The 142,656-nt window shown below is 41.7% G+C and overlaps 6 protein-coding genes across 17 annotated transcripts; 3 read left to right on the top strand and 3 right to left on the bottom strand.

Annotated features, from left to right (window-relative positions):
• The first annotated feature begins 36,042 nt into the window (after positions 1 to 36,042).
• CIMIP1 (ciliary microtubule inner protein 1) lies at positions 36,043 to 39,993 on the top strand. Its single transcript, XM_032448593.2, has 4 exons — positions 36,043 to 36,180; positions 36,536 to 36,617; positions 37,173 to 37,283; positions 39,227 to 39,993. Exons 1-4 carry the CDS (start codon positions 36,134 to 36,136, stop codon positions 39,377 to 39,379), a joined length of 393 nt encoding a protein of 130 aa, XP_032304484.1. The 5' UTR covers positions 36,043 to 36,133; the 3' UTR covers positions 39,380 to 39,993.
• Positions 39,994 to 41,198: 1,205 nt separating this feature from the next.
• Positions 41,199 to 55,301, bottom strand: ANKRD60 (ankyrin repeat domain 60). 5 transcript variants are annotated; one of them, XM_015881717.3, is made up of 5 exons: positions 54,067 to 55,301; positions 53,788 to 53,918; positions 53,134 to 53,299; positions 52,252 to 52,391; positions 41,199 to 46,919 (listed from the first exon to the last, which is right to left on the bottom strand). In XM_015881717.3, exons 1-5 carry the CDS (start codon positions 54,245 to 54,247, stop codon positions 46,683 to 46,685), a joined length of 855 nt encoding a protein of 284 aa, XP_015737203.1. In that variant the 5' UTR covers positions 54,248 to 55,301; the 3' UTR covers positions 41,199 to 46,682. The 5 variants fall into 5 exon arrangements, 3 of the variants coding, with proteins under 3 accessions (XP_015737203.1, XP_015737206.1, XP_015737204.1); XM_015881720.3 differs by having other exon boundaries at positions 52,303 to 52,391; XM_015881718.3 differs by having other exon boundaries at positions 53,788 to 53,915.
• A 125-nt stretch (positions 55,302 to 55,426) lies between these two features.
• LOC107323058 (serine/threonine-protein phosphatase 4 regulatory subunit 1-like) lies at positions 55,427 to 72,665 on the bottom strand. Of its 2 annotated transcripts, XM_015881754.2 has the most exons (20): positions 72,523 to 72,662; positions 72,368 to 72,412; positions 69,480 to 69,612; positions 69,022 to 69,128; positions 68,654 to 68,796; positions 67,972 to 68,118; positions 67,674 to 67,781; positions 66,530 to 66,595; positions 65,900 to 66,058; positions 65,242 to 65,435; positions 64,434 to 64,870; positions 63,335 to 63,567; positions 62,892 to 62,981; positions 62,189 to 62,374; positions 61,711 to 61,872; positions 61,118 to 61,218; positions 60,295 to 60,415; positions 59,929 to 60,063; positions 59,387 to 59,528; positions 55,427 to 58,400 (listed from the first exon to the last, which is right to left on the bottom strand). In XM_015881754.2, exons 1-20 carry the CDS (start codon positions 72,527 to 72,529, stop codon positions 58,246 to 58,248), a joined length of 2,871 nt encoding a protein of 956 aa, XP_015737240.1. In that variant the 5' UTR covers positions 72,530 to 72,662; the 3' UTR covers positions 55,427 to 58,245. The 2 variants fall into 2 exon arrangements, with proteins under 2 accessions (XP_015737240.1, XP_015737241.1); XM_015881755.2 differs by lacking the exon at positions 72,368 to 72,412 and having other exon boundaries at positions 72,523 to 72,665.
• Positions 72,666 to 72,738: 73 nt separating this feature from the next.
• On the top strand, positions 72,739 to 93,300 carry RAB22A (RAB22A, member RAS oncogene family). 5 transcript variants are annotated; one of them, XR_014936032.1, is made up of 10 exons: positions 72,739 to 72,985; positions 74,261 to 74,340; positions 77,474 to 77,555; positions 79,655 to 79,726; positions 79,854 to 79,960; positions 81,765 to 81,874; positions 83,083 to 83,213; positions 92,001 to 92,038; positions 92,344 to 92,447; positions 93,105 to 93,300. XR_014936032.1 is itself a non-coding variant. In XM_015881759.3 (8 exons), exons 1-7 carry the CDS (start codon positions 72,950 to 72,952, stop codon positions 83,178 to 83,180), a joined length of 585 nt encoding a protein of 194 aa, XP_015737245.1. In that variant the 5' UTR covers positions 72,739 to 72,949; the 3' UTR covers positions 83,181 to 83,213; positions 92,001 to 93,300. The 5 variants fall into 5 exon arrangements, 2 of the variants coding, with proteins under 2 accessions (XP_015737245.1, XP_085376687.1); XR_014936030.1 differs by having other exon boundaries at positions 92,344 to 93,300; XR_014936031.1 differs by having other exon boundaries at positions 92,001 to 92,447.
• An 805-nt stretch (positions 93,301 to 94,105) lies between these two features.
• Positions 94,106 to 119,820, top strand: VAPB (VAMP associated protein B and C). Its single transcript, XM_015881758.3, has 6 exons — positions 94,106 to 94,191; positions 108,725 to 108,877; positions 114,147 to 114,250; positions 115,851 to 115,931; positions 117,023 to 117,199; positions 118,544 to 119,820. Exons 1-6 carry the CDS (start codon positions 94,134 to 94,136, stop codon positions 118,700 to 118,702), a joined length of 732 nt encoding a protein of 243 aa, XP_015737244.1. The 5' UTR covers positions 94,106 to 94,133; the 3' UTR covers positions 118,703 to 119,820.
• Positions 119,821 to 124,666: 4,846 nt separating this feature from the next.
• On the bottom strand, positions 124,667 to 139,565 carry APCDD1L (APC down-regulated 1 like). Of its 3 annotated transcripts, XM_085520559.1 has the most exons (5): positions 138,927 to 139,132; positions 138,666 to 138,840; positions 129,404 to 129,533; positions 128,513 to 129,071; positions 124,667 to 126,701 (listed from the first exon to the last, which is right to left on the bottom strand). In XM_085520559.1, the coding sequence occupies exons 2-5, from the start codon at positions 138,700 to 138,702 to the stop codon at positions 125,937 to 125,939; spliced, it is 1,491 nt and encodes a 496-aa protein (XP_085376685.1). In that variant the 5' UTR covers positions 138,703 to 138,840; positions 138,927 to 139,132; the 3' UTR covers positions 124,667 to 125,936. The 3 variants fall into 3 exon arrangements, with proteins under 3 accessions (XP_085376685.1, XP_015737242.1, XP_015737243.1); XM_015881756.3 differs by having other exon boundaries at positions 138,666 to 139,565; XM_015881757.3 differs by lacking the exons at positions 138,666 to 138,840; positions 138,927 to 139,132 and adding an exon at positions 129,648 to 129,784.
• Between the last annotated feature and the right edge of the window lie 3,091 nt (positions 139,566 to 142,656).

The raw sequence follows: 142,656 nt of genomic DNA, 5'->3' as shown, positions 1-142,656 counted from the left end.
AATGCAGACATGATAGCCGAGCAGCCAGGAAAACAAATGAAAAGCAAACCAAAAAAAAAATAAAAGAGAGGGGGAGGAGAGAGAAAAAAATTCATTACAACAGATGGATGAAATGTTCTGTAATAAAACATGACGTTGTTTTTGAGGTTGTAAGTGTTGTGAGACAGAATTGCTTTCTTCATTGTACCTACAACTGAGCATCCTGGCAATTTGTGCTGCCTGTGGCTGTCTTTAGATGAGTGGATGTGATGTGCAAACTAAACTGAATTGTTCCGAGGAACAAAATGCAATTCCATATACTTCAAGGAGTTCCTCAGCAAAGTGTTTTTCCCAAAAGGTATCATTTTGATAAGGGGATAGTTTTTACTCCTGTCATGTGACACTGATTTGTTGCAATTTTTTAATCAGAGATTAACAATTATTCTTCTTGACACTACATTCTAGTTTTTTAAGTTTTCAATGAGATTTAATAATAGAGGAGAAAAGAGAAAAGAAAGATTTTTGGCACTCTTTCATCTCTCACACAAAACAATGATTGTTTTGGCATCCAGAGATGTCAGCTCCATGCTCAAAGAAGATTCCACTTGTATTTGCATAAAGGTAACAGAACTACCATTATCTCCAGCAGGGCTTTGTCTTTTTTTTTTTCCCCCTTTAAGAAAAAAAAGTACCAACACAAGGCCTTCCACTAAAGAGCTACTAAGTATATTGTTAATATTAAATAATTACATACACATCAATCAAAATGTTTGTTCAGGACTACCTCACATGAGAGCAATCAAGTACGGAGAACCAGAATGTGGCATGGCTGAAACGAAGTCTTATGATCTTGTATGTTCTGGTTCTTAAGCCCTTCTTGCTATCTTTCTCTTCATATACCTTTGTCATGAACAGAGCTCATTTTGTAAGCAGACCAATAATCTCATCATGTTCTTAGCTGAAGGCTGAAATATTTTGGCTACCACTCATCCATCTCAGTACGTAAAACAGTCATGCCATACAGGATCAGAGCAAGCTTTCTACCAGTGAGTACTGGAAACTAGCTTTAGAGGTGATTTTTTTCCCTATCACTCTATAAGAAATCTTCAGTATTTATACAATGAGGTTAAGAGTAGACATCTCTAATTTTATAGTGACAACTACTCAGCTCAGCACAAATACTACTGTGATGAATACAGAAAGGGCTATAAAAAGTACAGCATTCTGTCTGTATGTTATAAGGACATGGGAAACCATCACATCTACCACAGCACGCAGCCAGCAAAGAGAACACCTCTAGTTAAGAAGTTTCTGCCCACTGGAGACACATAACTCTGGGGCCGTGCATTCTGAGTCATTCCCTGGCATAAACTCTCATCTCATGGCTGGGTGGAACATTCCTGTCTAACAACTGCATATCAACATATGAAGAACAGCTGTGTTTCAGCTTTGTGAAGACTTTGCACTGCTTGAGTACTCTTGGGCACTGACAGGCTGCTAAAGGAGATGGGGCATAAAACACATTGGCTCTTCAGAACAAAGAAGCCGCAGCACCGATGAAGACCAAAGTCCTGTAGAAAAGCAGTGTGGCTAGAACTCTAGTCAACACAGTTATATTCCAATCCTCCACCTGCCATCAGTCCTCTGCAAAATTCCTGGATCATTCTTCACCCTCATGTGCTACTTAGAATGCAAATTCTTTACTCTTTAGGACCTACTTCCACTGTACGTTTCACAATTCCTGATGGCAGAAGCCATTTAGGGTCTTCAGGCCTTATAAAATAGAAACAGTAATGGCAAAGCTCCTATGCAAAGCTTCAAAGCTATATGCCAGAAGAGTTAGGAGTGTCTCATTTTATATCTACATGTTGATCACACAATACAGATCTTGCTATTCACAGAAAGATCTATTTCTCATTTTACCATAACTTGTAAGAGAATCAATTCACACACAATCCTCCTATATGCAATTTACAAATGCAGCTTTAACCTTAAGTACAGATACTTAGAATCAAAACACAGTGTTTTAGCAGAGCATTTCTCCTTGCTCCCCATGCAATCTGAAGACTATGTGAGCTGTGCTTTGCAGTGAGCTGCGTTGGAGCTCATGGCCACATGCTGCTTGCCTTCATTAATCATTATCATCCTGCTGCTTCAGGCCCTAGGAAGCCTTGTGGATTTCATAAATAAATTACTTAATGAAACCATACCACTTTAAAACATACCACACAAGTAATTAAAATGTATAACTACTACCTTGTGTTACAGGACATAGTGTAAAAACTATACCTTATAAAACCTGCTGCATGTACTTGGCTCAGCCTGGTCAGGGAAAGAAACCAAGAGATTCTGCAAGTGAACAAGCCCAGATTTAGATTTACTTCTGCCTATAGAAGGTTTGCTTCTACGTTGCAAATATCCATTAGACTTAACAAAATAAAATGTGACCTTTAAATTGTAGTTCTGAATGTGCTCACAGAGGATATAAGAAGCAACCACATTATCTATCTTAGAGATGTGTGACAGCCTTCCTATTTGCGTACATATGACCTTCTGGTATTGATGGACTTATTTTCTACTGTAACAAGGAAATAAAAGATGAGCATGGATCACTCTCCTAGCAGAGCACGAGCACTGAATTCACACATTAGCAGGGAAGCCACCTTAGGCAGATTGCAGTGAACTACAAGACCCACAAAAAGAGATCATTGATCCTTATTTTGCATGATGATAAATTGAACTTCAGGGTCCAAATGCAGTCAGGCTTCCCATACTCAGAGAAAGTGTGAATAGGTGGTCTGATTTTTAGGAAGAACTGGACATGCTGTCCATACTTTTTGCTGTGTTTATACATATCTGCTTACGTTGCAATAAGTCACTGTGCACTTGATAAAGTGAGGACACATGCTTTAATTCATAACAAAGCAAAGGAGAAAATGGAGGAATTCAGAGAACAGAAGAGGAAGATCACCTGTTAGAGGTTTGGAAAGCAAGGAGTGAAATTCCAAGTTTAATCAAGATATTTTAAGGTAGGCAGAGGAAGAGAGGTCCACTGTAACTGAGTTCTCTGAAGTGAGAAAGTATGCTGCCAACCACATTTGGGGCAGATGATGCTAAGAATGTAGAAGGAACACTGCTGATTGAATTGCAGTATATTCAAATGAAGAGGCCAAGCTATATTTGAATCACCACATGTTACATAGACTGTAACAGACAAACTTATGTGCAGGAAGGAGCTTTGAGGAAAATTTATTTCTGCATGCTGACTTAATACACCATCCTCAGGAGGTAAGGTCTGATAGGAGGTCACAAGTAAGGTTTATAGTTTAAATGCTGAAATCCATATGGGATATGGGAAAAGGAGATGTACTACTCACAGATCGGAAGCAATACCCTCTTAAACCTGGGAACTTTCCAGGCTTGATCTTGGCCTCATTTACATCTCTCAATACTGCATGTGCAAGTATAGTTTTAAGAACACGCGAACAAGAGGAAACTGACTTATTTCCATTATTTTAAAAGTGTAGATTCTTTTGTATTCCATTTTCCTGACCCATCAGATTGCATGAATGGCACATGGAATAAAGCTAGCTCCACTACATCTTGAATGCTTACTCTACTCTGGGAACAATTTCCTTTCTTTTACAACATGCAGCGTTGATCGGGCAATAATTACAGATGCACATAAATTTATTGATGTGAATTAAAGTCAGTGTAGTTATTCATGTGTGTAAATTGAAGCATCTGCAATGCCAAGAGTAGATTTTGTGTTGCAAGCAAAGAAAACTGATCATAACTATGTGAAAAATAGATTTCTGATTAGTGTTTTAATACAATGACATGTTTCCAGGATGTGAATACAGAGATTTGTACCTGATACTGAAATAATATTAATTAGTGCTACAATATGAAAAAGAAAGTTGACCAAACAGTGATTTTTACAGTCTGATATATCTCTAATCCAGCATCTTGCCACTCCGAAAATAACTTTAGGACCTCAGTGAGTTCTTAAGTAGAAATACCAGGCACACAAACAGTGTTCCCTACTGATGCATATGCCTACTTATTTAAAACAAATTTTGAAAACTGAACAATTTCTTCTTTGATATTTCTTTTGTCCAGATGAACACAGAATTAGACAGTACAAATCATTCAGAGTCTGTCATTCTCTCAGCATTCTAATTTTCAAGGACATCACAACAAAGAAGTACTCAGTCTTCTGGTTAGTAAACCACCCAGAACCCAGTTTGATGGACACATTATTTTATCCTTGAATCATATAATTTTTACCACCATCATTTCCATACCAGCACAAAACATAAGATATCAGCAAAGAAACAGAAAGAACACTTTCATCAAGAGAATAAATTATGATTCAGAGTCAAGGAGTGCAAGGGCTGTTATACTGGGCCTATTCAGAGCCTGGAGAGCAATCATTTTAGTTACATGAAAAACTGTTAAAGGTCAGGTTGATCATCAAATGTCAGTCACACTAATTCCACTGGGCCAACTCCTGAGGTTCCTGACTCATTTTTTATTCTGGAAAAAACAGAGTCCCACAAAGAAGGAAAAATTTTCAGCAGTAATCTGTCTTTTTCTATCTGAGTTCACGTTAACTACCCATGCAGCTGAAGCACAGTCAGGCCTGGCCATCAATGGAGGGTATCAATGGAAAGTAATGTAGCAAAACCTAGTATTCATAGTGAAATTATCCAGACAGAAGGCATACTAACAAAGTACCACTGCCATGGCATCCATTACTGCCATTGGCAGGCAGTGGTCCTGGGACTGATGGACACGTAAGCTGACACAGTACAGCTGTTTCCACATTTGTGTTCTTAAAAGGTCATGAAAAAGTTTTATTTTTGGTTTCAAATTCTCATCTTTGACCTGACAATCCACTCAACTACTTCAACAAATACTTGAGCTTACCTGCCAGCAAACTGTTACCAAATTAATCACTTAATAACAATTGCAGTGAAAAAGCAGAAATCAGTTCTGCAAAAGGTGATGGAGACTTAAAAGAAATGCCAAAGCCCACTTTCTATCAGGTAAGCATGTGAATATCTTCAGGTCTTAAAGATAAAACCAGAATTGAGTCCTAATTGCTAATGGAAAACCATCCAATGTATGCCTTTAATAACTGAGGCCCATCAGTGTCCTAACTGAAGATTATAACGAACTCATTGTATTTTCAGTTTCATGGCTGAATTCTCCATTTACGTTCTTTTGTACAGTGATCCTGGATAGGATGAGAAATGTACACAGAAGTCTGAGATGCCACAACCTGAAGTATAAGAAAACTACTCTACAGTTACAGAATCAAATATAATCATATCACTGCTACTAGATTGTCTTCCTTAGTGAAATTACTGCTATTGTGTTTGCCATGGAAAAAAAATCAAGTAAGAACCAGATGTCTCTTTCTTTTCTGTAAATTCAAACCCCACTGATGTGACAGCTGAATGGCAGTAAAGGAGGTATTCTGAGAACTGCCACGTGCAACGTACAAAGAGCATTTCCTTCATTTCCAGGTGTTTGGATGGCTTTCTCACATGGACAATGACTCGCAATTTCAGCACCAGAGTTAAAAAACAACAACACAGAAGCACACAACTCTCAGCCATCTCAAAATAAAACTTTAAAGTGAAGAAAACCTTTTATTACTGATGTCCGCAATAAAATCATTGGAATTTTCTCACTGTTACACCAATAAAGTTTGGACCAATCACCCTGGAAAAAAAAGACTTTAGCAGAAGCCAACTGCAAGAAGATAAACATGACAACGGTATCTTCAGTACTGCATCTCCAAACTTCAGTCACTAGTGCCTCCTATTTGCATTTTCTCTTACTTGAGCTGTAACACTAAGATGCAAATCCTTTACATGGCCATCACTATGGCACTGCTGTGCCAGGGACTAGATTTTATTTTTAGAATGTAAAGCAACCTCAAATTTATGGGTGCTATGTAAATAAATAATCCAGTATTATTTTTGTAACTCTAAGGCACGTGGGCTTTTTCAAGTCTGCATGATGAAGCTGGACTTGGGCCCAAGATTTTTGTAACAACTATCATTGTTGTTGCATTAATACAATATAATTCTATGGGTACAAATACTTTTTTTATCCTTCCTTCCCTTGATTTCCATGCAGTTGTCACAGAGTCACATCAGACACAATCAGGAGCAATACAAAAAGCTTTCAGAACAAAGTATACTCATCCAAAGCTAAGAAGTGCTATTATTGCAGAAAAAAGAACAAACACTAATGGGGAAGCAAAACAGGATTTCATGGCAAATTTAACTCTCTCCAGAATTCCAAAGCATGTTATAAGAATCTGAAGTCAGGAAGGGTAAACAAGAGATTAGGATTCCAGAAGCCTCAGTCCTTGCAAAACCAGCTGCAATGCATGCATCTCCATTGGTCATCTCAATTAATTACTTTAACTTCACCACACCAAAGCCGCTACTTATCCCTTTCTTCTTCTGTGATCTTTGGGATTTCCCCAGGAACCATTTAAAAACAATTTAATCTTTAAAGAACTATTCTGCTGGAGTGATCCATATCAGTACCGATGGATTTGAGTAGTAGTAAGAATCGAGGTTTTTCCTTCATTAATTTCACTAATGAAATGGAAAACCCAACTTCACAGAGCTACTCGGAGGATAAAGGAATTGGCACTGATGAAACTTTTGCCTAGCAAATGCTGAGAATCTGATTCTTTCACGTGATTTACAACTGTATAAAGCAGAGCTAAATACAATAAAGCTTCACTGATATTAAATTATTCCTGGTATTTTTTACAAAAACTGTTACCTAAAAAATTACATGTGAAAAAATGAATGAGACAATTACCAGCACTACAAGAGACCTTCTGAGCCTTCTTCTTTACTGGAAATACAAGATGTTGAGTTTATTTTACTTATTTGACTGTTTGCCTTCCAGAGTACACAGCTGGAGGGCCAAGATTGCTTTCTGCTGAGTTATCAATTTCTCACAAATTAACTTCCTCCTTATCAATGTTCTCTGGCCAAATTAGAAAACTTGTCAAGTCTTCACTGGCAGGTAGTGATTTTAAGCACTGGAATTCAGTATTCTTGTGCAAGGTTACTACCATAACATAGTTATCTAAAATGTCTGCCAGATTCTTGCTGCAACTCTACCCAGCTTTTCTAAGGAAAAACACCTATCAGCAGTTTTGTAACAGTAAGAATCCAGACTCAACAGAAATTCAGGACTTAATCCTCCAAATTTTACTCACATTAATAATCATATTGGCTTCAAAGAGAGTGCTAAGAAGGGTAAGTCCCAATAAGCTGTGAATTACAGTGCTTCACACTTTGTCATTTTGAGTGTTTAAAAGACCTAAGACCCAAATCCCCATTTTACCATCGACTGCCTCTGGGACTGAAACACATCTGATGGCCAGCTAGACTAAATACTGTGGTATTTAAACAGAGACTAAGGGATGAAGTTTTCCTCTTAACTAGTTCCACCTAAAAGCCAGTGCCTGCTGAGCAGAGTCCTTCTGCAGTCAAAGAACAGAAATCCCTGGTTTTTGTGTAGTTAGCATTACTTCTGGCTCAATGTCATACTGTCTTACTCAAAAGTAGAGTTGGATGGGAAAAACAACTCAGTAATTAACACGCAATTTGTAGAAGAGGTAAAATATCTTCACAGTAGGGGTATAATGGAGTCATTATTGAAAGCTGCCTAAAAGCACTACATGAAAATAGAGAGAAAGATGTTTGACCTCAACCACACCAATTGCACAAATAAACCCTTAATAATAGCTTGCAATCACACTTGGCTGGGCATTATTTCCCAGACACGCAAGGTCTGCATTACAGGGCCAGAAGCAATGACTCACTCTGCCAGCTGCTGTGAAGGCACAGGGCAGCTTGTTATTCTGTCATAAGTTGTTTTGTGAATGCTGTAAAAGCTTCTGTACATCTGATCTCTCTCAAAAAAACCCAAAAAAACCCATTCACTGTCTGTAAGCAAGAAGGTAGGTAGCTTGCCCTGAAATGTCATTTGAAGTTAATTGTTGAAGGTGAAAAAAAAAAATAAATTGTTGTTCAAGGAAAAGGAAGACTCAAAGCATATTATTAAAAATACATTAAAAAAGAGCTGAACACTTTACACCTAAAGGCAACATAAATGCGTGCATAAATTGGTATTATAAGTGCATCTACGCCCATTCGCACTGCAGGCTGTGTATCACTAAGCAGCTCCAAACTTTAAAAGCAGACAACACTAAAAGCCTGTAGGTATTTTCTGTACCAGTTCTTGCCTACAACATCAGCTGTTCAAATTTTCACAAGCTGAAAGCAGAAACCAAAAAGCCAGCCTTCCATTTCTATAATCAAAGACTGCTCTAAGACAGCCTGTTATTTCTGCTATTTGTGTCACTAAAAGATTTAAGGTAGAGATGACTGTTCCAAGCCTTTGTTAGTCCAACCGTATGATCATTTCATGTTTTAGAGCTTGGTTTTTCTTATGCCTCTTTGCCTTTATGTAATATCTGTTATTTTCTCTTATCTGTCTGAGAGGTATGATACTGATCAAAATTTTAGCACAAGGCACTGCTTTATCAGCAGCGGGTCTCCAAAGGCCTGAAAATGAACAATCAACATTTAGCAACTGTCTAAAACTTTATTCAACATCTCTGAACATCTTAATTTTCAACAGTTGGTCTGAGTTTCTCCAAGGTTGGCTGAGTGAAATTTTGAGCAATCAGACATTTAAGAGGAGCAGTCCATGCTAGAAATAAGTTGCAACCACTTCTTAAGCATTCAGAGGGAAATCAGCAATATATCATGTTGCAAAGTACAAGATAAAAGTCTTTGCTTTTTTATCACATATCAACTGACCCTTCAGCCTGCTCCCTTCATTGAGAATGGCAGCACTCAAAGTCACAACATTTCTCATTTTCCAGACATTCTCTTCAGATCACAGACTGTGTTCACACCTCTTCAGTACCTTAAACAAAACACCTAAGTGAGACCTAGTGGAGTTCAAAAGCTTACATGTTAGTCTTTCAAAAGAGAGAAAATCACAGACAAAGTTTCTTGCTTGAGGGTATAAACCAGCTACTACATGAATGAAATTAGGAAATATGGTCACTTTTGAGCACATAATTCCAATATTATATTCTTGCAATGTTGTAACATAGGTCTGACCACTGTCAGAAGAATGTTTTGGACTAGATGGTCCATAATCACCCCAATGTAACAGCACACTTCTAGCCTTACCATCCCAATTGGTTTATTTGTAGCATCATCAGATGTGCTGTCCTGTCATGTTGTAATGAACATTAAAGCTCCAACAGGAAAAGCAAGTTTACTCCCTAGAGTTACCAGCTGAGGACAAAGCATCATTGAACACCAGTTATGCTAAAATTCAAGCCTGAAGTGAAGATAATTCTGTAACGCCTTAGGTCAGCAGTGCAAGAAAATGGCAGTTCTGTGCTAACAAAACCACAATAGATATTCCAGATCATTTTGCAGGAACTTGGATTATTTAGAAATAGTCATCTCCTATATATATTTTGATTTCAATTATAGATAACAGTTACTACTTCATGTACTGTGGTGTTTGCTCTGAGACCCTCAGACCAGAAACACAGTAAACTGTTAGTCAATGAGAAAGGGAACGTACAGAAATGCAAGTGTAGGAATGTATGCTATTCAGTCTGTCAGTTCTCCACGTGACCTCTATCTTCTCTACACTAGAACTACAAAGCTCAGAATAGCTGCAGGTAGACCAGAAAGTCTCCTGAATATATCCTGTAGGTTTAGAAGTGCTTGCTTCCCTTTTTTTCAGTTTCAGCTGAAATTGCTAGGCGTTTCTTCCTCATCTCATCACTAATGTAACAATCCTGTGGCTGCCTTGCTGCTTCCAGCAGTGTTGGCTTTTTTCTTCCTTTGTTTTGTCTCCTTCTCAAATGTGCTGTCCTTTGCCACGTTGTTTGTTGTTTCATAACTTTCAGATGAACTCATGGAACTGAAAACAAAGTGATTCATAAGATCTTCCCAAGGTCAAAGCTAAAACCATCTATAAACTCAGAGTGTGATTCTTCAGGACCCACACGCAGCTAACTGTATCCCAGCCATCAGAAGCAGAGAGCAAAGCAACTTTTTCTCCTTCACAACAGATGAAGGTAACTTCAAAGTTTTCTCATTCTAATTCTCCAACAAAGGTGGCCAAACCTAAGTATAGCACTTCTGTTTAGAACCAGTTTCTGGCGTGCCAGCTCAAGCTGAACGGCATATTAATGCCCAAATCCCAGTGGATCTTGGTTGAATAAATCACAAAGGCAGCACACAGCACAACTAACCATGTCTATCTGTGCTGCATGAGGAGTAGAGGTTAAGAATGGGAGCTGTATGTCCCAAGCCCTGACATTTCTGTGTATAAGAATTATCTCAGGCAACCTGTTGCTGTTCCACCAACAGAAGCATCTCAGTTCCCACTTCTCTGCAAAAACGCTATATCAGTGATGGCAGTGACCTGACTGGATCTCTCACATCTCCATATGAGCACATAACATTGGCACAGTTTCTCCTATGAGGAAAGCAGAGTCTGAATTACCTAGTGCATGCTTATTGAAACAGAATAAAGAAGAAAAATAAATACAAATAAAGCAAAGGCTACCATGGATCCATTTTCTACATCACTTTCAACTGCTTTGAGGAGAATATCGAGGAAGAAGTGGGGGAGGAATCTAAAACTCCAAAATAGAAATGAGCTCCAATCCAGTGCACACTACAGCTAACACTCATCAGCTGTTGCAAATTTCTATGAAACAGAAAATTATCTTTATTTCAAACCTTATCTTGTTCTTTCCTGAAGACAGACCTCTTCATGGCATTTTATTCTCACAAAAAGTGCCTTGCAATGACAATGAAATTCAGTGTCAAACCTGTGGGTTCTCTAAAGACAGACTGCACCTTCCATTGAATTATCACATCTCCTAAGTGGGAACAGAGTCCATTTTGCTCAACATTTCAAACAGATGTCAAGAACATGGTAAGTTTATGCAAACTATACTTTTTTTGCTTAACACAGACTTCAGTAACATGCAGAAGTACATGTCTTACTAGCAAAAAAAAAATAAAAAAAAATAAAAAAATAATTGTAGAACTTTCTCAACACCATAATTCAAATACTATAAAAGATACAAAGCTCTGAAATTGCACAAAACTCCAATAACCTGCTATTATGCCTCAAAATTTATGAGATTCTTATACTACTCTTTGCATTATGGAAACAATTTTACCAAGATTGCATACAAAGTCTGCTATTTAAGTCTAACCATGTTCTATTATTCTCTGTTGGAACACAGTATTTGGACATTTTTCTTCAGCATTAAAATAAATTTGACAGAATTCAGTGATGCACAGAGTCAAACAATCATCCTTTTTCCTTCAAAGAGTCTTCAATCTGACCCCTAAGTCTACATTTCTGACAGGGGAAGTGAAAGGGTAGAACATATCCCAGTGGTGACAATGGAAGGAAATTGATTGTTAATATGAAATAGGTCACCTTTATGACTATACGTCAACAGCAAGTGAGTGATAAATGCCTAGAAGCAACATTTCGCCCTACAGATGTATGAGTGATACGTGAAAAATCTCAAGCAGAAGCTGCTTGCATGAAAGCCAACGAACATAATGAAAAGGAAGTGGTACCTGACACTTAGAGGGCAAAAAAACAGACAGGGATTGTGTAGCTGACTGATACTTTTGTAAAAACAAACATTAAAAGTTTCAAGCTGTACTAGACACACATTGGGGCATGTTCTTTTTCTTACACTAATCACTATTTACCCATCACTTCCATAAAAACGTTAGTCAATGTGCTGGGTACAGAAAGGGTGTAGGAAGCTGTATCATCACCCACCCAGTAAGTACAAACATTCCTTTATCCTTCCACTTTTTTTTTATTCATGACAGTGTATGCATCATACACTGTCTGTATAAACAATCGACAAAGGTAAGTCTATTCCCCTCCTCTCCCACACTGCCCATCTCACCTAATTGCATCCTAGTGTGCATGGCTCCCACAGTCTACATACAGTGCATACACAATAATTCCTCCCTATAGGCTACTGAAAGAGAGGCAGAATGCATCTCTGAAGTTGGCAGATGCCTGATACAGGAAAGGAAGGGACCACGGTAAAGTGCGTTTCTACTCTACTAGATTTTCTACTGGTGTCAAATTTAAGGATGCCTCCTTCTTCTACAGAACTTAATTAGTACCAGATTTTGAGAACAAAATCTACAGATTAGACTTCGTAGCTCAGAAATAATAGACTGCAGTTGGACTCCCACAATACCAAAAGGCCTTTCAAAGAATCAGCGCCTTGGAGTTCTGAATAATTATCATTTAATACCCAAAATCACCATTCACTAGAGAGCTATCTGTCAACACAACAATTTATGTACAAATTAAATAATTCTTCTATTGTACCTGAACTTAAGAATCTCAGGGCACTTCAGAAGCCATAAGCCTTTGGATTCTCATGGGATTCTTGTGACTTCTAATGAGAGCATTGATGTAGGGCCCTCAGTTTTTGCCTGCTTTCCGGAAATCAGTTTTGACCAGTGAAAATTGAATCTCTTTAAGAGCTTATTCAGTTTAATGCTTAAAACTTGAAATATCAAAAGCAGTCATTCAAATTTCAACCATGATCTGCCAGTAGTTACTAATGCTGTCTACTGGATCATCTGTTAGAAACAGAGCTTTCATGGAACAGAAATTACATCGAATGCAAACAGATTTATAAGATGTTTTATGGTGCTTCATCATAACATCAAAAAAAGTATTGATTCAATTTAAAATATAAAGAAAAAAATGTTAGTGACATAGCAGGGCTGCTGAGACATCAACGTTTGAGAGCACTTTGCTGAGTTGAATACTTATTTTTATCTGTTCAGAATGGCTTTTGAATATTTTTTGTATTCTAAATACAGGATTAACTGCATCTGTTGGATCAATACCATAAAGTAGCAGTACTATCTTCCATAAACACCCCATCAGTTTTATGAACCAGATTATTAGTAGTTAAATATTTAAAGATGCTTGCCCTTTGGATCTTATTTTGATGCTCACAGCCAGAAAATACTGTCTTCCAACCCCACTTCCAAGCTCCTCAGCGTGGGAGGAAAATTTTGAACCAGTTTGAGAGCAAAAGTAGTTTTCCATCTTTCTAGACACAACAAGAGAAACAAGAATGTATTCAAAAACAATACGACACACTTAGGCTCGTTAGAGCTTGTTTTCAAGGAATGATGCAGAACAAACCATAGGAGAATAAGCACAACAACGTAAGGAGGACAGAGAGTTAGACATAAGGATTTGGTTATTGCCTATGAGAGTCATAAAGCACACAAAGTAACAGCACAGTGCAAGAGTGAATCAACCAGTCGTATTTCTTTTCCTAGGGTCATTTTTTTGTCTCATGACTTTCTCTTCCCTCCACACTGCTTGGCATCCTCAATCTCTCTCTGTTTTAAATGCACTATGTTTCCATCTTCCCAATGTTCCCCGTTACTTCTCCCCCACCCCCCTCCTCCTCTCTCCAGTTTTGGAAATTTGAAAATAAATGTGAATTAGGAAAGATAGTTTTCCCTGTCAGAGACCATCTGCTGCAAGGAACGCTTCAAAATAAATATTCCAATGAAATTACAGTCACTAGATGTCCACAAAAAGGGACAGCTTGGGCAGCAGCAAGAACAGAGGAGTTTATCGAGAGGGTTCCAGAAGCTGATCCCCAAATCCCAGGTCTGCCTATGGGACAGAAGCAGTGAAGGGTAATGCCAAAATAATGCTTTTGTTTCCCTGAGAATTCTCCATCAAATTATTTCAATTCAAACGTAGTATATTAGCTTTCCCTCAAAAAATAAAAAATAATAATAAAGAAAGAAAAAGAATTGGCCCTTTTGTCACTCAGAATCACATTATCTCATAAGTACAATTCACATAAAACAAATAAAGAAGCTGATCAAACGCTCTGTTAATGTAATTCTTTAATAATAATATCACTTAGATCTTAAACTGTTTAATTAGATTTTAGTCATTGCAATCAACAGCCTCATTGAAACTGTTCATTTATAATTTATACTCTGCATTTTATTGTTCATTCTAAAAAACATCAGAAACAGAAGACAGCAGTAAGTAGAAAAAAACAACAAATAATAGCAATAATAAAACCCAAGGTGGTTTATAGAGATGTTGCACCATTTGGGCTTGGGGATGAAATGATTTCCTTGATCACTGAACGTCAATGGAAATATTTCAATTGGCTTGAATGGGGCCGTGATTTTCCCTCAGGAAAAATACATTTGGACTTTGAACAGAATTCTAGATCCAGCATTTTGCATTTGACCACAAATCTGAATTGAATTACATAAAATAAGTTACATTTTTATTGAGAAAGTTGGAAAATGAAATAGATCCTTCAGACATTTAGTGCTTATGTTAACGCTTTACATTTAATTCACCTCAACTTCCATTGATCAATTAGATTTTTTTATAGATAATGCAGTTGCAAAGAGTAGGCCTTGCCAGTGTAACATTTGCTGTTATGAAGTAGACATCCAAAGAAAAAGGCATTTGCTTAAAACAATTATAACTGCCTTATATAAGGAAGGTACTTGTGCATTTATGCAAATCTGAGAACAACCATATTCACAGGCAACACTTATTTTCTAACTGCAGATAGGAACAGGCCATCCAGGGTCAGCAGATGTCCTTTCTTTGCATAAATTGTAAGTCTGTCTACATGGGAATAGTGCAAGTTTTGGGGCTGGCCTGCAGGAAACAGAGCCCTGTATTTGATACTACACACATCAGAGTGAGTAGAGCATTACAGCTCCAGGGCTTTAGATAAGCTTTATGATGATTGCAATTCCTTTTTGAACATTAAGATGTTAGCTGCTCAATGAGACAAACATTTTGCTTTTATTTGTATTATTTTAATAGCCAAATCTTTATTTTCCTGTTATTGCAAGGCTATGTCTCTATAATTACGTTCCATTTAAAGAAGCTCTGATTAACATGTTGGTGACCCTCCAACAACTAGTTCAACTGTGGAAGATGAACACTTCTCACAAGCTTCTCCCTAATACTGTCCAAAACAGACCCCAGCAGAATTTAACACCCATCCCTCTAGAGCAGTCTGCTGATCTGCTCAAAATATATGTGTAAACTAGCAGGCATCTGCTAAGCTACCAGTGAAGTATCCAGTAAATAAATAAATGCATCTGGGTGCAGCCACTAAGATTTATAGCACCACTTCTTGATTTCCTTTTTCACACTACAGTAAATACTGTAATGGTGCTGGCTAATAAAGAGCCATAAATCTGCCTTCCTGTTTTTATGATGTTTGCTGATTGAAAAGTAATGCTGTGAAACTGATGAAGTCAGTGACTACGAATGCAGGAAGGTTTTGTGGGATTTCAGGGGTATGTTTTTAGTATATTTGAAACAGTTCATTTTGCAGGACTTTTCCACACCCACATCAGTAGTTGGGTTTTTCTCATAACCTTCACCCTCTCTATTTTCCATATGCTGTAAACTAGACTTTTACTCCTAATAAATTCAGCAGATCCACTACAGATGTGGAATACAACATGAGGCCTAGAGATTTTTTTTAACACAGCCTCTCACCAACAACTTAATTCAGTTCCCATTAAGTCAATGGAAAAAGTTCCTATAGACTTTCACGAGTTCGGTTGGACTTCCGTTGCTTCTTTCCTTCCACACCATTTCTATCATACCCTCATTTTCATCCCTGAATAACCAGGACAGTTTAGGAACAGTAATACACCACACATCTGTTCGTACAACTCAGTTAACAGACCAGTGCAGGAAACTCCTAAAAACACAGGAAAATTTGAACCAGTAATCTCTGCCTGCAGGTAAAGAATGGCAGAAGCATCCAAGAGACCCTCCTTACAGGCAAATTCATTCTGCTCCTGTCAACATCTCAACTTCTGCCGAGCCTGATGGGACTGTCCATAAGAGTCAGATTTCTTTTCAAGTGATTTCACTTTTGAGAAAGATGTAGAAGTTCCATGGTCCACAGGAACCTTGATACAAAGGCAGAGATGAGACCTCATGGCTGACTAAACAATAAATCCTATTGTTTTAGTTTCTAAGAGCTCACACTAAATATAGCCTTACTCACATCCTCAAAATAAAACAGCTACTAATGACAAAGGAGAAAAACTTCCAGTCAAACATAGTGATAGTGTCCATGGGGATTGCAAAGGGCTCTTTTCCAGCTGACATTAACCTCCTCAGAGATGTACAAGCTCAGTGGCTTCTACATCTACAAGACAGGTGAGCTGGCATGGATCCATTTGAGTTCACAGAAGAGAAAACATTCATTTCTGTGGGGTTTTTGTTTTGGTTTGGGTTTTCTTGATGTTTGAGAAAAGAAAACCACACAAAACAGGCAGCTGTAAGAATGATTCAGGTGAGAAAAGTCTTTTGAACATGGGAACTTTTCCATCTTCAGTAACCAAATTGTATTTTGCTCAATATTGTTTAAGACGAAATTTAAACTCTGTATCAGTACCATCATTGGCTTTATTTCAAGTGCAAAATAAAAACCATCAGTGCATAGCTGTGTAACTCTGAAAGGTCAGTGCTTGTCTCGCTTCTTCCCCAGCTCTCCAAGTTCCTAATTTCTCTGCCGTACGTGGATCTCAAGTCTCATTTTTATTAGTGCTAAAATAGACTGTTCTCCCACTGTCACACCATCTGTCTCTTTTTCCTCCTGCATGCCAGTATACAGAACATCTAGGAGTTGTTCTGAAAGGAGAAATAAAAGGAAAAAAGAGAACGATATCGTTTTGGTCACACCCTCTGTTGGCAGCAGGATGCTTCCAGCAGCGACTGCCTTCACTGTTCAGCCCTCGCCAGCCCACGATACACGTTTAGTTAAAAAACAAAACCAAATCCTTGCTGGTTTGGAATAAGGAGGAATGTGATTTCCTTTCCGTACTCCCACTGGGTGATGTCAGAGAAGGGCAGCTCCTCCCACCATCACTGCTGCCTTGCTGACATTTTGGGTTCTGTATCAGAAATCTTTCCTGAAAAAAATTCTGATTCAGCCTGAGCCTGAATCAGCAGCAACAAGGCCTGTTCACAGCACACACCAAGAAGGGGCTTCTCAGAAAGTGACAGAAAACACAATATGGGCTGTTGCTGCCTTTTTACAATGTACTTTGACTTTAAATCTACAAGCACTTTGTTTGGCTTTTTTAATAGAGACATCAAATTCCCTTTTCTCCCACATTATAATGATGCTCTGTATCAGAAGCACTCAGAGACTGAAAATTCCGCCATACAGTCAAGAGAAGACAGAGGTTTAAAAGTACCATAAATAGTCCAGAAGTCTGTTATTACAAGGAACATCCTTGTGTATAACTTCATACCTGCCGAACATAGAAATAGCATTAGATATCTATTTTAAAAGGGAATATACTGAAAAGGATCAGTCAGCAGAAAAAGTAATAAAGCAAGAATGCATTGCTGAGAAAATTTCCAGTATCAACCAAGACCTGGAATGTAGGACTAGAAGAGTGAAAAGCAACGAGCACCCACAAAACTCCTGCAGCTGTCAGTATACAAGCTTTGTCCACTATATTTAATGTATAAAGCACTTCCCTGCTTTGCCTATAAGATGTTCAAATGCAATTAAAAAATGAGAGACGGAGGGAGAAGGAATGGATAAAATACATCTCCATGTATGTTCTTGGATAGAAGATCTGGAAGATATTCTTTCATTTGTTCACACGTGTGTGCCCTTCCCAGTACTCACAGGAGTACTTGAATAGACTGCTGCAATTTACATGACAACTTGCCATAGCTCAGATTGAGCAAAATGAAGAGGAACAGTTCTGAGGGGTTTACTGGGAAGTGTCTATTGATTTTCAACCACTTCTACGGCAGCACTGATTCATATTTTGTTTAATAGGCCTTGCAACTCCCTGTTGTTTTTCTTTCCTGTGGGCTGAAAATGAATTTGCACTGAAGTTATTTGACATTTAAACTTTTAAGACTTTTTTTCTGTGAAAATAGCACCATCTGTAGGAGAAAACAGACCCAATTTCATTGAAACACGCTTCTATTTTCAAGCCATTAAGCAGATATCCATAATTCCCAAGAGAATAAATGCACTAATTTTCAAAGTAGGCTCAAGTTCACTACTCCATCTTGGTACTCAGCTGCTTCTGGAACAGCCCATTGGAGCAGTAACAAACCCCAGGCTCTCTCTGCAGTGCAGCTGAGCATTTACACAATTCAGAATGGGTCCTGACAGCACTCCACTAATGACAACTGCCTGCTATGATTAAGCCCAGAGACAGAGTTCCGCAGACTCACTGCCCTCCAAAAATAAACAAACAAAAAACCCCCTTCATTTTCCCAAGGACTGTGGATGATATTATGTGACACACTGCTGTGCCAAGTCCTCCACCCGGCAAACACTCTTGTTCCCAAGGAACTATACTGACTAGCATCAGCCAAGATCGTGACTTAGTATTTATCAAAATAAGCAGTTTCCAAATACTGGAAATGTCCTAGATTTAATAGTTACGCACACAAATTTCCCTAGCCTTTTAAAAACGAGAATATGGGCAGTATCTCAATTTACCATGCATTAAGTTCTGCTTGCTGACTTGCTTGAGTCTAGAAGATAAAAATGTTTTGTACTAGTTGTGAAAGTTAAAAAAAGGGAAAGAATAGGAATGAAATACTGTTCCCAACGTGGTTGGAGCCAGCCTCATCTATCATGCCGCACAGTGTCCTCAGCTGCTATCACTTACAAATCCATTTACATTTGCTGAAAGCCTGATAGTACCTCACAGAACTGACTTGGAACATGCTCAGAATACTTGGGAACTACCTGTTTTACCATAACTATAGTTTTTAATGTGTGAAAGTAATTTCCAAATGACCACAACATTTTACTGTGGCGTATCAGAATATACAAGCAATTTTAAATAGTAAATCAAGCATATTTTTGAAATCTAGTCCTTGTGGACATAATTTAAGAACTGGTTTCTTATATTTGAAAAGTCATCTTGCCTTTGCCAGAAATACCGTGCATGAATTCAAGTCAGCCATTTTGTTTTATCTGAATTTCCAAAAGTAAAAAATAATTCCATACTTTCCTTTAATCTTTTCCAGGCCCTGGCCTGATGACTTGAGCATCTTGTGTCATTAGCAGGATAGATAATAGAGGCAAGGCAAGCTATTGCTCAATCACTAATAGAGATAGGAACAGAGGGACAATAACACAGGTTGGGCTAGCTAAGCCTCCATGTCTCCCTCTAACTGCTAGATATGCTCACAAACCCAAACTCCAGTGAGAAAGATGCCATGAGGTGTAAGTGGCAGCCAACACACTTCTCCCTGAGGACTCAGACTTCAAAGCAGTTGACACACATCTACACAAAGCCACTCTTTTCCACTTCCCGAGGTTACTCAACTCTTCTTCCAATAAAATACAGGTGCCCATGAAGAAAAGTTAAAAATTCTGCTATTTTTAATGTTTTTCCATGGTTAAAAAGCCAAACTTCATAACTATTTGACCATGCAGATTCAACACCAATTCACAATCTGCAGCTGAAACTATAATCTAGTTACTGTAAAGAAAGTGACAGCATTACATGCCTGACAGACTTGCACTGCATCACATTTTTGATACTTCCAAACCTCCCATGCAGTGCAAGCAGTGGAGGTTCAGAAAACAATTCTTTTCAAACATGCCCTAGCAGCTTTGTGTGCTGGATTTGTTTCTGTGCCACAGAAGAAACTTGCCAGAATTATCTGTGTAAAAATGAACTGTTTTCCACATAAAAGTCAAGTATCTCCCAGACAGCCAAAGTTTCATGGCTATTCAGCAATAGCACTAGAGAATATTTTGCAAGGACATTTCAGCAAGCTCTATGCAGATTACGAGCTTACTAGCACTTTATGAGCACGGCTGGAGTTCAGAAGCACTGGTGAGACATGTATCTGTTACTTCACATGTTCATATAGCTTCTGACTCTCTCACACAGCAGAGCAAGAACCTTACTCTAACAACACAAAAAACCCATCAGTTCTTTGGGGTATTGTAATGCAGTGGAAAGTGCAGCAGCAATAGCAGAGTAGCAAGGTCCCATGCTGCAGCTAGTGAGGATTTGCTCAAATACAACAAACACAGCCAAAAAAAATAAAGAAAAAAATCCCCACAGATAAACAGGGACCTCCAGTATCCCCTCACCTGCACTGCCAACCCTTAAACGAGGGCTGGAAGGGATAGATCCTGGCTGCAGCCCTTTCATCACTCAGATGCAGTGCTTACATCTGAGCTGTCCTGGTCCCTGCCTTCCCACCAGGTGCTCCATCACTGCTTCAGGCTGTGACTCAGCACAGAGACATTCATACGGATGTCTGTAAAACCAAGTCAACAGACTAGACTAGGCCTTCCCATAGTAAAAGTGTGACACACAAAGGAAATGTACGGGAACAGAAAAGGAATGTTTTTAATTTTCAATGTGTCACAGCGATTGCAGCTTGTAGGGGCAGCAATTATCTGTACAACTGCTTGAAATGTTGTATTATTCTTTTAAAGAGTTACAGATGAGAAATTACAATTTGGAGTGGGATAGAGTAAGAACAGAAACTAATTCACGATTGTTGTAAAAGAATTATTGGTTATCTGAAGTAACTGACAAAAATAATAATAATAAGGGACGGTACAAAAAGCATACGGAGACAAAGAAACCAATTCAAGCTCAATCCGGTGTTCACTGAAGTCAATGAGAGGCTCTGCACTTAACACACAGAGCTGAGCCTTTAAGATCCTACACAACAACAAGGACAAGTTTATATCAGGCATTGTTAGCAATAGTTTTCAATTACTGCTTAGTAGAATCAGCCCCTTCAGTCAAGTTTCTTGACTGTGGGCCAAATTTAGTTCCAACATATGCATCCATTATCTTTCAATACAGCATACACATGCACTAGAGAATTTGGCAATTTGGCTGCTTGGTGTGAATGATTAAAACATCCAACAAGAGAGGGAGCTGCACAGAGATTTAATAGATTATTAGTTCTATGTTCTCATTCAAAGGGAAGACAAAACAGTATCTCAATTGACTAGAACATACTAACGTAGCAGTGAAAGCAACTATTCTGTGAGCCATTTGCTTTCTAAAAAGGAGAATAGAACTCCCATTGCTAAAATCTTCCTACAAAAATGTCACCACTCTGGGACCAAGTCCCACTTATACTCTCATCTTGCCAGGCAACGTCATAAAACCATTAAATATTCTGTTTAAAACACAAAGAAAGTCTGTTGGATGTGGAAATATCTACAGTTTAAATCACGCACTGGTGGAAGTGTTAATATACATATGGTGCCTAATTTCCCACTAAGAATTTCATATAATTTTTGGAAAGGTTTTAAGCATGTACCATAGCATTTTACTGCTCTTAAACACACAAGCAGCATTTCAATTAGCCTAATAATGGCTTCCTAGGAGAACTGAAGATTCACTCAGAAACATCACACAGATCAAAAGAGCAAATCTTCAAGCTGCTGTGTGCATGTAGGAACACTTCTGTCTTCCCTCATCAGGTAGTCAGAACAGTATTGTTATTTGTCCACAGACCTCCCTGTTCTCAATGTAGCTTTGCCATTTGTCTCATTTCTCTTTTATTCTTTAATGGCTGCTGGGCTGTGACTGAAGGTAGAATTTAAGACCCGCCATTGTTCACATGGTGGCTTGGAAAACAGCTGCAGCACAGCAGCAGAAACTGATAATGCAGCAGACAATCCGCCTGGTGTTGAACTGTTACGTTGGATCAGATAAAACTGCTAACGTCATTTATTTGTTCAGCCTTCAGGTGAGATCTGAAAGGGCATATATGTTATCAAAACACCATCAGTTTACTCCAGTGACACAGCTGTTGCATACGATAACAGAAGATGACACCCAGCTGAACACATTCTTTTGGCCATGGAGATTAGGAAGCAATCATATGGTAAAAGGGCTCTTGGAAAAAAATCATCTAACAAGCCAAAAAAGCAAAATAGCTCAATTAGAAGAAGCACATGATGTGTTTACCCCCCAGTCCCAGCTGCTACCTCAGGAAAAGATCATTTTTGTAGATGAAGCCAAGCCTGTAAAGCAAAGCCAACCACAACTGTTTTCAGAACAACACCAACTCCACCCCGGAGACTCAGAAGGGTATGTAAAATCATTCTCTCCCAAATGCTGTTTTCAAGGCTACAGAACAAGAAGGAAATGGGCGGGAGGAAAAAAACAAAAAAGACACCTCTAGTTCTGCTTCTTCCAAGGTCCCACGGAGGTCCAGACTCAGTCATTCTGCTACTTTTGAAAGCACCACTTTCTGCAGTTCACAATAAGACTTGATAGAATCAGTCTGCAGACAGAGAACCCTGAGAAAGGGCCACTGCAGTAGCAGCTGCAAAATCAAGCCTTGAATGAATTGAACAAGAAAAGCTTCAGGACAGCATCTATGCCAGGTGGTGCAGACTTTCAGTGAGATCTGGGCATAAAAATAAAATACATGCTGTTCCCATCGATGAAGCACTGGGAGTCTGCATTTAGTAAAAATCGTATCATTATTTAAGCAGCTGAGGAGACGTTAATCATAGGCTGTGATTTGTAGCTATCTGCCAATCCTTCATCTCTCCTTTTCTATTTAGAAGATGGAGAGTGTCTGAGTCTCTGAAGTTACTTTCCATCTTATGGTCTAACAGCAGCAGCTGTTTCTACCTTCCGGGATAACAACCAGACGAGGTAAAATTCACTGCTGAGCAGACAGCCAGGTCAAGGCCCCCACTCCATTTACATGTCTGTTGGAGCACTCGTGATGATGTACTGATACAGAAACATTCTGCACAACGTCCGCAAACTCTTTCTGAATCTGAAGAACTTCAGAAACAAAACAGTGAGCTTTTAGAAAATGAGATGTTTAGGATGAGCAACAACTTTTTGCTGTTGCTGTTTCCTTTAAAATCAAAGGAATGCTCCTGTGTTTACTTGGAATGTCAAGCTTTACTTAGTAGCCATAATGACTAGAAATTTAGCTTAGAAGGGAAGCTGGAACTACTGTATGGTCACATACAACAAGTTGAAATTTGAGAAAAATCTCAAGTATACAGAAAAGTCCCAAAGTCTTCGCAGTATGTTGATTCTGGCTTGATACTACATAGGAAGGGTACAGTCAAACTTATCCATGACACAAGTTCTAATCAAGTGGGAATCTGGGAACAGACACAGTTTCATTTCTGTGATTTCATACTGGATCTGATAGAATGGTACCACAGGCTATATCCAAATAGTCAGTCTGTTGTGCCTACAGGCGCTGCAAATTCTCTAGAACATGAGCTGGCATGTTTTGTGTTCAATAGGCATCTAGAAACATAAAATCCCAGTCTTCTGCTAGGAGGTTGCTGGACATTACAGCAATACAAGTAAAAGCCAGTTTAAAAATGCTAGTGCTGAGCTTTGTGCAAACAGGAGGCCCAGGTACGTGAACTTCAAGGCCTTATAGTTTTGTGCTGTCTGCCTTGGTGCAGAACCAGATGGAAACTTAACTCCTCCAGCTGAATTTTATTGTATGTCTGCATCCGCTGAAATCTCTGACTGATAGGAAAATTTATTGGATAAGAAGTGAGGCAAAGGGAATGAATTTACATGTCAGAAACCGAAGGGAAACATTTGCACAGGCTTCTCTGAAGCTCAAATCCCAGTGTCACACAGCAATAGTCCGTCTGTGCTGAGAAACACAGAACATTAAGGACGCTATGACAAAGCTGATGCATTTCATCTTAGGAACAGGCCTCCTCCTGTTTATATTTTATCTGTGAAAAGGAAGAGCACACATCACAGATGTTGGAATTTCTGCTGCTCTGCTTTGGCTTGGAAGGGCACAATGCAAACTGATAGATGAACACCCTGCGAGTGACTGTCCCACAGAGACACGTTTTCATTTTTCAAGATCTATCGCTTCATAGTATTGCATCTTGTAGCATAACAAAGTGATGTGTCTGCATAACAAATCACTGATTTCCTGCTGAACATGTAAAGAAATAATACACACACTTTGCTTTCCTTTTTCTTTTGTACACTTTGTACATCTTTTTCTGAGTGAAAATTATACGACAGTGTCTGAAGTCAAAGGACTGACAAACAGGGCCACTTTGCCAGCATCCAAATTACCAAGGATGCAAATGTTTCATTTGTCTCTGTTCGAAACAAGGCGGGCTGTTTTATTTTTTAATGCCAGCATAAACCTATTTCCCTGCAACTCTCTCAACGAGGCTCACCAGATGCAGGCATGCTCTACTTACAGAACCGTCTTCTGATATTTAATATTAATGCTTCTGCAGACTGCTTTCATTGGAGCAATTAGAGAAGAAACAATAAAAAACCTCTCAAGTTACAGCAAAAGGAGTGTGCATAAATATAATCTTGTGAAACGAGCTGATGTGAACGTAAACTGAATCTCCAGAACACCAACAGTGGCTCCCATCAGCAAAGTACACGCACATCTGCATCAAAGAACTGCAAAATCCAGAAGTTACCAACTCTGGCCTTTGCCAGTATGCCCAGACAAGGCAGAGTTAAAGGGTGCACCCGCAGACAGCAGGCTCACAGCACAACTTCCAACCAGCATTTGTAGTTGAAGAGCTGCACAAAATCAGGTCAATCATCTCTGAAAGATGAATGACATCTTGCTTTGGGTCTATTACTCGTGAATATTTAATCTGTGATTCATCTTCCACTCTTGGTTATCATTTTCTTGACAGTAGTGGACAATTTCCTGCTTTTCTGTATTTAAAAAAAACCAAAACAAACAACAACAAAAATATAAAACAAAACCAATGATTTCTCACTTCAATAAACTGAAATTTTATTCAAAAATTAAAAATTCAAATTTTATAGTCAAAGAGGAGAGAGCAAAGGTCTTCAGTGCCAACTAATCTTGCCAAATAAAACCACTAGCATCATGTCAATATATCACATCTTCCTTCAGTTCAGAGTACCCCTCTAAGCAATCGCTTACTCCCTATAGGATTATAACAAACAAATCTATGTCAAAGTCAAGCCAAACCTCGAAGCCCTGCTCTCCTTTCTGCTCTTCTTCGTTTTTTTACACCAACCACTGCTTTAAAGATTCACCAGTCTGCACCATCTAGTACCACAACATTCATTAGGGTACTGTTACTATTACTGCACTAAAATATCAACTTCTATTTCAAAATGATAATTTTAAAGAGACACGCATTGCAAAGAACATTTTTTGGGGGAAAAAAAAGAACACCTTATCAGACAGAGTAACAGTCAGAATTTGCCACTTACACCATCAGCCATGATATTTCTCCAGTCGTCTGACCTTCATTAAAAGTATTTCTACCCAGTCGAGTGATTAAAGTGATGAAAGGTCATTTAGCACTCTCTGTTCCTTAAAGGCACTCAGTCACACTCGGTGCTGCAGAGAGTATTTGTCTTCTCTCAGAGTTTAGTGCTACAGAGATGGCAGCCAACACTGTCATTATGGACGAGTTGTTCATTTGTCTCACTTCAATTATACTTTATTACTGAAGCTTCTATTAGCTGATGCTTCTCTTTTGTTTGTTGATTACAGTAAAAGACAAATCTTATTCAAATTATTGATGAAAGACTCCATAGCTCAGGTCAGTCTGGCCTTTGCGTTTCTCCACTAGCATCTTACGTGAGCTGGCATAACAGCTTTTCCAGCCACGGTGTCTGGGATTTAATATCCCTTCACGAATATTGATATCTTGCATTGGTGCCATCCCCTTTATTTCAAGATTACAACACAAAATTGTTGTTTGATAAACCAAATAAGAATTAATTCTGTCATAAATTTGAAACTGAAAGTAAGAAAATTAATCTAGAACTATTTTTCCTTTCTGATATTTCCAATTTTTATTACTTTTTACTTCTTGGATCAAAATTACAGCTGATTTAAGCTATAAAAAAAACAAACGTGGGCTATAATACGGGGCACAATCTAATTCACTTTAAGCTTGGTTTTGCCAAGTCATCATTCTAATTGGTTTGTTAAATAACGGATGGTTTATAAAATCACACTAACCTTTTCTTTTTCCGCACAAACTGTTCTATTCCTCGGGAAAAAAAATAATAAACAGATTACTAAAAAAATCTAAATCTATCCTCGAGTACAAACAGTTTCTCAACAACAGCCACCAGCACCATATGCACAAAGACACGGATAGAGAACCACAGAACTGCAGGATCACGGGGGTTAGAAGGGACCTGTGGAGGTCATTTGGTCCAAGCCCTGCCAAAGCAGGTTCCCAGTCTTTCAGAGGTCCCTCACAATTTGCACAAGTGGGGACAGGAAACTGGAAGGGAAAAACCATGCAAAGAAATTTGGCACTCAAAACCAACAATAAGTACGATTGCCAATACTGAAATAGCCTCAGGATTTATTGGATTTCTGGTACTTTCAATATTAACTTCCATTTAGTTTCTAGAAGTTAACAGCACTGAGCACAACGTCTTGCAAACATTCACTTGTCATGTTTCTAAGTTCAAATCATGATGCTAAGTTGGAGTTCTTAGGCAGTGCCCAGTGCAATCTTTAACTCTGTTTCTGGCATACCTACACATTCACATATAGAGAAAAAAGACTGCCCAGTGACACGACACATGTTTGCACCTTAACATCATAATGGAATCACTACAACAGGAGATCAAAATGCCTGGTGTCTAAGATACTGTGAATGTTCAGTGACTCTGCAGCTGTTAGAGCAACCAGAGGGGTTCATGTGGGCATGAGTGGATCTTGCAAGAGAAACGACAGCCAGTTGCTGCTGATGCCGTGTGTCACATCTCACAAACGTGAAGAATCTCATCCAGATGAAGTATGGTCACCACAGCCAAGGACAAAAAGGGCCACATCACTCTTTTCAAATGAAATTGGATGGAATAGAAGCAGAGCATCAAGGCATGTTTTTGTTTTGCTAATTTAAAGAACGCTTCATCGTTTCAGTTAGAACCTGTACGTCTCTCCTGCCAAGGGAGATCGGCAACACGTTTTCTTCTGAAGGAAGAACACAATGAACTGATTAATCAAACCTTAAAACTGTGAAGCCATTTGTTAAAATACAAGAGGGTATTAAAACAAACAGTTCTAGTGGTATTTGCTATGGTTAATGCAATGATATTTTCAATGTCCTGTGCTTGCAGAAAATTGGCACTCTCTTCTTTCCGGGACTCCAGTGCTTCCAGTTTCTCAGCACAATTCTTTGACTCACAAAAAGAAGCAAAGAGACCCGTTCTATCAGTTCCTGTCTGCAAGAATCAGACCAAGGCTACTGAAATACATGTGTTCAATACTGCAATGTCTCAAGTCTTTTTTGTTTTGGTTTTAACAACCATGCAAAAGCATCACGTAACTCTCCTATTTTTTATGATATATAGCAAAAGTAGAACTAAACCCACCTAACTTCAGCCAGAAGTTACAAATGTATTTGAAACTGGTGGTCTGAGCTTACAGTGTCAAATGAAGCCGTCACCTCCAAAGGGGGGCAGATACTGTGATATTCTAGAGCAAGTGGAATGAACCAATAGCTCATTTCATCTACATCTAATTTTTAGATATTTTTTTTTTCCTAACCATAAGGGAATTGCAGTCAGATTTTATGGGTGTCACTCATTTCACTGCGTTTGGTGGTCTTTCAAATGAAGACAGGAACATTGCTGAATCATTCAGTTTTTGTCAAGACAAAGCCCTGAATACACACAGAGAATAAATGACATAAGCACTGCAACACAGTTAAATCCATCATAGATTCATTATTACTTATTCTCAGCTCAGAAAAAAAAAATAAATTTGTATGTTACATTTATAAACCCACAACTAAAATATCTGCTGTGAAAAACGTACAGTACAGGAAAAACAGATACTGGACAGGAAAAACAGATACTTCGCTTTCTTTATTTCAACTTCTCCAAACTTCTAAAAAAATGTCAAATATGTCTTTAGTTGGGAAAATTTCCCTTACTACCTTTCATACTGACAATAAGTTGCCTGAGAATTCAGAGTCTTATTACAGCTCACCAGAACTGCTTGATGAATGGTTTCAATAAGGCCAGATCTTCTGACTTCACTGCCCTAGAAACCAGAACCTGTCATTCCTCAATTTCATCTATAGCTGTTAGTGAAAGCCATTGCCATTTCAGCAAGTACAGCCTCTGCAAGAAGTGCACTGTCAGTGCTTAAAATTTCAGCCTTAGAAAGAAAAAAGCCACCTACTTCCCGACTGGGGCTCAACAAGACACAGAAGGTTGACTTCATGTTTGATTTACTGTGGTTTGCACACAACTGAAGTATTTAAGCCATAGTCTCCAGGCTTTTTTACACAGGTAGCCACACCTTCCATTTCAGCAGAAAGGCTGGAAGAATGTTAAGAAATACACCCTAAAATAAAGAAAATTGTAATAGGGCCCTTTTTAGAGCAAGTAATTAACCAAGCTGGTATCACAGATAAGGGTGCCTGAGTGGAATTTCCATTTCCCTGCCATACACACACACAATTCATCAAAGTGAGAGGTTTAAAAGCCTGGCATAGTGAAGGCAGAAGATATTAAACTTTTCAAAACCTTGTTTCTTTGGCCTTTTCCTCACCCCAGACTCCTATCACTTTTTTTTTTTTTTCTTAAAAGACATTATGTGTTAGGAGAGCAAAGCAGCCTGGGGAGGTGATATTTTACCATCGTCTGTGTGTGCTATTAATGCAGTTAAAAAATCCTCAGACTGGAAAAATCAGACAGATGCATCTTCCAGGTTCACATGTGCCAACTCCATCTGTTAAATCATTAAAACACAGGCTTGGCAGATTCTGGAGAAAAACACATTTGCTTTCACTACGAAGAGGAAGAGTAAACTTTCTTTCTGTTCTTGTAATTCCCCCTCCTCCACAATTACTTGAATGTGAAATCCTGCATGAGTGGGTTCTATTTAATTTGTTACTGAAAATAAAGCTGCTTTCCTCTATTTGGGGTACACGTGTTAAATTGCATTTCATAACCTGGATTACTCTATCAAACCAAAGCTCATAGTCACATGAAGATGCTTCATCATTTACCTTCCTGTGGCTTCCATCTTGTTACAGCATCTACCCAGGCATTCATTATCCTTACAGGAAAGAACCTACTCGTGTTACATTCCAAGTACAGGTCACATAAGTAGGTGCAAGTCTGACCAAAGAAAGTTGCCAAACCTTGGATAAAATTACTGCTAATAATAAAGACTTTTGGATAAAGAAAAACATTACAGTAAAAAAAGCAGCAAAATCCTACCCTAAATTCAGTACCACCACTCTGGTTTTCCCCAGTGTCAATATTAAATTGATTTATCCATTAGTTTTTCCTACAACAATCACCATACAATCATTCTTCACTATGGCAGCATTTCTTATAGAGCATATGTCTAAATACTGAGTCTTCTGAATGCAACTCAGTGTGCCTGGGATGGCTGCATTTCACAAATATGACACTGTAAATATTTTAAATCCCGTGACCTCCCACAGCTACTAAAAAACCCAAACAACCCAGGTTGCTGCAGAGTGCATTCCCTGTCCTTTGTATTCTGCTGAGGAACTGAATTCATTCTCCAGGCAGGGACAATCTAAGAGCATTCCAGACATTAACATCGATAACATTTTCTGTTAAAGACTATCATCTTTTCATCGATGGTCACTAAATTACACGTCACAGATTTCACATCTGACAAAAGCTGTGCAAATCTTACCAGGGATACAGTTAAAAATTGATATAAGGAAAAGATCCGAAGCACCAATAGAAGCAAATGTATCCAGTGCTATAATTTCATGAGCAAATGATACTTAATGTCATTAATACACACTGCAATCAATCGCCTACAAGCGTAGGGAAATTACCGTATTCTTTGGTCTTTAAAAATCACAGAAGGATTTTTTTACTTTTGTGTCTAGAAGGAGTTTCTATTAATATTTAAATGCATGTCAAAATTTTACATTTACAACTTCCATCAATAAAAAATGCATTAGTGGTTTAAAAAATTCAGTGGTAGCATTATGTGAATTATCTTCAAATTTGAAGTGGATTCCTGTTCATTTCCAACTTTAAATAGAAGATATTCCTATTTTGAACTCTGAAAGCGTCTGAGACGCTCCTGTTTGCTTACAGTTCTGCAGTTAGTTTAAATCATCAGATTAACAGTTGTTTCTCCTCTAACGTTCCTAACAACAGAAAGGAGAAAGGAGCAGCTATTTCACAAGCTTATACAGAGTAAGAACTGCTGCGTATTCCATTGCACTGCCTTAAAGTTCCAGCAAGTCATTCTCCTATGCAATGATCTGCATCAAGGCTCATCAAACAGCGTTTGGCCTTGAAACACTGAACTTAATGTGTTCTAAACTGCAATCTTTACCACTACTGATGGACTTCACAAAATGGCTGCAGGAGGTGGAGTCCCTTCCCAAGGAATGGGTCGGAACACAGCTTTGGCCAGAACTGCTGCATTTACTTCTGATTCTGTAAGAATCAACTGCACTCCCACCCCACCATCCCAACTCCACACCCCTTCCCCATTAAAAAAAACCCCAACAACTGGTGACACATTCTGCACTCTGCTATCAAAGCCAAGAACCATTCTTGCATTTGTGCAGTCCTGGAGGGGCTTTGGCAGCCTGGGGAAATAGCAGAACCATCACTATGAGTCACCCCCCAGGAAATATTTCAAAATATAAGGGAACAACGTGAGTACATTAAGCAGAAAAACAAAGCACTGGCATATTGCGGAACACAAAGTGACTTACAGATGCTTCCAACACCAACAAAACGTTACTCTGAATACATGCTTTCTTCCAAGCAGGGATTCTAATGCACATGCTCAGGGAAGGAACAGTAAAATGTTTCTGGTAGAGACAACTTCACCGTGTTAGAGCTGCAAATAGAGAATTCGGAACTAAAAACAAATATCCTCTTAAATGGGAACACAATGAGACGCTCATCGCCATCATGCCTACAGTCATCCTCAAGGGAAACTGAACCGCGTGGCACTAACAGAATTGTCACTTGTTTGTAGGATTTACAGAAGGCTCAGAAAAGTTCTACAGGCTTATCATCAGAAATAATGTGCCACTTATTCATCCTAGCAGCGATATTTTAACACAGCATTCTGGGATCAAAATGTAATTTCAACAATAATATATTTTCTGATGTTCTCCAAGGAAAAATTGCTGGTTTCTTCTCTCTAAAAAGATTGAAATGGGATAACATCTGTGTTGAGATTATTGTGAATATGTTAAACTGACAGTAAGTCTCTAAGGGGCACTGCTCATTAATGTTCTGTGCATAAAATTAAAACCTGAAATATATTTTTCAATCCATTTTGAATCATTTAAGCAATTCTCATGCAAAGAAACTATTGTGCTGCAATGATATATTTGCGGAGTTGAATATGAAAGCTATTAAAATGTCCCAGACCCCCTGCCTTCCATGCAGAAAGAAAAAAAGGCAACTCTTCTGATTTGAAACATACACTCTACTGAGAGAAAAAATACTTTCAAAGACCGTGAACTGTTTGATTTTAGTTTATATAATGCAACAAAAAAATCACAATTATGTTTTCTTTGCTTCGCTGTAATAGATGTGATGTTGAGGTACTCCAGCACATATCTGGGGAGAATTCCAGTTCGTGTTGCACTTGGGCATTTACAAGCACTGTTTACTCAGAGAAGGGCAGAAGTGGTGGTCAGATTCTCTGATCTTTTAAATTGTAACCAGGCAGCATCCTGCAGGTCCTCTGCAACTGGAGCTGCGGAGCAGCACTCAGAGGTAACGCCTCCAAACAAAGAGTTTTGATGTCAAAAAGTCCAACAATTTGACAGTGAAAAAACCCTCCATGGCACTTGTAGAAAGAACTTGGGGAGCACGTATACCAAACTCCAACTACAGCACAGATGTACAAGCACCCATCCAGGACACTGCAGGGAGGTATCCCATGCAAATCTATACTTGGAGCTCAAAGCAATGGATCTTCTCAAAACAGACTTTGACTCCAGGAGTTACTGACAAGTATCTGAACTCAGTTAAGATTGCTTACACCATTCAAGCACAGAAACCTGCAAAAAGCTGCAGCTGCGACATTTTATGGAGAGAGAAAAAAATCTACATTGGGATAACTGAAATGCCAGACACCACTCAAAAAGCCATGGGACAATTACAGCCACCATAAGATCATGACCATCCCAGATTTGGCTACAAAATACAGTCATTCATAGCACACCACGGATTCCTCCAATAAGTGGTAAACCAGGAGCCCTAATTAACATATTCCTAGATATGATAGACTTCAGCAGGGCTCTCTTTTGTTGTGTTTTTAATTATTGTTTCATCACTGTTCGGGGCTTTTTTGTTTGGTTGGTTCCGTTTTGTTCTTGGATGAAGTCAGAGTCCATTGTCTCAATAGGACTTAATTTACTTGAAAGAAATCTCAGCGATCCCAACAAAGCAGTCTGTGACTCGGCAGTCTACAACTGAGGTATTAGTCAGAAACACTGCAAAAATAGCTCAAGTCTTTCACTGATCGCTTCTATTCAGCCTCCGCACTCAGCGCTGTAAAAAGCAACATGGGGCAACAAGGACAGAACTACCAACACCAATCAATGTTTTTTGGAAACATTTTCAATGCAAGTGCATAAGAACTGATTTATGTATGGATTTACAGACATCTCAACATCCATCTTCATTTTCAGAGGCCTCCCCTCAGAGGAGGAGAGATACCAGCTAACATGTACCTGAAGGAAAATGATGCCTTTTAGGTTTGTAGATGGATGCAAAGACAGTAGTGTTTATAGTGAGAAGTGCAGCACAAATAAAGCCACAGAGCACACACTGCCATACAGCACTGTGGGTTTCCTTAGCAATATTAGCATTCTCCTCTCCCTCAGCGCTTTATCTCACATCTGTGTAGATTATTCACACCTTCCAGCCAAGCAGCCCAGTCAGAACACTGGCACTTGCCCTACAGAACCACCCGATGTAAAGCAGAAGCCATCTCACATCGGGAGCGCATGGGACTTACTGGTCAAACACAAGTTAGTGGCACAGCCTCAAGACAATTCCTCAAATCACTAATGTGTGTTTTTCATTACACGTTACTCTACTGCACTGTCTGAATTTCTCAGATAGAAAACAGCAGTTGTAAACTTCTATTCCAATGGGACACAGTGAGTTAGAAGTTGCAGAGCCCCCTATGCCACAGCTGTCCCACACAGAGAGAATTACATCAGTAACTCCCACCTCTTCCTAAGAAACATTCCTGTTAAACAACTGCAAAGATGCAATACATTTCAGAAGCAGTCAGAATAAAAGCACCCTGCTCAAAGCCTCGCTTAGTGACAAGTCCTCCTCAACTCATAAGCTTTCAGATCACAAAGGGGAACAGAAGTCTGACTTTATCATTTGCATCGTTGCTTTCATGGTGACAGTTACTGCAGTGTATGATGAAGTGCACTGTTAGAACAGCACAGGAGGAGGATGGGGTTGGAAGAATCTCTGAGCTTTCATGTTACTGCATAACTAAGTCTGCCAAAAGCTGAGACAGTCCTGACGCTGCTCAGACCTCCTCAAAGGCAAACCAAGCAGATTAGTGTCTCAGGAACTGTCCTGCCAGCTGATCCCCAGGCCACCTCCACTTACCTTGCATGTACATAGAGGAGTAAAACAGTAAAGCAGCAGTAGCTTTTATCTCATGATTCTCAGAGAGGATCCTCAGCTGTACTTTCCCCTGGTAACTTTCCAATGTGAACAACATGGAGCTCTTATTAAAGAGATAAGTGATTTTGATCTACTTACAATTCTGAACTGAATACTGTAGAGTAGCAATTCATGTTTATAGTCGATGTAGTAGGACATATAAGAACACTCCAAACAGCCTTTACAACAGCAAAAACAACAAATAAAGCATTTCTTTTGTTTTCCCCCCAAGTCCGATGAGAAGCAGAGGATTCTCATCTCTACTGGCAAGAATATCAAGCACAATAAAAACTGCAGCTGATAACGGGATGCTGGAATTAGGCCCATAACGTCGGCCTGGCCTTATAACCAGAACTGAACATAACAGGAGAGCTGGATTAGAGTATTGTCAAACATAAGGTACTTTATACCTGCACCTTTAGAAACTGAGCACAAATATGATCTACAGTCGCTCCCAGTTCACTCAGTAGAAGCTGAAGTGCTCATAAACAACACTTGCAAAATCCCACTTAGAGCCTGGAAGAGGTTTGCTCCTTCCAAGCAGTTTCAGAGATCAGCAGAGATACTGTCTGCGAATTTGGACCATTTCTCCATGAACAACCAATATAAAAAGCTTTAACATTTTCATATCAGTGCAGACATATGAAATTCCCGGAGAAACTTGCCTCCTTTCAAAGACCAATAATGACATAAGCAAAGACATCACAGCTTTACACTTAGTCTCATGTGATAATCCCAGTGTAAGAGGTCCACCTACCCTTGGATGCTCATTTCAGCTCATGCATCACCTTCTCCTGTCTCTGTTCTGTTCGTTTTGATTGCAGAAACACATCCATTCGTGGAGCTGTTTTGTGAAACACAGCAGATCAGTGACCCCATTTCCCTTAATTGCTGAGTCTATTTAAGTCACTTTGGTTCTCTATTCCACTTCAGAGAGCAGTACCACCTTTTCCCAAACCAACACAACATTCCAAGACTATCGTGTTGTAGACAGACCCGGCAGTGACATCCAGCACATCCACCAAGCACATCCATCCATCATTGCCCCACCTCGTGCTGCTGGCAGCATTTGTAGAAACACACAGAAGAACATGGGTCAAATCAGCTCATTTCCTCATTAGATTTATGACGTTCAAACATGCACCTTAAACACGTATCTACCTATTATTTACTTCCACGTTTGTAACACGCTGACAAACTCAGTTGTATGTCATTACAAGATGCAGACTTTCCATAAATGACCTTTATGGATACATGACCTTAAATATATCCATAAGTGCAGCTGTGCAGCTGGCAGCTCATTAAAGTCCCATCTCACTTCACTTCCCCATACTGCAAGCTTTCTAATATTGTCTCGTGCTCAGAAGAACCAAACAACAGCTCAAAGCCAACAGCTCACCTCCCTGCTTCCCCTCCTCTAAAAGATCACCAACACCAAACCAGAAACACTGAACATCATCAGGCTCTATTTTCACTAAATTAGTACAAGGTTTCATTCCCTCCTAACAAACGCTACTGCAGATTAAACCCTGATACATAATTATACATATATATATGAATTTGATTGCTTTCATTAACAAATTACTTACAGAAAACATCCAGACTGTAATAAGAGGACTCCTGAGATAAGTGTGACTAAGCAGCAGGGGTTAATTAAATAGGAGGATGAGCAAGCATTTATGGGTGTGATAGCAGACCCGGCTGATCTAATTGCCGGTCTAATTATCAAACAGGGAACCAAGAAGCGGCACATAAGTGAAATATTGCATTTGTGGATAGCTGGACTGAGAGCTGCATCAGCTGCTGGTTTAGGGCTGCAGAGTGACCTCCTCCCCTCTTATTCCAACTGAAGTTCTTGGCCTACCTACATGGCAGCTTAAAACATTTACAGCTTTCTCAAGTGCAAATATTGAAGGCTTTTAAATACTTTGCTCGACAAGAAAGAAATAGCAAATAAGCATTCAGACACACTACCTACAAACCACCCGGCTGGGGTCAAAGCACGCATTTATGTTACAGTAAGTGTCCAACAGTGGGAAAAACGACTTACAGCGTTAGGACAGAGCAGCTTCCACCACCGGGTGGGAATTGCCTCAACCCCTCGCACCAAGAGGGGCCGCTTTCATTGCAGAAACGATTTATAAAGGAGCTGACGGAGGAGGAGGGGAAAAAAGCGCAAAAACGGTTCACCTGCACAACGCGGGTTACGCTCTGCGGGCCGAGCTCAAACACGGAGCAGCACACGAGGCAGCTCCGTGCTGCGGCCACGCGCTCCATCCCAACACCGCCCCGTAACGGCTCCACCCGGCGGGGAGATGGAAGAGCCGCCGCCGCGCAACGTCGTGGCCGAGGACAGCTGCTGGTAGCGCTGCTCAGCTTCCCTTGCTTCCCTCCGATCCCCCCCTGCACCCAGCTCTGCACCCAGCTCGGCTCTCAGCAGCGCCGGGAGGCTCGTGCTTTCCTTCCAGCGGCACGAGGGCACAAAGCCCTTAGTGCGGGCAGGGGAAGGGAGGCAGCTCGAGCATCGCCTCCTTCCCAGCCCGTGCAAACAGCTCCCATTGCCTCCGAGACACAGAGCAGTCAGCACAGCCGTGTTGCTCGTGGATGTGCTGCTCTGAAGGCTGGTGCTCAGTGCTGTGCTTTCTATCATTGGGTTCATTGGTTTATACTTTTAGAATGTGGCCCTCGAGGTCTCCTCACACGTTTCTCTTTTTCAGGAAACGAGCCGTTGAAACTGAACTTGAAACTGCAAAAAGATGGATTCACAAATGGGGCTTCTTGAAAACAGCTCTCGACGAGGTAAAACAAACGGTGCTGGGTGGGGTGTGGTGTGCAGCAGGGCGGCACACAGGGCTGTATGTACACAGCACGATGAGCACAGAGCAGCGTGTGTGCTTTGCTAAGCCAGGGTCACAGGTTGCAGATGCAGCGCCTGTAAAGATGGGCTCAAGGTTCTGCTTTCCTCTGAATGAAATGCAGCCCGTGGTAATTGATATGCCACGCACAGCCCCATGTATTTCTCCTGAGAAACACGACTCCCAGCAGTGCTAACAAGTACGAGATGCACGCTGACAGGAAAACATTTCCCCTTTGTCTGTCCATATGGTACCTTAAAAGCCACAGGGGAAAGGTTGTAGCTAATTAAAATTGCAGCAGAGAAATTTACAGTGAACTCAAATATTTGGAGAGGTGTCTGTTCTCACCAGTGTTTAGATATGAGAATACAGCATCGCATACTGTTAGGGTGGAACCGGGATACTTCATTGCTATAGAGCAGGATCGGTGCAGGCCCTGAATGCAGCCGTACTGTTACCCTCAGAGCCTGGTTTTTTAGTGCTGATGTTTTTATTTCAGTTGATTGAAGAAGAAAAGAAGGAAAGAGCAAAAGCAAAAGCAAAGCCCAAGATAGAGCTCCCAGAGCATCTGCGGATTCGCCCTGTGACACCTGTGGAAAAATACATTAAGGTTAGAAATGAGACTCTGAGATTGCAGTACAGCAATGCCTGTCTGAGACCACCCAGCCCCTACAATCAGTTGACTTGTAGAGGTGGGCCTGTAGCTAAAGGTCAGAGTAAATTGTATCAGCGGCCCAAGCAATGCTTTGAAAGCCCTCATTTAGAAGAAGGAATGGCCCTTTGGATGTGGCTGTTCGCTCACAGGGCTTTCACTGGATGTCATCATCTTTCCCTAAAGCACGTCCCCCGTTCTGTGTGACATCGAGTAACAACAGTCAGCTGTACAGCTTATTATAGCAGAACGCCCAGACCCATTTACAACTGCTGAGCAGTCACTGTTCAAATATACATGCACACGCCTTACTTCAAGGCTTATCGTAGCCTCATCTCTCACTTTTAACTATTGGTTAAGATGCGGCCGTTTTTTCCATCTTTATGTAAGTATTATTTTTGGCAGAGATGACGCCTTTGTCCTTTTAGTGGCACAAACTGGATCAGCCAGGAGAGGTCAGCTCTAATGAGTCAGTGTGTTTGATTTATAAATGTGCAGCGTCCGAATCACCACCAAACAGAATAACCATAGAGCTCTATTGCCAACAGTGGGAGAGGAACACAGTCATAAAAGGAGAGGCAGAACATGCCAACAAACAGCAAGGGCAGTCTGCTCCGAGATTAAGGAAACAAAAGAGACTGAAAGTTCCTTATTGATACCTAAATTTCAAGGGATTCCAAGGGTGCTGTGATAAGGTGAGCAGGTACTTCCACTGAGACTAAACTGCATAAAAGAGCAAGTGCTGGGTGTGACAGAAATCAAATGGCAGCACTTCTGCCGTCACAGCTTTCATTGGGTCAGGTTTGCCTTTGCTGCACACGAGGGTATGCAGAACGTTCTGCACATTCACCTTTATGGTTACACTCATCGGATCTGTTCTTCTCTCTGGGTTGGACTCATAATTGCTTCTCTGTAGTCCTTTCCCCCAGATCATAAGTGGGAAATGATTTCCTTTATTATCCTGCTCGGTGGGTGGCACTTCTGGCCATAAAAATTATCATTTTGGAGGAACTGCTCCACCTAAATATCATAAACATGTCGAGCCTTGGCCAAAGAACAAAGTGAAGTAAGTCTGGCAAGAGAACTGAAACATTGTTCTCTTACTGCGTGTCTACTAAGTCCCCAGATGCTAAAACCATGTAAAGTGCCCAACTGAGATGATTCAGCCAAAGTAAGCACAGCAGTCACTGAACAGAGGCTGCTGGCTCTTGCTTTGTTTCCTTTTTAGCAAGATTAGTTGCAGATTAACTTGATGCTTACCCATCTTTTAAAGTAGAAAGTGGAATGGATGAGTACTTCTGGACGCCAGCTTGGTCAGTAATATCTTTAGCATTTGGCCACAGAACTGTTATTCCATGGCAGCATTGCTACCAAATACACCGCAGCGAGTTTGAAGTGCTGTTTTTCCTGTTTAGAGAAGGCAGGTAGCTTAAAGATTACTGCTAAAGCTAAAGAATAAACCCTTCTAATAACGTAAAGCCCTTAGAAATATATTGAATAAAACTGTATGTATGAAGAAAATGCATAATATATACACTAGTGAATGATAACAGTGAGTTTTGAGTTCCTGTTATATGAACCACTTGAGGCACTAAAAGACTTTAAGGAATGGAAAATGAAAGTTAGTTACTTCACTGGAATTTGGTCATTTAACTTCTCTCTTCCCCTGTGCCTTGCTACAGAATGGGACCTAAATTATCCTAATAACTTTTTATATTATAACACATCCTGTATTATAAATCAGATGTCCATGCAACTAGGCAATCTTCCATAAGTGTCAGTGTGCGTTCAGGATATTCATTCATCAGATTGCGTTTAAACCCACTATTTTCATACATTCTCATTTCCATCCCCTCTGGAGCACAAAGGAAGATGCTGCATGACAGTTACTTTCATTCCAGGTGCATCCATCTCCTCCATTTCCAAAGACTTCCCAGGGGTTAATTGGCTGGAGATCAGCTGTTCCAGAGCTCCAAATCGAACGTTTTCAAGTCCAGAGCACCAAAGGAACCTTCTTCAAGAGCCTGAACTGGCCACCTGAGCCTTCTGACTAACAGTAGGAAATAACGAGTAGGAACATAGAAGCACTTGCATTCTAAAGTTAACATTCGCTAATGGATTGTTGAACAGCTGTACGGGGACCCACAACCACTGGGGCAATGTGTGAACATCACTACGGAGCATTTTGCTTGTGAATTCTGCTTCAGAGTTGCCTAGTTTCCAATGGAGCTGCCTGATTGCTTTAAGTAAAGCTTACAAAGGCCATTCAGTAAAATGAAGTCACTTTCTAAAAGCAGTTTTGATCTCAGAAGTGTTTTTTGTTGTTCAGGATACAAGTTTTTAAGCATAAGTTTCAAAGCAAAAATATGCTACCAAGTATTTATGTTGCTGCAGATTTTTTATACTAGTGTTTATATCAAGCAGGACTGGTAGGAACTCAGAAACAGAATGTTGGAGTCTAAGGAACTCCATCAAAAAAAAGAGAGAGAAGCTAAATTGGCCGACAAGTATTTTCTTGCACTGAAAATTTCTGAATATATCCATCTACATCCATCATTTAACACGTTCTGCATTAAAAAAACAATGTGTTATCAAATCACTTCTTATTGCAAGCCTATTTTCAGAAATATTGGTGTAGAAATAAAAATAAACACATGAACACGCAGCAGTTTCTTGACTGGCCCACCAGGCGTTCCTCAGTTTATCAAACAGTCTTTGGCTGGAAGGTTTGTCACACTTTGGTTTGGCAGCCTGTGGAATCTCACCTGTATCCTGTTTACCAAACATAGCAGCATAGCAACCACACAGCACAGTGCAATACAGCATGGAGAGAGGAAATAAAATACATTTCCATACTGTCACCTGCCATTCAATCAATCAAATATCTGAACGAGGGTTGGAATGAGCACAGGGTCACTCCTGTCTCACACTCTCAGATAAAGCTGCATGAATTGGTTCCTCCTGTAAGCAGGGAGGAATCCAAGATGTTTGATTTAGAAAGGACACACTGTTCCGTTGGATGCTTTTCAACACTTGCTGCTATGATGTTAGCAAAGCAAATAAGAGGAATGTGTTAACGGCAAACCACATGAATACCTGTTTCCATACAATAGACTATTTCTGAAATCTGTAGTATTTGTTCTCTTGTGTTACAGTCTTGCAAACTACATTTTACATTGAAGACATATTCGTTAACAGTAAGGGGGGGGTGGACTCGATGATCTCTAGAGGTCCCTTCCAACCCCTACAGTTCTGTGAAGGGATTGCACTGGGAGCTATCAGTGCAGCTGTCTCAGTGTTAGAGGGTTCAGCTTTGCACTTCATCACCTACCTGCACATCTGCCAGGACTTCTGAAAACCAAAGGAGACTCATTTAGGTGCAGCAGATTCAAGTTCTAGTTAACTAACATTTAAAATGTACGACTGTCGAAACAAATAACAGACTCCAATAAATCCATACAGGCAATTCTTCAGTCCTCCTTATTACTTAGGGAGAAAAGGCTTTCCTCTGTAATCCTGCTAGATCTCCATTGTTTTCTGCAGCAATCAGTTTGTACTTGAGTCAGCACTAAGCCCTTGGCTTTCATAGCAGCAGGTCAGCAGTTAGCGTTTGTTCTTTCCCTCTTCCCAAGAAATGACTCACAACGATCAACAGTCCACCTACTTTTTTTTACATCCAGTTCCAAGTGCCCACAAAATAACTATGTTTTACTTTTTCCATATTCTTTACAAATAATGGAGGAGTGAATCATATCCTTTGGAAAGATCACCAAAGAATGAGAATACATAGCAGAACTAACTGCAGACTTAAAAAACAGAATGAAGAATTACTTGGAATCGCACACTGGAAATTTAAACTAAATTGCACTTTTGCTACTAAGAATAACACATAAACTATTAATGAAAAAGCAAGATAATTATATTTTACATCACTTTTCAATTTTAAGTGCTTTCTTGTCATTGCTAGGTTTCTGTATTTATGTGTCTACATATATAACATGGTTCCCCGTCTCGTTTTAAGGTCGGTATAGATCCTTTAACTCTTGTTTGATTTAGATAAACAGGTATTGTAACATTAATATGTAATTTGGTAGCAATAAAATTACATGAATTCCAGCTAAATGAAAGGGGAGCTTCACAACCACTCATTTAAAATGTCACATTAAAGGTCCAGAGCTGGCATCTAATATCCAGTAGATGCTTGTAGGAAGTGGAAACCAACTCCAGATGAGTTACTGATTTTGGAAACCCAAATAAGCTCCTTGTCCACCACCTATCGTTGGACATTTCTGAATCTTACTCCCAGGATCCGAATATTGACCCTGTATGAACAGTTGTGGTTTTTCTTCCTTTTAAGTAACTCCATTATTTAACATACTTTTACTTCCAGAAATACTTTGATCAAGATAATTTGGGGGATGCATAGAGATTATTGCCTAAAATTTTAACTTCTATAGGTTAAATCTGTGAACTGCTGATCCATACATTTAGGATTTTGGTATTCAAGAATACACAAACTAGAAACCTATTTCTTTTCCCTGCATGTTTAATCTGATTCTTTATACCTGAAAAATATGTGAAGTAGTTTTAGATTTGCAACTGACAACGTACTGCCCAGTCAACTGCCTCAGTCATGAACCCAACTTGCTGACACAGGATTATTAAATCATCTTGTAAGGTTTCAAACTTGGCATCTCATTTGTGGAAATTAACTTATATTTTGGAGCCAAGTTGCACACACAAATTTCACTGCATGCTGTAAAATATCACACTATTTCCAAGGTCAGGGCTGTGTTAGTAAATTCAGTGCACGTAGTGGGGGAGAGGCTTCACAACAAAATTAAATCACTTCAAAAATGCAGCAAAAGACAGGGAGATGTAATTGTATATGAATGTCTAAGCCTGTGCTCTGCGCAAGTCGGAGCAGAAAGAGATGTATCTAGATCTGTATGTATCTAAACATACATAAAACGTTACATGGATTATTTTTAACCAAAATTTGAAAACAAGATGATACTTGTCTTCTACGTTTCAATGTAAGCTTCATTTAACATAGACATTCATCACGCTTTTGGTGGCCTGAGGTTCATATCAACAAAGTGAAACAGCAACTCCTCCTTAGCTGACCAATATTTTGCAGAGCTGAAGCCATCATGTCTTCTGACTGCACTTCCAGTTAAATTAGTTCCTTGCTAACATGCTGTTTTTAAAGAGAAACTACAGAGTACGCGTTAGAATTCCGTATACAAAAATAGTTGTGTATTTTGTACACAGTCAACAGCAATACATGACATCAGCCACACATCCTTCAGGACTGTGGAAGTGTGATGAAATAATAGTAGGGACTTAAGTTACAATTGTATTTAAGTTGAAGGACTATGAAATCAGAATTATCCTTCTCATAAGTACTTGCTTTGCTTCATCAGCCACATCACTGGGTGGCAAAAACCATTTTCCTACACAGCGCATTGTTAGAACTGCACACAACTGGCTCTTGCTATTTATAATTTAATTAATACAAGATATTTTACAGAGAGCTCAAATTTATTTAAAACGCATTTTGAATCAGAGAGTGAAGATTTCTGATTAGATGATAGCGAAATAGTGATTCTGTGTAAGTAGCACTAATCAAATTGCAGTCACCACACCGAGAGAAGCAAAATGAAAAGCAGGCGCAGCATGCAGATAGCCAATTGATTTTGCTGCTGTAGAGAGTGGCCACTTAGAGAGTAACTAATTGCTCTTCTACATGGGACATTTCTACAAAGCCCCATTCCCCGGCTGTCCTCATAGATAAGCACTCTAGTCTCAAGTATGCACAGAAGTTACTGTTCCAGTTCCTGCTGCTGACCACTCTGCAGCCTGTGCTTCATTCTGAGATCACTCGCCTTACAAAACCAAGAACGTGGATTTATTTGACTTGATTTTCCCTTTTTGGAGGTGCAAGGCTCCCCATTCACATGTATCATTTCCTTCAGTGATGGATTCAGATGGAGGCAGTGCACCAGATGCTCAGGGAAGGATCAGATGGGGTCAGACATAAAATTAACTTGTTGTGTTTACTTTTAATTCCTATTTGCTTAAGCAGATGCAGCTCTATTTGCTATAACACACAAAACTCTTATTGGAAGCATGAGGCAATCTATTCTTCAGAACGCTGCCACTTCCAAAGGCTGTAAAGCAGGTTAGCAAAAAGCATCATCATTTCTGAGCCCCAGTGTAAGATTCTTCCAGCCTTTGATGCTCTTTTTATTCTTAAACCAGTACACTGATCTCAAAAGTAACACAACAGCCTTCGTAAACTTTATGCAAGTACAAAAAATTCACTGTGTTTAGCAACAGCACAGGAAATTGTAGATCAAAGCCTGGTTGTCACCTCCTGGCACATGATTGCTTTTGTAAGAAATGACAGCATCTGAAAAAAACCGAGCTTAAAGTAAGCATGCTTCCTCCTGTTCGGAAATACCCAACAGAGGTTACATGCTACGTTATGCTGGGTACATCATAGCACAGCGCATTAAAATATCTTATTTAGAGAGTAACTCTGAGGATAATTTCCAGTCCTCTTCTATTTTTTAAATTTATTGTTCCTGATTTGCAACGGTAACAGGAAGTTAAGGATTTTGAGGCCAAAATTAACCATTTTCCACCCAGGAGCGGTGAATTTTTCTTTTTAAGCTTCTCTAGCCTGTTTTGGTGACAGGTACTCCACAGACACACAGCTATATTGAAAGGTGGATGAAAGTTTGAAGTGAAGTACAACACATTTTTATTAATATAAACTACATCTTTTGGTCTCGGGTGCGTACGTTGCCAAACTTTGACCCAACTTTGAATTTGGCAATTTCCTACATATTTCCCTCCTCCGTGCTTCACGTGATTCATTAAAGAAGCTGTGATTGAAATAAACCTGTGAATTCCAAAGCATAAAAATAGATGCAACCAAGTTGCAGAAGAAACAGAAATAAACAGAACAAAGAGGATCCTTTCTAATCCCCCTCATCTTTTTTGGTTATGTAGTTACATGGCTCCATTGACAGCAGCTTCACTGGATACATATGACCACAGGATCAGACCTCATATGTACCAGACCAGGATCAAGACCAGGCAGGCATTTTGTTAAGCAATACTTGTAACAGCTCAGACAACAGCACAGGGAGTGTGGAAGCAGCCATTTCTTGCTCTGTTCTTCATTCAATCCATCTTTCTGAGACTGCTTTCCAGAGGGATCAGTTGCTGCAAACAGCCTTGCACCAAAACAAGACATGGCAGCCTTCACCCGCGCACCCTGCACGCACACACGCACACTGCTGTCTCTTGCCTTTCCGAGCGTTGCCTGCAGGCTGCCGTGTGACACCCGGCTCGTCCACCCTGTGAGCAGCATACAGCCCTGTGCTCTGCCTGACCCAAACCTGACAAAGCCTTCTCACTTCTCACAGGCTGAAAACAGCCCCCCTTCTCCTCCTGAAGTGAGAGACGGTTAATGCTTTTATTCATCACAGGGGAGAAAGACAAACCCAGCCATGCTAGTAAATCTCCTCTGCTTGCTGACACGTGTCAGACACAACATTCTCATCCTTAAAAGCAGCAGCAAAAATAAAAACAAAACAAGAGCTCCTACCCCTCCCCCCCCCCAAAAAAAAACACACCAGTGAGCCACAGCCCTTGTCTGGAAAAACCAAGCAGACATTATGCTCTTATTGCCAGAGCACAGTCATATCCTTTGTTTAAATAAAATCCACAGCCATTTCTTGTGCTCCCCATTATGTGCAGTGCAGCTTCCATGTCAGCATAACACTTGCTGAAGGAACAAACCCTGCACGTTCAGTCCCTTAGGAGAAACCAAGGTATAGTTATGGAGTAGTGCCAGCGCCTCATGGGCTGCAGAGAAAGCAGGAAGGGACACTGCTTACCCATTTACCTGAGCAGAGGGCACTGTCTGCATCTAACTTCTTCCCTGACTGCAGTCAGTTCTCTGGTGACGTGTGCTCAGGGCTGACAAATGTCCTTTCTTGCTTAAGCCCATGTCCTGAAAAGTCAGGCTGGCTGTGTGTGTCTGTCACTGGCACAAAGGGTCTGTGCAGCGCTGGTGCTGCTGGGTCAGGAGTTGTGAGGAAGCAGAGAGCTCCAACAGCTCCTACTCTCCCAGAAGCACCGAACACCAGGAAACGGCCCCTGAATCCTCAGAACTGTAAAATTTCCTTCAGCCTGCACTTCTGGGTGGCTGGGAGCTGGCTCTGACCAGGACACAGTGCCAGGAGAAAGGTAACGTGCTGCTGTGCCAACCAGTCAACTGCTTGGCTTGCAGGGAGCACTGCTGATGTTTGTTCTCCCGGAAGCAATGCCATTAATCATTTGAGTTACTTGTATGCAAATGGGAAGAGATCAATTTCAACAGCTCTCACCATGGTTCACAGAGAAATATTTCACCATATTTGTTTGCCTTCCTATTTGTTTAAGGTACAGCACTGAGAAAATAAGCATTTTTATGGGCCAGCTATAAGCAACAGAGCTTAAGTCTAACTCCTTCACCTTGGGTCAGTGCTATTTAACTTCAGAAGAAACAATCTTCTTCATACTCAGCAAATTACAGTTAAGATGTTCCTGATGTATTTATGCAGTATTATACACATAAGAAGCAAGAAGGAAAGAAGATTCCCTAAATCTGCTTTTAATTCTCCTTTCATTCCTACCCTTGGAGCCATTGCTAATCAGTCACTGCCAGGGACAGGCGTTCCGGTCAGACTGCTCTGCACTGCACCTATCGGCCTTCTGAGTCTGTTGCAACAAACAATCCATTGAGATTTCATGAAACACAAAAGACCCAAAAGCACATAAATACTGAAATTATTTAGAATGCGTTTTATATTCTTCTTACTGTGCATTTGGCAGTATTGCTGTAGTTGTGCTGGAGCTGAATAGTGCGCATGCAGACAGTACTCGTGGTATAACAAAAGCATTCAAACATGAGAAAGGATCATCGTATCCAGTGAGCCAAAATCTCACGCTGTTTTGAAGAAGGGCTCTGTGCTGGCCATTTTCTCATTATTTATTTTTTAATATGAAGAAATAGATAAGGACACCCTATTTCCTCAAAAACCTATGGCATCCATTAATTCATTTCTTACATGCAAATCATTAATCAATATCTGGTGTGCAGACATTACAGAAGTCAGACAACCAGCCTTGCAGTTTGTTACCCCCTGGCCTGGCTTGCCTTCTCCAGACCTCACAGAGACATTCAAGTTGGTTAAAACGCCAGTTCCACCTCAAGCCTACAAGAGGATGTTTCACCAACTAAATGCCAACGCTGGTTTGTATTCCTTGGGTTGAATCCGCTCATGAAAGCACTCCTATCTATATCAGTGAGAGCCTGTTTAATGTCCCTAAGGTCAGAATTTGGCTAAACATATGTAGAACATGTTTATCTCGATACACATGTGCATATTTAATCTTAGATTCAGCAGCAAGGGAACAGAAAGGCAATACATGATAAAGATACTGAAACCGGACTTCAAAGGTCAGGATGCAGTTCTGTGGACTCCCAGGGTGACTTTGGCCACAACAGTCACGCTCTCCTGCTTCAGTTCCCATCTGTAAGAAGCAAAATAACCATCCCTCATTTTCACTTCATCCATCTTTTCAATTTAGATTCCGAGTTCTTTGTAGTAGTGTCTCTTTCTGAAAATACACCCAGCTCCCAGCACACAATGTTCTCCTCAGAACAGCTTTATGGAAATGTATCAAAAAAAAAACCCCAACAAACACAACAAAACCAACAACCAAAAAACCAACACAGAAAATATCCACTGATGAGATAAGACCACCAGCACAACAATGCAAAGAACAGCTGTAATCTGTGGGAGGATTATTTCTCTTTGCCATAAACGCCATCTATTTTTTCAAGACGTGAGTTATTCCCTTCCACAGAACAGTGAACTCAATAACTTCAAACCAGCACCCTTCTCAAAGGGCTGCAGCAGTCTGTGACATTATATGGAAGGTGTCACATCTTAATGACTAATATTAGTACGAGCCTGCTTGATTAACATAATTTGTTTCTTCACTGGATATTTTATTCCAGATGAGCTGCTTTTCATCCATATTTTCCAGGGTAAAAAATATGCATTCTGACGTGCAATGTTAATATGCCCTCTGCAATAACCCCTTATTTCTAACTTTTCACTCTCACCTCCCATTCTCCTCAGCGCATGAGACAAGCTCAGCAGTAGCTATTGGTCAAGAGGCTCATGCATTGGATACCTGCCAAGCCTTTTGGGGTGTTTAGCAGAGACAAACAGTCTCTTTAATGACACACACATTTAAACTTAGCACTAAAATGGTGGGGAAAAATAAAAGAGAAAAATATGTAAAATGTCACTTTCTGACAAGCAGAAAATTAGAATTCATTCCCCTGAGAACTAAATGGACTTTTCTGCTTCCAGTCACTAACTATGACAAGGTTAACATTTTTCAGTCTAATGACTAAGGACATTAAGTGTGCATGTGAATAAGAAAATTACTAGAGGGTATTAGTTGAGCGTGTGACAACAGCTCAAACCGACAAAGGAACTCCAAGGATGCAGATTCTAACGCTGCCCATGTGCTATGGAGAACCAGTGGATAAGAGAAACACGGGGCACAAGCACACACAAGTCACCTTTCTTTTATCACTGTTATCACAATAGTATAAATAACCACAGGAGGAGGTACTTTGCTGGACAGGGGTTGAATCAGCATCAAAGCACATTGTGCCTGTTTCCAGCATTCCCAACACAGACACAGAACTGGCCAACATGTCAAACAGAAGCTACAAGACCCAAAAAGACTCAAGAAAAGGAAAAGTTCCAAGTGCGTATCTTCCCAAATATTCTTTTTCCATTCTACACTCATGCCTCAGATCTGACATAAAGCATTAGGATTATTCATGGTTTGCTTTGGCTTCTGCCCTTCCCAGTTCAGTTTCCCCTGTAGCTCCTCACTGCCTTTACATCAGTAAAGTTCCATCAAAAGCCAGATCCCCGCTCCCATCTGCAATTAGCAGGCTCCCATCTCACAGGTCTTGGAGGACTTATTCAGGAGAAACCAGCATGAAAGGGCTCCTGGCCATTTTTAGACTGGCAGACAAAACCTGACTGTCACCCTAATTTGTGCTGACATGGACACATTTCCTCCATCTTCCCCTTTGCTTTAGTCTGAACCCAGAACAAGGTACATCTGTATTTGGAAATCCTCAAGGAGAAAGACCATTTCAAACACATCTCTCCTTTACAAGGGAGCTCATGCATTGCCAATTCTGAACAGAAGCCCCTCAGCAGAGCCAGCAGTTCCTCAGCTGTGCAGCAAGCACAGCTGTATAGCAGATCTCTGTCAGAAAAGAAGCACCAAGGCAGCAATTCACCTTAGAAACAATATCCCCTAATGCTGTACGTGCCCTTTTTGCCATGCTGTGATCTGTACTGCACACTACTTTCACGCCAATTGGAGCCTGACTACCTATGGTCCTTGGCCTTACACTTCCCTACCATAAACCACATAAGCCACTTATCAGCCTGCAATCCTGGTAAAACCAAGTCATTTCAAATGTGTTTGTTTTGTCCCTCTGCCTCCTACCCTTCTGACTTTCCAGCTTCCTCAGCCTTATTTTATGTCATCATAATAATTAAGGCACTTTTGAAATTACATCCTGCTCAAGGTCACAGCACTGAACTTAATCCCACACCATTCTACAAGCACACCAATGCTTTTACTTTCATCTGATTTATTTATCCTGTTTATTATCATAGACCAATTCAATCAGTACAGGCTGGAATTCAAACACGTGTACATTTGAATGATGCATACAAACACTCATCAAGAGATATAAGAACTGCTCATTCCTGTAGCATATGGCCCAGCTTATAAGTAAGGAAGCTCACAGTGATTAATTTTTATACCTTGACTTCTGCTTGACCCCAATTGTGGGGATTTTTTGGTTACTGGAAACCAAAGGAATTGAAATAGTGTCACGAATTCCACAGAAGAGGCTTGGACAAGGAATCTCTGCATTTCTTATCCCAAGCCAGTAGGGCCACATTTTAAGACAGGCCTTTGAGTTGACAGTTCCTTTATTAGCTTCTGAACACACAGGAATCCTAGCAAAACACCATCAAACCATACCAGACAGTTATGTCAAGCAAATCATGCAAACAGAACAGCATATGGAGAACTGCAAGGAAAAGCAAAGCACTAACCTCAATTGCAGCATAGGTCAGGCATTAAACCAACCTAAATGGGATGCTGGAAGCATAATAGATGTTGGAAGCACGCTAGACAGCTTTTGGCTTCCTTCTGTGAACCACTGTCCTTTCTAAATATTAATGGTCAACACGATCCTCAAAGTTCACAACCAAATTCTGGTTGTCTTTGAACACAGCTGGTGGTTAAATGCAAGGAGCAAAGGAGCACTGCAAACTGAAAAACTGATGGCAGGGAAAGCACTGACCTGTTGACTTCAGTAGCACCAAACTTCACTTTTGCATTTCTCTGCCCTCCAGTTACACGCTTTCCAGGAGTCTCTTTGAGATTTTGTTTTAACATTTCACCATTTTCTCACAGAGAATATTTTGGCTTCTCTATCAATACATTTTCACTTGGTAACTCCCAGTTTGAATGCTGATTGTGTTTAGCATAAAATTAACTAAATTGCAGCCATTGGCATTTTCTGTCTGCTTCCTCCATGAACAATGTCGAGGAGATTGCAAGCTGACTACAATTCTGTTTCTCAAGCAAGAGGAAAACAGCATCTAAGAGTCCAATCAGTGCAACTTTCCTGATATCTGTTGGGTTTTATAAGCTATATTGTACTCTAGCATTTAACAATTTCTATTCATTTGATTCACTTTGAGAAATGAATGTCATGATTGCCACAGCATTCTGCACTACAGATAAATATGGAACAGGTATAACAACAAGATGACTCTGTTTAAAAAAACCACTGAGCTAACAAGTTATTTGCACAATGCCAAAGTAGTTGTGGTTCTTTGCTCTCAAGTTTCAGCCTCCAAGTTTCATAGGGAGGTCTGCTATAGGCTGTATTTCTCTAGGCCAGAGCAGCTGTGGCATTTGGCTTCCAAGAGTGTCAGTATTACACACCAGCGTGTGTCTACTTATGTGTCATCTGATTCTGACGGGACCCATATCCACACTAGCATTTCCTAGCCCAAGCAAGGAAATGGGTGAACTACTGTGGTAAGAAAGTGTGATGAATTATTGCTGTGCTTGTCTTTATTTAACTTTCCTTCTAACATCCAGGGGAGTCACAGACTGTGATTTCCCAATATTAGGAGACAGTTGTGACATTTGTCTTTCCCTGGGCCATATTAAACCCAAAGCATTTTAGTGCCTTTTCTTCTTTATGACAATCAGCCTCTTCCTTTATCTGAGAATCCCAAAGCTCATTAATAAGCCCTCACTAAAGTCTTCTGAACTGATCCTTTCCCTGTACTGTGGCACAGAGAAGAGAAAGTAACAACCACAACACAAAATGCCTCATATTCCTGGTCCTCTCCTAGGGACAAACTCCCTCCTTTCCTTGGTTAATCTGGGGGGTCTCTCTTTGGCTTGGGTTCCTCTTTCTTAAGTAAAACAGCACACCCTGTTCCAGTGCTGGCCTCGTCCACATGTTAATTCTATTCTAATGTGGCCCATGACAATTTTGGATCGGTGTATATTCATTTCCCAGCCACAATGCATTGGCAATTTCTATTTTTTTTCTTTCCTCAAGGTGAGTTTCCAGATACCAGCAAACAATACTCGCTATCTTCCCTACACAACTGTATACTAAGTAATTTTCTACCATTTCTGGCACCCTCATCCTGAAGTCGCCCAGTTCTCTGTGTATGACATTCTTGCATTCTCCCGAGTTATGCAGCATAATGGCTAAAAGCAACTACAAATCCTCTCCTCCTTTCTAGAAGCCTAAGCACAGATCAGACAGTCTAGACAGACACTACAAAGAAAGAATAACGGATTTCTAAAGATTTCTCCATATAATCCTACTTACAATATCCAACTGCTCAGCAAAACACCAAACATCGTTTTATATCTCGTCTATTGATCACTTTTATAGAATGTGATCTTGTCATTCTCCTAAGCATTTACCCAACATCTGTATGTTTGAACCGCGTAGAACTACTAGCCAACAGGAAACTGGTGAGTGAGCTTTCTTTAAACAGTACCATAAAGGCATTGTTACGACAGGAATTCTGCATTTGTTCAGATCAATGCCAGCACATACAAGGTTTGCTATACACTCTTTCACAGTAACTGGCTTGCATAGCACAAGGTTTTGAACCTTGCTTTAGTACTCTATTCACACAAAAAAAGTAGGGGATATTTATCACCTTACACTGGAGACAGACGGAGCACCACAGCCGGGGGAGGATGCAACGCTGTCACCCGCAGCTGAGTGCGGTGCTGGGACACCCCCTGCCGGCCCCACTGCCACCTCCCGACCTCAACATCGCAGGCAAAAAAAAAAGGGGGGGGGGGGGGACTTTCCCTGTAGGTTGCAACTTTAAACACCAAGAAATTGAAGAAGCATCAAAAAGCTTAAATTACAACTAAAGCACACATTCAAGGGCTGTGCGGCTGAGCTAGCCGTCACCTTAGCTACAGCATCATCATAATAGGACATTATTTCAGAACGAAACCCTACAGACAGTACTCAGTGACCTCTATTTAAAGTGTGCATCACTGGGAAAGTTACTGACCGTCCTCAGAGATCTGCCAGAACCATGTCAGCCTGTGTCTGTCAGACTGGCTGGCCACTGGTCTGCTGCACAGCTCCATCCTGTCACCGAGGCCTGGCACTGGCCAGCTGCGATGGGGTGCTCGTCAGGACACGCTTGCATTCATCCTGGCCCCAGAGCTGGGCCAGACTCACCGCAGTTTGCCCCTCGCAGTCTGGGTCAAGGGCTCGTGCCCCACAGCTCACCAGCAGCTCGATGCACTCACAGCGGCCCATGACAGCAGCTACGTGCAGTGCAGTCCTTCCCAGTGGAGTTTTAGAGTGCACATTTGCACCTGCAAAGAAACACACATACTATAAGTGTGACAGGACGCAGAGAAAGGGGCAATGGCACCCATGGGCCGGAGCTCACAAGAAGCCACATTTCAACTGAGCACTGCCATTACTCCTGCACTGAGAGTTCTCACTGAGAGAAACCAGCACCATTCTTCAATGAGATTTAACAGGGCCAAGCTGAGCCTGGGCTGGAAGGAGCACTGCTGGACAAGGTAGGATTTCTTCATAGGTGCTCCATTTCAATTATAGAAAGCAATTAGCAGCTACACATTGCTTTCTTCAATTTAAGTGATCTGAGCAGACCTAAAAGGCTGCTTGTTCAAATGCATATTTCTCAGGAAAGGCAAGGAGCCCAAATGTCAGAGCCATGGAAGCAGAACTTGCAGCTCTGCTTGCATTGTAGTGACTGGTAAAGCATTACACAAGATTAATAAAAACTGAGCATTTTTAGATAACAAGAAAATAGCAAGAAACAACTGAGGCTCTAAAGCAAGGAAGTAAAAAATTCTAATTCCTGTTTTCCATTCTGAATTTACCTACTTTAATATCAAACTTGTTACACTTAGTAAGAGCAGTTTTGATTGTTTTCAAGTCTACACTGGAGCTGATGGGCTGAATGCATTCTCTGCCTCAAATACAAAAACTGTAAGATAATTCAGGTAAAATTCTCTAACTTGGTAAGCAGGAAGGTGGTATACTATGCAGGTACAGAGAGAGAATAATTCTATCTAATAACATTACCATGACTCAGGAGAAACTTCACAGCGTTAACATGACCTCTGTGGCTGGCAACAAACAGAGCCACAAAAGCACGGTGTGCTACCCACTCCTTTTTCTGCTTCGGTCCCAGTATCTTTGCATATGGAGAGGTGCCAGCATACTCCTTTGTAACTCCCAGTTGGGCCAGCTGCAGAATAAACAGAAACCTTTTAGTCTCTTTCATAGAGATGGCCTTATTCTTTAAAAATGTCAACAGTCTCCTATCTGCATGTAGAGCATACTGCATAAGTCATTCCAATTTAAGCTAAATGGCTTGTTTTATATTGCACTGCCCTATATTGATTTGCCACTAATGACATTTTTTCATAGCCACCCCTTAAAGGCAACATTAAGTTGGGTTTTCTTTTTGTATGTAGTTACCAACCTTCACAAAACCTTAAATATCTGTCCCCCTCTTAAGTTCACTGTAGACCCATTAGGCTCCACGCTTTTGGGGAAAGGCAACAAAGACAGGAGACACTTGCCATGTAAGCACAAGTTCCTTAGGAACCTAAAAGAAGTCCCAAGGCAGAGAAAAAGAAAAACTGGGCTTCAACTCAACATGATCTTCAGCAATAAACTTCCAGCATTTGTACAGACAGTGCCCCACCCATTCACAGAAGCAATGGAATCAACCTTCATCGTGTCTCCTTCTGCAGCAGCTGCCACGAGTTGTCCCCAGCCATCTTGTCTCCAGATACGCATTGTAATTGTTCCACGAGGGACAATATCATTGTCCATAAATGTAGAATCATCTAGCAGATCTACTGAAGGGAGTTATAAAATAAAAGCAGGTCAACATACCCTCATAGAGTATGACAAACGTAAACTATAATAAATAGATGGTGAGTGAACAAGCAGATGAAGAGACACTATCAATAACCTTCAAGAACAACAGAGGTTACAGGTTCTTACTTTCATCCAGGTAGTGAAGCCGTTGGAAATGAAAGGGGATCCCAGTCAATAACTCTAAATCAGACTTAAGCTGCTTCAGAGTCAAGTCATTCTGGCACCGAGGTAGTGAAAATATCTCATTAGTTTCAGCTATCTGGAGCTGGATTCTAAAGGTCTTCAGAGGCAAGGAAGACTTGGCCATGCAGTTGTTACTAATTAGGAAAGTTTGAGGCTTTCCTCTTAACAAAGGTTGGTACCATTATAAGGACAGGGGTCTAATACCAATAGTAATTCCTCATTTCCCTTGGCATTCTCCCTGTCAGCAGGATAGACGTCACTGAGGATAGACTGCCCTGTAACACTAGCATGCTACAGTATCTATGCAGCATAAACTGACATCACAAAAGTACAACCTGCTTGTGTGATGTAATAGCCTGTATGAAGAAAGCAAGAGAACATTACCAAAAGTAACGCTCCAAGATGGTAATAGAAGGATTTCTTTGTTCCTCACCATCTCCTGATTTTCACTAGGATGACAAACTTAATTGGAAGATGAGCAGTAAAGAAAGTAATTACTCAAGTACACATCTAAGCCACCCATATTTCACATTCCTGTTTTCTTTGTTCAAGTTCAGGTCACAATATACACATTAACTTGATGTGTCCTAAAAAGAGCACATGGCTGTTCCATTTGTGCTTCCACTTTTACTACATAGGTTTTTCCTATTCAGAGTGAGGAAATACTTTACTGGGAGGTGCAAGGGGCTGCTCATTCTCTTCATTTTTATATCACGTTAAAGCTTGTGGAGAAAAAAAGAAGGAGAGAGATCATTTATTCTTTTGCAATAGCTGGCAAAAGTTCTAGAGCAAGAAAAGGAACAGCCAGTGTCTGAAACAAACAAAAGGATGACTGCAGCAAGATACAGAAGACTCCTGATATGAGAAGCTAATCCAACCAGCCAGGTGTTGATTACTCATTCCTCAGACAAAGTCTAAAAGCTTCATAATCATTCATTTATGCAGAATGTCTGAGAGCAACATCACACTGAAAAGAAGTCCAGAATGTTGCTCTTAACTAAAGTCTGGAAGGATTTAATGTAAAGATCTCAATGCCACTCTCACCCTACACATCCAGAAGCTTTTCCACTTAAAATATATCTTGTTAGAGCTTTGGTTCTGACAGAATCTTAGTCTCAAAGTGCTGCTGGCATATTTGCTTTGAGGAGTAAGTGATGAAGGCTACTTCAAATCTCTGGACATCTAACGGATTTTTTTATTACACATCATGATGAATTCCAAATGATGCTGGTTTAAAGAGATGTTTCAGTAACCAAAGGAATACAGTCTTATCCCACTAATGACAAAAGTCAGTTACTACAAGTTGGTTTATAAAACAGTCACAGATTTTATTAAGATAAATACAAATAGAAAGTTACATATATTCTCTATTCTGACAAATGAATGACACTTCCAGAGTGTCTCCATTTAACTGGGTTCTGAACAACACTGTGTACAGTCACAACTGCCACTAGGGCAGCATCCCCACAGATGCCAAGTGTACATCAACAAGATACCAGTGAGTTTGAATTCCAAGCAACATGACTAACATGCTTTGGATCACAAGTGCTTGATAATTTCCTGTAACAGTCAAGCAATATTGCACCCACAAACGTTATTTTCATGTTCCTTAGCTAGAAATGCTTTAAAGTGATATTTTTACTGCTTCTGTGGAAGTGGACCAACTAACCAACTTTGTTTCATCTGGCTTTTAAAATACATACTTTTTTTGCATAATCTAAACCCAGAGAATTGTATGTTAACACACAGCTTTACTCATCATTGTACACACTTGTCTAGAACAAGATGTAAAGTGCAGTCTTCGGTCATGCTGAAATCATCTCTAGCAGAAAATTACACCAAAAAGGCAAACCTTGTAAGGGGTAAACCTGCATTAACAGACCTGCACACTGTCCACAAAAAGAAAACAAAAGACATACCCAAAAGCCATGGTGTCCTCTATTAGTGCATGCAACTGTAGAGTTGAAACAAATTTTTAAATGCACTACTGAAATTTTATCATTTGGAACAGATGTGATTTTCAGAGCTAGAGAGGTATTAAATACTGTCAAAAACAAAGACCTTTATTTAGTTTTTAGTGAACTTCTACAGATGGTGGCTTATTGTTCATATATATTCTAACTAAAAATTCTTAATGAACACTAATTCAGCATGCCAAAACACAAAAGCCTGTGTGTTTTTCAGTGGATTATTGCAAGGTGACAAAACATCTAACAAACAGAAACCTGGGTTGTGTCAATATTCAACTTCATGTACATTACAAACATACTTACATATACACACAAAAATTTTGATCAGTGCTGAGAAATTTAATGAGCTGATAATAGAAAAACAGAAGTAAAACCTTATCAGAAAGGCCTTAGAAAATTTGAACTGTTATAAAATACCAATATAATGCCAGCATTAGAAAAAGATATTAGAACTAGAAAAAATTAACTTGAAGAATCTTTAAGAAATTGCAATCATAAAAAGTCTGTAGTGAAGAACCATTTAAAATTATTTAAAAAATTGTAAAAAATTAAATGTAGAACATTGCAGAATTTATAGTTCATACTGTTTCTGTAAGAGCAGTGATGGCCGTGGTACATTTCTGCCTTTACCTTCCAAAAGTACTGTGAACTCACAAGAAAACAATTTATTACAAATACTGTACATTATAATACAAGACAAGTTAGACGAACTTATATAAAACTGTACCCTTAAAAAATACAGCAAGTAGGTTCCTCAGCTTGGCTCTGCATCTTAGATATGCCACATCTTAAAAAATAGTTTAAGGAAGTGAAAGAAGAGGACAGAAATATCTCCACAGGTCTACCGACAACAAATAAGTGGGTACATAAAGTAATTTATTACATGAAACCATTTTTCTAGTATTGAGAACTTTTTCTTCTTGAACAGGACAAACTACCAAACCAAACCAAGCCTCTTGTTTCAGGCCCTACTTTACCTATGACAGAAGACAGCATCCACCAAAAAGTACTAGCTTTATAATTCCACAAACTAGTCAGAAGCTATCAGATTAATGGAATTTAATTCCATCTGTTTTCTGAAACACCTGTCTAAATAAAAAAAAGGCATGTCCTGCTCAAGCTTAAGGATCTCAATAGCCTATTTTTATTGTCTGCCTCAACACTTACCATATAATAAAGAGAAGTTCTAGAGCTAACTGAATTAACACCTTTACCCTGAACACTTACTATTTGGAGGTTCTCCAGAACTTAGATGTCCTCTACATCTTATGAAAAAATTAATAGGCTGATGGGGATCTGAATGTTGGCCCACTTAACCGTGCTTTTCAAATGAAGCAGGCATGAAATAAACCTGTAAAAGAGCTTAAGTCGGTAAAATTCTGTAATATCCGTCTAAAGATACACACACAGTACGAACTGAATCCTTTAGTTGAAGGGAACTTCACTTGGGTAGAATAAAGTAATTTTCAGTTGGGGAAATTAACAGTCTCTCTACAGCTACAAGCACCAGCAGTAACGGAAGCAGTGTTTACACCTTTAAGAGTATAGTTTAGAAGTAACGTAACAGTCACAAAGAAAAAAATTCAGAGCTCTGTGCTTTGAAAAATACCACATTATATTAAGTAAAAATGAACCGTGTTTTACCTCCAGCAGAATGGCTACTTCATAAAATGAAATGATTGAGCTTTTTTCCACTGATACAGAATTAAATTCTTCATCTTTTTTTTTTTTAAATTTAAGACCTATACACATATATACAATTCCTCCAATTAAAATAAAATGCAATACTTGAAACAATACAAAAATCACAATAAAACAGAGGAAATAATATCTTCAGGTAAATTTGCAATAATCAAACTGTAAGATTTAGAAAACAATATGGGCTTCTAGCAAACAAACAACTACTGGAAATGTTTTGTTAAAAAAAAAGAAACGTGATTTTCAATTACCAAAAATCAATTGCTCAAAAACAAAGGTAGAAACACAGCTGTAGATGAAAGGTTGTCATGGAATGAAGATTACGGCAATTCTCTATAGGCCCTTTTTAACTCAAGGCGGCAAGAAGTTTTTGTTTGTCCATCTAATTCATACTAACCACAAATGCTGTGCAAATAATCATATTGATATTCAGAGCTTACTGGAGAAGAACACACTAGTTTTGTTTTTCAGTGGGAGTAGTGTCCATGTTGTTTTGTTTTAGTTTTATAGTAGCAAAGAAGGACACATCTTGATCTCTGTCAGACTGCAAGGCAAGAATTGTCTCCTCCGCAGCTTCTAGATGAGGATTGCCAACGCTCTTAAAATAAGCTAGAATAAGGGAAGAAAATGAGTATTTTAATTGAAGCCAAAAAGAACTTTTTAAACCACAGGGCATACACAGCACAGAAATACAGAGAAAGCTAAGAATATATGGGGTAACTCATCTCACTTACAGAATCTGCAGGGACATTACAGCAAGCTAAGGAAACTGATAGAAACAGACAGCTTCACATTTATCTTACTAGGTATGTGAAGTATTTCTACTTCCTAAATGGAAGCATATCAGCAAGTAGAAAGAGGCTCAGGAAGCTGCAGCTATACAGTGTTTCACAAAATACTCTCCATAATTTTAACTGAGAAAAAACAGAGGAAATTTCTGTGCCTCCCTATGATTAAACAGAGATCAATCAATTTTTTCTTTTCTAAGGAATGATAATATGGGAAATCATAGCAGCACAGAAAATAATATTATTTCCTACTATAGTTATTAGCTTGTGACAAAAACAAAGTGGAATGTTTCAGAAAAAGATGCAAAGCTTTATTTAAACCATCGGAATAAACTATGCTCAATTCAAAACAAATGTATAAAATAAAGCAAGAGTATTTAAGATGATTTTTAAAATTTGTAAATAAAAACGTATTTGCCATAAGCATTATAGATAACAAAACAAACAAACATGCAGTAATGTAGTAATAGTGTTACTTCCTGCTACAAGCAAGTATGTATCTGCCCCCTGGTGGATGAAGCATTTGATGTACGATCTATGCCAATTTATAGCCCTTTATGGATGATGGTGAAGAACAATCCCTCCAAGTTAAAAAAGCCACTGTGTCATACATGTGCAAATTCAAATTCAGGAATACAGATTTCGGTGCAATATCCTAGATTACAATGTATAACTGTGCTTTCAGTATAAGCAGAACTAAACAAATTTTTACCAGTCAAGTGAGCCAATTTATGAATAACTGCACAGGCAGATGAAGGACAACATTCATGAGACATCGGTCCTTTCAGACGAGGTTAGTGCCCATACCTTTCTCCAATAACGTCTGCCTCAGTGCCTTGGCGAGCAGAACCCTTACGTTTGGCACAGGATCTGAAGCAAGACTTAAAAGACTGGGAAGTAAGTGTTCAACAAACTGATCAACAGGCATACATTCTTCTTCTACCACAGCCTACAAGATAAAAGCAAAAAAAAATAAGAGCAAAATCTGTGTTAAAAAGACCATTTTTGTCATTCTTTATCTTGTCCTTAATTTTGCCTGAAATTTCAAAAAAGTCAATGTTGTAAGCTTTCGTCCAATCATTTCAAACTAGGTGTTACAAAATGTTTATCACTCTAGGATTTATGTACCATCTTGGCCACAAGGATCAGTTTTTTCCAGCAGGAGGCAGAGCACAAGAGGTGACAGTTCCAAAACTGGACAGCCATTCAGTATCGCCACGGCCAGACCAATTTACAGAATTTTAAAAAAATTCTGGATTCCACATTTCAGCTTTGACTACTTTACTGGAAAGCCTCAAACTGCTCCCAAATTTTATTTATGTATAACCACAAACAATGAAAATTCCAACCTGACAAATGAAGGCAAAAGCCTGTCTTCCAACCCACTTGGAGCAGTGACGAAACCTCACTACGAGTTCATTAATGAAATTTAATCCCAGTGCACTTGCATTGTTTGCATAGAACTTCTGTAGTATTGCTACAACCTGTGAATCAAAGGAAGGGGAGGAGAAGGGGAAAAAGAAAAAAAAATTTAAAAAATGAGACATGTTGTGGCCCTCTGGAAAAGGAGATTGTTGTATTTGAATCTTACAAAGAGAAAACAAGCATACACAGTACAAACAGATCTGCTTACAGAATATAATGAATTACTTCGTTTATTATGGAGAAAAGACTTCTGCAGAGAAAGCGTAAGTTAAGCTAAATAAAAAACTAACCAGTTTGAAGGAGATCCACCGAACTTCTGAAACTTTATCGGAGCAGAGAGTTAGTGCAATGTGTCTTAAGTAGTCATAAACATCATTGGGATTGTAGAGTTCCAGTATCAGGATTAGCTGCCTGAAACAAAGAAGCAACTGAGTCACACACATGCACCACTAACCTGCTTCAGCACTGACAGTGCTGAAGAGGTAAGGAAGGATCATTCAGAGCCTTGAAATCACCATGGTTATTATGAAGCTTTAACCCAAACTAGCTGTACAAATGCATCAAAAAAATAAAAACTACAAATGGAAGTAGAATGAGAAGTTTCTTTGCAACTTCAGATCAGTATCAACTACCTTAATGCAAAGTAAAAATGACAGATTTCTACAGAAAATTAAGGATATGTTTCAGAAAATGATTTAGATCTAGGAAACTGCACAGAGTTCACTTTAATCACACCAACTACATTACTGCAGCCATCAACAAATCAACCAGAAAGTAACAGCAGTCTCCACTAGATGTCAGAGAACTGCTGTACAAGAGAGCTGCACCACAGCACATTTTATAATACATTTCTTTAACTTTAGTCAGTCCAGAACTGAGTAAAATCTGAAACCTGACTGAATAGCATGTATCAGACCATCTTATTTCAAAAGCTTCATGCAAGTCAGATCTCCACTTTAATATGTGACAAGCATTCAAGCTTCTATCATGCAATTATAATCCAATTTGCATTTAAGAAAGTAAGAAAAAAATGCTAGTTAGGATTACTATCCACTAACTCCTTAACATAATTATCCATTTCCAGGTTAGTAATGTACATGAAAATTCCCATACTCTGCCAACTCGTAACGAAACCTCCAGTTCCTGCTGTTGTCAGTCACCACAAATTCTTGAAGCTGGTAAAGATATTCTCGTCTTTTGTCTGCATGAAGTAACTGAAAGAAGAGAAATACTACCATTAAACTGCTGAAATTAAAAACTCTGGTGCATTTCTCTAGACAATGACATTAAAAAAAAAAAAGAGAAAAAAAAAAGTCTTCCCTTCTGCAAGGATATCTGACAAAGCACCGTCTCTAGGCATAACAATTACCAATCAAAACCTCCACATTTTTGCTTATTATGCAGCAGACCACAAAAAATTTGCTCCCTTCTCTCCCAGGCCACAAATACAAGTTGCTAGTGGTCCAACTTGCTGCACAAAGCACTAATTCTTTCCCTGTATCAGGAGCATTTACAACCACATTTAAAGAAGAGTTTTCAGTTATGATATTTTATTGGGACATAAAAGAGAAATGGCAGTATAGCACAAAACATAGCTTGTACAATCAGATATTGATGTCTGCATCTCTAACTAAAACACTTTTTTTTTGTTTTTTACTCAATTACATATTCTTGAGAAATTACATTACGCTTTTACACTTTCCTACCTTTAGAAAATCATAGAGATGTTTAAGGACACCAATGCGCACTTCATCTAGATCTTTCAGGAAACCATTGAAAACAGGCACCAGATCAGCAGCTGTTAACTGATCCCCCAGAATAACTGCCAGTTCATGTATAGAGAAAGCCAGTGTCCGACGCACTTTCCACTGCAAACAATTTAAGAAGGGATATAGATTAGGCACAATCACCAGAAAACAAAACAAAGACAGCTTCAAATACAACCATGTGAGGGACTGAGAGCATAAGAAGTGGACCAAGCTACACAGCAGTAGGAAGTGTCAATTACATTTATGGCCTGATTTAAATTCTGATTGTTTTTAGTCTACATTTAATCACTTAAAAGAAAGCCTATTATAGCTTCAATGCAGCAAACCAACAACAACAAAAACTGCTCAAAACTCTGGCTTGAGAAGACATTTTCATCTGTTTGGTTTTGCTTGTGTTTTTTGACTTGTTTTTTACCTGTACATCTGTGGCCAGTGTCTCATAGGTATCTTTCAAGCAGTGCCAGTTTTGCCTACCCAGTGTTAAGGCCACTCCAGGAAGACTGTAGGCACAGTGCTTGGCTATTTCAGTATCAACCGTCTGGGCTCGAGCAGGGTCAGTCATGGACAAATACTGGTCTAGTAAAGGTTGAGGTATGATATCCTGTAGAGAGGGAGCACATGAGAAACACACATTTTCATTTAATTTAAAATCAGTAAGAAAACATTCCTGTTGTGCTACAGTATTCTCTTGCTATCAATCAGTTGGCATCTAAATTAAGACAACAGCAACCCTGTTTTGTGGGTTATCTTTCAAACAGTAAACGACTAGTTATTTGTCTTCCCATTAAGATACACCAGTCAGTAATAAACAGTAAACATTACTTTATCAACACACTACATTAAATCAGACTGCAAATTCTTCAATGAAAACAAACAATAAATCCAGAGAAAAGTACAGCTAACTCCTACCTTTGTAGAAGTCTCACCTAATAGGCAGCAGATAAGCTTATTTACCAGAAACAATTTTTCTAGTTTTCAGATTTATTTTAAATTTCTCCTTAAATGCTCAGAGTATTTCTTCACATTCTACAACTGATCAATTACAAAAGTTAACACTGCATTAAGGATAAGATGAACTGTATTTAGTACTTAGCTAAAGCAGGTGCTTTTTTAATTACCTGTAACTTTGACTTGTCATCTTCAAATGGTGGATGATTTTCCTGTTCTTTCTTTAAAAATACGCTGGTTCCTCTGTGTTCTTCTGAGTCCTGAAAAAGGTCATACTAGCTAAGGAAATCAGACAGACTTAACATCGTTTGCAATATTTCAAAGCATCACAGTAAGAACAATTCAGATACAAAAGAACCTTTTATAAACAAAACCTTCTACAGGCAAAGCCTTGCTCAGTGTGGTTATACAAGTGCAAAAAAAGATAATGGTTGAATACTAAAGACAAACACTAAAGGGGAACAGTAGTTAGATTTACTTATTTAAAAAAAAAAAATAAAAAAATCAATATAACAAAATGTGTAACTTCTTTTGGGAAGAAAAAAAAACAACAAACAAAACAAAAAAACCCCACCACATTTCCTATCAGCCACAGAGCACAATGCATACTTACTGTGGTTTTCAGTATACTGGTAGTGGGCTGCTCACTGATACCATCTTGGGACATAGAGCATGAAAGAGCGTCTTCCTCCACCTGGTTGCACGTAGCATCTGAAACAGCTGTTTGATCTGAAATGGTTTCGTTCTGAAGTTCACTACTGCTCTCTTCCATTTTTCTGGTCTCACAATCCCCAACAGAATCAAACTGAGCAGCTCTGAGGGCAGCAGACAACACCTGGACCTGAGCTGTATAAAGCAAAAGAGACCATTTAGTCTTTTTTCTGAACCTAAAGTAATTAAACTTGTACTTACTTAAACTGAAGGAATAAAAAAGTCCAAACTAAGCTTCGCATAAACAGTATGCAAACACTTGATATTTGGAAAGTACAAAACCTTCATATTAATATATCCAAATTGTTGCTCTTAATTTATGTTTTCAGCAGAAGCATCTACTAATTTCTACTACTGACAGATATTTCTGAAAATCCCTCAAGAAGCATCACAACATACCAGCTCACATCCCACTCCTCACCATGTCAAATATATTAATACAAATTCTTCTTTCATGTTCTTGAAATTTTAATGCTTTTTCCAGGCAGCTGAATATGCATTTTAAAATGTTTTTGGAAATTCTACTTAGGGAAGAAAATTAGTCAAACCAGTTCTAAACTGGTTAGCAGAAGTAGATGGAAATAAAAGGTCAGGTTTACCACTGACCAGTATCACCAGTTAACTGTGGACAAACTGCACTGTTATGGTGCACCGCTTCTGTGAACAGGAAGTTACTAATTGTTCACAATGCAAAAAACTTTGCAGTAGTTATATTTCCACATGCCTAGAGCAAGCATAGTCTCAAGACACAACAAAGGATAATTTAAAGGTGAAGAATAACAGAATACTTAGGAAATTAAGAAAACAGTAGAATTGGTAACAGATATATTTACAAGCTAATTCACTGCAACATTCAAGAGACTCAATGGAATGAAAAACTCGGTTGACTACAGATGACTGACTTGTAATATATATCTCATCACCACCAAAAAGCAGCCAGGGATTTTTGTAAAGGTGAGGGTCTGCTGAGAGAGAATGTTATTTTCTTTGTTAAGACTCACCTTGAACATCTGGATCATCTATGTGCTCCTGTAAGCTTTCCAGAACTTTTTTTATTTCACTACTAGCAACACAGTTATTACACGGCACTGAGCAGCTGTCTTTGTGCTTCTCAGTCTTGAATTGAAGCAACTCCAGATCCTGACTTATATCAGGCAGCGGAGGACGCCAGTATAGGAAAGTATTAAATACATCCTCAGAAGACTGTAGCTTTGAGGTAACTCCTGGGAAAGTGACGTCCTTAGTGACTTCTACCACACCAGCACCAACTCCATCATCCTGAGACAATCTAGACAGATCTTCTCCAGAACTCATACAGCAATCTGAACTTGCTTCCCACGTGTCTCTATTGAAATTCTCGACAGAGAGTGGCACATTAACTTCAGCTGAAGTCTCATCAGTTGATGACTCTGATTTGATTTCCATTGGTTGTTCCAAACTGATAACAAACACATAATTATCCATATAAAATATCTATAACAATAATTCCTTGGTGAAATACTTCAGAAAAAATAGTTTCAACTACAGAAGCTTATTTTCACTGCAGAAGGACAGAAAAGATGTTAGTACTATGCTTTATTTCACCAGTTTTCCCTTTATCTCCCCTTGAAGCCATAAAAATCAATTACACTTCAATAACACAGCTGTACTCAAGCAGACATACATACATACATACACTCAAACAGAAATACATCATATTTCATACCTTTCCTGGAACTATTTTCAAGACTTTCAGCCCCAAGCAGCAACTAAAAGAAATACCTTCTTATTTCTCCCTTCCCCTACAGCACATCTTTCCCATGATTTTACCTGCATGATACAGCATTTGCAGTAGAGGCAATTACAGTTATATCATTGCTTGGCTGACAGGAGTTTGAATTTACATCTTGTGCTGGTGGTCGGATACTCAGTGTCCCATCTTCTCGAATATAGAGTCCAGCACTTGAAGGATTTGCAAAAGTAGAAATAAAAGGGCCAAGAGACTGAAAAGCTGCCTGACGAACCTGGTGTAGGAGAAAGACAATGTTCAGGATTCATGCAACTCTTGTAGAGTTAATGCTGGAAATAAAATTAGGTTTGAATTTGTTTCTTACCATAACAGCTTCACTTAATACCAAATATAACCAATTAACTAATAAGTGACATCTATATGAAGAATATTAAACATGCATCTACAGACACGATCTGTGAGACAGGGTCTCATTGCAGAATTTAGAGATTAGATTGCTTCTGTTAAATCTATTCATTGAAGACTACACTTAGAATTTCTATCAATTTTCTTTAGAAGTAACAAAAGAGGTAAAGCAAGTTAAAATCTTGTTAGAGAAACTTAGATTTTATTGATTAGAGATTTTATTGATTAGATCCCAACAAACTCTGCGTGGAGAACTCACAGTGCACTTCTGACTTGCTCATAATTCGTGTATGATCTACCTGGGGGGACTCAGTGACAAAGTGAGTTACTCACCCATCTACAAGTGTCACTAATAAGACTGATGAAGAGTGGGGACAGTTTGCTTCTGCGGACCTCTGGGGACGTGGTGTAAGACACTGCCATAAAGCATTCAGCACAAGCTTTTCTCATGCCCCAAACGCTGTCAGAACAAAGCTCAAAGAACTTGGGAATCTGCCAAAAATAAGCAAAACAAAGACAAAATAAAGACTAAGCAAAGACTGCAGCAACTTACTATCAATATATTGCTTTGGAACTGGAGACAATGAAAACTCACAGAACAAATGAATGAGTGAGTACAGGTAGTTTCTTCAGTTAATATATATTTCCCATTTACTTTTATTAGGACTTGATGTATGCACCAGAAAATACAATTTCATCCAGTTCAGGGAAAAGAAAGAGTCAGTAGTTCAAAAGCACACATGTGACCCATCAATTATATTTAAAAACACTCCGATAAACAAGAGCTGTTCATTCCTGCTCAATTCCAGTTCTGATATACAATTGCAACAGAGCCCCATACAAAACCATTTCAAAAATGTGTCAACATTGATTACAGGAAAAGACCTCATTACTGAACTGTTCTAACTGATAAATACACGTGTTATAAATGGATATGGATATTCTTTTTCCCCCCAAACATACCAGAAGTCTTTCTGTGGCTTCTTGCCCAACTGCATTACAAATGTCACCAAAATTAGCTGCACAAATCTAAAGGAAAAAAAAAGTCAGTAACAACATTCTGGACTTTTCAAGTGTTTTAGTTTCATCATGAACTTCACCACTTACACACGGTAACAACTGCACATTTGCCTATTCAAATTTCAGCCATGTAACTACATCCTGTAACATTAACTCACCCCAGATAAAGACTCAATAGAGCAGGCTTCCACAAACCACATGTCTTTGAAATCAATAGTGAAAGGTCTTCTGCATTGTGAAGAGTTTTATATGCTTCAGTAATAATTAAAAGGGCCTAACAAGCCCACTGGAAGTTTAATGACTTTGAACACCAGCTGTCAAAAATAAAGCAGACTAAAATATGATATGAGGGTCAGGACTTAGGTGTACTGACAGAACTATCTTTGCTGGCTTAAGTGCTTTGCTGAAGCAAAGTTTAATCAAGGTCTCAAGTTAGTGCCATTACAGTGCATTAAATTACAAATTCTATAATTAAAGCAGGAAAGGACATTCATCTGCGTTGCAATTAAAAAAAAAGTAGCTGAAATCTAAAATCAATTAACATGGGCGTGAATTAACATCTGATTTATTTAATGTAAGGCAGAATTATAATGCTCTAAGGCAGGTCACATTCCAACAACCACAGCTTACGTTAGGGCCCAAACTGAAGTTCTAAATGACCCTTAAATCTACTGAACTACTTTAAGACTCCATACCATGAGTTTTCTTTGTACTTGATCATGACTTAGAATAAATCTCACTATTCTGAGACTTCTCTGTTCAATAGCACCAAGTTTTAAAGAAGGATGAATGTCTCAAGTACGATCTTGAAATATGATCAAGTAATTTGTGTGCACCAAAGAACTGACCGTGGTGCCTTAAGTACCAGTTGTGAAAAACTAATATGTGGTGCCAGACCTGCTATTCCCAAAGGACTGTTACCTGTTTCTTTACTGAACTTCAGAAACCACAGCCATCCCAAAAAGTGAAAAGTATTCTTCTAAGAATCTTTCGAATTTCATCAGAAAAAGTTATGTTTTAATTATTTAAGTAGGCACTCGAATAACTACATATGCACAAATTCTTTTTCAGTTGAAAATACACTGACCTTTCGGACTTGAAACAATTTCCCATCACTACAAAGTTCACAAAAACGAGGAAGTAGCAAGTGCTCAACTGTTGTTCTGCTCAGCATGGAAGCCATTTTACAGATTATCTGAAATCAAGAAGAGAATAGGTGGAAGGATGAGAAAATTAGAAAGCTTATAAGCAAAGTCCCAAACTGCTCCTAAATATTCAAATTTTTTAACCTCTCAATGTAAGGTATCAAGTCCTGACCTCAAATTCTTTGAGAACTTATGAGCCTAACAAGGTAAAGATACGAGCTTTCTTTCAAGTTCACTCACGTTCACAGCTTCCACCTTGTACTCATCATCACTGTCAGGAGCAGAGAGGTCCAAAAGAATTGGACACACTTTGTTTTCAATGTCACTCTGAGAAACAAGATCTTGTTCCAAAAGTATGAGCAGCGCTTCTTGACCTGCCTTTCTAACCTGTTAATATGAACAAACAAAAGTCCACAGCTCTAAAAACAGCATTTACTGATGTGAGAGCGACAAGAGGTATGGCCACAAGAGGTATGTTTCCATTGAATACAAATGTAGAAGTTAAAGAAACAGGAAAAAAAATTAACAAAATGTTAAAAATAAAAGTGTTTTTCTTCTAAAGTTTAACACTATACATAAGTAGTAATACGTATTTAATATTAATATAATTATTAGATGCCCTTGTATAAAATTTTGAGGAGAAGGCTAAATCTGGAATGTAAGTCAGGATTTGAAATCCAATGTCAATATGCCATAAGGTAAACCGTACAAGGGAACTAAACTAAGGGAAGTAGCTACAAATACGTATATTCAGACTTCCTAAGAAAATTGTGCTGCAATCAATAAATACAAAGCACTACAGAAGTACTAGATATCAATTAACAAGGAATTTCTTATTATCTTTTTTTTTTTGCATGCTTCAGGACTACCAGACCAAAGCAAAATGTCCAGATATTTAACTCACACAGCCTCTTTTTCCTACCTGATTGTTCACATCCGTAAGATATCTCACCACTATGGGCATAAGGTATTCAAAAAATGCTGTTGGGAATTTTGGTCGACTTTCTTGCAGAAAAATGGCAATTGGAGGTATTTGTTCCATCAGCTCTGTACGTACAGTCGGCTCTGCCAATTTAAAAAAAAGGAAAAACTAAATCAGTAAATTCTAAATTAAAAACTTTAAAATGGTAGGATTTCATTTTGGGTTAACATTTACAAAATGAACAAAAATGAAAAGACTCAAAACATACAAAAATGCCACCACTGAAACTGCTGGTTTCTAAATGAAATTAATAGAATAACCTCACACGCAGACCAGAATTACAAGAATTAAAATGAATACGTTCAAACCTGCATCTTCAGAGAGCCTGACCACAATTTCCATTACAGTCAGGAAATCTTCCTCATTATTGCTGAAATCCCGAAAGACATCCAGAAGACCTCTGGCAATGATCTGCCTGTGAAGACACAACATATTAATTGCCTTAATATCTTGTCAACAACATGGGTGGAACGTGGGAGTATCTCAGCAAAACCAAATGGGCACTTTAAAACCAAGATCTACTCTGATCATTCAGACATACAAGTTATGCAATTTTGCCAGACTCCAACAAAATGGAGTCCAAAGACATTATTTAGATGACCAACAAGTTAAAATACTTTTTATGGAAAATATTTTGTAACAGTTTGTTTTTTTAAAAAAAGAAGTTATATTTAGCAAAATGATGAAAGAAGTGGTGACCCGCTGACATCCACAACACTACCAGACTCAGACTGTCATCCAGCAGAACTGCTGAACCCTTCCTTACCTGTTAAATACATTCTCACTGAAGGCGTATTTTTCTAGACGAGCCAGTGGAGTCAAATTATCCTGTCCTGGAATGTCTAAGAATGCTGTTATCCTCATGCTATCACAGTCTGGTCCATAATCTTCAAATCCAACTTGAAAGACAAGTATAACAGAACAACAAAACAAACAATTAAAAAGAGAAAATAATCACATAGAAGTCAGCAATATCCTGTACCAACACTTCTTTTCAGAGCTATCCTTCAAAGCAAAACTATCCGAGTATCACTGAATACAGCTTAAAAAAATCTCTAAGTTGTCCTAATTAAGTAAAGAGTAACACTTGTGTACAGAAATGAAAAGTCAAGCATTGAAGTGAAATCTATTTCGGCTGCCATAATATCTTTCCCTTTTAACACATTTTACTTTGCACCTTGAGTGCACTAAGTACATGCACTTTAAAGTGGGTTCAGCTAGAAGAACTGCAAGCCAGCAAACTAACAGACAAATTCAGAGAATCGGCCCCATTAAAAGAAATGGTAATTTTAGCAATGACAAAAAATCCCAAACCATATTGCTTTGAACCCACAAACTCGTGTCAGCTTCAAAGCAGCTGAGGCTGATTCTTCTCACTGAAGTCACGGGTCTCGCTCATCTAAATCACATTACACTGGTAGCTTGGAAAACACCCCAACTTCACCTCATTTGTAAGGGGGCCTTTTACTACAGACATTTTGAACTACTGAGATTATTCAGACTTTGTTCACACAAATAACAGCAAACATGATACTCCTTAAGCACAAATAATGCCAGTACTGCTTCTCAGATGCAAGAAATAGTTTATCTCAGAACAGCAAACACACTAGGGGTGACAACCACTGCAGAACTGACCCCAGGTTCCTGGCTTGGCAGGACATCACATGAGGTATTTAGATTGGTAAAGAAAACACAAAACTGGTAATAATTTGTAAGCACAACGACAAGCCAAATGGTCTGCGTTTGAAACTGCCTATAAAAATATAATCTGGGCACTCCGGGCTGTGCCTCTATAGGCAGAGAGCTGCTGTCTGCAGGGAGGGAAAGTTAACAACAAAATACACCAAACAGCATCAACAAATAGAAAACAGCAAACCACTAAACAAATAAATAAACCAGATACAGTTTCATTTCTAGCATCACTTTTTCCCACTTATAAAAATGGGAAGAACAGGACCTACTATATATACGTATATATATATAGAGAGAGAGAAATCTAATGGAGAATGAGCACCTAATTCCAGGACAAGATCCACAGAACACCAGGAGAAATTTGCACTTATTTCTGCTGTTTGTGCTTTACACTCAGCAAACAGAGCTCAGATGACACACTGCTATCTTTGTTTTATTGCAGAGGAAAAAAAAGAGAAAGGGAACTGGGAACAATTCAGAAAGATCCAATCAGTTCACACAGCTGATCATTCGTTGGCACTATGAAAAGGATTTTTGTTGGCTTTTTTTTTTAATTAAAAGTAGAAAGAATACAAGAATTCCAAGTCTTAAGTAAGGTGCCACTGCAGCTCTCCAGCTGTTAGAAAAACTCAGGTGAGATTCTGCTCTACAGAACAGCCTTCAGATCAGTTTAAGTGCGCTGAAATGCATCATCTCATTTCATTTCCACCTAAATCCTGCTCAAAACTTGCATGCTTTGTCATTTGAGGACTCTGCATGGTCTTCTTTAATGACTGCAGTGAGCAGCAACCTTCAATACCTACTTTTAAGCAACTCCTTATAGCACTAACAAGGCTTCAAATCCTTACGTACTAAAAAACTTGTGTACTTAAGTATTACCCGACCAGGTTTCCTCATTTTCAATTATACTTTAGAATTCACTAGGACTCACACCATTACAATTTAATTCTCTGCACAAATATCAAAGACAATCCGTAACACACTTACAGATTTAAGCATAAATCAAAACAAGAACTATCTTGCATACAGTTAATCCCACCATTCACCCATTTATTTTCATCTCAGAGATTCCCAACGTTTCCTAAACATTAATAAAATACAAACGAACACTTTTTGTCCTGCTACCAAAAGGGTGAAGCCTCAATCACCGAAAGCAAAACCAGTGAACACTGTCAAGCGCTATTACACAGTAACATCCATGTGGTCAACAAATCAGTGCAGCCACTGAAAACAAACTCTGCATCCTCTTTTGTTTTTATTTAATGGATAACTCCAGCCAGGATCCCAACCGCCCTGTGCACCAGCTGCTTTCTAGTCCAAACCATCAGCACCCAAAGCTTTATCTCCTGAGGAACAGCCCCCTCCAGGCTGCCCCACACTCCCACAGCTCTAACAGCACATCGCAGCTCTGGGCTACACCTGCCCAATGAAGGACAACTTCCCAACTCAATGAAGGACACTTAACCTAAAAACACAGCTTCGTGTCGGCCAACCGCAGCACCGAGGCAGGTTTTATTTCACCCCCTGTCCCAGCAGTAAGTCCTGCACTTCAGTGATGCTCCAAAAGCAAAACACAGCGCCTTCAGCAGCGCCTGAAGCCCTCAGAGGCCTCACCCGTTGGAATTATAGCAACAGAAAATCCCCCGGACGACTCTCAGTCACAACAGCAGCAGAATTAATCCCTTAATCCGCCGACTGACGGACCCCGTCCCCCCCCCGGTCCCACTGTCCGCCCCGCAGCTCGGCGGCCCCGGCCCGCTCCCCGTCAGCACAGCCACGAGCGATGCGGGCTGCCCTGCCAGCACCGCCACCATACGGACACCCCACAAACCGTCCGAAAAACCCCACAGAGGATAAAAAACAGAAGGTGAAAAGAGCGCAGCCAAGCAGGGCCGTGGGGCGGGGTGAGGGCCTGAGCGGGGAGGCAGAAAAATAAATTAAAAAACCAAAACAGTTACTCACAATCATCTAAGTCATCCTGCAAATCCACAAAATACAAAGGGATCCCTACAAACAAAAACAAAAGAGACACCGAGGGGTTGGTTTTTGGGGGGTGGCGATGAGGACGGGCCGTGGCGCTGCTGCCCGGTGCCGCCCCCCGCCCCGCGCCCACTTACCGGCCATCTTGGATCGGACATGGGCGAGGAGGAGGAGGACGGGAGGTTGCAGGGAGGAGCCGCTCGCACTTCCTGCCCTCGGTTCAGCCTCCAAACGCGGCCGGTTTCACCGCCGTCCGCTCCCCGCGGCCGGATCAGCCCCTCGGCGGCCGCCGTCCCTTCCTCTGAGGGAGGGGAAAGCTGCGGGCGGCGGCGGCCGCCTTGGGGGGTGTGGTCAGGTGACTCCGGCGGCCGCCCAAGATGGCGTCGTGTCCGCGGCGCCTGAGGAGGGAGCGGCGCTGGTAGCGGTGCTGGGAGCGGGAGGCGGCGGTGTCGCTCCGGGCTCTCGGCTGCCAGCGGCCCTCGGGCCTCTCGCGTGCGACGAGGAGGGCTATGAGCGTTGTGAGCCGCGTCTCTGGTGCCCGCTGAAGGTGCAGCCCGCCCGGCCATGGCTCTGAGGGAGCTGAAAGTTTGTCTGCTGGGGGTGAGTGCTCTGTGCGGGGCACGGCGGAGGGAGGGAGTTGACCGTCCGCCCCGCGCCTTTCGATGCGGGGATCGCGGCCTGTGGCGGCTCTGAGTGCCCGGCCCTGCCCTACTGAGCGATGGGCCGCGGCCCCGACGGAGCTGGGGCTGCTCTCGGTAACGACTGTCCGGCCCCGGCAGCGGGGAGCAGAGCTGAGGGACGGGGCTGCTCGCGGGATGATGCTGCTGCAGTGTCTCAGCGTTATCGTCTGAAAAGGAACAGAGGAGGCCAGGGCAGCTGGTGAGCGCTTTCATGCTTCCCAAGCAGGCCGAGTAGAGCTTGGAGGTCACAAATATCCCAAATCAAACTCGAAAGAGAGGGATGGAAGCAGAACTTTATTTGTTTAACGGTATATGCAGCTTTTGAAAGTGCTTTAAGTGTAGCAGTGGGAAAGGAGGAGACTTGGAGCAAAGTGACGCCGAAGTTTCAAAATCTCTGGAAGGAGCTGAGCATTGCTACAGGGCTGCTGTGGGAAGTGATGGAGTGCCCTGAATCCCATCCTGTGGCTCCCAGGTGGCCCCACTGCCCTTCAGAGAGAAAGCTGTGCTTTCCTGTGCTCACCATGATATGAAACAAGCTGGGGCAATGCAGTTACTGTCTGCTTTGCATTCACCCTGTCCTGTAAGTGTTTCCTTGTCTAAGAAGAGGAAGCGCCGAAGAGAACTGCTTCTCAAACTCCTAGACATACCTACTATTGTTTATTTTTTAACAATCAAGTTGATGGTACAAATACAAACGTGACATGAAATTTTTTATGTGATATTTCCTCTTCTTCCACTTACGACCCTGTGAAGTTGTATTTTAAACATGTCTCAGGTGTGTGTCATAGCAGACATCTCAGGCCTTTCATTAAGCAGGGTGGGACGGCATTAGTCAGAAGCTGAAATGTGTGTGTCACATCTGTATAATTCCACGTGCTGGATTGGCTTACAAAGGTGGAGTGCCAAATTCAGTTTCTGTGTATGCTGCTAATTGTGGTAGAAGGTCTTTCTCTGCTCAAGTTCATTCATGGTTTGTGTACACCTTTAGGGGGCCAATGGAAGGTTGAATGACTGATAATAAGGAATAGATTTTTCTAGTTAACAAAGAAGATAATAGCTGAAATATTTCTGAACCTCTAACTTCACTGAGATTCTCTGCAGATTGTGCTATTCCTACAAAATATTGCAAGATGGGAGGACAAAAAGAGTTGTGTACAGCAAATTATATCTCTTTCATGTTTCTGTTCTATTTTAGGACACTGGTGTGGGCAAATCAAGTATCGTGTGGAGATTTGTGGAGGATAGCTTTGATCCCAACATCAACCCAACAATAGGGTAAGAAACGAAGTAAAGTTTTCATTTGTAAGATCTGGACCCATATTGTGTTGCTGATGTCAGCTACTAAAATCCTGTTAGGAGTGTTCTACTTCAGGTGCTTCTGCTATGTGAACAACATGCGTTTCTCCTAGTCTATTCTTAAATGTTGAAGTCTGATTATAATGCAAGTGTGGCCTTCTTTTTTGAGTAAGTTACAATATCAAGTCTCCAAGGCTTTTGCAGATATTAATATATTAAATCAGGTGATAGTTCTTCTCATTAATTCAGTTTAATGTTATACATTGACATGCTGTACCTATTCCCTTAAGTAACTGAAGAAGTTGCTAGTGCTGCTGGTATCACAGCTAAGGGTTTTTTACGGGTTAGCCTCAGAGGAGCAGTGATACTGAGCTCAGAACTTCAAATAGGTAAGAAGGAGGACATCAGGAATTGACATCAGGAATTCCTGGAGTGGTTGAAAGTTTTTCTGATGGTTTCTTTTGCTGTTTTTATTTTATTTTCAAAATGTCTTATGAGCTGCTCTGCTCAGAAGCAATTCTTTACTTACAGGAGGACATGACTTGATGCTGAGAAGTGTGGGGGGCAGTGCATCTTCCTGTCTCAGGTGCCACACAGCCTCTATTACAGCTTTGATCAAAAAGATTCTGCTGATTAGATATCAGCTACATCTCATTCTGTCCTTCTAAAGAATGTGGTTTCCTTGATCTTTCTCTCTTTTCACTCTATTCCTCACTGCTTTCTCCTTCCTGTTTTTTTCAGTATAAATACTGGTATCAAACTGCAAGATGTTCTGTAGAAATTATGTTTTTATTTCAGTTTTCTTGTTAACAGAGGTAGCCCTTGAGATAGATTGCTGGATTATCTTGTTATGCTTTCAAGGACTGAACATTCTTGGCTCTCAGGCTAGCTACAAGTATGTTCTTTTTTGGAAGACAGTGAAACTGCTGTGGGGATAGTAGTTGTGGTGCTGTTTCCTTAAGCCAAAGGACAACCTGTTCTAAACATTTAAGTTTAGTGTGTGCAGAAAGTTAAAACCTACTGCTCACAGTGACATCAGCTACAAGTAAAACTCCCTGTTGAGACAGGCGCTACTGAAAGATCAGTTTACTTTTGTATTACGTCAGGATTTCTGAAATTTTGGGCACCTGATTTCATTCCTGACTGTCCAGATACTTTAAAAAACAGAAATAAAAACGTTTTCTTTTTTTATAGTTTAGTCTGCTAAATAGCTGGTCAGTACGGGTGGTATCAGCACAGGCCTAAAGTTATCAGTCGTGCTCATGCACGCAGATCCTGTTTGTTTAGATGCTGTGGTTTTTTCCTTGTTTTTTATTTTTAATTTAAATAATAATAATAAATCTGCTTAACTAGTAGGCGTCCAGGTGTGGTAACAGAATCATAGGCTTTGCGGAGGTGAGGAGTGCTTATTTATTTTTGTGGGATGCTCTGTTTAGTAGTTAGATGTGTGTGACCATACATTTACGTTGACCGAGTTAAACCTCGGAGTAACCTGGTATGAATTTGCGTTCTCCTCGATTTATACAGTTCGGGGATTCCTGTGGATTTTTGAAGTGACAGACTATAAGTCTGTGTCTTTTGGTGATCTTGATAAATTAAATGGTCAAAGGATTTTGTATTTTAGTACTTTGCAATGGTAATATAATTGATCAAAACCTTCCATATGCTGGACTGTGTGAAGTTAATAAATAAATTTGATGATTGGATTTTTGCTAGACCATGCTTTTATTTCCTAATTGAGACCAGGAGGTAGAAGTGAGGACTAGAGAGAGGAGTTTTAGAGCATCTTACAAAGCTAAAGGTGAGAACTAAAACAATATTTCCTCCTGGGTATTTGAGTGCATGAGATATGATCTTATGTTTCCTGTCCTGTTTTCACAGTTCTAAGAATATATGAGCAATCATACTTCACTATGATTAATTCATGCTTCAAATTTGAATGTGGGCAGCCTGGAGAAACCCTGTTAGAATTTTGGATATTCTGTGCTGTCAATGCTGGGGGCATTTCATGCTGCTGCTGCAGAATCTTGTCTCACTCTTTATATCACTACTGAATGAATATAATACAGGTGTTTGTGGAATTATGGCCGTTTGATTTAAATTGAATGTACTGGTATGGTTTGGTTTGTAGAACCAGAGAAGTTGTCAGTGGGAGTCTAATTCAGGAAGTGATGCTTAATTTCCAGCAATCTTAAAGAAACCAAACTCCTTTGCACTTTTCAACAGATGTTCCTATCCATTTCTTTACTCATTGCTAAAATAAACCTAACTTATTCCATTTAAAGAAATTGTAGTTTCTTTGTAGGGATGCTGCGATCATATATTTAGGTTCTTAAACGAACAAAAATCTGCATTCAGCGTGTTCTTTTTCTAATAAAAATGGCTACAGGTTACAGACTCAGGAAAGACCTTTCTCTTTTAAAATATTAGGTCTGTGAGTTTCCTGCTCTTGGGATATACTCTGATTCACGTTAAGCAGATCGAGCAAAACACAGAAGTAGTTCAAAATGTTGCTGTAATACACTGGAAGCTGGGGGGCAGAGGCATTTGAAGAAGAGAATTTTCTTTTGTTTTCTAGATCTGCAGGAGCCTCTGCAGGCTGAAATATATAATGACAGGCAGGTTATGGGAGCTGTACAGAGTGGAGACGGCGAGTGAGTTACTGTTGATGTCTGTCCCCTTAACACCTACAAGTGGAGATAAGACTCTCCTGTGCTGTACTCCTGAGTGTGGAATGATGAAGAATTCATTTGAGTTTTAGTACTGAGATGTTAAATGGAAAAAAAAAAAAAGCTGCTGCTGAGGGTTAAGCTTTGATCTCTTACCCTCCAAAGGCGTCCTGTACACATTTAGATAATTTGTGGTAACAATTCCTTCTTTTAAGAAAAGTGTTATTGAGGAAGCTGACCTTTCTGACTTTTTTTTTTTTTTGGTCATCATAGATTTTTTAGTTTTGTCAAAAGGTTTACAGCCTGCATGCTTGGCTCTTCTGGTTTGTTAGTTGAACTTCGGTCACATCTAGGGAGGAATAGCAATTTAATTGAAATATAAACCTGTTGAACAGTTCATGGTGGTTTTTTTCTAAGGTGACATGTTTTGGCATATTTTCCAGAGCCTCATTTATGACCAAGACTGTACAGTATCAAAATGAGCTGCATAAATTCCTAATTTGGGATACAGCTGGACAAGAGCGGGTAAGTAGCATCAATATCTTTCATCCTGTCTTCAAATACAGTTCTGATTACAGTTTGGGATGGTTTTTACCCCTACCCAAACCACAAAGAGGGGTAAGAAATTGTCATGTAAAGGCTCATTTATTCCTGTGCAGTTGTTTGACCTTCAGGAGTTCTGGTGAAACTGACTTGCTGGATTTTTAGTGTGCCAACAGTCCTGATGTCTAGAAAGTCACTCTAGTATATTTGTATTGCATTCAGAACTCTAGATTCCGAATGACTACAGGTTTCCTCCCAGCAGCATGAGATAAAGCCAACTTTCATCATCAGGGCTATGTCATGTTATCAAAGATGTCCCAGTCCTATTTTCAGAAATCAGTCAGCATTTACTGTTAATAGTTTGCCTTATGTGAACATCACGGCTCGTTCTGAAATGGTAGTGTTTGAATGTGAGTCTTCTGAGCAGTATAATACAACTTTTGAGAGAGTGGTACTCTTCAACAGAAAGCTTTACAAATGTGCCTGCAACAACTTGGCAGGAAGCATCCATTACGTATTAGCATTCCATCCTGTTTGGATTCAGCATGCTACAATCTGAGGAAGCTCTCTGTACATGACCGGTACGTTCCGTGTCTTTCTGTTTTTAGACAGAGTGCTATCTCTTTACTTTTCTTCTATTCAAGTTGTGTGGTGTTATTGTTGCTGGTGTTGTTTTTTTTTTTAAATCAAAAAAGGAAGGATGACTTAACCTGGCTCCTGTGATTTCTCTAAGGCCTATTCCACACCTGAGAGAAGTTTCTGTGGGGGCCACATATTTCTAAGGAAAAGCCAGTACTGTCACTTACTGCAGGTCACAGCTGATCTGTATACATGCCTTGTGCTGAAATCTGTTGCATGGTTTTCTGGCTTTGAAGCACATCTGACAGTGTATCGTGGAAAGAATCCCATTTGTAGTGGTCTGGAGCACCAACGATGTCCAAACCATTCATGGAATGGTAAACTCTAAGGAGTTATGATACTTATAAACACAACTACTGGTCCTGGCTTTTGGAGGAGCGCCTTCTGTTTTCTACTTCTAAATCCCATTAGTAAACTCGTTGGGGGCAGCCTCTGGTTCTAAATAGTTTCAGGGAGTGGCAAACTAGCATTGCTCTGTGCTGGAGATGTTCACTCATTCACTGGACATACAGCTACACACATACACCATATTTGTTCTCTCATTTCTTCCTCACTGAGTGAAGTCAGCAGAAGGCTATTTAAAGGAGTTAGGATTCTGTAGAAATTATATCTTAGTTCTGTCAAAATGCTCATCAGTCAGGATGGCAAGCTGAAGTCTTTGAAAACAGCAAAAGGAAAATTTAGTATTTCTGGAAACATCTGTTTTGTTAATGTATTTTATCTGCTCACTGCTCTTAAGTGGAAAAATGTATTTAAGTGTTAGCAGGCAGGAAATGAGGGTACTACAAAATCACCGAGCGAAAGTTGGTTTGTTCCCAAAGTAAACAGTCAAGTAATCAAAAAGCCAAATTGCAACCAGTCCAAGCGGTGGTTTACCAAATATGTTTCCCTTTACGTTTTAGTATTTGTGGAGGGGAGGGATTATACCCCAGTGTGAACTGAATGTCTGCCTGTGTTTCCCTTTCCCACTAATAAATATTTTTCTATAGTGAACTTTGTGTTCAAAATACTGTTTCCTAAACAAAATTTGAGAGCCAAATGTAAATTGTCTGGAATTCTCCCTTATAGCAAAACTTTTGTGATTTATAATATTGCTCTCAGTTGAACTGTACTAAGCAAAAGGAAATTGATGTTTTATAGGAACCAAATAGGTCTTCATGAAAATCTGTGTTTTATTCATGACTTTTAGTTTAGTCAAACTCTAGTTAGGCTGCTTGCTTTTTATGGCAGGTGTGCTGCTGATCCCCAAGCTATTTATTGGTTGGCCTTCATATAATACTTCTATGGAAGCTTGCATATTCTATTGTGCTGGTTCTCTGCAAAGAAAACCTTTGTGCTAATGTTAAATTTAAAAACAATTTTCTCTCTTATTAGTATTAAGAAGCAAATTCTGGAGGTCAGTGAAAAATCAGATTCATAATATATTTTATTTTTTTTTTTAGTTTCGTGCATTAGCCCCAATGTACTATAGAGGGTCAGCAGCTGCCATTATAGTTTATGACATCACAAAAGAGGTAAGAAATTCAGTATGTGTGTGTATATATATGCATTTTTTTACTCAGCATTACCAATTCTTTTTGTGTTATGAAGCAGCTCTGGTTCCTAATTCTGCTTTGTTTTTTTTTTTCTGTGCCACATCAGGAAACATTCTCAACATTAAAGAATTGGGTTAAAGAGCTTCGACAACACGGACCTCCAAACATTGTTGTAGCTATTGCAGGAAATAAATGTGATCTTAACGACGTAAGGTAAATAACTGTTGTCAGTTTGGAGCCTTAGTTTCAGAGGCAGGTTCATAGTGTTAAAGATGCTATTTTTAAGATTTCAAAGCTAGTAAAAGATTTAGAGCAATTTAAGCTTTTTTTTGCGCTGTCATTATAGTTTCACAAGGAGACTGAGCCGTGTCAACTGCCGAAAAATTGGGTTAGTTTGCCTTTGTTTTCCTTGCCCACATCTTCCTCTTTGCTGGTGTGAATACCTGTGTGATTTAGCACTAAATCGGGCTGTAAAATTGATCTAGATTAAAACTAACCAATTTTAAAAAGGAAAACTTATCCACGTGTATTTCACTTGCTCACAGCATGATAACTTGCTGTGGGGGTAGCAGGGTTAGGAATGAGATGTTTACAGCGAGACAGGATTACCTTTCTGGTGGCAGTGCCAAGTTACACAAGCTTAAAACCACCTATGAAACTACAGTGTAATACAAGCAGTTTACCACCTTTTATAAGAAGTACTCCTGTCAATCTGTAGCACCTCATTTTGTTATGAAAAGCGTCAAGGCTGTTGGAAAGCATTGTGTAGGTTTTTCTGACTTGCTTGTTCAGGTGCCTTCCCTCACTGCTTAAACATTAGGGTGGAATTGGCTGTGGTTGAATGGTTGCAGGGAGTGGGAAAAGTTTTTGAGAAACTTTATGAACAGCCAAACTTTAAGCAGGCCTGTATTAAAAACAAAAGACGCCTTTTATTATTCGTATCCAGGTTAAATAATCCAGAATTCAGAACGAAGGTGTGTGCACACTCCTTGTTTTTAGCTTTCATTGGAAAAGGTACTGCAGCTGCTGTCTCAAGGGAGACAGATGGTGATGTGTTTAAAGAACCTCTGCAAAGTTGGTATAGTTGTACAAATTATTCCTATGTTTTAGTTACTTAGCATGCTGTAATAACTTGATAGAAATAGCGTGTCCCTTGGAATCAGTATGGAATAAAATTATCTATGTGCCAATTGTAAGGCATGCAGTATTAAGTCTCACACTTATTTCTTGGTACTTAGCTGGAATTGTAAATCATGTACATACTGCAATTGAAGCCAATGAGTAAGATTCTTTGTGAGAGTATTTGAGACACTGACCACTTTTCGTGTCTTGATGTCCTAAGTCTCTTGTTACTGAAAGTAGTTATGTGTTTTTGAAACATTATGTAAAGATACGTAGAGCATAGGCTTCTCTTTATTTGCTGGGCTTTGGTTTGGTTTTATTTTCTGTTGTTGAAGGAAATACTGCACTAGCAACTTGCCTGCTTAAGGCTGTAAAATATTTCTTTTCACTTCTTGGCTCTGTAGTTGTGTGCACAGTCGAAGTAAGTTCCTGTTCGCATCTATGTCTTCATTGCTTCGAGTAAACTAAATGCCGTACTAATGATCTGTGCAGCACTGAGTGATGCCTGGTTTTCTAAGCAGCTGTAGGAAATCATTGGATTAGGGGAATGTACAGGAGGGTCTTTTCAATGCATCTGAAACTTGTATGTGTGGAAAAAATAAACCACTCCCAATGATTGATTGCAGACCTACACTTAGAGTAGTCTGGAATGAAACTCCATTGTCATGTCAGATGGCTTTGTTAGTTTGATTATGCTTTAGTGATGATCCTGCCCCGAAGCAAGGAGACAGCACAGAGTGAAAAATGAGTATCAATTTCAGGGTGGGGGAGCAGGGTGATGCAAAACAGATAATAGAAAATATTCATTAAACATGACACTCAGAAGTTTATCAGTCTTTTAAAGTTCTGAATTATGTATTTTTCTACATTCAGTTCTTTCTTTGCTTCTTTTCAGGGAAGTCATGGAAAAAGATGCTAAAGACTATGCAGATTCCATTCATGCAATATTTGTAGAGACAAGTGCGAAAAATGCAATAAACATTAATGAACTCTTTATAGAAATTAGTAAGTATTTAAACAGGTAGTGGGTTTTCTTCTGAAGGAAGCTCAAGTAGAAATGTGATTCTGTCTGTTTTTTGTGCTATTTAGCCAAGAGTGTGCTGATTTAAGTATTGCATCCAAGTACGCATACTAACTGCAAAATGAGCTGTATATATTTTTCCTCATCTAATGATTTATGTAAAGTCCCTACATGGAACCTTCATGTTCTCTAGTGCTGCCAGATTAATAGCAGTCAGTATCACTATGTCTGTTATTGGATGATTCAGTTAATACTTCCAAGGTTATGGAAGGGACAGTAAATGGTGTGGCGAATATCCGAACTTCATACAGCTGATAAAATTAATTGAATTCTCACTTTTAGTGCTTGTACTTAGTCCCGACTAATGCATTTTCGAAAACATAAGAATTGAAATTAGTAATTTACTGCCTAGGAAATAATACACAGTGTGTGGATTTTCTACCAGTATTTCTGTGATACCTCACTTTTCAATTAAATGGCAAATCATTTCTGTCTCATTCATGGTAGAGAATGAAGGCAAACACTTTTCCGTGTGTGAATGAAAAGCAGTGTTCCTAAATGAATACAGTATTATCTGTAGGATATATTTCAGGCAGCAGCACCAGGGTACAGATAATGTGTTTCTCAAACAAAAACAGACGTTTGTTGTTCTTGTAAGCAGGTCAGTATATTGAAGCTGAAGTCAGAAGTATGTGCTATATATAAGCTTCATGGTTTATTGACTTTAATAGTTGTTCTCTGTACTCTAAAAATTTCTGCTGATTAAGGTATGGAATAATTTCTTAAATCCCTCTCGAGAAGAATGCTCAACCAGGAATGGTCAGCTTTGAAATGTTTGCTGGGGTGACTAAAGCAGCTATTCTTAGAAGCTTTTCGGTGTTAAGCCTGGTGCAGGTGGTCTGCTGGGAAAAGACAGGTCAAGAGCAGAGAGTTTCCATAAGGTATTGCATCCTACAGAGCATATTCTCTGGGTTCTTCTGTGATTTAGATCTCTAAGACAAGATTAGCCTGAAGTGTGAAGTTAGCTTAATGCTGCCTCACTTTTCTTTTGTGGTTCCATACCTCCAGCAGACACGGTATAGACTGTTAACTGCCATTCTTCTGTTATGCATTAATGACCTAACATATGCTGAATGAATAGAATTAGTTTCAAATATGTTTGCCATAAATGTCTTTTTCTGCCTCCTTGTAGGTCGTAGAATTCCATCAACTGACACCAACCCCCCGTCTAGTGGTAAGGGCTTCAAACTTAGAAGACAGCCGTCGGTGACAAAGCGCAGCTGCTGTTGACTGATCCATTTGAAAATCAGACTTGTTTATACAGTAGGTGGTCTTGGAAGTTAATAGTTCACGTTGGATTTATATTATCAGTCTTAGATCTCTATCTGCTGGTGTTCATACGCCAACGGTCCAGTAAAAATGGACCAGTTCATCTGACATCTGTATGCTCGCAGAAAAGACTGCCATCGTATGTCAGCCTGTTTACTTACAAAAAGTTGTAGTATCTCTTGCATTCAAAGGGAATCCATCATCACTTCTTTGGCCTTGCTTAAAAGGAAGCTGACTATGAATGGTTGAACTGAAATGTTTAGTAGTTTTGTAATCGAGATTGTGTTTTTGTAAAAAGGGAAACGAGCACTTTTGTGGGACTTGGGGGGGAGGTGGAAGGAGTCTGGATTTTGAAGGTTAATGAGATGGCGTTTCTTCCTTTTCTTCAGTGAGCCTTATTTGAAACGTAAGTGTAGCTAATCCAAAGTGCAATGGGACAGTTGGTTTTGAGGTGGCTACAGAATAAGCAAATGAAGGCAGATAACAGTCAAATCAGTCCGTCCACTCCCCAGAGCCCATTTGCACTTTTTATTTAAAGATAAGCAGTGGGGGTGGGGACGCATACAACAGATCTTAAACCAAGGACAATCTTTCTGTGCTGAATTTGAGGCAAACTGATATGCTTATAGGCATCTTCTTGTTCTTACTGTTTTTGACGTTGTTGGTCGAAGAAAGCCTAAATGTAGTTCTGACTAAATGAAGTGATTACTGACTAAAAGCAGATGCTGTAAACAGATGCTTCCAATAGTTCTGATAAGACTTAAAAGGTCTGGGGGAGAACATTTAACTGTTTAGCATGTGTAAAGTGTTCATATAATATTTATGAGACCAGTGTTTAAAATACTATAAGTTATGTGAAAACAGTCTTTTAAAAATAGCAGTCTTATTCACTCCTTCCATTCCACACCTATGGGTGCACTCCTGGGGTTCTCCATCAGGTTTTTTTCTCCAGCATCTTTTAGATATTGTTGCTGTAATTTCATCCAGAGACAGGCTAAAATTAGTTCTCTTTAAATCACGTTTGAAAGGTCCAATAGAGGCTGCTATTGGTACAGAGTGAGGTCTGTCTGAACAGGTTTTCACCTGTGTTGCACCCAGTCTTTCTTGTTTTGGGCACAAGTACAAATAAAAAGTAACCTTAAGACACGTGGTGATGTAGATCATTGCTTCTCTAGTTCCTGGGCTTTTTTACCTGCTAGGGTTGGGTTTGTGATTCTTTTCTTGTTTTTGTGGTGGCTTTTCCTTCTTCCTTTCTCTCTCTCTCTCTTTTTTTTTTTCTTCTTGTTTTTTATTCAATGCTTACCTTATATTGTGTTGGTTTAAGTTTGCATGCAATTAAACCATAGATTGACCATACATTTTTGTGCTTTTTTTTATTTTATTTTCACTTCTTTGTTTCCTACTGGCACTACTGAAGTTCTTCAAAGGTCTTAAGTACGTACTAATAAAGCTTTAGTTAAGCTTTAGTCTGAAAATGAGGGCTGTTCTGTTTGCAGTCTGGCTTTCTATCATCTGAAGTATTTTCTCTGAAGGAATCACAGAAAAGATTTAGTAAATGGAAGGACTTGTAATTCAGATCAGTTTGCACTATCCAAAGTTCTTGTAGAGCTATTATGGAGCAAAACAGCCAAACTATTGGGATGAGATTTTTAATTGTATGATCTAATGAAATATGGGGACTACATTTTGTTTTGACCACGCCCTTGCTCGATTATGCCTTCTTTGCCACAGCTGCACGGGTTTCATGCTGACAGAATGCTTAGGAAGTCTTTATTTTCATTAAAAGGCTGTTTGAAACCTTCTTGAAATGATGGGCCTTAACAAAGCTGGTAGAGGCAAAAAACAGTCAGTATTTGGCCTTATGTTGATACTTTGTTGTGTGTCGTTGAAAGCTAATGGTGTATGAACAGAAAATGGTACTCCTGCAAAATGCATTATGAGAAGGCTTTTGGAACTTGCTGCTTTTTGTTATTGGTTTTCAGCACGGAATAAAACTTGAGTTCAAATCTTTTTTTCAATGAAATAATGAAGTGGTCTAATCGTATTTATCCAACATTTATTGACTTGAGAAGAAAATATTGAATTGTAGGCTAGACTGAAACTGTGCTCATATAGAGGTTGCTGTAGCTGTAACTCCAGACAGGGAGTTGCAGTTCTGATTTTGAAGGGCTCCAGTTAATGTACCCATGGAAAAGGCCATTATTTCAGATTGCCCAGATGTTGAAGTGAGGCAGCTTCTAAAGACTGTGCCTGTGTAAAATGACAGACCGTTCATGTAAGTTGGTTTGAGCCAAGATAACTGTTTGTTGATCAGTAGGCTTTAGCTGCAAGCTGATGTGCAGTCCTCTCTAGATGAGACACACATGTTCAACGTCTCATTTTTGTTGGAGGAAAATGGATTCTTCTGTATTAGTTTTAGGCCATCTGCTGACTGAAATTAATTACATTTTGTCCTAACATAACTTCTCTGTTTGAAGGCAGATTAGCCTTTGAGTGTTTGAAGTGCTGATAATCAACCATTTCAACTAACTTCTTAATTTTGTTAAGGAGTTGTTGAAATAGTGGAATAAAACTGTAGTCCTGAGGTTTGCCTTTAATGAATGGCACTTGTCACAGAGTCCAGGTTTTAAAATGCTATAAAAGGGAAGTGATTGCTGCACAAAGTTTTATGAAGGGGCAGACATCAGATATGTAGGAGGTAATGAGCTGTGTGTCATATCATTGATCCAGAGCATTTTTTTTAGCTGACAGAGTATTACCATTTCCACTTCTTAACAATACCAACTCTCCCTCACAAAAGTACAGATGTGTACAAAAATGTCCTTTGATAAATAGTTTATTATTTCGTTTTGGAGCTACTTCAATGTGCTGCCTGTGTTTTGTAGGGAGTCTTCATCATTCCCTATAAATTCTCAGTCTCTTAAAGGACCTGTAATGCTCTTGATCTGTGCTGAGTAGTTTTGTAGTATATTTTATATACGTGTTCAAAGCTGACATGCTAAATGCCTTAGACAGGTGAAATGTGGATGCTTGTGCTTAACAAAACGGAGGCATTTAGTAGCCAAACCACTGAAACTTGCAATAGGTGCTTTAAAAAGTTCTAGGAGAATTCTGACAACTTTTGCTGTTGACAGGGAGGCAAAGACTTTTTATACTGTCAGACACATGTTGAAGCAAAACAAATCATTGCACTTTAAATCCCTCCTGACTTCAGTGAGACCTTTTCTCTAAGTATCAGGCAGTTAACAGCTTACAGGGGTGTTCAGCTTAAACTCATTTTTAATCTGTCGGTGTGTGTAGTACCAGTATTACCAGCCTGTTCAAGAAAAGATATTGATATGTTGGGAGGAGAGTAAGAGGAGAGGAGCCAGTGTCTTCTTACTGATCTGGAATTGAGGTCCCCTAGTCTGGCCATGGGAAATGCACTGGAAATTATCGTCTTGATTAAAGCTACATTTTAATTATTAAAAAAATAATAATAATTTTTAATTTCTTGAATGGTTTAAAAATTAGCACTAACAAGCTTTATTGTTTTGATGCTAATCCTAAATTGTTCCTCAACATTAGTGTTAATATTCATTATAGCCTATTGAGTATTAGCTGGGAAAGGAAATTTTATTGATGTTTGAATGGATTTCTTGTGAAACTGTCTTTAGTGTTTGGTAACGGAGTCTTTGTGGTGTGCAATGTCAGTAATCTGCAAAGACTGCCTTGGGAATTGAGGGTTTACGGGACAGCAGCAGTCTAAGCTTTGTGGCAGGTGACTGCAGGGAGAGCCTCACTTGTAAGTAGCAATACCTACATAAAGTGAAAAATGTTGCAAGCATGGGGAGAGTCTGAACACCCAAATAATTTAAGCTTCTTTACTGCCTATTAAAAAAAGCTTCAGGAGTCTCTCTTAAACGCTTTTTGTGGCTCATCTTTTTTGTAGACAAGAGATAGGGATAAGTTTTCTTAGCAGGGAGTTGTTTTGCAGTGATCTGAGACCCTACAGTGAGGCAGTTTCTTAAAGCATTACAGTTCTATGCTTAGAAATAAGCTTTTCAAAGATCTGCAAGAAATTCTCCAGAGAGGTCTTAACATCTGGACTTAATTTACCAAAGGCCATGGTAGTCTGGGGACGTTCCTACTGCCCGGGAGATGGCCAGTGTTTATACCCCTCTGCAAGGACATGAGGGAAGACCCAGGAAGCTACAGACCTGCAGTCTAACCTTGGTCCCTGGAAAAATTATGGAGAAGACTACTGTTCAGCCAGTGCCCTGAGTACTGTTGAAAGGCTCTTAGAGGGCAGAAAAAAGCTTTTGTCAGGCATAGACAATGTGAGTTCACGCAGGCTTTGCCTCTGTACTTTGATCTCCTTCAATGACAAGCCAACTGCTTGGTCTGTGGGGGAAAGGCAGTAGATGTAATAAGACCTTTGTTACTGTCCCTCTCAGCATCCTTCTGGACAAACTGTCCCACCAAGCTGATAAACTGGTTCAATGGTAGAACCTGAGTTTGTAGTGGATGGAGCTACATCTGGTCGGCAACCAGTCCCTAGCAATGTTCCCAGGGCTTGCTTCTAGAGCCAGTTCTGTTCGATCATTTTATCAACAGTCTAGGTGCAGGAGTGGAATGCGATCTCAGCACATTTGCTGCTGACAATAAACTGGGAGGTGCTCGTGCCTGGAGGACAGGAGACCTTGCAGAGGGATTAGATAGATTGGAGCATTGGGCAATCAGCAGTGGCATGAATTTCAGCAACAGTAGAACACTGGGTGTTGCACTTGTGACAGAGCAGTGTCATATGCAGGTACAGACTGGGAGACAAGTAGCTGGAGAGAGCAGCTCAGCAGAAAGGGACCTGGGAGTGCTGGTGACAGCAGGCTGACAATGAGCCAGCAGTGTCCTGGCAGCCAAGAGGGCAAACTGTTATGGAGTGCTTTACACACAGCATAGCTAGCTGGTCAAAAGGTGCATCTCCTGCCATATTTAGAGTTGGTGTGGCCTCACTGTGGATATTGTGTGCAGCTCTGGGCTCTGCAAGTTCTTATCAGTGTATCCAAATGGGCTCAGGAATCTTTGATCCAGTGATTGATGCTTGTTACTGGCATTGGAGAACCACAGACAAGACTGAGAGGGGATCTTACCTACCATCATCAGGGCGGATGACAAGTGACTTTTTTCAGTGGTGCCCAGCGACAGGACATGGGGCAGTGGGCAAAATGGGAGCACAGGGAGTTCCATATGAAATTGAGAAAATAGTTGTTTAATTTGAGGGTGAGGGAATGCTGGAACAGCTGCCCAGAGAAGTCTCCTGTGGAGATGCTCAAATCCTGCCTGAATGCTTTTCTGTGCTTTAAATCTTGCTTAGCCCTGAAGTGGTCAGGCAGTTCAACTCAATGATTTTTTAGGTCCTCTACAACTGAGCTATTCTGTGTTCACATCACATCTCTATTAATAGATCACATCCCTGCTAATGTTAGGCAACAGAAAATTCACAGACGATACTGTTGTCAATTACTAATCTAACATTTCTTAGCAGTGTTTTAGAACAAGAATGTCAGCTGACCTTTTCAGAGTTGTAGGAGTCCAGCAGGTCAAAAGAAATAAGCTTGAAACTGTATCTTTGTTTCTTACCAAGTATTCAATTGCCAAAACGTAACTCTGTAACTGTTAGGCCTTCTGACCTCAATACTTGTTTTTAAAATAATTCCTCTTGATCTTCTGGTGGTCTCTGAAAATTTGCACACAAACTTTTTCTTATCAGTGAGGATCAAAAATGTTTGATCTGCAGAAATCGAATAAGCATTACCAGACTGTCCATGAAGTGTCACTGATCCTTAGGGCTTCTGAGGGATATAAGACTATCCCGCATCCTGAGCGTATTGATGAGCTTCGTCTCTGACATGTTAAAGTTCTCCTTTCCTTCTGTCCTTCCCCTCACATTTTCCCCTCCCAACCCTGAATTTTTAAGTGCACCTGCTGTAAGCAGCTATTTCAAAATACTTCCAGGTGTTCTAGTAGCTCAGTGATTTGATGCCTCTTGTTTTATGTGGAAAATCAAGGCACTAAGATGAGTCTGTCCCCTAAAAATGGGTGCAACATTTACTGAAACTGTCCTTATTCTAAAACAGAAAATCCCTGGAAGAAATGGTTCTGCTCTTCTCAATGCATCATCCTGCTTTAAGTTTTCACTTAAACACTAACTGTTTTGTTCAAGGAAGGTGGGTTTTTCTTTGTTTTATTCCTGTCAATGTTTTTTTTTTTAACATGAATTACCAAACAAACCAACTGCTACTCCTGTTGTAATGCTGAAGGATACAGACAAGCTTTTCTGCTGTCCTTGTCATTTATATGGACAGAAGACACCATCCAGTTGTTGCACTTTGGTTTGCTGCATCTCAGACCCATTGATAAAGTCACTGCTGCTTTCTTGCCTCATTTTCACTCTTGTCACAGTGTGAATTTCCTATTATTAAATCCGTTATGTTTTCTTGACTATTTGTTGTTTGTTTCCTTCTGGGATTTAGCCAAGAAAAGGTGTCGAGTGTCTTTTCCTCAAAAGTTTGAGCAGCAAATATTTGTGAACAAAATGGTCACCTCTTAATGATTTCATAAAGCTGCACTAAGAAATCATAGCAGCTGAGACATGTACCACTGGGACATGCTTCACTGTACTAGGTAAGAGGGCAAAAATCACAGTCATCTGGAGGAAGTGAATTATTGTAATGCCCAAACAGCATCATGTGAAGTACAGAAGTGATCGACTTCTTTTGTACTTGGTATTTCTGAATGTAGTGCATCCAGCAATGGAACTGTGACACAGTGAATTGACATAAGACAAAGAAATGGAGGATATTTAGATGTAAGACACTTCAGGCTTCTTGGCAGTGCTCCCCATTGCACCCTCTCATTCCCCAGTATGGTGAAGAAAAAAGGGAATTGTTCTGGAAGTGTCTAAACAAGAACTACACATTTGCATTTGTGTATTCAGGGCACAGGAATAACCTGACATACATTTAGCTCTTGCGGTGTAATACACATATGCCTGTAAAATTAAGCGTGAAGGTTAACTTTTGACTCAGCAGTTCTTGTCCCTCTTAAGAACGATCTGCCTTCTCCTTGCAGTATTGGGTTAACCTGCTAAAAAGATGGAAGGGTCTGTGCCTTCTTACTGTAGTGTCTCTTACTGAAACAAACTAAAGCCGCTCAAAGTTACAGAGCATTTGCAGCACTGTAAACTGCACAAATTTATTACCATTGCTTCACTGCATGAAACGCAGTCAGGTCACGAGTGATGAAATCTTACAGTGATGAGTTCCCCAGCTAATGAATGTTCTGAGACTTTTCTAGTCTTCTCTTGGGCTGGTCCCGAGGGTGTGTACAGGTTTGTCTGTATTGTTGGTTTGTAGATGCTAATGAGGAAAACCAGGCTTTTGTTTTCTCCTTCTGGTTTGTGTTGTTATACTCCCATGTAGTGCATAGAATGACAATTAAGAAATGTTGGTTTGGCATAATGTAAACGGCATTTTTGGCTTATGCATTCATAATAAACTTTTCTAGTGTAATAACATGCTGAATCACTACCAGTCTGATGTATTGTGCAAAAAAGGTGTAAACATTTTATTAATAAAAAGCTTTGTTTATAAACGTGCTGACCTTGTTTGAGTGGTTCCAAAATCCTCAGTGTTGTCAAAAGTCGGAATAGAATTGTGGGAGAGGAAGGTTAAGCAATACCACTGCAAAGTGGATGTAAGTGATAGTTCACGTAGCTGTTTTCCAAGAGCTATCACTAGCGATCATTTAAAAGCTGATGGTTTTCCATGGTTTATGTATACACAGACGGACAAAAGACGAGCTTGTGCAGAAAGGGACAAGGAAAAAATGGCAGAGAGAATGCAGCTTTTGTCTCGTGCTTCCTTCCTTTGCAGCATGATGGCTGAGGAACTGCAGGCCACACACAGCCTTGTCAGCTTGTGCGAGGCCTGACAGATTCTAATGGGATCAAGTTATTTAATACATTGCGTTTAGCTTAGACTGCATCAAAAGCTGAATTCTTGACTGCTTAGACCAGGTTTCTGTCAATCAGAATGTGAAGTGCTTTTAATATCTGCACAGTGTTCTGGGGGGCTGCTGTGCTTAAAAGGGTTCTGTTCTGATTTGCTGCTTGCTTGCTTCCTCTTTTTCTTTGTGGTTGCTTTAAGCTGCTTTTGTTATGTACAGCACAGAAATATGGGCTTGCCTAGAGTTATCTCCCTTGTCTTGTTTGGTGATTAAAAGATGTAGTTTTATTGTTTCAATGTGTGATGCAATGTAACATGTTGACAGCAGCCTTCAAAGGCATAAGCCCCCCAGAATCCTGCTCCTAAAACTGCTCCTTCACCTGAAATACCTGTATCCTGGTTTTCATTTAATGTGGATAGAGACTTCCATAGAATTTAAAGTAAAAGAGAAGTGTTCTTTAAAACCGCTGCTGTCCAAAGCTTCCTTAGTGCCTTTCAGAGTTCCCCAGTGGCATTCATCCCAATCTGCCCCTTCTGTTAATCAGAAATGCATGTTGGCAACGTGTGCCTTCCAGCCTTGGAGTGGCTGATCTGTTAATGAGATGAAGGTTGTTTTGTTAACTGACAACGGTGCGGCATTGCAGGTGATTTTGTGACACGGATCCATTTCAGTTACTCTGGTCTGAACGATACTGACTGTGTGCACATTTACATACAACCAGAAAACTACTTTCATTAGACTTGCTAAGTTGTCCACTTTGCATAAAAAACCTGCTGTGTTCTATATGTGTTTCAGCATGGATGAACACAGGGGAGTCCTCGCTATCCAAGCAGGTAAGTTCAGAGCTGCTCAGTGCAATCTGCTCTTATAAGGTGCTCCAGCCTGGCGTAGCCTTTAGCATCCAACACTGAAGGCTGTACTTTATATTGTCAGAAAAAGCAGAACGTGGAAGGGTGCAGGCAGCAATGCTGAGCTGTTGTTTGCTTTGGGGACTTTTATTACGTATGACTGTACGTTGTATAAGGTTTCCTCTGTCTTATTTCTCATTACGTTCCAATTAACTTGCATATATATATATATAAAGCTTATCTCTTTCTACCAATTACTTGGGATGTTTATGGACAGCTGTGTTTTATAGCGCAGGGAGAGAATCTGTTTATAAAAGTAAAACAATCAAAGAGATGACATGGAAGAGGATCATGTTTCCAGAATATCAGCCAAGAAAAAACTCTACTCCAAAATGTGAGTGAACTGAATCACTTCTTAATTTGAGGTCTAATAAAATCTTATGACATAATCTGTAGTTTATAGTATAAATTAGACTCCTCAAAATAACAAAAATAATAAGGACGTCCTGGGCTCCAAATCTAATAAAGTAGAATAGCACAGATATATAAAAAAAACCCCTAACCAACTCACATATGTGATGTTGTGACCACTTTTTCTCCAACACAGAGAAGGAAGTTATGGTAGAGCAGCAGTTATGGATATTTAAGCATGTTGCTACCTAACAACTCCTGCCGTATTTATTGGCTAGAAAGTGTTACCAAGTTTCATTTGCATGATGTAAAATGAAGTTGTACTAAATACATACGGGGGGTTATTTTGGTGTGGAATGAAAGTAGTTGCAACAACCACAAAGGATGAAACGTGTTTGTAGGTGACACTGGGTGAAAAACAAGGATTCTCATGGACAAGAGCAGCTGAAGTGTTGATGTGGTATAAATACTGCAGACATACTGTGCAGGCTTCCTTACAGCACTGAATGTCATCGTCCCATTTAGTGGTGTTAATTTTAACGTGTCCATCAGTCATTTGCATTGCCAGCAGTGCCGACGGCCCTTTTATTCCAGTTCTTTTTAACCATTTTTTGTCTTTTTTTTTTTGGCAAACAATTAGGAAACCATTAACTTGTATTGAAGCAATCAGGTTTTAGGACCTTAAAGCCGTGGTCCTGCTCCGTCTGGTGTGTTACAGAAACAGATTATGGATTCTTATGAACTTCTGGAATGTTGAAGAGGAGTGGGTCTGGAGGACGTAAGCTGCTGTACTGCCCTGGCCTGAGGCCACCAATAAAGCAGTATTTCATTTCAGACCAACCTGTACATTTAAGTTATTTTATAGAGTGTTTTCTAGCGTTTACTCTTGGAGAGCCTTAAACCCACTGCGCTGACTTTAATGATGCTTTTATTCATGACCAAGGTAGCGTTTCCTAGCGCTTGATGCCAGTTTCCCAGTCCCGTTCCGCTCCTGCCCTGCACTCACGCCCTCGTTCCCTTCGGCTCTCATTGCGTGCACAGCCGCTCTCTGACGCTGCGGGTCGGGCGCTGCTCGGCCCGTCGTTGTTCTTTCCCTTATCGTGGAGGAGCGCTCGGGAGCAGCTGAGTCACTGGCGGCCCCGCAGCGCTGCTCGGACATTGCCACGCCCGGGGGTCCGAACAGAACCGGGTGCTAAAGCGGCACCAGCACCTCCATGATAACTGAACCGCGTGGGTTATTCCTGCCCTGCCCTCACCCCGTCCGGCTGCACCCAGCTCCCATCCCTGCTCCCCTCCGTCCCCTCCGCCCGCCCCAGCGCAGCGGGAGCCGCCCCCATCCCCGCGGCGGTTCACGCTCCATCCGCAGCCCGTCCCCGCTCCGCGCTGCGCCATCCCCGCCCCGCTCCGCCCCGCCTCCTCCTCCCTCGTTCCCAGCCCAGCCCGGTGCTCGCTGCCCGCCGTCCTCGACCAGCCCGGCCCGGCTCCGCTCCGCCGCCCGCAGCGCCGCTCCCTTCACCGCTGCGGGGGGGTGAGCGCACCGCCCTGCCCGCCCTCCTTTCCTCCCTCCCCCCTTTCCTTCCTTCCTTCCTTCCTTCCCCTCCCTCCCTCCCTCCCCGGCCCTTCCTCTCTCCGCCTGGTGCCGCCACCGCCGAGGAGGAGGAGGAGGAACATGGCGAAAGCGGAGCAGGTCCTCAGCCTGGAACCGCAGCACGAGCTCAAATTCAAAGGTAACGCGGATCCGCCCGTCCTACGCCGCTGCCCCGCTCCGGCCCCGCGGATCGGCCGCTCTCAGGCCCCGCTCGGCGGCAGCCATTTTCCGGGGGCCGGGGCTGGGCGACGCCGCGAAAATGTCCTTCATCGCCGCGGCCTCAACCGCATCCCCGGGCGGGGCCGGGGGAAGAGAAGAGGCGGCTCCCAGCTCGGGATCCCCGCCGCCACGGGCCTCTCTGTGCCCCCGCACCCACCCCGCGCTGCGGGCGGTGCTGCGTGGCCCGGCCCGATGGGGACAGCGCGGGGTGGGGGCAGGCGGCCGCCGCCCGCAGGTCCCGGCTCCCGGCTGTTCCCGGCTCACGGCATCACGGCCCCGCTCGCTCTTCCCCCGTGCTGACCTTCCCCGCAGGGCGAGGCCCCGGGCCGGGCCTCGAAGGAGCGGGAAGGCGGGGGAGAAGGGAACCGCGGGCGTCGGGAGGGGCCTCGGCCTGCGCGGAGGTGTGGTGGGACGGGAAGGTTGGGCGGCTGACGTAGCGCGGAGCCGCTGCCCGCTGAGATCCGGCCCCGAGGCGCTGCGGGACGCGGAGCTGTCAGTGCGGGGCTGGGGCCGCTCCATGCGGGAAACACGGCTGTGTGCTTTGTGCTCAGCGCCTCGTAACACCCCATGAGGTGTGTGCACTGTGCGCCGTCTGACTGCGCAGAACTCGGGGTTTTTTGTTAAATAAAGGTTTTGAATGGGGTTGAGTTACTGCTGGCATTGAAATGCCAAGGTTGTAACCTGACAGATAGTGCTGCTGTAATACAACGCTCGGGGATTACCAGGAAGCATTCGGCAAGTTTATTTATGCTCCCGGAGTCAGAGGTACTCACGGCTTCATACGAATACCTGGCCACGAGCCTTTATTTAAAAATAGTGATTTATTTGCTGGCGCCGGGTTAAACTGCTCATTATCTGCAAGGCTTTCGTGTAATGCTTTACACTTAGGGGAAGCCTCTACCCGGTTTTAGCAATAAACACATCAGGACTAATAGTGCAGAGTGGGCTTATCAAAAAAGCCTGGTAATAAATGCTGTCTGGAATGAACGTGTCCTTGTGGTAAGCTGTAGTGTTTGCATGTTGTTATGGCAGCAGAATCAAACATGCTTAAGAAGTAAACTGTTGTTCCAATATTGTTTATGCTAAGGGCTGATTTTCATCTTGTTCTGGATGCAAGTAACGTTACTTCCAACCAGAAGAAAGATCCAAACTCGGGTGGGCAAAACGTGTGTCCTGAGTTGGTGCTGACCAGTGGTGAGATTGTGGCTGTGGTTTGAGGCTGTGCTTTACAGGCAGGTACAGAATCAGGCTGGCTGCTTATTGGGGTAGTGCTGCTGGGTCTGCCATCAGGAGCCACTGGTGTTAAATCCACCAGCCACGGAGCTTTTCTGTGTCCAACCTTCGGCCAGCAACATATATTCCTTGTAATGTAAAACACAGCTTGACTAGCTGCAAGTAGCAAATGGCTTAGTTTTAATGCGTGCTTAAATATTAATGTTCAGATAGGCTTAATGCTGCGGATAGCCTTCATCTGCCTGGGCCATAAATTCTGCCCTACAGTCCTTCCTGACAGGAGTGCTGACCGCTGCCCTTCATTCAGGAAGGCCCCGTTTGAAGCTTTCACCAAGTAACGTCTGCCCTAAGCAGTCCCCGTCGTGCAGTTTGCGATGGCATATTGCCTGGCACTGTGGCAGCTGTGATTTTCTCACCTTTGTAAATAGCGGTGTTTATTTGCAGAGCATCGCTCTGCATGGAGCGAGTTGATGCATGACAGACGGCGGCGGTGCTGCCGTGCATGGAAAACTCAGGGCAGCGGTGTTGGTGAGGTGAGACCATAGGCTGGGTACCACAGCACCAGGAGTGGGGAGCAGCCTTGGTCATAATGCAGTGGGATGGATAAAGCAGACTGTTAGCAGCTCTGTTGTTACAGCATGATTCTTGAATCTTAAGCTGAAGAGGGAGGTGTGACATTGACAGTAGGATGTAGGAATAAGATCCCAAAGTGAAGGTTTGTTCTATGTGTCCCAATGCAGGACTGCAGCAGTCTCTGTCAGCCAGCGCTTGCAATTAAAGGATTTGAAGATGTTTATTAGGAGTCTTCTGTAGCCCTTCATTTGCAGCAATTCCTCTAAGCGTGCTTGGAGCTCTCTTTCACAACACCGCCTTTGTGTCTTTTTGCAGAGGAGATATTTGTGCCAGAACGCTTTTTTTGTAGCATGTGAACATGAACAGGGGTTGTCTTTCCTCCCCACCTCCTCCTCCTACACCATCACACGTGTGCTCCAAAATAGCACGGCCGTGTGCTGTAGCACAGTGACAGGCTGCAGGATGTGCCCCTCCTGGTACTGGGGCTCTGCTCCTCGCTGTGCTCTTTGATGCTGGTAGCTCTGACTTCCTCTGGTTGGTCAGCACAGTTCTGCAGCCTGGGTGAGAAAAGCACGAGGCTGTTGTTCAGGCTTTAGTGGTAATGAGCGATGAAAAGGACCATATTTGTTCCATATGTACGTTTCCTTTTCTGTTAATCTAGGACTAAAGAGCATCCAATGACCTGCTTGAGGATGGTAAGTTAGATTGCAGTGGTCAGGGGCCTGGCTGAAGGTACTGCCTGCAAGCTCAGGTAGGGCTGTGCAGCTCTGGTGCCTTCTGTGAAGCACATTGATAAAACCGCTCCTTGCAGTGCCATGTCTCTGCTGTATGACGCTGCCTTGTTCCTGGTGAAGCACATCCATCCTCTGGCGGCATGGGCCCACCTGGAGGAGATTTAATTCCAGCAAGTACAATACTGTTAGATTATAACTCATTTTACAACATGCCTGGATCTTTAGCTGCTTGAATGCTGCGTTCTCTGCAGCTCAGTGTCATGATGGAGGTTGGCAGAGGGCTCTCACCCCTGAGGTTGCTCCCTGCACACACAGGGGGCTTCGCTCCAGGTGAGCCGGGACTAATGACTCAGCACTCACTGTTGCATTGCTCCCCAAGTGGCAAGTAGCAGTACTGCCAGGATAAATTATCCCTTGCTTGCCAGCATAAATTATTGCCTGTTGGAAATGCTGTTTCCCGTTTCCAGCGTGTGATTTTTCCACCTGCATGCGTGCGATACATCTCTGTGTGACTGTGCGGAAAAGGCCACAACAATAGAGCAGGACGGGCAGAGCTCCCCATGAAGCTGCAGGCCTGGTGATGCTGCTTCCCCTCCAGGGAGGGCTGTGCTGGGCCCTGGGGCCTTCCTGCAGTGCTGGTTGCAGCCTGCATGGCACAGACCAGTGGCTGCTGTACTGCAGGAGAGTTGGAGCTCCATGTGCATCTGTACGCTGTAGCCAGGTCTGTGCATGGCAGAGCGGGTGTGCAGACCTCCTGTGGGACAGATTGTGGAATCATAGAATGGCCCGGGTTGAAAAGGACCACAGTGATCATCTAGTTTCAACCCACCTGCTATGTGCAGGGTCGCCAACCACCAGACCAGGTTACCCAGAGCCACATCCAGCCTGGCCTTGAATGCAGGTACAGAGCTGAGGCTGCTCAGCCCAGCAGTGCATGGGGGTGGTTGGCCTGATGTGCTTATGTTACAGCGGTCTCAAGGAGAGGCTCAGCACTTCATAGACACTGCAGTTGGCAGCTCCTCTGCCGCCCTGCTGCAGCCTGTGTGCGCGGGGATCTGACTGTGCTCATCCTGTGTTGGATAAATAGGGATTTCTCATCGCTGCCACCGGAACAGGCTTTGTTTATGGCTGCGAAATGCTGACAGTGTTGTGAGAAGTTGCCTCTTTAGTGTAATTAATATGCATCTTTTAAGCTGAGAATTTATGTGGTGTTTCCTTTTAACTGTTAGAGCCCTTCTGGTGTTGGCAGTGTAATGGCAGTCAGTGCTTGGGTTTCCTTGCTCTCCGAGGCTGTGCCAATGGCTGCTCTTCTGCTGGAAAACCTGCTGCCCTCTTCTCTGCCCTATTTCTAATAAAATTGCTGTTAGATCAAATAGGAGTAAGCCCTCACATCCTTCTGCATATTTGAATTTAATTACCAAGTTTTACACTTAAAAAGAGAACACAGTATTTCAGTAACAGCCCTCATAAATCTGTGTGAATCTATGTTTCATTGCTCATTTTCTAGTCACGTTTAAATATTTGCAGTTCATGTTATGCGAGCTATTACTGCAACTTTGGCAAAATTAGTAGCTTATTCTAACTATTAAGCATTCATTATAGTTGGACAGGCTTGCATCTCCCTGTATTATTCTGATTTCATATGCGTTAATTTTATAATTACTTCATCACTTTCTACAGACTCTTCACTTTAAAAGAGCAGTGCTTGGAGGGAAGGAGCTGAGGGTAAAGGCAGGAGGGGACACGTGGTGCCTGACTGATGGTGCAGCTCATTTTTGGAAAGGTGGAGTAAGTTGAGGCAGGGCTGCTTTGTGCTGCTTTAGCTGCCTGGTGCCCTGTGCATGGATGCAGGACACTGTCAAGTCCACAGGGACAGGGTGAGGAGCTGCACAAGAGTGGGCTAGAAAAATTTGAGCCTTAAAATATGAAGAGCTTTTGGTGAGAGACCCAAGTAACAGTGGCTTGAGATGTGTGGAGCTGATGAAGTTTAGCCACGTTTTCCATTAGATTTAATTAATGTATTTAGGTCTTCTAAGACTGCTTTGATTTCTCACAGTCAACTTGAAGGCTTCAGCTGGTGTGTTGTACGGGTTAAGGTCTTCTGAATTGTTTTGTACCGCGCTGATTCTAAGAACTGCAGTTGAAGTAATGAGCAATAATGGGAGCAAAATATTACTATTTCTAGGAAGATCCTTATGTGGTGATGGAGTCAGCATGAACAATTCATATTTGGAGTATACTTCTCCTAGGTTGGCGGAGTTTTGCATTTTTAATATGGTCGGCTCTTTGCTGTTGTTGTAAGGGGCAGTACATTCAGAATTTCCTATTCCTTGGTAACTGGATGTTTGTGCACCCGTTTTCAGCTAAGTTTCTAATCGGAAGGTCCTGTAACTGTTCTTTTAGAGGCCGTTGTATTGGAAACTCTTGCACAGTTTCAGCTGTGGAACCACTGCATTGATGCACGGAAAACAAGGCTGTCTAGTTGGTTATTGAGGGTTCCTCAGGGTGGTGGAATGTCTGTCTGGATGGGATGATGGCACATTCCTCCTATTCATCACTTCAGAAAATGCCTGGTAATGACATTGAATATGTATATATAAATATAGAGCAGAGAGTGACTGCCTTGAGCCCTGGGAATGTGGCAGTCATGTTGAAACAACGGCACAGGTAATGTGTCACAGCAGGTGCAGGTTGACAAGTGCATGGCAGCACAGTCTGCTTCCCAGCTGCTGCCCTGCTTGTGTGCGGTGCCTTGTCACCTGGGGAAGAGGAACAAGCACTGAGAACCTGCACGGGTTTGTCTGATCTTTTCATTGGAAGTGAATTATTACATCTCTCATCTTTTCAGGTGTTATAAAGACTTAAAGTAGTTCTGCAGTGATGTGTTTATTTTTAAACGGGTTAGCTACCTTTGAATGCAAAGCTGAATTTTGCTTAATTGTACTTTAATTCAGAGTTAGGATTGTAAAAATCAGTGGAAACCTTTAAATAATCAGATCTGTTTTGATGCTCAGCTGGAAAAATGGCATCATCACCATAGGGAGTGGTCCAGCTTCATGAGCTCAGCTCAGCATGCATCTGTGAACAACTGCCCGCCTTAAGCATAATTTGCTGTACACATGTGGCTCTGGAAGGTATTGAGTCCCGTGAGCTTTGGATTAAGTTGGCAGCTTCACTTCTGCATAGGTTATAGTGCAGTTCTTAAAACCAGGTGACCTGGGTGTTTCTCTTGTTTTTGCTTTCCCTGTGCCTCTAAACATAGCTTTGTGCTGAGCTGCAGACAATGCAGGAATCAGATGACCCTTGCTCAGCCTGCCCACGTCTTGCGGTCACATTCGTTTTCTACTGTCTTGTTACCATATTGGTCCATAACTGCTGAGAGCAGTTCCCAGCTGGTACAGTAACACTCCTATTGCTTTTTTTCTTTTGCCAGTGAGGTTGCTTGTCTTTGAGAGCTTTATTGATGATGTTTGCAACAGTTTTGTTTGTGGTAACAGCTGTTGCTTCAGACTTAAATTTCATCTTTGTTTTTGTTGGGAATGTGATCTTTCACATTATCATCACTCTGCCACGAGCCCTTTTTTCCCTCCCAATAAATCCTCACTGATTTATGTGATGATTTGGTTGGGCTGGGAGTCCTTCCCAGTGGGAGCTCTGCTCTGCTCTGCTCTCCTCCAAGGATGGCAGGTGCTCCAGCAGCGCTGCCAGGCACAGCACCCAGTGCTGGCAGCATCCTGCTGTGTGAGAAGCGAGGCAGAAAGGGAGCCTATCTTGCTTACTTATATCAATATTTAGGTGCCAATTTATCTAAATTAATGACAGATTCGTGCCAAATCTCTTCTTCTGGCTTTTGATTCAATATTTATTCAATATATAAATCCTCTTATACCTGCTTTGTAGACTGAGATCTCTACACAAGGCAAATATATATATATATATATAGTATGTCTGGGCTGTTGCTGGATTGGAAGATGTGATCTGCTGGGCCACCTTTTGTAGAGAGGGATTTGTGCCATCATTCTGGAGCAGCTGTCACAATCTTGCATAGAGAATGTATGCAAAGCAAATTGCCATTTCCATGTTTAATTCAGTGCAAGATTAAAGCATATGTGGATGGAAGTGACGGAGTGTTTACGCTATCCAGGCAATGCAGGCTGGGAGTTGACTGGATGTGTCCTTCCTGCATTACAGCTCTCCTGGATATTGCCAACCTCCACTGTCATTCTTCTGGCCTCAAAAACATACCTACAAATTGGGCAGGTCTGCTGCCTGCAGGACTTTATCCCACGTCATTAGAAATTCTTTATGAAAATAATCTCCTTGCTAAACTATTTCAGCATCTAGTTTTCTGAGCAGTAACCAAAGTCCTTCACACCATGGTGCGGTGGATTAAAGATTTCATCGTTCTAAATTTAATCCTGTTTTCTTGGTTGGTTGCCACAAGGGGTGCAGAGCAGAGGAGGGGGAGGTTTGCCTGGAGATCCATTTGCTTTCAGTGCAGAATGTGGGATTGCGTCTGTGTGGGACTCACTATGCAGCCAGATCCTGGGCTTTCACAAACCCTTCTGGAGACGCTTTAGAAGGCGTGTAAAATGACTGTGTAATTCTTTAATTAAAAAAATAAATAAATAAGACAAACCAACCACAGAATGTTTTGTTTTCCATCTGACTGCTCTTTTCATCTAACCAGTTATTTCATCCTCCTGGTGCTGCTGCTGTTTCTCATGCAGGAGCCCAGCCCTGTAGCTCTTTGCACTGCCCTTCACCTGCTTGTATTTGCAGCTGTTGAGATCTCTGACATTCAGGGCATCTTTTCAGGATGTTTGCACGTGTAACCTTCACTGCTTTGCAGTGGCTCCTCCTGTGGCCTTCCTGCATGTTCACCAGACCAGGAACAAAGGTCTAAGGGCAGTGATCGAAATGTTTTTACAGCTGTTTTTACGCTGTACTTCTTGATATCACTCATACAGTGATGCAGATAATGCTTATGAGAGCTCACGTTTGCAGAATGCAATTTCATACATGTATATCGTCCTGTGCCAAACAGGATAAACCACGGGTATTTTTTTCCCTTCATTAAGTTCTCCCACTGCTTCTGCCTGATTTCCTATTTATTTATTTTTTCTCTGATCTTTAAAGCACAGTTAATGGGCTGGTTTTCAGCTGGTTCTTCAGAACAGCATCTTGCTAAATTCAGGATTCCTTCTCATTTATAGACGTAATTAGTATCTCGCTGCCTATTTAATTTTTGTGGGTTTGGGTTTTTTAACGTACTTAGAAAAGCTGCTACTCGTGGTGCATCCCAAAATCTCTAATTTTGCTCTTTTCTTTGGTATTCGCAATTCGGGCATAATTCTGCACTTAACGTATTTGCAGAGTTGCTATGTAAGTTACACATCAGATTTGTCTATTTGAAGAGTATTTATGAGCATAAAATTAGAGTGGTTCAGTTGCTCCTTCCCTACCATTTGCACGTGCATCTGAAATAGAGATTAGTGATTAAATAAGACTCAACAAAATTGCTTGACAAGAAGTATAAGGAAAAGAGGAGGTTACTTTGGGGTGGGGTGTGGAAGATAAAGCAGTGCTGCCTCTTGCCAGGAGATGCTTCTCAGCGCCTTCATTCTGCAGCCAGTGCAGCTCTGGGGCAGCTGCACAGCAAACCATCACACCGCACTCTGCTGCTGCATCCCTGCTGCTCCCCAGGGGCCTGTGCTTTGTTTCCGAGTCCTTTTGATACCAGCTGTGACTGTGTGAATGAGGCTATGCAGAATAGCTAGGTATCTTATTATACACGGGCCTTAGTTTTTCATGCTTATTGAAAGATGTGTGGCTGCTGTTCCACCAAGACGAGTGTGGCCCTGTTCTCTGACCTGTTTTCATACCTGCAGACAGTTGTTATGTGTGGTATTGGTGAATGGAATGAACAAGGTAACACAATATGCTTGGCACTCAGTTCTGAAGGGATATGAAAGCAAAGCTGAAACAGATATACCTCTAGAAGCCAGCCGGCTGTTGTTGGGCTTTTGGTTATTTGTGTGCAGAAACCTGCTTTAAGGTGAGGATACAGAGTAAATATTTCTTTGTGTATGATTTTGTTGCCAGAGATTTCTGTAATAATGTTTGAGTCTAATAACAATCTGCAGAGGTCAGCTGGGGGAAAGGAAACCCCCAGATGAGGCTGATAGCAATACTATAGGAAGGGCATATTCTTCCATTTTGCTTGGAACCTTGTGAGGCCTGACAGTTCTTAGAGCTGTAAAGTCAAACTGTTAATAATCCTCTGAGGAACAGGAGGTGACAAAAACTACATGATAATAGATATTCTGAAAATAGTCTTCAGTCTTGTATTTGTCTTTTGACATTCTTTTCTTACTGAATGTGAAGCATGATCTGGCAAAACTAGGTAGAGTCGGAATAGGCCAGGGAAGGACCCTGATTGATCCATCCAAATGGAGTCATTCACTGCCAGCCCTGACCTGACTTTGACACCTTGATCATGTAATTTTGCTGCTGTTCTACGTGCCCATTTTCCTCCTCTTAGATCATTTTATTGATTATATGTTATAAGAAATAAATAAATAAATTACAGCATAAATTATTGCATGGAGAGCGATTTGGATGGCACTTAAAATAATCTTTTCATCATGGCTTGCACTGCAGAAGTGGCTACTTGACTACATTTGCTTTGCTTTGAGGGCTCTTTGGTGAGGATGGTCATAGTAAGGAACAAAATCGGTCACACAAGGGCACAGCTTTTAGGGGCTTCTTTATAATAGCCATATGAGGACTGAAAAGTTCAAGTGATTTACACAAGGATGAAGAGCTGCCTGAGTTCTGTCTTAAAAGCAATGACCAAATTTGGGTTAGCTCTGTCCTTGCAGTGAGAGACTTGTAAAATAAAGATGTTTATGCAACACAGGCACTTCTTGTTTCTTTCTTCAACTTCTTTGATTTCAAAAGTTGCTGATGCTCACTTAATTATGAATGTCTCCAGAGCCAGATGGTGGTGGTGATTAAAACTTGGCATCCAGTGCTTTCTAAAACACTAATCTTCACAAGATTTTCTGTAATTAGGTAAGTATTCTCCTGACTTCACAGAGAGGGAAACTATAAGGGTCCAAACCTGCTTCTGTTTTGGGACTGCTGTCAACTCTTAAGGCTTTTAATAGCAAGAGATCAAGCTCTCGAGTGATTTGCCTAAAGATGAGTAAGGTGGTGGGAGACCTTGATTGGATCTTAGGTCTTCTTGATTCACAGGCACCTGGCTGATAGCTCAGAACGCATTGCTTGACATTTCAGCTTTTTTCATTTCAGTATTAATCTTTAAAGGTCGCCAACTTCATATGTAACTTTTAAAATAACTATATAGTAAGGCAATGCTACACGTGGTATTGAGCCCTCTTGCTGATGTTTAGTTTTGCCACTGGTGTGTTTATTTTAACCATCTCCCTGTTGTTGATAGGCACCCCCTGAATAAAGTGGGAAGCCCTGGGCTGTGGGGCTGGTGTGCGTGTACCTTGTGCTGTGTGAGTAGGTTGTGGGAAGGGGAGGGAGCTTGAGGCATGGTGCTCAGCCCCCACCATCTGTATGTATGTAGAGCATGTGGCTGTGTCAATAAATGAGTTATTGCCTAGTTAGGTCACATAGGGTAAGGCTTGAGCTCTTGACAATAGCACAAAACAATCTAGGTTTCCTCTCTGCTGCTTTTTCATCATCCTGCTTCTTAAAGATTGCTTGGTTACCGTTCTGTGGTTAATTAATCTGTTTGGTGATCAATGACTTTCATCTGACACGTCAATGGGATTCAACCATAGTGAAATGTGTTCTGCTCTCCTGTTGTTGCAAAGAAGCTCCAGTTTTATTTCTGCCTGCAGCTGGGTACCATGCCTTCTAATACGTGTGTGTGGTGCTGAGTTGGAGTGGTGAAAACTTATTTAGGGACAGGTGATGAAAGAGCATCTAAGATGTTCTGAGAGTGTTATGGACAGGCTGACGGGAATTTATTTGCCGTCCTCCTAGTCAGTGATTGCCATTTTTGTACCAAATGATACTTCAGTGCATTTGCTCTGAAAAATACTAGTTCAGTAATGTCATAATGCTGGGGGGATGCCCCGCATTAAGCAGATAAGAATTTGCACTAGGTTAAAGTATGAAAGCATGTGCCTTCATTACTTCAAACAACTCTGCCAGCACTTCAAGAGGAAGCGTGACTGCAAAGCCTGTACCTGGATGTGCTAGTTTTAACCTACTAAGTAGGAGACCTTGTTACCTTAATTTGATATGTCTGCTCTGCAGGAAGGTGCAGGTCCCCAGTGCCAGTGTCTGAGCGCTGCTCAAGGGGTGTAGCTGTGTAACATGGTTACTGAAGCAAGGCAGTAAGAAACTTAAAGCAAGTGCTGTGCTGACCAAAGAATGATCAGCTGGGGTTTGCTGGTTCAATTCCATGCGCTTCTTTTTATTGCAGCGAGACTTATTTAAAATTTAACTAGCATTGACATCATGTTCTTTTGACCTGATTCTCAGGCATTTGTATTGTTCCTGAAGTGATCTGGGATATTATAATGCAGTGCACTGCAGAATGACAGTTTTAGGGAAGATTGATACAGCTCTGGTGTTTGAATCGGAAATGGAGCATGGCAAATTCTGAGATAACGCTGTGATCTTCAAATATGAAAGCTCGTGTACGTATCTTCGGGTGGAAAGCTGCAGCTGTAGCTTGAAACCGGGCCTGATGAAAAGTAATCCCCTGAAAAAGCATTATAGTTGTTGTTGGTCCTGAACATAGTGTCTGTGGTGGGTTTGGGTTTGTTGTGTTTTGTATTATTTTAGTGCCTGCTATTTAGTAGCTGCCCGCTATTTCACTAACATCAGTTGACTTCATCAATTGCAGGGAGAAGTTGGGTCCTTGTGGAATATTCCAATCTCTAACCACCAGATTCTGTTTGCTACATCCCTCCTTCCAGGCCGCTCACTCCCATGGCAGCTCCGTGCCACATGGTGCACACACAGCCCGAGTCTCCCATCACTTTGCCTTTGCTTTGGCACCAGTGGCATTTTTTTCTCCCAATCTTTATAAACAGGAGTAATTTGTTGTGTTTGTTTTTTCTAAATGCGGACTGTCATTTGGAAAACTCCTGCTACAGAAATAGAAGTTTCACTTTTCTAGGAATGAAAACAGTCACAAAAAGATTATTTTGTTTTGAGCCCATTCCAGAAGATCTAATGCCCCACATTGACAAGCAGAGCACTAGGTAGGTGTGTGGCCATACCTGGAAAAAAACCTGCACAAACCCAGACCCAGCACCATAGGATTCCCTCTGCTGTTCCTCTCCCCTCACACAGCCCCATGCCATTCCCTCGGGCCTGTTGCTGTCACTAGAGAGCAGAGCTGCAGCCACCATGAATCCTCCCTTCAGCCTCCTCTGTGCTGGGGCAGCTGCTGTTCATACATCTTGCAGGAAGCAATGGCCAATCTCCCATTTCCCACATCCAGCCTCACTGGAAGGCTGACCCAGGCCTCAGTCCCAGAGCAGCAGGTGCTCTAAGTTCAGCTCATCCCGAGCTGGCAGCCCACAGCACTCACTTCTGGAAGGCAGGCCAAGCAGGCCGATAGTATTTCATTGCCATGCCCTGATTACCCCAGTTATACTCAGTAGTCTATTTCTCCTTCTCTTATGTACTTCAAAACACCCGTATTGACACTTTAATCCCGCACTTGTCTGTTTCTATTTGCTTCGCTCTGCTATTCGAATAGCGGCGCTGTACTGAATATGGGTTTGCTGAAAGCAGACGTCAGCCCTGTGGTGCAGTTGTGCTGGCTGACCTCTAAGACCCGTAATTTGGGGGAAATGTATCTAAGAAACATTCTGTAGCCCAGCAGAGGGAAAAGTCGAGCAGACAAGAAGAAATTATTTCAGTCTGTTGGAAGGTTTTGCTGCCAAATATTTCGGTATGGTCTATGTTAGCAATAAGTAAATCCATTTGGAAATTATTCTACACATAGAATTATTGTCATATTACTTTTACAAACAGCAGCTCTGTGCTGGGGCTCACAAATCCCACATGCATTCATGGATCAGCCAAGTAAAAACACGGTATTTCCCACAGGAAATCTGTCCCAGCGTGCAGACTAGTAAAGCTCTATTGAGGATGCAGCTGCACATGTAGGGCTGTGTGCAGACGAGCCTCCCTCTGCTGGAATAGCTCACACTGTAATTTGTGTAAATGGACGTTCATAATGTTAAAGCATCGAGTAATTTCTTCTGAAACGTTAGACCCAATTAGGTCTACCTGAAAGATCTGCTGCCATCTTTACATTCCTCAATGTTTCGCTGGATTTTTCTGATAGCTGGGCTTGTTGAATTTCTTTAACAGCTCTTGGCTTCTGCTCAGTTATTTTCCATCAGACCTAGAGAGCCTGCATGCAGAACGCAGACAAAACTTCAACAGCTGTATTTCATTCTTGTTTGCATCTCGGTGTTTCACCAGGTGCAGGTTTGAGTCTTTGTCATTGGATCTGAGCATTTTATTGCTTCTTCTTTGCTGCCAGGTTGCATTGTGAATGCAGAGCTGGCTTGCTCAGAGAGCAGGCAGAAAGGTGCCACAGTGCTGGTGGTGGTTTGGTTTGGTTTGGTTTGGTTTGGTTGATTTGTGTTTTTAGGTGGAGGCTGCAGGACTGCAGTGCTTTGTTGTTTGTGCTCAGTGGCACCTTAAGAGATGAATTGATATGATAAACTTGTAGAAAAGAAAGCTGCCTCAGGTGATTTTAATCCATCCCTGCTGCAACTGAGAACCTGTCTTGTTTTCTCAAGAGAGCAGGGGGGTGACCATGCGTGTATTTATTATTACTATTAATTATAAAAATGATCATTCACAGTTTTTAAACATTAGGGCTGTCCTGTCTTCAAGGAAAAGAATTGATGGGGTTTTTGTTGTTTCGTTTTCTTTTTCAAGTTTACTTCTATTTCTGAGGATAGGTGAAGGTATTTCATTCAGTTAGCAGGTAACTTCTCTTGTGCAGAAGACAGCTGATCAAAGGGGGTTTACAGTGCTGTAATCTTATTTCTCCGTGATCTGAGTGCAGTCACACAACACCTGCCTCATTTATCCGTGTCTTATAGAAAGTCAGTAATGAGCCTTTCCCCCCACCCAGGGGATTCTGATGATTTCAAGTAGGTATTGAAGCCTATGAGAAGTTACTGCTTGTTGTTTCCAAACTTGACAGTGGTCTGATTCTGGCTTTGCTAATACAGAAATCACTGCCAGTGCTGTCAGCATCCAAGAATTCCCCTCTTTGCGTGTGGTTGTTTCCTGTCTCAGTGAGGCTGGGTTTTTTTTATGAAGATCTCTTCTGATGTATCATTTGTTGTAGCCAGAAGGATTCTTTAAAAACAAGCACATGTGATGCACAGTGGACGCTCATCTTGCTGGTTTTGGCACAGCCTTTCTAAATAGCGGGTGGAAGGCTTCATGGAGGTGCAGTTTATGAGCGTAAGGTAAAGCTTACTGACATTTGTAGGTTTTGATATCCTCCCCTGCTCAGTCTGTACATTGGTGTATATGGCTTCTCTGCAAGCCTGGGTGGTTCAGCAGTTAGAATGGAATAACTGATACAACAGAGAATTTGGCTTCATTTGAATAGCACGTTGTTGTGTTGGTAGTGTGTATAAATGATTCCCCCCTTTTTGTTTGCTATTAATGATGAGCTGTTGTGCTGTGAGCATACAGTCATGCTCAGTGGCCTCCCTACATCCTGCGCTTTGCGTGTGTTGTTATCTGTACGTGCCATAGATGGAAGTTGAACATCTAATTACTTTATAAGATTTGTGAGCAGAGATTTGTAACCTGCTTAGCCTCTACTTGTCGAGTGTTTTCTGATGCAATCTAAAGCCTGCTTTTGCTCTTCCTCAGGTCCATTCACAGATGTTGTCACTACAAACCTGAAACTCGGCAACCCTACAGACAGAAATGTGTGCTTCAAAGTTAAGACCACGGCACCACGTAGATACTGTGTAAGGCCTAACAGTGGAATTATTGATGCAGGAACATCAATTAATGTTTCTGGTAAGTCATACAATCAGTTCTTTAGTGACTGAGGATGGCGTCATCAAATGAATTATTTCTTGGAATGTTTTGCAATACAGAAGTACTGTGTGGAATGCTTGTAAAAGCAGGAGGTTACGATTTCATGGAGGAGCAGCCATTTCATATATATATAAATATATCTTCGCTTCTCTTAGTCCTGCTCTAGCAGTAATGGGTTTGTTTTGACATCTTGTTTTGAGGGAGGGAGGAGGAATATATAAATAATTTATATGGTTCCGTAGCAGCCTTAGCCAGCCTATCCAAGGCAGTGCTGCCGCAGCCCTGCCCTCCCAGTGGGATTATTTTGGTCCGGTTGCTTTTTGCCAGCTTAACTTCCTGAACCAGCTCACTGCAGGATCTAACTAACGAGTGCTTGGACAGGCACAGTCCACATGGGTGGACTGCAGCCACGCTGATTCAGGCTGATAGTTGGTTGCCAGACTACCCAATATAACCAACCAGTTAAGAAAACATTTATTTTGAAACCATGCTTGTTTTGTGTTCCTTGGAGATGTAATATGCTTTGGTGCTAGAAACATCAAGTGACTAAAACTGTGCTATTTCATATGAAAGGTTAATGATTTTCTCTAATGAGTCAGTAGTTCTTCACTTGCCAAAGTTTGGTAATGGAAAAAACAAAGGAGCGGGTTACACTGAAAGCATAAAGGAGTGAGTATTTGTGTAATCTAAAGAACTCTCTCAAAGCATTTCACGGTGGCAGGCTGCAGAAATCAGGTCTGGTTTTTGAGGTACAGGAATGATTTCTGAAGATTTGTTTTTACTACTTTAATTAAATTTTAATGCTGTGTAATAGAAGCAGATGGGTTACTGGCCAATGGGAAGATGATCAGAACAGAAGTTATGTATGGCAAAACACATAACCTGTTAATTAGTCTCCTACCAAGCTACAAGTGTGGATAGTGACAGGACAAAGAGAAATGTTTGCTAGCAAGTAACACGCTTTTTAGAACGTCTTCTTGATCTCAACATCTTTTTTTCTTAAACTTCTGCTTACAGCGACCCTTTGCTCTGCCTTGAGCAGAACATGGGATAGGCAAGTGCTGTGTGAACCTGTATCTGAGGTGCTTTTCCAGCCCCATTCTTCCCAGCAGCATCCCAAACAGAAACCAGACCAAGACGTGACCTGCAGTATCCTGTTGTGAAAGATTGCTGTGCTTACCCTGTTATGCTGCTCTTGCTCACAAAGCTTTGAAAAAACTTGCCTTTTATACGTAACTTTTATTGTAGAATTTGTGGCTTATGATTCAGTTTTGCAAATGATTTTGGAATATTTAATCACAGAGCTTACATTTTTTGTTTTACTTACTTACATGATTCTCTTTACTTAGTCATGGTAATAAACTTTGCTAAATTACCAGCCCTTCTATTAACATTATGTATTAAATGCAAGCAGTTCGCATACATTGTCCTTCAGGTGACACATTAAGGTAGATTTATGGGTAGATATGTTGCAGAATTCTGGAGTTACGGATGTTAATTCTTCATTTTCTAACCCATTCTGAATAGAAGCTGCTGTCAGCTCGTTTTGTGGTTGAATTTCTATTGAAACTCTTGAGCTAATTGGGCAGTGTTTACTCCTTGTAGTCTGTTCTCTTGAGAACTGCTGACTGACTTTAACACAGTAGCACTGACAGAGCACCTCCAGCCTGCAAAGAATGGTCGGTGCCAAAGTACAATGATGTGAATTTGTTTCTTGGAGTATTACTGACAGTTGGGTTCAGGGCAGCCTTGTCTTCCTTGCACCATAGCAGCTGAGTGCCTTTCTTACATGCAGTTCCACAGGCGTGTCCTATTTTGGTTGAAGTTCACGAGAAGGTGTTCTGTCCTTAGAGGCTGCTCTCAGAACATTATTTCATGCCAGGTCTTGGCTCGTTTCGCACACATAAAATGCTAGAAAAGCAAAGCTTTCTTTATTCTACTGCAGTGTTGGATACTGGCTTCTTTTGCCCTATCACAGCTGCTCCTAAATACCAGCATTTAAGTCTCAGTTAGCATGCACTGCTTGCTGCAAAGTCAGGTTTGTAGCCCATGTTTTCACCTGTTATATAATGGTGTGTAATTTTAACAGCTGAGTTTATGTAACTGTCAGGAAGTGTATGTGTGCTGTCACCCTGTTTGATTGCGTTTGGTTGTAAGTACTTGGCAAAGAAGGCTGTTTGCACCCATTCTGTTTTTGTTACACGTGTCTTATTTGAACAAAGACAGCTGATTTTGTGGCTTCCGAGAGGTTGAAATCTAAATAAAAGATACAAATGAATTCCAGATGAAGAGTGAGAAACTAGAAGCAGGTGCTGATGTCTGCAGCTAGGTGTACAACGGAGAGATGAAGGGTGCATGGTGTGCCCTGCTGCACAGAGCAGCCCAAGCAGACTCCTGGGCATGGGGAGAGCTGACGTTATCCTTGTGTTGTCAGGTACCCTGATCTTTTGTGCAGTTACCTCACTAGGAAGAGGTGGGTTGTGTTTCCTTCAGGTCAGGGCTGCCCACAGCAGTTCTGCCCCTTCTCAGCCACCAGCCATATGCTGCTCCCCTGGGCCTCATTGGCCAACATGGCAAGTGCTGAGCATGGACTGCGGTGGATGTATGGCTTCCAAATGATAATAGAAATTGCTAGTGATGTTTGGTATTAGTCTTGTTAAATGCTTTTGTAAGCAGTTCTGGCTCAAAGACAGCACACTAAAAACCCTTACGATGATGTAAAATTCAAAGGCTGAAGACATGCAGCAAGAACTGAGTGTCCTTGGAGGCTTCAGTAAGAGAAACAGGATGAGTTTTGTCATAAAAACTGCAGAATCATGTACTTGGATTTCTTCTTCTATAATTGCAAGCTTTCTGAACAAAGTGGGTGATGTTAGGATATTGTAACTGATCAGTGATGACCAAGTTGCTGACATCATGTGGCTGTGAATAGGGCAAATGCAGTGTGTGCAAACAAACTAGGCAGTGGAAAAGATAAGAGTGTGAATGTTGTCATTAATAAAATTTCATGGTTGTATACATAGAGTAACTCATACAGAGGAATTCAAGCCAGAACAGGTGTGGAGAATGAATGGGGGCCCTGACTCAGAGAGGACAGACCAAGTCTGGCTTGTTTAGTTTACCAGGAGGCCACGAGTTACTGTGATTGATGTCTTGGAATGCTACAAGTAAAGGACTCTTCCCCTTCTTTGATACTGAAGCGTGAGCGCAGTGTTGGTCCAAGACCAAGTGAACAGGCCATTAATAAATTTAGATGGAAACCAGAGGAAGGCTGATGATCTGAGCAGGGAGGCTGTTCGTTCCTGCTCTTGGAATGGAAGGTCGGATCCTGGCAGGCTTTTACAGCACATTTGCATAATGTCTTCCCTGCCTCAATTTTCCCCTGCCTTTGATATGGTTATTACCTTCACCATTAGCTGATCACCAACTCTGCTTCACCGTCTGCAGATCGTTCGTATCAAACATGGAAGATACAGTGGGAATGTGTGAGCAGACTGGTGCCCGTTCATTTGAAACATGTCAGATTGGGATATATGTGGGGTTGGTCCTTCAGGTGAATTTTGAGAGGCGGCGTGTCTTGCAAATACAACAGACATTATTCCTCATTCCATTGGTCTCCCAGTGGCTTTGCAGTTTTATTTTATGACAGAGCACTTGTGGTGTTTGAGCTGTAGGGCAGTCAGTGGAGGCGAGGAGGGCATTGCAGCCACTGGCTGATGGATGCTGGTTCTGGCCTGTCTGAATCTGCTGTTAATTATTTTCTAACACCAGTTTCTGGTGGGAGCTGGTCAGTAACATTGCACCAGCAAAGAAGATTTGAAAAGATATTTTTAGGAGTAATTCTGGTGTAAGGTCTGCAATTGGCAGTCAGAGCAAAGGAGCTGTACTCCCAGTAGTGAATTGTGTCACAATTAGGGCACTTCCATAACTGCTCTTTCACAGAAACCCCCAATAGTACGAGAGTGTGTGCTGAATGGTTTTGAATGGTTTGGTTTCCTCTTGAACAAAGGGAGTATTTTTGAGCTTCCCATCTGGCTTACAAGGCGTTTGCTGAATAATTTGTGTCGATGTGGCTTTCGTGTATTGATCTAAAAATACAAGTGCTAACAACGCTGATACTGTCAAGCCCTCTCTAGCTGCTTGCTGTTGTGATTCAGTGAGTGGAATTCAGAGCAGCAGTTGCTCAGTGTTCAAGAATGGTTTCAGCACCATCACTGTGGAAATAATGATTTGCAAATGAGCTTATGGTCACACTGAGCAAAGCAAACTGGTACAACTGCAGCTCTGGAGAAGTTCCCTCAGCAGTGAAATAGCTTCATGTACCCATTGGCTCTTGCACATCATGTAGACTTGAAATAAGCGTTAGGTGTCTGTTACGGGGGGCAAAAAGATTGTTCTGCTTTTCAGCAACATGTTGTGCAGTGCTGAAATACACATCACAGTTCAGTCATTTCTGTTTGAAAGAACAGTTTTACGTGGAGCCTGTTGAAATGGAAGTGTTTATTTTGGACTAGTAGTTAATTATTGTAAGGCCAGTTAAAGTGTATCATGAATTTTACTGCACATTTGAGACAATTCGCTGTCTCCTTTTTCCTGCAGCTTTGAAAGGCTTGTGGTTGTTGATGGCCACAGATTGTGTGTGCAGTAAAAATGGCGCAGGCATCGCGTATTCTGCTCATCGAAGGAGGCAGATTGGTTTGGCTCTTCTTCATTTGCAATAAATGGGATCTTTGGATAACACCTGTACACTGCAGATCCCTGCAATTGGTGTGTGTGAATTTCAGTGCATGTTAATAACAATGATGCTTGAAAGTAATCCCACGTCTTGAACCGCTTCTGTTCATAGCAGTTGAATTGAGAGCCTCACAGACCATGAAATGTGGATTTTTGTTGAAGTTTGTCCGATTCTTTCATTGAGAGGCTTTCCTGCTGCCTCAGAAGATCTGTATGTTGCCCTGTTTGCTATTAATTGCTATCATGTCGCCGTATTTATGTACAGAATACTGCATTGTGCTCAGCAGTTCCAAACTTTGCAGGCAGAAATCAGTGCAGACTGAAGAATTCTGTTTCTTTTAACTTCTTCAATATTTTAAGTAGGGCTGCAGATCTCAGCTGTTCCTTTGTCAGAGAGATACACTACTTTGCAATCATGTTAATGTTTGTATTTCTCAAATCTTGTAACTAATCATCTGTGTATGACTGTGCATCAGAACAACATTAACGTAACGTTATGGGGTTTTTCTTGCAGTGATGCTACAGCCTTTTGACTATGACCCCAATGAGAAAAGTAAACACAAGTTTATGGTTCAGTCTATGTTTGCTCCAGCTGATACTTCAGATATGGAAGCAGTAGTAAGTATTGAAAGTAAATAAAATGGATGTATTTCTGTTTCTGTAATTCATAAGACATCATTGCTTCAGGGCTCTTTGGAAACCAGGCTGGATGTTCCTTGAGAGCATTGGCAGATTGCTATCACAACCACGGTTGCTTCCTTGGAAGGCTGCTGTTTGTAATGGTGCACCAAGCTATGAAACATGTGAAGTTGTTGTAATTTTATATATATATATATATGACATGTGGTATCTTTTATATATGACATGATATGCAATATCTTTTATATTGCGTGTCTTTGTAGTCTGTCTTGATTTCTTCCCTTGAGCAGATCCTTTGCCCAGTGGGCGCCAGGAAAATGTCTTACAAGTATTGTTTTTTTCTCTGTTCCTTCTGTTGCTGCTTAAATAACTAAGTTGCCCATATAGATCTTGTATGGTGGATTACAAGTGGTAGTAACAGAAGTGTATGGTTTTGCTACTACTACAGGAAAGCAAAAGGAAGCTTACTCTGCTCTAACTTTTGTTAGTTTGAGAGAATATTTAATAACTATTGAGGACACAATAAGTAAGAAGAAATGTCCATTATTCTGTAATGTCTGGGGCTACGTTTATATTTGAATGTACACATTACTTTATTTAAAACAAAACAACAACAGAAAACAGACCCTAGAATATGCAGAAAACAGCCCTAGAATATGCAGCATGGTTTTTTGGTGGGTAGAGGGTTTTTTTTTATAAAATTATGGTTTTTTTCAGCAGTCTTTGCACGTCTTCTGAACAGTTCTTCAGAGCTGAGGCCTTTTTGGTAGAGTTGAGAATTTCCCTTTTTGGAGGGGATTAATGGCACTGTGTTTGTTTAATGGCTTTAAAATAAGATCCAGTGAGAGAAACAGGAATAGCAATGAAATGTCTGCATCGTTAGGTGAATGAGCCAGTCTGCATCTCTAACCCTTTAATTTTATGAGTTACTTTATACCATATAAAATATTATTCTGCTAGCAAAGAATGTTTTTAAGGATCTAGATGGTCTTTTCAGTTTCCTGGAGCTCTCCAGCCCAGTGCCATTTCTTTTCCTGTAACATTTGATCACTTCTCAGTTTTGTTACCACTCTCCAAATATCTTCCTATTCTGGATAAACAGGTGAGACAAATTACTGGGCTACTATAAAGCTTTCAGCGCTTCTCAGGCAGCCAACAGGCTTAAAATAGAACTCTGACTTCAACCACAGAGAAGAACTGAAGTACGATTCGGCTGTTTAGGATGAGTCAAGTTCTTCTGCAGGTTGCACAGGGGTTACCCATAATTTGACACCTACTTGAGATATGCTGAGCGATACGGTGATACCAGAAGTGTGGTCAAAGTGAGGAAAAGTCATAAGAACTCCATTTTCTCTCTTAAGTTACCTGAGTTTCAGACTATTAAGAGTGATGGAGTCTGGCCTTCTAAGCTACTGCTCAGCTGTGCATTTGGTTTCCATTTCTGGTTCTGTATATGTTTAATGGTAATGTGATAAATGCTTGTGCAGTTTTTCATTGGATGGTGTGATTTGTTTATATACTACAGTACCTTTTCGATGTGTCTTATTATACTATCCTGTTTAATATTAAATTATTCCAGTGGAAAGAGGCAAAGCCGGAGGAACTCATGGATTCAAAACTTAGGTGTGTGTTTGAGCTACCGACGGAAAATGATAAGCCTGTGAGTATTTTTAGCTGCATATCAAGTGACTTTAATGCCTCGGTAAATCATGTAAAATGGCATGTGTGTCCAGGCAGCCATGGAAGCAACAGGCAGAGCACTCTGCTTTGCTGCCTACATCACGTCCTCTTAAAATATAAAATAAAACCATTTTAAATCCTAGCGATGCTTTACATTGCTAGCGGCTAATTTGAACCTTGTAAGTGCATTGGAAGCACAAGGAAATCTTTGAGTTGTTCTTTCTTTGTTGAGTAAATGATCGCATAGGATAAAAATGTTATTTTTAAACAAAGCACTGATTGGTATTGATAAAGCTGAGAGCTTCTCTGTTGAGGGATGTGATGAGGAAAGAAATCTGAATTAGGTGGGAATTAACAGCTGTTCTGTTTGGGGGTAACTTTTTCTATAATCTATAAAAATTATCAGGAGAAAACAAAGCAGGTATAGTAACAAGTTCCTGATAACTTATAAATGAAAGCTTCATTTTAAGAGATGGGTAGAAATTTGGGTGAGGAATGAGCATTTTGTTTTTGTTAGAGCCCAGCCCTTTGCACAACAGAGGGAGGATTCAAATCCAAGAGAAGCAGTGGGCTTTGGAGCTCTGCAGCCTTTGTTTCCTGACTTGGGCTGGGAGTTCCTCTTCGCCACAGGAAAACAAGAGGATGGAGATGTGATAACCAGTGGGGGGAAGGATGAGAGAACTGCAGCAGAGCAGCTGGGTGGTTCCTGACAACATGCTGCTTCTTGGAGCAGCTGCTTGTGTTGTGCTTGGAGAGGGAAAGGTGTGGAAAGCACCACGACTCCAAGCAGAACGTCAGCAGATAAGTCACATTTCTGATACTGTGGGACGTGGTCTGATGGCATTTCCGCTCATATATGTGCAAGGACTGAAAACAAGGGGTCCTTTTGTCAGCACTTACTGCTGCAGATCAGGTCAGGAAGGGGAAATAAGGGTTGAAGATAGAAAAAGGTTGTTTACTTCTTTTGATACAGGCACATTTTGAGTAGAACAGGAGATCTTACTCGATTCTCCTCATGAGTATCAGATGTGGTGTTAATAACTAACCAGAAGTCATTCTTTTTTTTAACAGCATGACATAGAAATAAACAAAATTGTATCCACAACTGCAACAAAGACAGATTCCTCTGTAATGTCTAAATCAATAAGCTCTTCCTTGGATGACGCTGAAGTTAAGAAAATAATGGAAGAATATAAGAGGCTGCAAGTAGAAGTTCAGAGGTTACGGGAGGAGAATAAACAGTTTAAGGTAAAGATTCCTTCTTTTCCATGTTTACTTCTCTCCTGACATAAAAGATTCAGACTGAAAGGCTTGTTTGCTTATCCTTGGCACAATATTTTAATGTTGTCAATCAACATATATAAAGCCAGAAAAAAAAAGTGTGGAAATCAATGGTTCCTCTGAAAGGAACTCGCAGCTCATGCAGTTGGAGAAGCTGATGGGATAGCAACCCAAAGGAATGAATCCCCACTCATTTTTATTTCTTTTTCCCCCACCTCATTTCCTGAGTCTGGATTAAGCATTCAGTGTTGGATTTGGCCCTGTGCTCTCTGACTGATGGGAGTTTGAGGGCAGCTTTGTGCCAATGCTACGTGTTAGTCATGACGCCTCTAGCTCATAGTTGACATGACTGAAGTAGCACAAGAAATGCATTTCTGGTCATACCCAGCATGTGACTGCGAAATCAAACAGGTGAGAAAATTATCACCAAGCTGGGGACCTGTTTGGGTTTCATTTATTATAGATATTTAGTTTCAGAGGTATCAGCACTGGTAGGAAATGCAGCATTTGTTAATGCTGGGCCCTAATGAAAGGAACTCTGTTCTGTCAGCTCTGATGTTGTGTGGCTGGTTGATGCACGTTGAAATTCTTTGAAGCTCTATGAAACATTTGTGTTTTACTCATAGAAGTAACGTGTGTGTGTAGCAGAGACACAAGCTTAACTTCTTATGTCCTGGTCCTTCTTGTGTCTCCCAGTACAATAAATGCTCTACGAGTGTGTTTCATTTATGTGCTGGTTTCAGCTGGGACAGAATAAAGATGCTGTACAGGAGATGGCTAGAATTGTGCAGACATCTTACAGTAACATCACAAAGCTGTCAACTGCTTGTTCCCTTTTGTGGAGTGTTAGAAACATCTGTAAAACTTCGGAAAACTCCAGAAAAAAAAACAGTAATTTAACAATTCCTGCCAGCCACCAGGTGCTGTCAGTGCCAGACCAGGTAAAGGAAGTTAAATATTCAAGTGAAAAGTTTGTTTCCTTGCAGTAATTATTTGCAGTAGTTACTGTTTACAGGTGTCAGTTCCCCCCATCCAGATTTCTAGCAGCACTGAGGTATCGGGCAGTCTGTGACTTTTAATGTGTTCCTGAAGAAAATGAGTTACCTCTTTGAATTCAGAAGTGGAAAAACACTGACTGGGTGCTTTGAGTTTCTCATCTGACAGATTTTAAGGCTGCAGTAACTTCTATTACAGTTTTATTTCTTGACTATTTCTTTATGCATAGACCAGCAGCTTTTGCTTCAACATCTCACGCTTTTCAGCTCCTTTTTTTTAATCAGTAGAAGTAATAATTAATCTGTCTTCCTTTAGGAAGAAGATGGACTTCGGATGAGAAAGGCACCCCAGACAAACAACCCAATATCTGCTTCTGCAGCTGTTGTCAAGGATGAAGGGCACAGCTCCAGACTACTTGCTTTGGTGGTTTTGTTCTTTGTCATTGGTGTAATTATAGGAAAAATAGCCTTGTAGAGGCAGCATGCTGGAAATTGTAAATTGGTTTGATGGTTCTGCCATATCATTGGATTAAATTTATTCATAACAGTGTTTAAAAAAAAAAAAGAAATTAATGTATGACATCTCACAGGTCTTGCCTTTCAATTACCCCTGCACAAATACTATGTAACATAATCTAGGAAGTTTAAAATGTACAATGAGGGAATGAATGAAAGAATATTCTTCAGCGATGAAGGGGGAAGAAAATCATGACTTAACACTACAATGGAATATTGTATATGTCATTTTAAACATTCTTAGTCCCTGGTACATGTTGCTGGATGACCTCTTTTTAAAAAATAAAAGGAAAAAAAAAAAAGGAAAAATAGAAAAGAAAAAAAAAAGATTCCTCCACTGCTGGAGTTGGCCCTATGGGGTGTTTGGAGCTGGGTTAGGCAGGAGGTGTTGATAACTTCTGTAAAATATGTTAACCCACCGTTCTGCTCATCAATTTAACAGTTTTTCTGTCAGTGTCTTCAACTCTGTGCAAGTTACCAATTTCTTGACACTTAAATGAATAGTGAGAAGCTGGAAAGAGTTGTACGTTGCAATGCTGAATGTGCTGGGCATCATTAAGAGCGTGTATTGACTGGTATGATGCTAGTTTGGAGTAAAAGTCAATGCCTTGTTCTTATGGAGGGACCAAGCTACATTGCTATTGGTTCATTTAGTTGAATTAAAATGTTATTCAGAGATGTTTAATGCATATTTAACTTATTTAATGTATTTCATCTCATGTTTCCTTCCTGTCACAAAATTGACTAATGCTTTATGGTATGAAAAGGCACCTGTTCTAAAGCCAGTGACTAGAACTAAAAATCTGCTGCTGTAGTGATGCGAGATTCTTCTGCCTCCTGTAGTTTTGGGCACTACACAATTGTTGGGAGTTTTGATCATCTGAGCATTGGGGAAACAGTGGTCAGGAAACTGTTTTTGTATGTAAATAAGACTATCTAGGGGAAAAAATATTAGTAGTAAACTAGTCCTATGCCATCAAAAGACCAATCCTGTTTGATGATGTAGCATCTAAAAAAAAAAAAAAAAAAAAAAAAAACAAGAAGAAAAAAAGAAATTAAATAAAGCCCCCAAATTAATGTTTCTTTTGTTACTGTTGTTTTGGCGGGGAGGGAACAGCATTATCTGCCAGCTTAGTTTGTTTGTCTCATAAGGAAACCAGTAGCCTTGTTTCAGGAAGACCTTTCCCTGCCTCACTTTAAAATCCAGGTGAGCAGCCCCGCTCTGAGCATCCTTCACTGCTGTGCTGTGTGTTGTTCACAGGGGCTGCGCTGACTGCTGAGCTGCTGATAACTTCTCGTTTCTCAGTTTAGTTGGATTCGTTAGTTAAGATGCTCACTAACGTATCGAACGTGAAGCGAAGGTAATTTTTGTTTCTTTTCTTATAGAACTCATTTGCTTTAATGTGTCGGGCTTCAGTAGATGAACTGGCTTCTGAGCAAGCGAACCCTTGTATAATCTTAGATGCTATGCCCAGAAACCACTGCTGACAAAATCTTTGTTACCGTTCAAAGTTAAGAAACATCTTCAAAGTGTGGCTTCTTTCGTTCCTTTTTTGCTCCTGGGATTCCCTTAGAAGGGTGTTCAGGCAGCCGCTGCCTGCCGTGCTCTTCACCACTGACTTTGGTGTTTGTTCATTTGTTCCTCAAGCGAAACTTTGAGTGAGATTTAATAAGAAAATGGCTTTGGAGGGTGGAAAACTGTTTGGTGTGTTCCCCTAAGGAGCACAGCTCTGGAAGTAGCAACAGAAAGGTTTGTTACTTTAAAATGTTACTGCCTTCTTGTCTGCTCAGGATGGAAGGGGCAAAGAGCTGAAGTGCGGCTGCAGCGATGTGCCAGGAGAGCGGAGCACAGAGATCAGTGTGACAGACTGAGCTGAGGGACCGAGACAGGTACAGGTTAGGACAAACTTCTGCAGAAACAGCTGAGGGGGCCTGTACAGAAACATGAGGATGTAAATAATGGAAAAAAAAAGATCATTCTTGGCTTTAAAGAATGTGTTTGAGGTATTTCCTGCAGTCTGCAGGAGGGGCAGCACCTCCAGTCCTAAACAGGACTCGTAAATTAAGTTCATAACTTTGGCAGCTTTAACAAATAATAATAATCAAGGTCTTTTCGAACTGTTTATGACGACAGCCTAGACAGTAGCTTTGCTTTTGCTGGACTTAAAATGACTGCTCAGTAGAATCCCTGTCACCTGCCCTTTAGCTGGGCCCATCTTTCATATGCAAGAGAAAGAAAAGTGAAGGTATTTTTTCTTGCCAAGTTCCTAAAGGCCGTCTGCAAATGGGTCAGCACCCATTACTCACATCCTCAGGTGAGCAGGCTGAGGAAGGACAGGTGGTGAGTGAGCAGCAATGAGCACATCTGTGTCTTTGGGGGGGTTGTGTGTTGTTTTTATTATCATTATTCAGAAACAAACATGAAAAAAGGTGACTGCAGGACTGGGATTAGTTACGTGCCATTGGTGGATGTTACTCTTTGTAACTGCATGGAAGTTGTTCTTTGTAACTGGATACATGTCTGCAGATCTGACTATTGAGGAGATGCATAAATCAATGTGTGGGCATTTCAGAAAGAAAAGCCAACTGCTGAGCGAGGCTGCCTGCTCCTGCAGGCTGAAACCTGGCTCTTCTGGTTCACTCCATTAAGAGCTGACAGGGCTGCAGTGCTGCTTAAGCCACCAGCCGCAGTTGGACAAACAGAGGGGTTTGTTGTTCAAGCAGGGCAGCACGGATCCTTTGCCCACATCCACCAGGGATTTATGTGTGGCCCCAGCTGCCTCGTGTGCTCTGAATCTCTCTGCTGATGGGTGTCCGTGCTGCAGCAACACAGCATTGTTCTGCTGCCTCTTGTTTGGATGAGCTTCTGAAGCCAAACTAGTCGTGTTTCTGCTACTCAGATCTGCTGTAACATTTGTTTTATCAGTTGGTTGATTCTTGGTTTATTTTTTTACTGGATAAACGTAGGCTGTTCTTTGAAACAACACAAGTGAGAGCAGTTCAGGAGCCTCTTCCATGAAACGTCCTGATGTGGTTTTACTTCCACATACCTGTCATTGGCTCCGCTGTTCCTGTAGCTTCATTTCCTCTTACAGAACTGCTTTCATGTTTTTACCTTGAAGAGTGAAAGTTTGAGAACTGTCCTAAACTCCCACCGAGATGTTTTTCCCAGGTTGGTCCTGAAGCATCTGAATGAGTCTGTGAGTAAAGAAACAGGGCTGTGTTTCCCTGAAGCAGATTTGAACCTTGGCTCTTTCTGCTATAATCTGCCATTGGAGAAAGGCCTTTTCCAGATGGCAAAACAAAAGAAGATAAGAAAACAAATGAATTAAGGAGAGTTAATTGAAGCTGCATATTACAAGTTGACATTATACATCTGGCATTTCTGTTTATATTTCTCCATCGGTACATCTCATTCTCATTTAATAAGTTCCCAATTCTGTGAGTTTTTTTCAAGCTCTTGAAGTTCTGAGTTGCTGAGGAGCAGCCTGCAGGGAAGCGCTGTCCCCACTTTCACCAACTTTATAGGGGTTTTTTGGTGCTTTTTTTTTTTCTTCAGTGAAGAAACTCATACGACCAGAAGAGCCTTTTGAACTCCCTCGTGTTTGGGTTGGCACAATTCCCACGTTTAATTATCCACACACAACTACTTTTAGAAGGACTTTATTAAGGCCGTACAGAGTCAGGAGCTGGGAGATGGCAGAGATGAGCTGCTTCTTCGCAGCTACAGCAAGAAGGCAAGTGTGAACCTCAGAGCTGAACAGAGCTCAGTAGTCAAGTCTGATGCTTCTTATGTCCTTGATCTTAATACAGTGTTAGGCAAGACGGTATTTGCTTCTGTCGTGGTTGTGCTGGCTGAGGAGAAAGGAATCAGAGCACCAGGAGTTGGTGCTCCCTGGGGGATCCCCTGCATTCAGGCATTGGCCTGCAAGCTGCCAGGGAGCCTGCATGGTGCTTCCAAAGGGCACAGCTCAGCACATTCAGCATTAAATCTGCTGGTGAAGAAGAAATTAGATGGCAAACAGAATTGGAACTGGCAGTTTCCTATGAGAAAGGTAGAAAATGGCCCAACCTCAACAGTTTGGCAATTAAGGAAGAGAACAACTTTGGCAAAAAGCCCATCCTATCTCAGCAATGAATGAGGGGAAAATAGATGTAATATAAGACAAGAAAAAGGGAAACTGACAGCAATCAACACAAAGGATAAGAGTTATGAAGTGTAGAAAATTAATAAGGAAAGCAATAGCCAAAGGAAAAGAAAAATGTCTGGGCTGGAGTTCTTTGGGGGGGTGAAGAGTTGTGGTACCGAGGAAATCTTGGCAGCAGATAAGGGTTGTTCCTGGATGCAGGTGGTGAAACGAGCGAGTTGAACTGGGGAGGTGACGTCATTCCTGAGCAGTGCTTAACAGTCAACATTAACATCTTTAAACTGAATCTAGAAAACTTCTGTCAGTACTTCTGAGGGAGGCATTGGAGGCCATCTCTGCTGCTGAGGGTGGCATACAAGATGGGCTGACCAGGTATGGTGCTCACAGACAGCACTGGGGAAGGGATAAAAAAGGAGATGAAAACTAATGGAGGAGCATCATGGAAGTCACTTCTTCCATCCTGTCTTTCTCTTTTTTCTTTTGAATTAATATGGGTTGAGTGTAGCCAGACCCCAGCAAAGCCTGCGGTTCTGTGATAATCACATTTCAGAAGCGCTCCTTGCAAGAGAGCCACAATGAAATGGGGATGCTCACAGAAGGCTTCTGCAGGGATCTGATACAATGCGGTGCTTCCAAATCACTGGTAAAAATACACATAAAATCACTACTGAGAAAACGGTAACACGATGAATATATCCATGCCCAGAGTCAGAGAATAATAGCAACACGTGTGTTCCCAGGGTGACAAATGACAAAGAAGGTCGTGTTGTTTTGAATGATCCCTGGCAGTGATTGTACTTCTGTATGTCTCAGCTACGAGGGATGGGAATTTTTGATGCAATTTGGATATTTACATGTTGAGAGAGAAGGTGGATAACTGGGGTAGATGCAAAAAGAGGTTCAGAACTTACAAATTACTGGTGAATGTGAAATTTCATAGAGGGAGAGAGAACCCTCTGGGTTTGTCTGAGAGTGTTTTGGTGACGGTGCACCAGAATCTTCACGCACAGACGGTACCAACCACCACACTCCCTTTGATCAGAAAATGAGCAAAACGAGACTGACTGGCAGTCAGAGCCAGGCAAAATCAGATTGGAACAAAAGGCACCAATTCTTGAGAAAAGAACTGTAAAATTCAGAAATGTTCCTCCCAAAACTGTGAAAAAAACAATAAAAGTTGCATTATTTATGCGAGTAGCATTTTCCTGGCTTTTTTTCCTCTCTAAAGTGTAAAAGGGAGTAGCAGAGGACGAGGATGCTCTGAGGCTGCCAGCACCCCCACCTGCTGTGCAGGGCTGTGCTCGGTGCTGCAGAGCTGAGCAGTGCTGAGCACCACGACTGCTGCGAGGAGCTGGGGGCTTTTCCCAGTTTTGAGTACCATGACCTTCTACATCACGCTAATTGGTGATGGCAAATGGCTCTGCTATGGAAAAAATCGCGTGCAGCTCCAATGAGAGGCAGTGCTGCTATGCTGGGCTTGCCCTCATTCATACACTGCACCTTCCCAAGGTGTCCCATGTTGACAAAAGCCCCGTTTCTCACAGTGCACTTCAGTTCTTCAAATGTTTGCCCACATATCTCCATGCAGTAGCAAGCAACAAAGCACAGCCAGCCTTGGCAATGAAGGGAGGCGTTGTGCCTGCTGAGCTGAACCCTGGAGAAGACTCCACTGATGGCAGATGGAGCTGAAGGCAGACGAGCTGAGTTTGGCCGCTGTGTGTATCAGAGGTGTGGCTGCTTATGTGGGCCTGGAACATGAGAACATGCTGACAACGTTTATGTCACAACTGTATGCATTTAATGAGCATCTCATCTGAATTATTAATGTACAGTTCCCCCAAAAAAGTATTTTGATGCTATAAAACCCATAAATTATTTAAGTACAAGCTGCAAGTTTGTAAAACCAGCATTAAGAAGGTAGCTATTGCATAGATGGTTTAACAAAGGTATCCTTTGTAAGATATATAGGCTTATTTGGAGGGGGTTTAGTTACTGGGAAGAGGTCTTTCCCAGGTAAGTTATATGCTTCTTGGCTGCAGCAAAGGGAACGTAATTTCTTACTTTGTCCTTCCTGCCAGCAAAGCTCTGGACGGTCTGACAGTGCTGCTCAGAGTTGTCTCCTCAGCGCTTTGTTCACTGCAGGCAGGTTTATAAACCACCTACACGTGAACAGGGCTGGCAGTGACAGCCCAATTGATACCACAGCTGGATTAACTGCCAGTGCACTTAGGAGACAGTGAAAATATACGGCCTGAGAAGGCCTGAGCGATTTGCTTTGCTCACTGCCCGTGAGTGGGAGCTGCGATTGGCAGTGCCAAAATAGTGCAGCAAGGATGCAGTGTCTGCAGCTACAGAACGCTGGGAGTTGGCACCATTATGCACAGGAGCCTTTTCCATTTGCTGCATCTTTTCTTATGACCAGAGTCAGGCACAGCAGTCAGTCAGGTCATGCTCTGGGGTCGCTGCTCTGCATCTCCTCGTGTGTGCACACGTGAAAACTGCAGAAAGCCTCTATAAACCAAGTGGCATGATTTGCTGTGTCCTTAGAGCACTTGCTGACACTGTATCTGGTGCTGATGGACACTGCAGATCAAATTTGCACGAACAGCAATAAGGACTACAGCGGAGGGAGCTTAACCTCAAAGAGACTCAGCAGCTGACACTCTGGATGTTTGAATTACATCTGAACTAAGCCCTTGATTAAATCTTGGCAGTGCCAAAAGCTCAAAGCATCAGCTGCAATTGATGCTGCTCTTTTTCCCCTCATACTGCTGAAATACTTATTGCAACGTGCAGTGCATCCATCTCACTACATTACATTGGTATGCAAAGACAAGGGGAGATGAGGCAATAAAGCCATCAGGCAGTACGTGGTCAGGCACATCTTCTTGGCTTCATTCACTGTTCTTTGTTTTTTTGCCTTTCTTCTTTTGAAGTGTTTCCAAGCCTAAGTAAAACTGCTTCCAGATGTGCTCAGTTGGAAGTTACAGAAAGTCATGTTAGCACCAAGACTATCTGGGTTCTGTGCTGTACCTGAATAGAGAGCTAGTCCCATCTTAACAGCTGCAGTGCTATCAACAGCAAGAGGGCCACAGGCAAAGGTTTTAGTTCTTCACTGCCATTAGCATTCTCTTTCCCCACATATTTCAGACTATAGTAGTTAGGGAACTCCTCTGACGCAGCCGCGCACTGAACCAGGGGCGCCTGGTAGGACGTGGGCCGTTTGTCGGGGCGGTCAGGGCTGGATCCATCCGTGGGCCTCTCCCCAATGTACAGCAGGCTGCGCTCCTTGGGGTCGTGCTCTGTTCTGAAGAGCTCGTACTCTGTGTGGGGCAGCCTGATGCCCAAAGCCAAGCAGCCGTTGGTTGGCGTTATATCCTGCTCCACACCGATGCTCCAGGAGCTCGCCAGCCCGCAGCTCCCTGGTTCAGAGGAGTTCAGCATCGTCACCGTCACCTGATCCATGGGTGTCACCCGCGCTTGTGTGACTTTGAAAGCCAGCTCCATGCCCCCCCTCACCTTGGAGGAGGGGACGCCCTGGGTGTAACGCCCAGATGCGTAAATGGTGAAGGTGGGCTGCTTGCAGAGCGGGTCAGAGTAGTGGTAGTAGTAGCCCTGCCAGGTGTGGTTGCTGCCATGGAAGATGAAGTACCGAGTGAGGAAGAGCACGGCAGGGCGCACCTCGCAGCGGGTGCTCACCCAGCTCCCGCTCAGCTGCACCGGCAGCTCAGCCTGGGCAGGCAGGATGGGCGGGTGGTGCTCGTCAGCTCTGTAGATAACCCCGCAGGCCGGGCAGGGATGCACGTGGTGCTGTGGGAGACAGAAAATATTCACATCACCCAATATGCCCAAAAACCCCTTTTCATAATCTTTTAAAACCCCCATTCCCACACCAACATGTCCAACTGCAACAAACTCAGTCCAGCACATCCCAGTAGGTTAAATGCAATGAAGAGCTCCGTGCCATTCTGAGCTGAGGCTTCGCACACAGCAGTGGAGCTGGAGAAGGCCACGAGCTGCTGCAGAGCGCAGCCCTGCGCCTCCGCCGTCCTTTGTCCAACAGAGGGTTTGGGCAGCATGGAACACCTCCTGGTCTGTGCATCACAACTGCTTTACGTCTCGTTAAGCAGGGTTGGAACGTTGTGCCATTTCCAGAACACGAGCTAATCTTTGCTGAACCGCTGTATGCAGCAAGGTTAAATAACTCAGTAGTTAACTGGAGAGTGGGTAATTTACATGTGAGTTGATTGGAGCCTACTGTAATTTAGTCATTTTCAGCTTGTTTTACTGCTACTGTCACATTAATGAGTGCTGACAGTACACAGTACATTATGGCTAAATAATCCCAGAAGTTGGCACATGTATCTGCTCTCCTTAGACAGGAAATTCTTTGATAATGAAAGGTAATTTGGGGAGAATGGGTTTCTTTAAAAGAGGTATAAATTTAAGGGAAAAAGAGTGGTATTTTCATCAAGAGGGTTTAAAAGCGATCCTAGCATAGCTGTGCTGCTCTCAGTAGCGCAGGCTGAAGGATCTGAGTCCAGTGACCAAAAAAGATGATAGAAAAGGCCGTGCCCGATGCACTGATCACTGTATGGACACAAAGGCAGCTGCCCAGCTCCCTCAGCACTCACTGATGTGAAGAATTCCTCCTGTATGGCAGCTCCTAACGATGGCCAAGTGGTGACATCATGCGCGGGTGCACCGCAGAGCTGTGAGCTGATTAATTACAGTGCTGCACTCAGAGAGTGGATTTCAGTATCTTTAAGTTCGGGTTTAAATTAACTTTTCGAAGTGTTTATGTTTACCATCTGGTTTTGCTCATATATATGGGTTTGGCCCAAGATTACAGAGTTTCAACCAATTTGGGAAGGTTACTGTGGAGGAGGAGGAGGTGCTGCTCTGTGCTTTTCTTTTTCCAGGCTCAGCTGCTGTCATCCAGCGTGTGGGGAAATGCTGCCCCCCATAATCTGACCCAAAAGAATCGTTGTTGTTGTTTTAACTCAGCTCCATCTGTCAGAATGCAGAGAGGTTCCCCCCATCTCACTGCTCAGTCATTTCTGAATGGATCAGCCACTATTCAGATGAAAATGTGCCTTCCTGGAGATAAAGGAACCTGCTGCAACCTATGAAACAAAACAAGAAGCCAGCAGGGCTCCTGCTCAGCTCTGTTTCTGCCACAGAGAACACTTGGTTCCAGTGTAATAGCATTTCTCAGAGCAGCTTCCTCCTCTAATGGCATTACACAGAGCAGTAACAATTTAATGGCAGACACTGGCTTCCTTGCTCCTCTCTGAAACTGAAGGATGTAACGGAGAGGGATGGGAGGCAAAAAGCAGAGTGGGCAGCAACACGCAGCCTGGAGCCTTCACTGCCTGTGGGGCAGGAAACCAGGAAATTGCATTTCCGAGGAGAGCAGAGCCAAAGAAAAGCCATTAACTGCAGCACCAGGCGAAGGCAGCCTGACTGCTGTGCTTGCTGAGTGCTCGCCCATCCCACTCCAGCAATCAGGGACAGGGGAACCCGCATCTCCTGGGGCTCAACATGCTGGCGATTGGCATTTTAACAACACAAAACTTCAGAGTGCTTTGCAAAGCCCGTGAGCTGAGCACAACACTTACCACAGCGCTCTGCAATGGACGCTGGTAACCCGTGGGTCGGTAGTGCAGCCGCTCCATCCAGTCCGTGTGGATGTCTCCCAGGTACAGCTCTTCCACCAGGCTGCTGCCACTCTGCTGGAGCCCAGGCAGGGGCTGGTGGTGCCTCTCCACCCGCACCAGGCTCAGCTCGTGCATGGCAAAGCCCAGGGCTGCAGTGCAGTCCCGCTCGGTTTTGGCACTGAGCAGTTCATAGAGGGCTCCGGGGGCCCAGGAACGGCCCGGGGGCAGGAACCCACTGCAGCCCTCACCCGAGCTTTGGTTGATGCGGGCGGCCACCTCCGTCATGGCCTTCTGGCTGTGGAAAACGATGCCCACCTTGTGCAGGTGGTAGTCGGCCTCGGTGGCCCCGCGGGTGATCCAGGAGGCCTGGCGCAGCCGCAGCTTGCCCTTGATGATCAGCGAGTAGGACGGCTCACGGCAGGACGGGTCCCAGTAGTAGAACTGGAAGGCTTTGAACAGGCGGTTGGCGTAGAAGAGGTACGAGCGGGTGAGGAACTCTGGGCCCGGCCGCACCTCACACCTGGGGACAGAGGCAGAGCTGAGACACCGGGTAGGGAAAGGAAAGGGGTAAGGAAAGGAAAGAAGGGTGCCTTGTGGGGAGCGGGGCTGGGGAGGGGAGAAGTGTGGGTCACAGGGGGTGTGGGTGGGCACGGCAACATGGGCTGACTGCAATATCTTCCAAGAGCCATCACCACAATGCAATGGCGGTGGGGACAGTCACTGGGTGTGATGTGATGCTCTGTGCCCAGCGGGAATAGAGGATGGAATCGCTCTGCAGCCCGCTCTGCCCTGCGGCACATGGAGGAGGGCGGCTGGTGGTGGGGCTGGGCCGGGTTGGGGTTCACTCCTTACCCGGTGGAGACCCACTGTCCGTCCAGGCGGGGCGGGAGCCGAGCCGCGATCCTGGAGCCGTCCTGCAGGTGGCGGAGCTGCTGCCGGCACCGCGGCTCCCAGCGCAGGGAGCGATCGGCGGCTGTGAGCGCTGAGCGGGGCGGGGAGAGAACGGGCGGATGGTCAGCAAACACACACATACACATACAAATACACACACAGATACACACACAGCCCCGCGGTTATCGGCCCCCATCTCCGGTACCTGCAGCCATCGGTCGCACCGGCGGCACCGCATCCCTCCTTTGTCCCCGCAGCCATTGCGGGGCAATAACCGAACCGGGAATTACGAGCTGGGAACGGCGGCCCCGCTGTCAGCCGCCATCAGGACGGCACTGTGTCACTTACCTCATTTCCCATAACAGCGGATGTTGTTGCCTATGGGGACGTGTGAGCACTAAGGTTACACGCTGAAGACCTTTTCCTGCACGCACATCAATACACACGCACACTCCCGTGTGTTATTCACTCGCAGGCAAACGCCCGCTGCCCTCCTGCTGAGTTTCCCTGGGGAAGGAAGGCGGATTTGCCTCTTTGAAATGGGGACCTAGCAAAGCTCCCACATCCCCATCGCTGTTCGTGCCCCACACGCGCCCGGACGGGGCTTCAGCCCGAGTCCGATGCACAGATTCAGCCACTTTTGTACACAGCGAATGTCTTACACAAGGCAGGAACAGCATCTTCAACATGTGCAGATGTTACACAGAGACCCTGCAACCAGCACAGGGAATAACCGCACGGCACAGGAGCGCAGCTGAGCAGGAACAGCAGCAGCCGAGCGACCCAAAGGCGCTGCAGGAGGATGATGCTCTGTGAGCTCACCACGCGCTGCAGAGCAGGAACCGGCTGGAATGAGACATTATTGGTGCCGAGGGGTCTCTCTGGAGCAGACTCACAATTGTTCTGTTTTAATCATCTGTGAAGGGCCTGGCAGGGCGAGCAGGGACAGCCTGCTCCTTCTCAACTGCTCGCATTGCATCGTGCTTCCTAAATATCGGTTCTTGTGAGCCCTCGCATGAAAACATGACAAACCTGAACACAAAGGCCTGGCTACTGGTTAAGGCTGCAGCCTGGCAGCTCCGTGGGTACCCATCAGATGGCACCGTTTGTTCTGTGCTCTCACCCACTGCAGATCATAGGGGCCAAATCTGCTCTTGCTTCCAACCACGGAAGGGCCCTGGAGGTGTTGGTGCGGTCTGTGGTTCCACCAAGGCAGCAGCAGTGAATACAGCCCCGTGCTGAACTTGCTGACTGCTGTGTGTGTGTTTATTGCGGCAGAAGCCTCAGTGTTTGACTGAAGCCTTATTGCTGCTTTTGGCAGAGACACTAAAAGTCTGCATTATTTGAGAGCACAGACACTGTGGCAACAGCATCACAAGGTTCTGACACATTCGATAGGAAAGGGAATATTTTATGATCAGGATCAAACCCCACAGGGGAGAAATGAAAGAAAAAAAGCAAGAAAAAGTGAAAACAAGAACCGTGCAGAATGTAAATATTTGACGTGACGGGAATTCCTTGGGATTTTATCTTAGCTGAGCATGGGACTCCGAGCTGAATGCATCCTCAGACCAAAAGCTACTGGATTGTATCCAGATTTTGTGGCTGCTTTTCTCTCTCCAGTCCTCCAGCCCAGCCCCACCAGATCCAAACAGCGTTTCAGCTTGGAAAGGTTCGGCTCCAGACCTAAAATCTGTAGCTCGGGCACATTTTGATTCCAAGAGCAGCATAAAGTGGCTGTCACTCATGTGTCACTCTGTCACTCAGCCCCTGGGGACGCCCGTCAGCACAGCTCCTCTCTCCATCTTAAGACAGACACAAGCTGACTGCATGATAGAGCTCTTGGGCAACAGGGGGGAGGAATTAATGACAATTCATCTTCGAGACAAAAATATTCGTAGGAAAATCTAAAAAAAACCCTCCAACTGTGATCTCTTCCACTCTCCTGTTATCCTGTCTGTCTGTATTGATTAACCACAAGCGTTTCCAGAGAGCTCCTCAGTGCAGCAGCTAGACAAAACAGGATCTTTTTCCAGCCTTCTGGTGCGTGCTGCATCCAAAGCACTGGCCCAAGGTCTCCAGGCAGAAGGGCTGCACAAGCACTCAGGCAATTAGGAACAACAGGCTGATCCCTGGAACCAGCAGAAACTGGACCAAGTCTTGAGACAACTGCAGTAACAAATATGAATCGACTATTCCATACTCCCATTTGTATAAGCAACTGTTAGAAAGAATCAGGCCCATGGCATCAAATGATAGAAAGGCAGAACTGGAAATTCCTACGCAAAGTAAATTCTTGGTAAAATTAGGACGAAAGATTCCTAGGCAATGGCCAAGCCTGAAATGAGAACCTGCCACAGGAGCTGTGCTACACATGTACTCCGTGCTGCAGATTCAGATTCGTTTCTCCATTCTGAAGGAAAAAAAGTCCCATCCAGGAGAGAAATACTGCAGTGTGCTCTGCTGGAAGCAAACCTTGTTTGTGTTTCTCCATGCAGACTGACTTTGGAAAAAAGCAAAGTTGAGTCACACATCTGTTCCTTTGTAAATGGAGGAGAAAATGCCTACATTAGAGTTGGCACCACATTAGTTACTGAAGATGAACTCTTCTCCAGAGCTAGATTGCTTAATCTGTTCTGTTATTGCCTCCTATGGCCAGCATTTATTATTTCCATTTATAAATCTAATGTTTCAGTTGGTCACCCATTCACAGGGATAAGATCAGCGCCTGAAGTCATGGAGCATTACACATCTCTTCATTTAGAGATGACCTAAAACCTTTGATATTTTTCTGAGGAATGTTCGGACTGGAATGAAATGGGTGATAAGAAACTTATCAATGTATTCTGCTTAAGTAAATTGCACTTATCCACACAGACTTCATTAACAGAGCAAAGCAGCGTTTCCTTAGCATTTTTCTCTCCTGAGAACATGCAGACTGGATTCTGGGGTAGCCACTAAAGGAATAAGGATTCTTTCAAAAGCAAAGACGTCTGTACTGAGCAAATCAATTTCTTTTGCATTTGTGTGGAGATTAAGCCAGTGGTGCTTTTTATTCACTCAGAATAAGGCATTCCCAAGAGAACAACTCTGTGGGAACAGATCTATTTTATTTTATGATATTATAAAGTTATAAAACTTAAATAAAACCCACTGGGGGTGGAGCAGTGTATCGCCGCACAACTCTGCATTCTGCTTACATTCAAACTGAACCCAGTTTTGGACAGGTCTTAAGCACATGCTTAAGTCTAATTGGTTTCAGTGAAACTTAAGCATGAGCTCCAAATTAAACCAGTTCATGAGCATTTTTCCTGATTAGTAATGCCTCCCTGAACTGAAGCCAGAATGTGGTCAAGTGGTTGAGGGATGATGCCAGTGCTTTCACTGGAGTTCTGTTTGGCTTCTGGAAAAGTATTTCTATTATTCATCCCTTATTTTTCAGTAAAGTGGGCATAGATAGAGCTACTTCACTAGACTGATGCTGTCTGTGCTGCTTTGAATTCACTAGATGTTTCTTTGTATTCTTTGAAGAGTGGCACAGTAAACCTATTAGATGTGTTAGCTATCACTGCAGAGCAGCCCCTTGTGACCATATACAACGTTCTGCAGATCCAAAGAGGGAGCTCAGCTCACTCAGAAGTCCCAAGCAGCTCCGGGTTTTGGAGAAGAACTTTCTGAAACATAAATTCACCACATAACTTCAAGCATAATGGAAAACAAGTCCAGACGCTGCATTGTATGGCTTTAGCCTGTCTTCTGTGGCTGTGATCATTGTCTGATTTGTCTCATGTCCACAATTAAAGTCATGGAGCACTTGTGGTGAGCTGTCTAGGGGTTTTGAAGGCACTAGAGAAGTAAATATTTTGTTCTTGGAATCATGGAACCATTTATTTCTCCTGTAAGTGTCATGTCCAGGCGTAGATGACAAGACAGATGGAATTTGTAGGAGGTAAAGGGAGAAGGGAGAAGATATTCTCTCCTCCATGTCAGAGATCTTCTTCAGTGTAAACTACATTTAAATAAAAAGGCTCTTAAAACTGCTCTCTCTGGCTGTTTACGCTGAAGAAAACCAGACCTGACACTGTAAATAGGATTGCAGGGCTCGATCCCGCTTTCATTGGAGTCAGAAATAGGAAAGATCCCATGACTGCAACAACACAGCGTCAGGACCTTATTCAGAAGGTGCCTTGCTCCATAAACTGGCATGAATACTCCACTTCAAGAACACAGCAGTACAAAGGAGAAATGGGGTACGACACGTTCTCTCGCCAGATGGAGTGAACAAAGCAAGGCACAGGAAGGCGAAAGACACAGAAATGCTTGAACTTTTCCTACTTGAACATCGATGAGAACTTCAGTTTGGTTTTGGTGACACGGATGAGATCCCAGTGAAACACCTGGACGGTGAGAGATGGGTGAGAGCAGCTGGAGAATCAAAAGCAACCCAGCTCAGCTCCATGCTGAACAATACCCCAGGGGTAAAAGCATGACTCAGTTAAATTCTAACCAGAATTCATGTTCTAACCAAACGGGAAATAGGACATCTATCTTCCGTAAGTTAGACAAGATGGCAACTCAATAGAGAATACAGTGCATGGTTCTGAAAGTAATGGCATACCATCATTTTGACTCTACAGCACATCCATGGAGTTCTGTCAATACCCTCCAACCCCTGCACAGACACTTTACCAGTGGCTATTGTGGCTGCTTTTAATAGTGATGGCTCAGCATATTTTCTCGCAGAGTGCTTTGAAGAGTGGAACTGGTAATCAGGCAATGGCTTGGCTATAAAATGCCAACCTCATTTTAAACATCTAAATCACTCACATGGACCATAAGCACAGAGAGGACCACCCACCACATAACATTAACATAAATATAGCATTCCCCCAAAGCAAAATGAGCAACTGGAACTGGCGGGAGCTGAGAGAAGAACAACAGAAAATGATTAGGGGGTGGGAGAGATTGAGTTACGAAGTAAGAATTAAAAGAGCAGAGCACATGCAGCCTGGCTGAGTGACAAGTAGGGAGAGAGATGGACATGATAACAGCCTATAAATATTCACAAAGCATAAACACCAAGGAAGGGAAGGAATTCCTTACAGCGAATAAAGAGGTTCTGTTGGGAGTGAATGAAGAGTGAAAAAAATGTGCCTTGTATATCAGTGTGAACTTCTTGAGGCACAATCCAGTAGGCAGCACAAGTCCACTTGCTTGGCAGGATTTTGAGGGATTGAACAAAGCTTTAGTACAGCAGGGAATAACCCGCTCTTGGCAGGGAGCTGGAGGGATGCTGAGAGTGGCCTTTCAGTCCCCCACTGCCATGGAGCACTCTCAGTCCCCAGCTCCCACGGGAGACAGCTGCTCTCCTGTGTAAGCTCATTGTTTGCCCTCCTCCTCCTCCTCAAGATCGCCTCCGTGGGTTCAGAAATTCATGCCAGAGGCACCAAGGCATTTAGGCACATAAACATATAACAACTGCAATAGGTTCTAACTGCTGGACACAGCTGGGAATCCCAGTATGTCCCCGCAACTCACTGTTGGAAACCTAAGTCCAGGAAATTAGATTATAAACCCTCTAAAGCAAGATTGTTCCTTTTGTTCTCTCCTTATTTAGCACCTAACACAATAGGAGTCTTGGCACTGCTGCAAGGATACTGTTTATAGTAATAAAAACAGGATCTAATGGGATCTAATAGTCTGGGGCTACTCGGCCCACACAAAGCCAAGGATAAGGAGAGCATTCAAAAGCACTCATAATAGAAGGCATCCTCAGAAATAAACACATTCTGCACAAAGGTGATAAACTGATACACGTTCCACACCAGAAATATGCGCACACTTAACACAGAACCACAAGTGACCACAGAAAAAGGTTACCTGTTCAGCTGAAGCAGAGGATTAAAGTTACTTCTCACATGTGTTTTGGGGTCTGGGTGTGGTTTCTAGATAGCCTGAAATTTCAGCCTACTGTTTCTCCTGTCAACATCAGCCAAGATTTGATGTGTTCCAGCTCCTCCAAACACAGACGACAGATGCTGAAATCAAAGTTGACATTCAACCTACGCACTGTATAATCTAATAACGGGACTTGTGCTACTCAAAATTAACAAAACTTGGGATTTTCTTTCCTTTTTTCCACAGCAAAACAAACTATGAAAACTGAGCTGTTCTCTGAAAAATATGAAAAGCTTTAAAAAGTGTAATTGTGATTTTGTATTAACAGGTCAGAGGAGACACTTAAAGACGTAACCTGCCAATGTCCAGCACCTGTGGCTTCAGTGTGACCCAGGTAAATGCATTTCCCTCAGTGGGGAGCTGGGTGTATAAGCTGATCCCAGAGCACTGGGGTAAAAGCTCCTTGATGTGGACAAGACCAAAATGTCACATTTTTGACAGAGCTTCATATCAGCACAGAAGAAACCATGGGGAAGTTTTTCAGTGATGGATCAAATGGCTGCATTCAAGTTTAAAGCTTTAATTCATGAGCCAGACTCAAGCAGATTTCTTTGAACAGTCAGTGGTGACGTTTCCCCTGTTGATTTATGTACCAGCACAGCAACTGTAGGACGAGAGACATTACTGAACTGATACAATCAGGCCCTGCGTCTATCAGGGCCATGGGAGCTGAGCTGCATCACAGCATTCCCAGGTTCAGACCAACTCAAAACCATCAGCATGAAAGACCGTATTACTACACCATCACAGTGCTAAAACTAATGATGATTGAACTCTTTTATCACTTAACAATCTGGAGGTTTGGAATTTCAAACAGATTTTTTTTCCCCTAATACACAGAAATACAACTTTCCCAATTCTGCTCTCTAACGTATGAGACCGTCGGAACTCTCTAAAGGGAAACAAAACCAACCCAACAGATTGCAGCTTGCTGAGCCCTCAGATGTTACACAATTTAAATACGGTAGAGAGGAAGCAGTTACATGAATCACATTTTCAGTTGCTGGCAGCAACCTCAGCCTATAGAAGAAGGGTTACACTTTGGAATTCCCACTTTCTCACTGTCAGTTCCTGGTTAATGATGTATCTGAGGTGCATTGTCTTGAAATGATGAAATTAGGAAGTCTCTGTTTTCACGGCCTTATCCTCCTCAACAAACAGGTAAGAAAACCAAAGGAACTGGCTGAGGGCGCTGTGTAGGTGCTTCCTAATTTTGAGGTTGATTTCAGCAGTGATTGTATCTCATCCATGAAAGCGTTGTTTTTACAGATGACACACACTGTGTTGTGGGGAAACACAGGATCCCATTGAAAGCAGAATCTCTTTCCAAACTTTGTTCTGCCAGATGCAGCCTCCCCAAGCACTGGATTCCAGCTTTGGTTTTCTTCATTGCAATTTCTGGCTTTTGAAAATCTCCTTACTCAACAATTTGTGCTTGTGGGGAAAATACAGAAACCACACGATTTTTTTTTTTCTTTCACTTGTGCTTTTTTCACATCTCAGCCTTGTTTTTATCTATATCCACATACTTTGAACACGGCTAAGCTATAATTATGGAAGAACAAATAGAGTCAGATCACACAGCCCAGCAGAATACATTAGTTGTTGTTTTTTTGGCCAACTCAAGAACTGGAGAAGTAAAAAAAATAATAATCCCAACTTGGAAAAATTACATTAGTAAATATTGCCCAAATGAAAGATCTGAACCAAAGAGATGATGTGCATTTAATAGCAGACACATATGTATATACACCCATAATACATATGCACACACCTATATTTAATTCAGTGCTACCACATAGAGGATTCTCTTCCTATTCTCACAACTGAATGCAACTGCTGATGTTATCTTACCCCAACACTGTCATTTTCTAACTTAAAAATAAACTCTGAAAGTGTTAAAGCCACGTAGGAGAAGCTCCACATGAAAAATAGCAGCGTCGTGTTATTGGAACGCAAAGACTTCAATGAAAGCTTGGGTGAAAACTTAGCAAGTCTCTGGGGACATTTCTAAGAATGAGTGATTCTTTGCTGGATGGAACTCCCAGATCAGGTCCTGTTACCTAACTGAGGGGTTATTTCAACTAATTATGCACTGGTGTCATGCTGATGTTCAGCTTCATGCTGAATTCCCAGTGCCAGTCTCACACACACTGCAATCCCTGGCAAACCTCGCTCTGGTTTTAATGAGCTCTGGAACCAACTTAGCTATTCAAACACATCTTTTAGGGTCCAACTTCTTACTGAAATCAGTGGAAATTCTGTCACTGACACTAGATGGAAAAGCACTGGGCTTTAATTGATTGGACTAAAACTGCAGGGCGATCTAAGAAAGCGGTATTCAATTAGACTTACATGAGTAATCTTACATAATGCAGCACAGCAGATCTCTGAGCAGAGCAACTGGAGCTAATGAAATCTCTAGAGGCAGAATATGTATTTCTCAACCTGTGGATTCTTCCGTCTGGGGAACTGTGTATGACAAAGATCCCAGACAAGGGAACAGACAAGTAACCCTACGTTACCATACAGAGACTTAGAGACTTTCTGTGGTCCGGTCCGTTACTCCCAGTGCAAGTAATTCCCAACAGCTGTCACTACACAATTCCTCTACAACAGTCACTAAATGGAGCCCAGAGTTTCACAGGCAGTCAGTGCGATATTTGGCTGCCCAGAGACTCAGATGAGCAAAGTAAGTGGCAGAAAAGAATGGAAAGAAAGGAAACCCAGCTTTGGCACAGGGACACAGGGACACGCTGCCCCTTCTTTCCACCTGTTCAGGGGCACACAGCTCCACCCGAGGGTCTCCCAAGCATTTCCCAAGGCAACCTCTGTGTGAGGATGAGGAGCATCCCCAGGTCCTGCCCTCTGCCACCATCAGAATCATTTCTCCTGTCTCACCGCTCCGCTGTCTTTGTTCTCCCACCCGGTCTCTTCAGACAGAACCTTCACTTCTGCAGCCACTCCAAGAACTGAAAGGCGGCTGCAAATACTCACCCTGCACCGCTCGGGGGTCCCACAGCCGCGTGCCCGGGGGAGACGCTTCAGCAGCGCTGCAGTACCGGACAGGTGCAAACCGGGACACCCCCCGGCACCAACCACCCCCCGGGGAGCAGCAGCTCGTGCTGTTTGTTCTGCGTTGCTCCCCGTGCCGCGTCCCGTCTCGCGACTTCCCCTCCGTCTCCCCGCTGCCGGTTCGCAGGGAGGCGGCGTGCAGCTCCCCAACACTCTCCCCCGCTTCCCTCCGCTCCGGGGCTGCACATACCTACGAGCAGCCCGACGAGCCACCAGCCCCGGACCATGTTGGACGATGCTCCGCTTCCTGGCCGTGATTAGCGCGACCGCCGCCGGTGCCCGCGTTGCTCAGCGGGGCGCAGCTCGCGACGGTGCGGCCATGGGACGGTCCGTTGCTCGCGGGGCGGCTCGGGAGCAGCCACAGGCTTCCGAAAAGGGGTAAGAAAAAAACCAACAAGATATTAAAAAAAAAAAAAAAAAGAAAACCCCCCCAACAACTTCTCACGCCTACGCCGTGAAGCGCGTCCCCTCCGACTGCTGATAGCTGTAATGGAGCTTGGCAGCCACAGGTTCAAGTTGCCAGAAGAGGTGGAGACTCCGCCGCCCGCGCCCCACACGCGGCCGCGCATCGCACACGCGGAGCGGGGCGATCCGTCCTGGCGCCTACGGGCGGATCCCGGCGGGTCCAGCGTCCCCTCGGCGGACATCGCGACCACCTGAATGGGGACGGTGTCTCTCCTCATCCCACACGGCAGCATGGCCACAGCACCGCCATCTGACCGCAGTTCGCTTCACCTGCAGCCCTCAAGAGACACCAGCGTGCACCCCAAAGAGCCAAAACGCATTTAACGACCTCTTGCCATCCCTCATGGCTGTGGGTGCTGCTTACCGAGCTAGGCCCCCAGGGTGGCAGTGATGGATGGAAGGCCTATAACCAGCTCTGGATTAAAACGTATCTAGAGCAAAATGCACTTTTCCTCATCTGCATCAGTGATTAGCAATGAATGGGAAATGAGATGCTGACTAGAGGTGACACCAGTCATTTGCTGCCCTTTGAACAAAACCAACTAATGTGTGTCCCAGTAACGCATGGACTGGGATGCCTTGGGAAGCAGTGAGGGGAAGGGGCCAAGCTGTAATGACTCGGATAGTTTAATACTCATTGCAGTGCCTGCGCTAAAGGCTGAGGTTTAGCGCTTATTTCCGGACTGAAAAACTAGACTCAGTCTTTTGCAGATGAGAGAGGCACAAAGCAGAATGCACACATGCCCACTGCACGATCCCAAGGCTCTGCAGACTCGCTTCCCCTAATGACAGTGGCTGTTTCACTCCATGAATGGAAACATGAAGGCGAAAAAAAGCTGCTCTCCACGTTCACAGCAGTAACATGCAGATGGCGACGAGCAGAAGCAGAGGCCCCGTTCCCATGTTTGCTGAGCAGAGGCGTTGGAGCCCTGGAGTGAGGTCTCAGTGAGTGCAGCAGTTTTATTACTTTGTCAAAAATAACACATAACATCTTTAGCGCAAAGTGGGACAGACTTATCTGCCTTGGGTGCCTAAAGAATTAGAGTTTAACGATACTTGCCAAGATAAAAATAACAAAGTCCATTTGTAATGCAGACACTCCTTTCTCTAGCTGATGTTTTTATCTCTTTTTGTTTCCCAAATTCCCCAGACCAGTCATTCTCGGTAAATGTCCAAACTGCTGCGGTTTTATTATATTTACAAATACATCAATTATCACACGCATCGGCAACAAAAAAAAGCCAACCTTTTTAATGATGGTGGGGAGAAATGGATGGTTTTACAGTCGGTGCCTTGAGGAAGCAGCACCCAGAGCACTGAAGCAATGCCAGGAGATGGCACAGCTTCCACCAGAAGCAAACCAGAAGTTTCTGGCTCTGTATTTCTCCTGTGATTCTTCACACCTTCTGACCTGTAATCCTAATCTGCTTCAATCCTTCTGCAGTAGTTTGACTATGGGGCTTTTTTATTTTGAGGGAAGGAGTAAAACCAAAGCATTTTCAAAGCATCTTTTACACAGGTGTAAACTATTGTGAGTTTTATCCCATAACCATCAGACTAAGGAGGCACAGTGATTTCATTCCTATAGCTCCTTTCATCCCTGCAGCTCCCAAAGGCCTTTATCAAAGCAACCAGGTTACAGGCAGTTTTCCTTTGGAAGGATTCCTCGTGCCACTGTGGTGCTGCAGGTCTGTCTGCACACAATGCAGTGCTCTGCTGTGCACCACCCCATGAGGATGAGTGCCACAGCCTGTTAGAAATGCAGGAGGATTTAGATAGGCAATCAAGTCTTCCAGCCTGGAAGCCTGCCAGTACATCAGGCTTAAATTCTCAACTTGTGTAAAAATTGCTGGGTAATCTTCAGTTCCTGCAGAGGAGCAGCAATGTAAAAATGCCCGTAATTTTTATTATCAAATAATTACTGACTACCTGCTGGGCAAAGCACGTGGAGGGAAACAAGTGATTGCAAATAAATAGCCTGTAATTCTAACAGAACTATGCGGCCTGATTTAAGCATTCAAAGTGAATATAAATGGTTCCTATTCTGTTTCAGGAGCACTCTGCTCACCGTGCTGTAAATACTAACACAGCTGTGGGGTAGCTGGGAACCAGACCAAGGTGTTTTTACATTAGCTATGCTTCACTTGCCTGGCACCTTGTGTAAATTCATCTCTGTGCAAAACAGGTACAGAATATTTGAACTCACAATCATGCACTCTTGTCAGGAACACAGGGCAATGAGTTGCCTAGCCCCCGAAGGCCAAATATTTTCTCTTCTCTTTGCCAGACTAGTAGGGATAGGCAACCACACATTAAGGCAGAAGGCCAGGAAACCAAAGATTAATAGGCTAACAGCCATGAAAATCCTGTTTGTCTGAAGAAAGAGATCCTCTCAGTAGATACTCGGGTCCCCAAAAAGTCCATGGCCATAAGCCATAGCAACTCCACTTCTGAAATTAGTTCTCTACGAGGTGGTACCAGGGAATAGAGAGTTTGCAGAGCTGAAAATGCTGGGTGTCCTGAAAGTGCTGAGTATGTGCATTTACAGCTAATGTTTATCCTGTAGAACCACTTGCACTCTATTTTAGTTTCAGGGGGAGCATTTTATGGGACTATGGGAATTCATATGCCCGAGCTGCTTTCTAGGATAGCCTGTATATTTAGGCACAAGACTGCTACAAAAGCATGAGGGAAAGTACGATATTAAAAAGAAAGATATTTCTTAACATTCAGACTCTGTTTTCAACCAGATCGTTTAATCTGCTATGGATGTTCACCTATAAAATATTATTCCGCTTCTGGATAGAGTTTAAAGGCACAACCAACATCTTTCCCAGTGTTTGTCAATGGCTTTCAAACCATGGCTGCTTTGACAAGTCTCAGTCAGGAATAGTTGGAATTGAATGGTGAACTTGGGGCAGGGGGTGCCTTGTGGGAGAAGGGCGACACAACCCTCATGGCAAGAACTTCACCAGATCTCCCTGGGAAACTCTGGAGGGAGCTATATACATTTAACACTCTTTGACTCACCGACAGACGTACCGTAATGCAGAGCTGGCAGGTGGGTACAGACAACAAAGATAGAAAAAGCTATAAAAAATAAACAAGCCTGGAAAGGATTCTCAGAAGAAGATAAATAAAAGGTGCAAATTCCGTTTCTTTCACTCTTAAATAAAAACAATTGATATGGCCAGAAGATTCTTTATCTGAAGTACAATGTACAGAGCCTTTATTCATTAAATCTCATAACATGGCCAAATTGAGCTAGTATTATCTTCCCCACAGGGACATTGCATTCCAGGGATGATATAATTCTCCAAACACAAAGCTGGTGTCATCAGTGCCAGTCCCAGGACATCGCTCAGCTACATCGTGCAGCAGAGAATAGTACTTCCCCTGCTGTGCAGTGTGCTATATTATTGCCACTCTCTTCAACATTAGTAAAGAAAGCATAACATTGCTTGCCTCTATGTCTTCTGCCTACCTGACATCAGGCAGGTTTGTTTCCTCTTGCTCTTTTTGTGCCTGGCATCAGGCTGTTTGGGCGCTGCCATTTGAGGCTGGTGGTAGATACTCACTGACTGCAGCTGCTTTGGCTGCCTTTGTCAGCCACCTTCAGCTGGTGGAGCGGGGAAGGACATGGCACCGTCCTTAGCTTTGATCTGCTCACTGAGAAGAAGCCTTTAAGAAAATCTTGCAGAGTCATTTAGCAAATA

This window comes from Coturnix japonica, chromosome 19 (genome assembly GCF_054131305.1).
Source record: "Coturnix japonica strain WE chromosome 19, WE-NBRP24, whole genome shotgun sequence".
Lineage (NCBI taxonomy): Eukaryota > Metazoa > Chordata > Aves > Galliformes > Phasianidae > Coturnix > Coturnix japonica.
The sequence above is the reverse complement of the archived record's forward strand: the minus strand, read 5'-3'. Positions and strand labels throughout refer to the sequence as shown.

Excerpts from the sequence above, each read along its gene's own strand:
- CIMIP1 (XM_032448593.2), top strand. The coding sequence starts at position 36,134 with ATGGAAGAGCCGCCGCCGCGCAACGTCGTGGCCGAGGACAGCTGCTG. Across the intron at positions 36,181-36,535 it reads GTGGCCGAGGACAGCTGCTG|GAAACGAGCCGTTGAAACTG; the intron begins GTAGCGCTGCTC and ends TCTCTTTTTCAG. Across the intron at positions 37,284-39,226 it reads CTGTGGAAAAATACATTAAG|GTGCATCCATCTCCTCCATT; the intron begins GTTAGAAATGAG and ends CTTTCATTCCAG.
- ANKRD60 (XM_015881717.3), bottom strand. The coding sequence starts at position 54,247 with ATGGCCAAGTCTTCCTTGCCTCTGAAGACCTTTAGAATCCAGCTCCAG. Across the intron at positions 52,392-53,133 it reads GAAGTTTCTCCTGAGTCATG|GTGCAAATGTGCACTCTAAA; the intron begins GTAATGTTATTA and ends GTTTCTTTGCAG. Across the intron at positions 46,920-52,251 it reads ACTGCGAGGGGCAAACTGCG|ATGGGAACTGAAGCAGGAGA; the intron begins GTGAGTCTGGCC and ends TGCTTCTTACAG.
- LOC107323058 (XM_015881754.2), bottom strand. Across the intron at positions 66,596-67,673 it reads AATTGTTTCAAGTCCGAAAG|ATTTGTGCAGCTAATTTTGG; the intron begins GTCAGTGTATTT and ends TTTTTCCTTTAG. Across the intron at positions 65,436-65,899 it reads TTAGTGACACTTGTAGATGG|GTTCGTCAGGCAGCTTTTCA; the intron begins GTGAGTAACTCA and ends CTCCTACACCAG.
- RAB22A (XM_015881759.3), top strand. The coding sequence starts at position 72,950 with ATGGCTCTGAGGGAGCTGAAAGTTTGTCTGCTGGGG. Across the intron at positions 77,556-79,654 it reads ATACAGCTGGACAAGAGCGG|TTTCGTGCATTAGCCCCAAT; the intron begins GTAAGTAGCATC and ends TTTTTTTTTTAG. Across the intron at positions 79,727-79,853 it reads TTTATGACATCACAAAAGAG|GAAACATTCTCAACATTAAA; the intron begins GTAAGAAATTCA and ends GTGCCACATCAG.
- VAPB (XM_015881758.3), top strand. The coding sequence starts at position 94,134 with ATGGCGAAAGCGGAGCAGGTCCTCAGCCTGGAACCGCAGCACGAGCTC. Across the intron at positions 94,192-108,724 it reads GCACGAGCTCAAATTCAAAG|GTCCATTCACAGATGTTGTC; the intron begins GTAACGCGGATC and ends GCTCTTCCTCAG. Across the intron at positions 108,878-114,146 it reads AACATCAATTAATGTTTCTG|TGATGCTACAGCCTTTTGAC; the intron begins GTAAGTCATACA and ends TTTTTCTTGCAG.
- APCDD1L (XM_015881756.3), bottom strand. The coding sequence starts at position 138,702 with ATGGTCCGGGGCTGGTGGCTCGTCGGGCTGCTCGTAG. Across the intron at positions 129,072-129,403 it reads GGACAGTGGGTCTCCACCGG|GTGTGAGGTGCGGCCGGGCC; the intron begins GTAAGGAGTGAA and ends CTCTGTCCCCAG. Across the intron at positions 126,702-128,512 it reads GTCCATTGCAGAGCGCTGTG|CACCACGTGCATCCCTGCCC; the intron begins GTAAGTGTTGTG and ends TGTCTCCCACAG.